At 40.7% G+C, this 144,179-nt stretch overlaps 1 protein-coding gene and 1 non-coding gene across 2 annotated transcripts; both read right to left on the bottom strand.

The window, feature by feature from the left end:
• Positions 1–42,997: 42,997 nt before the first annotated feature.
• On the bottom strand, positions 42,998–143,160 carry LOC125889053 (acidic amino acid decarboxylase GADL1-like). Its single transcript, XM_049576702.1, is given in 17 exon segments — positions 42,998–43,197; positions 43,462–43,679; positions 48,711–48,773; positions 50,364–50,392; positions 105,221–105,286; positions 105,289–105,315; positions 123,042–123,074; positions 123,728–123,824; positions 123,933–123,961; positions 123,963–124,017; positions 125,756–125,760; positions 125,892–125,973; positions 126,140–126,204; positions 128,751–128,866; positions 130,821–130,930; positions 131,039–131,129; positions 143,124–143,160. Coding segments are annotated over 17 exon segments (1,323 nt in total).
• Positions 58,360–58,441, bottom strand: trnas-gcu (transfer RNA serine (anticodon GCU)). Its single transcript has one exon. It is a non-coding gene; the product is annotated as a tRNA-Ser (tRNA).
• Positions 143,161–144,179: the final 1,019 nt, after the last annotated feature.

The raw sequence follows: 144,179 nt of genomic DNA, 5'->3' as shown, positions 1-144,179 counted from the left end.
TACAGATAATAGTGTACTTACTTATCCCTAGTTAATATGCATATACAAACATAACTATAGCTGTCTATCTGTCTATCTATGTGCACATAGATATCCACGCATAAACTCATAAACATCACAAAGACACATTAACATGAACACATGTATGCACATATATATCCATATATATATACACTCCTCTATATAGAATTAGTTTAGTAATAGCCAATTATTACTGATGCATTAATAAAGCTTAATTCTAATTTTTTATTGGGTTGATAAAATGACTAAGTCAATTTTTATGACCAATCACATCCTGCAAATTAATTAGAAAAGCTATTGAACAAATGCAGTCGAGTAGGAGAATGAAGTAGCATATGGTAATAGGATACTTAAAGCTGCTGTATGTATCTCTGGAGAAAGATAGTGTCAAATACAGATGCTTTGGGGTGGTAGTTGGACTGATCCACCAACCTAGAATTTCCGTATTTAACCACATGAAACAGGCTGTTCTCACATATTTTTGTATGTTTTCCTATAAAAAGCAATGCACCCAAATTCATACATATCACATCTATTTTGAAAGGCTGCGATCACGTGACCAATGTACTGACAGCAGTAAACAAGGAAGCAGTCCCAAGCGCATGTAAGGAGGCAGGTTGGGGTGGTGGATGGTTTCGCCCCTGACTTTCCCCTCAAGTCACATGTTCGGATCCCTCTGAACTTTGAGTCAATTTAAAGTAAATCTTCACCATGTTTCTTTTCCTGAACCTAAACACAGTAACTTTTGCCTAAACCTAACCTCCATAACTTTATGCTAATTACATAGCATTTTTATGCTAATTACATACATACCTGTACGTTATGAGCATAACATCATTCGTTGGGTGCAAATTCTTAGGATATCATACGAACCGTCCTATGAGAGAATACATGACGATGAGACCCAACAATCAACTATCTTTCTTCAGAGTTATACAAAGGACTTATAAGCTAAGTAGAGGGAGTCTACCTTAAATTGTACACTAACTGAGTAACAGTAGTTACATACCACCACTGTAATACAAATATGGGAATGTCATCCCCAATCCAGAATTTTGTAGAAAAAAAAAAAAAAAAACTCCCCAAAAATTCCAAATTTGGAATCTAAATTCCAGTGGTACAGTTTTTGCATTTCAGCCATATCTTCCTCAACTGAGAAGAAACATTAAGAGGAATTCTCCACTAAAATTCTGAGCAGAAATCTTCACTATCCTACAAGTTACTAGTGAAGAAATTTGGAAAGTTTCTTTGGACATGTACCATTAGTCTGGGTCACCACTGGAATCCATTGTTACTGACTACAACTGCCGTCCTCTGACAGGAAGTAAATATCAACTTTACAGAGCCTGCACTGACATGATATAGATGTTTAATGGACTGTTCCTTTAAACGACTGTTGACCCAGTGGTGGTCCTGACAGTACAGTACACTGATTGTGCTTGTAGATTTATACTGTTGTCACTTTAAAGCTCTAAAATGCTCTTCGGGCATGGAGAAAGGCTAAACAAAGATACTCCAGCACGTGTACACACTCAATACTCTCAGCTCTGAGCTGGAGGGGCCACTTTGACAGCTTCCTTACTCTAGACCTTCCACAGGCAAGGAAGCAGGTGCTAGAGGCTACAAACACACACACACACACACACACACACACACACACACACACACACACACTCCTCACTCTATCCACACACTCTTATCTCCAGCAGGAGGGCTTAAGATAGAAAGCATGCTGTACAGTAATTACCACCTCCCTCCCTCTCCCCATCCCACTCCCCCCATCCTCACTACTTCTCCACTCTCTCATCTTCCCAACTTTCCCCTCTTTCCTCTCTGTGACTCCCCCCCTGTGGGACATCTTCATCCTCCTCTCCCATGCTTGGGCTCATCCTTCTACCTACCTCCCCCGCCTCCCGCTGGCCAAGACTAAGCCATGTGTAGCCTCGCTGCTGGAATGTTGTAGACAGAGAGACATAAGGCCCCCCGGGGCTTCGTGGCAAGCCAGGCGCAGTTGGTGTGCACTCGATGTGATGCTGCCTCTCTTCGGGTGACAACACCGCATCCTCAGCGGTCGTGCAAACCCAGCCTCCCCTCCGGTTCCCCGCTCTGACTCCCATTCCCCCACCCCGAAACAGATGCTCGGGACGAGGGCGGGCGCCAGTCAGGGGGGACGTGGGTTAATTGGGGTAGTAGTGGGGGTTAATTTCAATTAAAACTTCAACTAATGGAGGTCAGGGAAGCGTCTGCAAACACCTGATTAAAACAAATGGTCCTGCCAGTCAAAACTTTATCTTGGTCAGCCTCCGGCAGAGTGTCCTAGAGTGAGAAAGAACAAAAAAGGGGGAGCAGAAGGAGGGAGAGAGAATGACTAATTGGGGGACACTTGTTAGCGCAACATCTGCAGGGAGATCAGTGAGTTAAGGCTGTGTGGGATTGTGTGTGTGTGTGTGTGTGTGTGTGTGTGTGTGTGTCTGCCTAAACATGTTTATTGTGGTTCAAGTGATGGGGATTTCTGAAATCTGATTATTTTTGCAATTAAAGCAACTGATAGCATAGCTGATGTTCTTAGCCAATAATACTTTTTTACTGTTTCCTTGCTGAAAGAAGCATAAAGCATAAATGTGCTCAGTACCACTGCAATACAATATTCTCTCTGTACAAATGGAGCTGGTCTGATGGAGGTGAAAGTAGCAGAGGACTTATTGACAAAATCTAAGGCACTTAAACTGATGCAGAAAAGGCACAAATTAGTGTGCATTATTACCAAAAAATTACCAAAATGCAAAAAATTGTGTTTGAGGCTCAGTATTTTCTAGAAGAGTACCAACCCCCAGTTTAAAAATGTTTTTTTTTTCTTTTCTTTTTTTAATTTTTCTAATTCAGAACTGAGTCAGACCATTGCCATCCTAAGGAAAACTATGCAAAGATCTCATTAGAATTTATCCAAGAATACGTTTTCTGCAAATATGTGTGCCCACATTGTTTTTAAATGTAAATAAAATGCCAAGAGTATCTCATACTGATTGATGTAGTGTGGATTCTTGCTTATGAGTGAATGAAAGGCAGTTGGCAGGAGGTGTGTGTTTTCCTCACAGTACCCAGGCTTGCTGTGCCACCCTGCTGCCAACCTGCTCTGCTAGGCGTGCCGCAGCAGCTTTCGACATCTGGCGCTGGGCCTCAGGGAGATGGCAGGGGACAGGGCGCCCCGCCGTGGCTAAATATGGCGCAGGGTTACGCCACACGTCCCTAATCACTTAGCCGCTGTCTGGCAGCTCACACCAACCCTTTCCCAGATCTCTCATATATCACCACTGCTAGACATCTGTGCAGCCGTTAGGCATTTCTTTTTACTGCCCCCCACCACCTTCTTTTCCTCTTTACTATCCAATGACAGGTTGGGTTTACATCAACTTCTCATCCCATTTGTTTTACAATGAGGAAGATCACCGTGTCTGTGTTGTGCAACTCTAACACGGGAGATAAAATCCTATCATTTACCAGGTGTTCACTTTGCATGTATTTAAGAGTGAAGACCTTCTTCACCACGTGGTTCAAACTCAAACTAAAAGATTTCACTATTAGACATCACCATGAAGTGAAAATTAGTATGTCAAGCCCTTCTCACACATGCACTGCGACCCTGAACTCATCTAGACATTATCCAAAGGAGCTAAATGTGAGAACATAAATGTCCTAATCAGTTGGGCCAGACAATAAACGGGGTTTACCCTGCCAGCTCTCTAGTACAAAGTCTTTGTAATGTCTGATTGAGTCCATGTGTAAATACAGCAGGTGATTGTGTTGCGAGGTTGGGGAAGTCTATAATTTAAGATAATGATTAAATAAAATGTATTAATTAAAAAGCCAACAAAGCCACCTAGTTTTGAGAGTCTAGGACTCTCTTAAAAAACAACACAGGTTCTTGATTAAAATCAGGATTGAGCAGAGTTAAAAAAACAAGTCAGAGTAAAAGTTCAACACAAGGTTTATTATAAGATTAAAACCCAGCTCAAAGTCTCTCCTGGCAGTCCAAACAGTCCCTTGTACTGGTCCCGCTCTCCAGCCTGGCCGAAAGTGAAAGATCCCAAATTCTGGAGGATGAGACGAGGCAACCAGTCACTCTTTGGTTGGGACACATGTATAGGAGACAGAAAATCAGCGGGGATAAATAGTCTGACTAAAATCATTCCAAAGTTAAAAAGGGAAATTCCTAGGGTCTAAAATCCTGGTTAAAATGCTGATTAAAATGGTTTGTTAAAATGGGCAGAAAGGGTAGGCTACAAATAGCTGCAAGAGGGGTGCATCGTGATCACACCCATCTAAAAGCCCACGTGGCTTCCCCTCAACTGCGGCCGATGATAAGTCTTTTCCCTTTGTCTACGGTCCACCCTCCGGTTCCGCGGGCAGGGACGGTTTTTGCTATGGGCAATGTGGGCGACCACCCAGGGCGCAATCTATGTGAGGGCGCCCTCCAAAAAAACACAAAAAACCCAAAACTTGCCAGTTTTCTAGACTACCACTCATTTCCATGTCAAGTTAGTGGAGTGGGTGCTGGGGCGCTCCTATTATCACGTTTCAACCAGCAGAAAGGAAAGGCGAATACTGGCGGTTGTGGGTTGAACGGGGGTCACAGACAGGAATACGGCGGAGGCTCATAGTGCGCAAGATAACGGCTTACCAGCAACAGAGAAGTCCGACTCCAGGTTCAGTAATTTCCTCTTTCGTTGGTGTCATGACTGCCCAAGTAGTACTTGGACAACCAAGCCGTGGCGGCACACACGTATGTGGTGTGTCAGAGGAGAAACGAGCCGTTCACATTTCTCTCTTTTACCCCTTTTTGACCAAAGCAGTTCCAGTGCTGGTGCTGAGCTGGTGCTGGCTCTCAGTTGGTTCAACTTGCGAACCAGCTGAGAACCAGGTGGTTAGGATGCCACGTCATTGCATCACTGTATACGTCAGTTACGTCGAACAACAACAACGGCGGACCATGTACTTGTGCAGCTGTTACCCCTGGCTCTACGAGGCTTCATCGGCATCCAAACACGGCAGATAGGCTACATCGTATTTGTGCTGCTCGACAAGATTTGTATGGACGGCAATTACGTTCCAGAAGACAGGTAATAACCTAACACAGTTTGTCTCCAACACTGAATGTGAGATTATGTTAGCCTTTGTTGTAAGCTAACGTTAGCTGGCAGAGCACAGTTAATTTACAACGCAAATGTGTAACGTTATGTGTACTTATTTAGACAACTGAGGGCTAGTTTACTGTAGTTTCAGCTGGACAAAAGAGAATGGTTAGCTCTGTGAAATGAACTCTATTTGAAATGCATGTAAACAAACTGTATGAAAATACAAGTCAGTGATTTGTGTTTAACCTCATTTTCTTAACCCATATGCCTCACTAAGAACATTCTTGGTTTGTCACTTGATTTTCCTGATAATTTTGGCTGTGTTCATATATATATATATATATATATATATATGGCATCAATAGAACGTAATAAACTCAAGAGAATGATATATTACACTTCAAATGTGCTGTACATTTCCTCATACATTAAATGTACAGCACATTCACATGCTATGAATGCAGATCTGCAAGACCCTGTTTGTATCTGCACATACATACATTTATGTACAGACACTCATGCACATACACATTTATTTATCAATACATGCAAAACTTTATCAAATGAGGCATAAGGGTTAAATAGCATGATGAATATTGATTTTAGTATTGATCACTCTCCACTCAACATGTTTATTTACCTATGCATTTTTGTCCTACCCCATGCAGAGCTGGCTCATGAAGCCCATTGCGGACACTGGCAGATTGACCCCTGAACAATACACCTATAACTACAGATTAAGCAGTGCACGGTCGGTTGTGGAAATGGGTTTTGGGAGACTGAAAGGACGATGGAGGTGCCTCCTAAAAACCTGCCATTAAAATGTTTGTTTTATTTAGTTCTGGTTGTGTATGCTGCACATTATGGCTGCTACTCTCCATTGTTTTTGCTGTTTTGTTGCTACTTACCTGACTACTTTTACCTGTGTTTGCTGGACTACTTCATGTCCAAGAAACACACTGGTGTCAGTCTCTAGCTTCTGAAGCAGGGCATCATTCAGGTCCTTGCTGTGCTGCAAGAACCTCTCATCTGCCCTCTCCAGGTATTCCAGCAGCTCTGTGTTGCTGTCTCTCTTCATTTTCCCTGTGTACAAGAATAGAAGAATCAGTTTAAAAGTTTGTCATTAAGTCATAAGTAGATAAACACAGGTTCAGCAGTACAATGTAACAAACGTGTCAGCTCAACAATCAGCACTAGTCTTACGACACAGTATACAGACCTCACACCATATGGAAATGAGGATGTGGGTATAAAAGTAACAGTGACAACTGTGCATAGTATTGCTGATTGGAGAATTGTCGCTGCCCTGGTTCAATGGCAGCAGTCATGGGTGGTAGGGGATTGTGTATGAATGATTGTTCATTTATCACAGCACACATTTATATTATCAAGTCATACTTTTAGGTATATCTCCATGTCTGCATAGTGTCTGGTGAGACAAACTACTGGATAAACAGCAAAACAACTCTTACCTGGTCTGGTCTGGTGGCTTTGACCTGAGCTGCTGGATGGTGTTGGCGAGCTGCAGTGGAGTAGCGATGTTAGCTCCAGGTTAGCATCGCCTTGTTCGATGGCAGGTAACTCTGTAGACCACATGAAAAACAACGCTTTAAACAGTGACTTGTCCACTACACATTATACAATGTTTAGCCAACTGAAAGTGGGCAGGTAGGTGAGCCCATGGCTAAGTAACTTGCTAACGTTAGCTAATGTTAGCAAGGCTAACCTGTTGATCAGTTAACATTAAGCCAAGCAGACATCACAAACAATAGCTGTGTCCCAATTTAGGACTGCATTCTCCGAGGGATGTGGGCCCTTAATTGTGACACAGCTGTTATTTGAAGAAACTGGTAAAACTAAACAACAACTAAACAAAAATAAGATAGTTGCGAAGATGGGAACAGGCATTTCTGTTGTTAAAAGGTGTACAAAACTCCTAACAAATAGTTCAAAAAAGCAGATAATTCAAGCATTAATATTGTCGCATATCGATTATTGTCCTGTAGTATGGTCAAATGTAACAAGAGATAAAATAAAGAAACTGCAAATGGTACAAAATAGAGCAGCCCGTGTTGTGCTAAAGTGTGATTTTCAACCTGATCTCACAGAAATACGTGAAATGACCACGACCTCTTAACACCGCATTCCGTGGTGGCAGCACATAATGGGTTGAAATTACGTGCTGCCACCACGAAAACAATGCCAATGTAAAGTCAATTAGGATCCTCTCCTGTGGTGGACACACGGATTCCCTGATTCAGTCATGTCACGTCAACCTCGTTTTCCTCAATGATATCTTTAACATTCCTGTATACACACAAAAACGCAGAAGTGTTCTTGATATTAAAATGGCAAATATATTCCTCTGTTATAATTTCCCACCAATAATAATAATAATATTGATAATAACGTGATAATTCGGCTGTTCTAGATATTTGTTATAGCCTATTCAAATATTCAATCCCAAAAACACCGTTTCTAGAGAACTTGCTAAAATATCTGAAATGAACCATTATGCTTACTTTTTCTTAACATATTTCATCTAGGTGCAGTGTCATTACTAGTTCAGCTTTACTAGACATTTGATATATTCAGTAGATGTATCTTTTTACGACCCTGTTTTACAACAAGCCGCAAAAAACCAACCGTCCCAAAAACGCCGTTTTTAGAGTACTATCTAAAATAACTACGATTAGCCAACATCCTTGCTTTTTTTCTTAACATAGTTCATCTAGATGCAGTGTAATAACTACTTCGGCTTTACTAGATATTAGATTTATTCAGTAGATCTATCTTTTTACAACCCTATTTTACAAGCCGCGAACGAACCTACTGTCCCAAAAACACTGTTTCTAGTGTATTAGCTAAAATATCGAAAATTAGCCAACATCTTTACTTTTTCTTACCATATTTCATCTAGGTGGAGTGTAATAACTAGTTCGGCTTCACTTGATATTAGATATATTCAGTAGATATATCTTTTTACAACCCTAATTAGAACCCTACTTTGCAAATCAGAAGAACTACAACTATGTTGCTGATATGTATCAAACTGCATGGCGCGGTCCCAGGGAATTGTAGTTTTTTAAAAATCTAAGTGTTTTTCCCAGATTTGGAAGTTGTAAATACTGAATTGAGAGTACACTGTGGACTTTAAGGGGATGGTAAACACATTTGTGAAATCAGATTTTAAATATCTAATTTCTAAATGGGTGAAAATTAATTTTATCCATATTTTATCCATATCTGACAGCACCCTCAGTTGTTGACTACACTCACATGATAGCTGAGGTCAAGAGCTCTCTATAACAGTTGGTCCCATGTCTGTACCCCCTTTAGTTGCTGAGTTATAAGCCCTCAAACATGCACTGAGGTCAAGGTTCAAAGGTGAATGGCTGAAAGCAGGAGCCATGCAGAATCTTCATACTGACATATGTTACTCTCCAGGTTGAGACCTTTCCAATGATGTATTTGGTTTAGCTCTACGACAAAGTTTAGATTTTTTCATTTTTTGGACACAAGCCATGCCAGGTGTAGTTTCAGAGAGCACTCTGAAGGCCCAGTGTATAAAATGAGTTTTGTTTGTTTCTTTGCTTGTTATTTCCTTTTTTACTGTAGATAGTTACTAACATGAGTCATCTTCACACAATACAATACTACTAAAAAGTAAAACCAATAATAATAATGAAATAAGCAAAAATAATATTAAAATCATATTGAAATTTTAAAATCTATTTACAGAGTGGAATGGTAGCCTAATAGATAACTTAGATAATATTTATTATTGTTTAGACACTTTATTATTGCTTAGATACTATTTAGCCTATTATTGTATTTACTTTTAGCATGTTCTACTTTTGAGTAATTTCCGAGAAGTTATGATAAAAAAAACATAAAAAATTACAGACTATAGGAGACAACCTCTTCAATGTCTCACGTCAATTAATTAACACTATTTGTCGGCTTTTTATAATGCCTTTTTTTGCTGCTGTCTCCAGTTGAGAGTGGTGATTTGCTATATACATTCTACAATAATAATTAGATTAACATTTGGTCTATAATATTATAGATTTTATAGATATTATAATATTATTATTATACACACGAACACGCGATTGAATGAATGAATGAATGAATGAATGAACATTGGAAGTGGTTCAGCCACAGTCCCGCCGGCTGGCGTGGTCACATTGAGATTCCATTTGTTTTTTATTACTAACAAAATGTTTTATATTGACCGTATGAATGGTTTCGTTTTCAAATAAATATTTGGAAATGAAAATATGCTTTGGTGTACTTTTACAGAGTTTTGCAATATGTATATAGCCTACCTGTATCAAAATGTATAATTTTCAGCAGCAGTTTGTGTGACAGCTGCCACAGTCGGAGGTATAACCAGCGGGCCGGCCGCTGGTTCTGTGGCGTTGGCTTGGGGTCCGCTCTCCCCTGGTGGAGTGGAGGGTGGCCGGGTTGCCAGGGGCAGATGGCTCCATGTGATGGTGTTTCCTCTCTGGTCCTTCCGTGCTCAGCCTTATTTTTATCTTCTTCTTTATTTATTTATTAGTGGCGTTTGGATTCAGTTATGGCAGACGGATGGCAATCTGAAATGGAATGAAGCCCACAGACAGCGGAGAGCAGCTACAAAACAGTAGTTGAACGCGCCCCATCGGCCCACAGCACAATGCTCTTAAAGCTCTACGCTATCAAAAGCTGGCAAAATACATTTATTTTATTTTATGCCCTTGACATTAACCTGTCATATTGTTGAGTTATCAAGGACACTTCCGCATATTTGTGTGTATACAGGAATGTTAAAGATATCATTGAGGAAAATGAGGTTGACGTGACGTGATTGAATCAGGGAATCCGTGTGTCCACCACGGGAGAGGATCCTAATTGACTTTACATTGGCATTGTTTTCGTGGTGGCAGCACGTAATTTCAACCCATTACATGCTGCCACCACGGAATGCGGTGTTAAGAGGTCGTGGTCATTTCACGTATTTCTGTGAGATCAGGTTGGTGATTTTAGAACAAATGTTGTTGTAATGCATGAAGTTCTTAGTTGGTTAGTGGTTAAAAACAGACTTCTCTATTCTCTTCTGGTATTTTTCTGAAATATTTTTGTTACAAAAACTCCATCTGTATTATATAACAACTTAATCTTAAGCTCAGAGAGACACGATTACACAACCAGGCAAGCAACAGGAGGAAATTTTACACTACCCAGAGCAAGAACCAATGCAATAAAACAGACAATAATGTACCGTGCAATACAAGAATGGAACTCCATACCAAGTCATATCAAGCAAGAGAACAGCAAAATCAGGTTTAAATTTTTATTAATACAGTATATTTTAACAAAGAATACTTTATAAATAATTTTAATAGTTTATGGTAAACTGCTGAGTAGTGAAAGTTTGTGTTTGACTTGCCATTGATATGTATGAGTGTGAGAGTGCTGGATGCATGCAATGGTATGGGATTTACTGCCTTTGAGATAAGAACTGGTGTTGGCTGTATGCATGTGCAAAAGTGAGCAAATGTCATATCAATGGGAAATCAACTGGTAAATTATTGTGTCTCTCGTGAGGGAATATGGGATGTCACTCTAACCTTTCTGTGGACAGTACAGACATTTTGTAGATTATGTGCATTCTTATATCTGTCATGAAGTGAAACTCAAACTTGGGAGCTTGTCCTGTCTGTATTTTGTGGTCTGGTGCTTATTTGTAACTGTTTTTTCTTTTGTTTTCTGTGGCATCATGTGATGTTATGTTGTATGTTGTATGTACACTAACAAAAATGTATATGTGTGATGGCTGTGGACCCCAGGAAGAATAGCTATGGTTTTCCGTGCTAATGGGGATCCAAATAAACCAATAAACTATGTGCAAGGCGAAAATGTTCGAAAAGAAATTTACTGGGGTCCGTTTGCGGCAGCGTTATGCTTTTGTCCACCATCGCCTCCAGCATTGCAGCGGCTGAGTAGCTCAATAACCCCGCCCCCTTCCCCGTGACGAGCCAGTTCTTTTGTCGGTCGAAACAGGAAAACCGAAAAATCCAAATTAAGCACTGGCCCCGAACCAGCACTGGTGCCGAGGGATGGTTCGCCCAGGGCGTAAAACTTAAAACTAGCCAGGACCGCCTCTTTCCGCAGGTCCCACGGTCCAACGCTGGATCTGCCTGGAGGATACAGAAAGCACAGCCGCCAGTCCCCCGCCAACACAGCACCACAAATATTCTTTCCACACCTGCCTGGCCCCGCAGCCACAACGCGTGTGGGTGCTCTCCTGCAGTGGTGGTGGTGGTCTCTCTTGGTGGCTGGCTACTCACTTGGGTCCTCTGTCTTTTGTGCCGCTCCCTGCTTTACTGCCGCTTACAAAAGAAAATTGTTACACCTGTGCTTGCCACCACCTGTGGCTTGTTGCGCTGATTACCCTACTGCCTGGGGCGAGTCCGTGTACAGTTCAGGGTCAGTTCGGGAAAAAAGAAACACTAGGGGAGACTGGGGTAAGTTGAGCCAAAGGGTAAGTTGAGCCACCCCTTGTCGCTAGGAAACTGTAAATGAAATTGAGCATGTGACCAAATATTTAGGAGGAAGGCATCATTTCATGGAGTCTGTGAAGGTAAGAACCACATGGGTTAAGTGGTTAGAGATTTATGTCCAAAAAAGCATTTTTCACTCATGAAAGTGAATTTAGTCTATCATAAGTTTCATGGGATTGTGTTTAGACCAAAATAGATCATTTTTAATTTGTTTTATACATCAATTGTGGTATCTATTAACTACAAAATGAGGTAGTACAGCTAGCATGAAAGTGCACCATTTTAGCTGTGGGGGCTAATAAAGTCAATATGGTAGCTATGAGGTAAGTTGAGCAATTTGAACAGGGGTAAGTTGAGCCGTAAGTTTCTGAGAAGAGGCAAAGCTGGATATGGTAAAAGATGAGGGATTCTTCCCAAGAAGCGATGTAATCGCAAAACTCCCCAAACCTCAGAGTCCCAGCAGTTTGTTTTCCCCTGCAACCTGGACAGGTGGGATATTGAGTAAAGGGGCAGGTGAAATATGGATGGAAGGAGGGAGGGGGTGGATGGAACGAGAGTAAGATGGAGGGAGGAGTTTAGAGAGGATGAAGGAGGCCCTCCTGTCAGCAAGGACACCAAACTAGGATTCACGTCGATGGATTTAGTTCAGTGTTTTCTTTCCAAAAACACAGCTGTTAAGGTTCTCTTCCTAAGCTTACTTTAAGGCATTCTCAGGCCTATGTTAAAATGTTTTGAAGTTGTTATATGCAATAATAATTTTAAAAAAAGATTTGTACCTGTTGAATTGTGTATTATAAACAAAAATACACATGGATTTGAAGAAGCATCTTATTTAATTCAGTACAGACAAGTATAACTGGAATATCTTAAGGGAGGGAGGGAGGGGGAGGAGAGAAGGTGAAGTGGGGGGGAAGGGGGATAGGAGGGAGGGCGGGGGGAGGGAAGGAGGGAGATGGCTCAACTTACCCCACTCCTATGCTCAACTTACCCCAGACACAGGGTAAGTTGTGCCACGAGACCACTTTTTTTGGACATGCTATATTATCAAAACAGTTATGTTTACACTCATTCTGTTTGTTTGTAGCAATGCACAACATCCTGAAATATATGCACATATATTAGTTAGCAACAAAACTATAATAGCCTTGATGTAGTGATCCTGAATATGAAAAGTGGCTCATCTTACCCCGGTCTCCCCTACATGCAATTTAACATAAACCCAAACTAAAATAATCAAAACACTGCAAAATAAATAAAATAAATTTTTATCCTTCCTAGTTTTAGTGTAGTTTTGGTCAACGGAAATTTGAAAACATATTAGTCATTACTTGTTATCATTATGTTTTCTAATAATAATTATAATGATAATAACTTAGACTTATATAGCACCTTTCAAGAGACCCTAGGACACTTTACAACAACAAAAGTAACAATCTAGCAGACAAAAGCCAGGGTGAACAGGTGTCTTTACAGTGCAGATTTAAAAATGTCCCGTGTTGGCACCTGTTCCAGAGGGTTGAGGCTGCCACACTGAAGGCTCTATTCCCGAATGTTCGCCTACTGGTGTGAGGGACATTGAGGAGACCCAAGTCAGCCGACAGCAGGTTCCGTGAGGGGGTGTAATCAGTGAGGAGGCCCGATAGGTACCGTGGGGCAAGGTCATGGCAAGCTTTATAGGCAAGGAGGAGGAGTTTGACAGGAAGGCAGTGTAGGTGTTTGAGGGTGGGGGTGACGTGCTGCCATGGCTTGGTCCAGGTGGGAATCCTTGCAGCTGAGTTCTGCACATACTGCAGTCTGTCTAAGGCTTTGTTGGGGAGCCCAAACAGGACTCCATTACAATAGTCCAGGCAGGAGGTGATAAACATAACTTAATAACATGCCAAATACTTTCTAATTTGCAACATGTTAGTCTGGAGGTGTGAAGTCGTGTCTTCTCACAGAGTTGGTTATTAAAACTAAACTTCCATCTCTGTCAGAGAAAACTGATCTGAGTTCAGACTGTTACAACACAGCTACTCTCACAGATAACCGAGCATCCTGCCTGCCTGTCAAACAGTATCAAGCCATAAACCTTCTGTAGACAGTCCGGACCTAAGTGGAGTCCTGCAGGGATCAGCTGTGAAGAACAGCGGCTGGTGGCTGCTTACTCTGTTGCTGTTCAGCGGCTAACAAGTGGAGCTAACTGCTAATGGTCACCATTCCAACTAACAAATTTGACAAATCCATTCAGCAGCTCCACCATGCACAGGCAGACACACAGCTGCTTATTTACTGCTGAATTATAGGTCACAACTCGCAACAATGGCTGACACTCCTCTGGTGTGAAAGTGTTTTTGCTGGCTCAGAAAACATCATAGCACAGACTGTTGATTGGAGTTTGCCAGCCTGTTGCACATCTGGCATTTGAAGAATATTGTAAGCATGACTGTTCTCGTCCACCACTAACATTTTCATCACGTCTTGTCAATAAAAATTAAACATAGATTTTGTCTTAATTTTTATTATTGAGATATTGTTTCAGCTTGTCATAGTATATTTAAATGAAATTCAAGGTTGTCATCACCATGTTTCTTTTCCTAAATTATGTAACTTTACTTGCTAAAACCTTAAGACGCCCAGCCATGTTTCTTCTCCTTAACCTAAGTTAATTACTTGCCTAACCTAACATACGTTGGTTGAACTGCTATCATCTCACTCTTTCAACAGTTTGCTGTTTTGACACCGCCTGTTCCTTTTCATACTTGTCCATTTTCAGCTGTTGCACAGTTTAGTTTGTTTGTCTTATCCATATCTTAACCACTGGTGTTCTGCCCCATTTGCTCTTCTCACCTTTCCACTCTGTCTTTCCATACACTCTCATATTGGTTTACAAGAGTTCAAGTTTTTACTTGTACACTTGTACCTGTAGTCAAATTGCCATTAAAATTTGCTGAGCACATTCAAGCTCCCCTGATGATTAACCCGTTCCATTTTGTTACTTTGTGAGCTTTCCTCCAGCACCACCCTAATTCCAAACAGATGACTGTACACAAGATATCTCATGATCTTCTTGGTAGTTATCATTGTTTCCATATGATGGGGAATTTTGAGTAAATAGAAGCACAAAGAACTCCTGGATTGGTCCGACCTGCCCCCCTCCTGTGAGTCCTTTGACAATCTGTGGCTCAGCAGTACAATGCATTGATCAGTGAAATCGATCCATTGTGTATGCATGCATGGATGCATTTCCTGTTGTGCCTCATGCTCAGAGAAATACTACATGTCAGATTCTGAATAAGAAGCACCATCCGCCTGCCAAACATAGAGTTTTATTCCCATCTAGACAGACTGACATAAAGCTATAACCCAAATGAGAAAGGAGGAATGCTTCAATGGAAACTGAATACATCTTGTGAATGTTTGTGATTTTTAGTCTATCCATGCATGTATACATGCATAGAAGGTATTCTTATGTGCATGTGTGGACAGCAGTGTTTAGCCACCAGAAGTGATGGTGATGTAATAGCAATGATAAAGTGGTGGACCAGCCGGCAGCAACATTTCAGGGGGTGGCAAAGGAGGGGGTTGACATGGTAGGTTAGATAAACACAGCCACACGGAGGGTTGGCTGGTGTTTGCTTGATAATGAACTTGTAGTTGTCTCTTCCTTGAATTAAACTCCAGTGCTGGGGAAAATGCAGGGAGACAGAAACAAGGTAGGAGAGGGGGGAATGGGAGAAAAAAGGAGGGGTACAGGTGACAGAATGAGAAAAGGTGAGAGAGGAAGTGAAGAGAAAAAAAGGAGATATCAGATTGTAAGAAGAGGTGGGTGAGAGGGAGAGAGAGAATAGCGGGTCTTTGCTGTGTGTTTCTGTTGTAGGAGAGCTGTCACTGTGAGTAGTTTTAACTGATGGGATCCCAGATCTGTGGCTCACCAATCATTATCCCTTGTCACAACTGGAAAGTGTTAGCACAAACATACAGGGGCAAAGAGATGGAGAGACAAGGCACTCCTCTGATGTCAGCATGATATACTGTAGCGAGGCAGTGCTGAAGGCTGCATGTTGGTCAGTAGGAGGATTATGACCCTGCAGACGCATATAAGGAGCTATTTATCATCTTTTCATCTCAGATGCTGTTGGACAGATAAAGAAATACCTTTCATGTTGAGTCAGTAAAAGCTCTCTGTCAGTTGGCTGAGGCAGTTAGACACAAACATACATTTTTTCAGGGTTTATACCACTGGCATCCCAATCATGATACAGTGCAACTTCAAGAATTCTGTATTTGTACAACAGCATTACATTAGGTAGTGAACTGACATTAGTGATTTATGTAAACTCATAGTATGCAAGACCTGCACACAAACAAATGACCTATTTTGGTTGTCATTGCTGGCTGGTTTTATATTGGATCTGGTTCTCATTTGGCAAAGTACCCAGATTTGCTAAGCTCCGAATCTCTTATCAAACGTGTTATCTCTCCTCCCTCTTTTTCATTTGCCAGGAGCAACTGTAGAAAACATTCAGATACTGCTAACAGGCTTTTCAGTTGACAAACCACCAGCAGCAGATTATACCAGCGGTAGCTAATTAACGCTAATTCTATGGCTGCTAAACTTTTGGCTGATGTCTGGTTCATGTGCTCTGTGTTACTTGGTCTCTGTACTTTGAGTAGAAAGAAACATCATTCTAATACCACTCTATGACTATGAATAGACTCTGGCTTTATAGTTCAACAAGACCAACGGAGTGGCAAGTCCTCTCTAGAGAAGAGATCCGCAGCCAGATATATATTTGCTTTTAGTTAAGCTTTTAGTTACACAGTATCCTGTGTCCATTTGTAGCGTTGGATGATACACTGATACATACATGATAACTAACTTGACTAAAACATGTATCTGCCATTTTATGGAGACTCTTCACTGCCTTTGCTTCAATTGTTTTTTTTTTTTTTACCTGCTCTTACCTGCACCATTTTTCAATGGTCCTAAACTTCAGTGTTTGGCTGTTCTAGTGTCACATTAGAACAGTCACACTAAACCGACTTCAGAGAACAAGTGGCATCAAAAACCGATGGTGGCATTGCCTCACGCCACCTGTGTCTCAGCCAAAAAGTTGCACATGAACACACTGCAGAGACTATAGCTGATGGCCAACCAGTGTGTACATTTTGTGAGGGGCAACAGTGTGGGACATACCGCACTGACTAGGGTGACAGACACTCACCGATGGTCCAACATTGACCATTGGCTTGGTGGGTCAGGTCCTTTAAAGCCACCATATGGAGATTTAAAACATTTCCAACTTTGTTGTAGTACCAGAGAAGATAACGTGGCAGACAGCATCAATGAACTTCCCCATCGATCTGACCGGAGAACACAGAAACAAATGAAATCAAAACACAGACTGAAACACTGGGGTTATGTAATTTTCCACAAAACATATGCCATTAAGATGATTTAAAATATGGCAAAATCACAGAAATTCTACACATAGTGGCTTTTAAGTGCTATAATAAAATATGAGAAAGAAAATGGGACATTAAGAGTTCAGCTTTCTCTGGATGGTTACTTTAAGTTTCAATTTGTAGTTTCGTGTTGGCAGTGAGTGTCCTTACTCCAGAATGTTACATGAGTTAATATACCAACTCTGCCAAATTGACGATGGTATGATTTTCAGAATGGTGAAAGGGCTGAAAGTTGGCATTCAGTTTATTACATTAATAGAATCATGACATCAGTTAAACAAATGTGCTAAGCAATAAACATCTTTGCCTGCTTTGATGAAGTGACACTATTCAGCTTGTACGTTGTATGTGTGTTGTGAGTCTAGAACTCACAATATACCTCTTGTTATGATCACTTGATATCACATCATCCTTTTTATCAATATTTCTGTCAGCTGACACATTTTAATCTTTGCCTCACTTCTCTGGTCCACAACCTGCTCTTCCATCCACCCCTGCCCACCTTCACTGCTTCCACTCTCCACCCCCCAGCACAGCTCAGATTCCTATTCTCCACCGATTCCCACCCATGATAGTGTTGCTAATCCTGACTGGGATCGCTCTGGTACACCCGCCATCACTTCACGTCTCCACCCTGACAGAATGGAGACGATGAGCCTGAAATCTGCTCTCTGTGGTGGAGGATTTAGCTGTTTTGTGCTTGTGTGTGTGTGTGTGTGTGTGTGTGTGTGTGTGTGTGTGTGTGTGTGTGTGGTAGGCGGGGGTGGATGGGAGCATGTGTTAACAAGCCTATCTGCCCATCCAAGTGTTAATCTGCGAGATGCCAGCTGATACAGTAGGACAGGGTGGGCTTGGCTCCTTTCATGCCTACCTGCTCACCAGTGCCAGTCTATCCTCCCTGTAGAGACACAGGACTTTGGCCTTCGATCTCTCCGTGCCTGGGCACAGGTGGCACTCAGTGTGCGTCGACACCCCAGCCTCCCTGTGTTTGTCAGAGCTCAGACTGTGTGTGGCTTTCTGCGCCTGTGTGTGTGTTAGCCTCAACTTTGTGACAAGGAGGATAATCTCCCAACCCCCTGCAGGCAGTTGTGTTTGTGTGTGCGCGCTGGGGTAAGATGCATTGGTTTAATGATGTACCATGCAGATATCTGCCCTACACTGAAGCTACAGTAATCAATATTATTATGGTAAGAGTTGCTCAAATGACTATGTGTAATGAAAAGGGTGCTCACATTAATTAACCCACAGATATGGATCACCCAACTCCTCATCTCTGTGAAACTCCTGGACACCGATCTCCTCGGGCAAAACCCTGGGGGAAAGTTGTGTCTTTGTTGACCTATCATCCACCCCAACCTGCATCCTTACGCAGACATTCACTCTTTATGCAATGTTCCTCTTTACACCTGTTAACGCATTAGTCACTTCCTGAGTATATGGGTTATAAATGAAATACTGACTAATAATATGTATTTTTTTTGTTCGAATTGTGGTGCATTACTTTTCATAGGTATACATATAAACAGCCCAATAAATATATATATACATACATATATATGTATATATATATATATATATATACATATATATGTATATACACACTCTGAATACAAGTCAAGTATACTTTGAATACAGTGTCAGCTTTTATTCAACTTCAATCTAACAGTATCAATGTCACCGTCTGAACCCTTGCATGAACACAGGTGCGTGTGTTTTGTGTGTGTGTGTGTGTGTGTGTGTGTGTGTGTGTGTGTGTGTTTGTGTGTCTCAGCATCCTGTGGCTTCTCTCCATACCCACAGTGCCTTGCTCAGTGCTGCCTGTCCTGGCCATCTGCCACTGTGGGCCCCAGGCAGGAGGGCTGCAGGCTGGGCGTCAGGGCTGACACAGACCACTGGTGGTGGGGTGGTACACAGAGAACAGTAGGACCAGGAATCTCACTGTGCTGGTTGAGGACTTCACTGACATAGTATGTTCTCAAGGAGCTTACTGTTGTGTATTTGATTCACAATCAGGAACTGCTTGGCAGCTGATTATTAATAAGCAATTAGTAGCTTTTTGTAGTGCAAAATTGCTATTCGGCAACATGTTACTGTACTCTCTCCTTATTTAGTATTTAAAAGCAGTATGTAAACACTTAATCAAGGCGCAGAGCGCTCTATAACACAGTAATAGAGTTAGCAGTTAGCATTTATGTGGATATTTTAAGGTAGGGCTCCAGCTATTGATTATTTTAGTAATCAAGTGTTCTGCCAATTACTCCATCAATGAATGGATTAATCCCATAAGATATACTTTTGCTTTTTCAAAGAGCAAGAGTAATATACAAAAGAGAAAAATGACGGGTCCTGTGTGTGTGTGTGTGTGTGTGTGTGTGTGTGTGTGGCTATCATAATAATAATAATAGGTTGCTGCCTATCTCAGACGTCAGATTGGACCTTCAAGTTAGCAGCTGTAACCACTCAAATTCAGCCAACACAAACCCCAGCTAGGGGGTGCTGTCTCTCAATGAGCAATCATGTTGATTTTCATCTTATCTTACTATTACTATATAATGATAAAAACTCTGTCTGTCTGTGGGTGTGTGTCTTTGTCTGTCCAAGTTTTTCTCCTCACTGACTTGGTCAATCCATGTGAAATTTGGCACAGTGGTAGAGGGTCATGGGAGGATGCGAATGAAGCAATATTATGTCAATTGGCCAAAGGGGGCGCTATAGCAACTGATTGAAAATGCAAACTTTGAATGGGCATATCTCATGCCCTGTATGTCGTAGAGACATGAAACTCTGCACAGAGATGCCTCTCCTCATGAGGAACAAATTTGCCTCAAGAACCCATAACTTCTGGTTATATAGATTTTCCGCCATTTTGAATTTTTTGAAAAACACTTAAAATCGATCTCTTCCTAGGAAGTTTGACCAATCTGCATGAAACTCAGTGAACATAATCTAGGGACCAATATCTAAAGTTCCCTCTTGGCAAAAGTTGGAAAACTTACTAAAACTGAGTTTCTATAAGTCAATGAATATTGCGGAGGGCGTGGCTCATCACATAAAGGTGTATAACATCTCAAGGGTTTCACCAATCACCATGCAACTTTGTAGGCATATGACCACACATAATCTGAGGGGACCCCTCCATTATTGACCCCATCAAACAAAATGGGGGCGCTAGAGAGCTAATTTCTTATCTAGGCCTAACCGCCATATCAATTTTTACTAAACTAGGTAGATATGTAGAACAGGACGCCTCAAGGTGACTGAAGAAATTTAACTCTAACTGGCAACTGGGTGGCGCTATAACAACAGAAAAATGCTTAAAAATGGCTAAAATGCGACCGATCGCTGTGGCTCCCCCTGTGGCCCAATGTTGTTTTTTTTCTAATTTTTGGTATGACTAAGTCATGGCGTGGTATTCTATACATAATCACGGGAACTGTCAGTGTGTCATTCTGTCTGTCCCACGTTTCTCTACTCACTGACGTGGTCAATCTACTGTACTTTTAAAAAAGCAATCGTACTATCAAAAACTCTGTCTGAATACATTGCTCTTCTTAATGGGTATCCCAAACACACACCATGTGAAACTGTACATGGGCAACTGTGCACTCAATGGGTATGGATTAGTTAAATGTTAATGTTAATATTACCTTGTGTTGGGTCCACTCTTTGGATTGGAAGTGTGTGTTGTTGTTGTTTTTATCTATAAATGACAACTCATGTAGACATGTTACATATGATATCAATTATTTTATGTTGTCATTCATCATCTTTCCATTCACCAGTTTCATATGCTACACAGGCTGAGTAAACAATACTTAAAGCTAAGCTAATTCGCTTACATTTGAATTGGTGTGTGTTACAGTTTGATATACCTAACACAAACACATTATTCAGAAAAAGCTATGAACAAATGTGAACAACATGCAAAAATTCCTTTGTTCCATTCATTTGGCCTGTCACCCAACTGACACTTTTCCAGTCTCAAACAAGAATTAACATTCATAAATCCAATTATTTATAATACAAAAATAGTGTACAGTGTAACTTCAGATCTTGCCTAATTATCACCATATTTACATGTTTTGTTCAGTCAAGAAATCCAGTGATGATTGGCTGTACATTTAATGTTAACAGTGTGAGCAGGACAAATGGTTGTGGTTGTTATTTTTACAACTATTTTCATTTTTATCAGAGGTACTTCAGACTATTTTTCCCTATTTGTGCCACCTCCTATTTTAAAGAAAAAAAATGTATGTATGTATAGTACAGGCCAAAAGTTTGGACACACCTTCTCATTCAATGTGTTTTCTTTATTTTCATGACTATTTACATTGTAGATTCTCACTGAAGGCATCAAAACTATGAATGAACACATGTGGAGTTATGTACTTAACAAAAAAAGGTGAAATAACTGAAAACATGTTTTATATTCTAGTTTCTTCAAAATAGCCACCCTTTGCTCTGATTACTGCTTTGCACACTCTTGGCATTCTCTCCATGAGCTTCAAGAGCTAGTCACCTGAAATGGTTTCCACTTCACAGGTGTGCCTTATCAGGGTTAATTAGTGGAATTTCTTGCTTTATCAATGGGGTTGGGACCATCAGTTGTGTTGTGCAGAAGTCAGGTTAATACACAGCCGACAGCCCTATTGGACAACTGTTAAAATTCATATTATGGCAAGAACCAATCAGCTAACTAAAGAAAAACGAGTGGCCATCATTACTTTAAGAAATGAAGGTCAGTCAGTCTGGAAAATTGCAAAAACTTTAAATGTGTCCCCAAGTGGAGTCGCAAAAACCATCAAGCGCTACAACAAAACTGGCACACATGAGGACCGACCCAGGAAAGGAAGACCAAGAGTCACCTCTGCTTCTGAGGATAAGTTCATCCGAGTCACCAGCCTCAGAAATCGCAAGTTAACAGCAGCTCAGATCAGAGACCAGATGAATGCCACACAGAGTTCTAGCAGCAGACCCATCTCTAGAACAACTCTTAAGAGGAGACTGCGCGAATCAGGCCTTCATGGTCAAATAGCTGCTAGGAAACCACTGCTAAGGAGAGGCAACAAGCACAAGAGATTTGTTTGGGCCAAGAAACACAAGGAATGGACATTAGACCAGTGGAAATCTGTGCTTTGGTCTGATGAGTCCAAATTTGAGATCTTTGGTTCCAACCGCCGTGTCTCTGTGAGACGCAGAAAAGGTGAACGGATGGATTCCACATGCCTGGTTCCCACTGTGAAACATGGAGGAGGAGGTGTGATGGTGTGGGGGTGTTTTGCTGGTGACACTGTTGGGGATTTATTCAAATTTGAAGGCACACTGAACCAGCATGGCTACCACAGCATCCTGCAGCGACATGCCATCCCATCCGGTTTGCGTTGGACGATCATTTATTTTTCAACAGGACAATGACCCCAAACACACCTCCAGGCTGTGTAAGGGCTATTTGACCAAGAAGGAGAGTGATGGAGTGCTGCGGCAGATGACCTGGCCTCCACAGTCACCGGACCTGAACCCAATCGAGATGGTTTGGGGTGAGCTGGACCGCAGAGTGAAGGCAAAGGGGCCAACAAGTGCTAAACACCTCTGGGAACTCCTTCAAGACTGTTGGAAAACCATTTCAGGTGACTACCTCTTGAAGCTCATGGAGAGAATGCCAAGAGTGTGCAAAGCAGTAATCAGAGCAAAGGGTGGCTATTTTGAAGAAACTAGAATATAAAACATGTTTTCAGTTATTTCACCTTTTTTTGTTAAGTACATAACTCCACATGTGTTCATTCATAGTTTTGATGCCTTCAGTGAGAATCTACAATGTAAATAGTCATGAAAATAAAGAAAACGCATTGAATGAGAAGGTGTGTCCAAACTTTTGGCCTGTACTGTATATGGTATTATTTATGTCCATCCGAACTATCAACAGTTACACATGTTTTAATAAAACTCAGTTTACCTCTTGATATTTTTTAAGGTGGAATTAAAATACAGTTCATTTTATAAATTTTGCAAGGAGCTAACCTTATATGAAGAGTGTAATTGGCAATGGAAAACAATAGAACAGAAAATTAGGTATTCTAGACAATTTCCATACAGATACTATGTTATAAAATTAACAGATTTAGATACCTACAGGTAGTTTTGCATTACACTCCATGTATGTTTCAAAGAATTTCTTAATTGTTTATATATAGCCTTAAATGATGAATGAGTATGAGTTAGGTATGAAGGGGACTGAGTTACCCCTACTGCTAAGGAAGTGTTGTCCCCAACATATCCTTATGGAACAGTTTGTATGATATCCTACAAAAATGTACACACTACAAATTAGCGCCCCACAAATAATGTTACGTCCTTAACGTAAAGTTACGTAATTAATGTAAAGTTACTGAGGATAGGTTTAGGAAAAGAAACATGGTGAAATGACTAAAACCAATTTCTTGTTTACTTCCATCAGCACATTGGTCATGCGATTGCAGCCTTCCAAAAATATGTAGGTTGTGCATGAATTACTGCATCATGATTATGTAAGATATGTACAAATTTGGTTGAATTACTTTTTTGGAGGAACATGTACAAATAGTTTACAAGGAACAGCCTGCTGTCCCAAATGCATATCCTCACTTTGAAGGCTGATCATCTTGTTATTGGAAGATGACAAACGATAAATAATACATATGAATAATGATGGTAGAAAGATCAGCAATTAAATTACAAAAGCAGTCATGCAGAGAGGTATAATATTTATCAAGATAATGTTATGTTATTGAGAACTTACAGCATGGCACACACATCCCTTTACTCCACTAAGATAACTGTCAACTAAACTGTACTTATATATTATTATTATTATTATTATTATTATATATTATATATTGATGGCTCACCCCAAAGACATCAGTCTAGCCATGCCCAGTGACGCACACTTCAGGAGTGACCCATATTAATACTGTGGGCTTCAGTTAATTTTCCATCCAGTACAGTAGAGCGACTGAACCATGACCCGCCTTCGCACGACCAGCTCTGTAAATGTCACCCATATGGCCCGCTCATTCATTTCCCACAAAACAAATTCCCACAAAAGACTGACTGTAAGTGTATTTAAAAGGCAAAAGCAGCCAGAAAGAACCCTCTTATCCACCGTTCATTTTTCCCACGAGCTAGAGGTGCTCTTTTAATTTCCCTCTCTGAAAGGTCAGTCGCAATGTTCTCCATCTCCACCTTAATTGATTCTTTAAATGCAGCTCGTCTTGCGCAGGGGGAGTCGGGGAGGAAAACTAGAGAGGTGTTTGCCTACCTTTAGTCACGGTTAAAGGCCCTAAAATGGTTACCCATCTCTTCCTAATTGTATTGGCTGTGTGTGAATGTATGTTCCTTGAGCTTGAAGCCTGGATATGTACTCCTTTGGCATATCAAAACCTGGACATAACAATTTGCAAATGGAAAGAAAATTGCCTTTTTGCTCAAATGGGCTAGGTGAGCTTGTTTTCTGATAAATACATAGAAAGTGGGCTGAGCCTTGGTTGTACTAAATGTCAACATTTATTAGAATAACTCCCTGATATTTTCCATTGGATGCACTGTAATTTACTACAACCACTGACACATCCTGGTTTCTGCAGTCAAATACAGCAACTGCAACTAGAGGACTTTTTGAGCAAGCACATGGAGAAGGGAACCTTTTCAAGTAAGAGCTTTATTACTCACTGGTACCACCACCATCACCAGCTGATTTAGGCAGGGCTGTTTTTAGCCATAGGGGATCTAGTTGGTTGCCGAAGTTGCCAGCAGCTTGAGGGGCACCAAAAAGTAGAAATACATTTTATGTAATTACCTTCAGACTCCCAAGCTACTAAAAAAAACAGTTAATTTCATCAAACCCATTGCTGACACTGCACTTATCACCTGATGCTGAGAGGTGACTACAAGAGACTTCAGGGGGAAACTCTACTGGGGCCTGAAACTCATTGTCATATCATTAAAACTACTTGCCGCCACCTTTTTTGTGACCCAGTGAGTAATTTGCTCACATAAATGCATGAGAATAACAAATACATGGATATGAACAACTGTGGTTATCTTCCATGAAATACCATACCCTGAATATGATCAGAACCTGGAAAGACTTAAAACCAGGATACAATCCATATAAGTGTGTCACAGTGTGCATTTCTGACCTGCCATAAATGCCATCTTCTCAGCTCACTCAGTAGTTTTCCACTCTCCTCGCCTCTCCACCACACCTACCTGCCAGCCTGTCACCTGTCCGCACATTTCCCTCTCCTGCGGGTCCACCATACCCACCTCATCAGGCCAAATCTGCTCACCTGTGGATCATTACTCCTCGCCACTGTAAATACCCCGGCTTCACAAATTCTTGTTGCCAGATTGTTGTATGTCATAACATGCAAGTGTTTATTCCCGGACTGCTTCCTTGTTGCATACCATGCCTGCCCCTGACTCTCCTGCTTCATCTGCCCCCCAGTAAACCACTCAGCCTTCTGTCCTCGCCCAAGAGCCCTGCTTCGGCGTGTTCCCCGTTTGGAGAGACTGTCACTTAGCTCTCTGTAGTGAGTTTACCTGCTCTTCTGCCTGTTGTTTCCTGTGCTTTGGATTGCCTCGTCACTTGGCTGCACATTCCACCTTTGTGTGTACACCATGGAATCAACACTTCATCGCTGCTGGCCAGGGCCATCCTGTCTACAGTCAGCTCTGCACGTGTGATGGCTTCCCTCGTGTGTACTCCTGGCTCCGGATCCCCTGCTCGTCTGACACTGTCTTCCGCCTACTCCCTCACGGTACTGTTGGACAATATTGAGCTTTTTGCTATGTGTGTGTGTGACAGGTGGATGCCGGCTACTTACCAGTTTTTGGCTTTGGGTTCCTATAGTCCTATAGTTGACTAGATGTGCACTGTAAGCTGTATAATGTGTAGTCAGTTGAATCAAAATAAATGCTGACCCATAAAATCTGGTCAGGGACATAAGTGAAAGTCCAACCCAGATGATTCCAGCATCTCAGTAAAGACATGACACATTATGGAATGTGAAGCAGTCCAACACACTACTGCACAGATGTTAAGAAACTGATTAATGTAAGAAATAAACAGATATAGAAGGGGTAGACATAGCCAGGCTTCCTTTGTTCCATGTCATAATTTGAACGCGACAAACACACTGCATAATCAGACCAGATTGTTAATTTCATTTAAGCAACAGAAAGATCAATCACTTCCTTCAAGGGTGGCAATTTTTGGTCTAGAGCACCAAAAAAGTCCAGAAACAGCTCCTGGTTCAGATATAAATCAGTCATAATAAATGAACTTACCTATCGCCTACAATTGAGTTAGTGAAGAAAGAGTTTTGTCTCTAAAATGCTCAGCAGCAGCCTCTTCCACTTGTTTGTTGGCCACAAATGTTTGTGAATGATAATGGCTATTAATTTGGCTTTTACCGCACCACGTCGTTTGTGAGAGGAGCATCTGGAGCATTTAGTCACACCAATAAAATGCATGTATAGACAATGAGGCACTCAAATTTGACCATAAAGCTTCATCTTCTTGAGCTTGCTTGGCCATCCAGTGCAGCTGCACAGACAACTTAGTCGTGAAACAACTGGCTCTTGCCTTCTGTTTCGACACTAACTGCTTTTTCTCCCATTTTTTCTGGCAAATTATTATGTACCAGTGAGAGTGGAGTTAGGGTTTAGCATTTATCTTGATAAACTGGGGGACGTCTTTCTTTCAAATTATTTTGCCCCTATTTCAGAGAAGAAAATAGTCCAGATGGTAGCTTGCTCTTGTTACATAATGCAACTATTTGGAACTGGTGCCTGTTGGATATTGGTGTTCATAGCTCTTTGCCAATTGGATGTGTCACCATGTAGTCGGTTCAGATTCCATTTAAACACTTGCCAAACTATACTATTGAGTAGTTCTCCTTTAAAATAGTTGGGACTGCATTTTAAAGAATTTCTATTTGGTTCTATCTGAATCTACATAGCATTGTTATAACTTGGACAACACACTTGTTGAGGTTTAGTTTTAAACAGTTGAAAGTGGCTGTTTGATAATCACATATATCATATCAAAGTGAGTTGAAAGGTAGTCAAGAACATCAAAATCCAAACATAAGCACTGTGTGTTGACTTGCATCATCAATATGTTATCACTATGTGAATTAAAAAGAAAACAAGCCAAGTAAGATCCAAATCTAATGGTAGAATGAAGCCCTCCTAGTAAAGTTAAGCTTCTGTGCAGAGAGTAATAGGAGAGCTGCAGCAACAGTACCACTGGGGTCTAGGGCAGCTGAGCAGTCCCATACACAACACTGTACATACACACCCTGGGAAAATACACACATCTGAAAGTTGGTCCAAGCACCTGCACACATATACACTCACCCTGACCTACATAACTGGGAAACATGAAAGAGTGGCGGGTAAGATCAGAGTTAAAGAAACCTGCTGAAGTCGACATTTTTGGGTAAGAGATGTAAACAACTTACTCAACCGATTTTAACCGGTCCGAGGGGGCTTCCAGGCGTCAGATGAGATAAAAAGTGATGTTGTGTCGTTGTGAAACAACAGTAATTCTGCACATATGATTGGTTAAAAATTTAAGAAAGTCAGCGAGAGAGAGAGAGAGAGAGACTGGGTGTAAAGGTCCGTACCCAAGGCTTTTTGGTTCAATTCTTGGTCTGGACCACCAACTGAAATGGGTTTATTTGGATGTCATCGCTGAACATGGAATACACCTTCTTGCATTGGATTTTCTGATGAGGCTCCTGTTTTTCTTCAGAGTGCTGTGAGTGCTCTGGATTTTCTTTGATTTTACTGGAAGCAATTTTTACTGGACATTAATAAACACCACTGTCTATTTATTGGTTCAAGGGGAGCCAATTAATCCACAACACACTCTTCATACTCATAATATTGCCTTTAGTCTTCCCTGTCAGTGTTTTTGCCTGGCTAGAGGAGCCTAAAGATGGTAATGTCAGTTGATCAGTCTGTTAAAATTACCCTTTGACCAACACTTTAGTCTTTGATGAGGTACAAGAAAGAAAAAAAAAATCTTGAACTGACATGTAATATGCTGTGGAGATTCATTGTACCCAAAGGTCAAACTCCACTGTTTCTAAGACCGCCAGATCTTTCCTCCAATACCACCACTAGGTTAAACCTTTCATGATGCAAAAGAAAATATCTATATCTAATAATACATTTGCCACTGAATTTAAAGAGAACATTCATTCTTCTTCCATTTTTGTTGCTGATCCCACGGTCAGTGACTGTAAGTAATTCTAAGACTGAAAGCAGACCATCTAAACTGCCACTATGTAATTTTGATCTATCACAAACTTTGATATTTTGGAGAATAATGAATATTGCAATGCCTAGGGGAAACTTCAGTTAGTTAAAAATCAGTCTTGTTTATTCCATTGTAATGTGTTAATGAAATGTCTTAAAAGATTAGTGCGTAAGATTTAGGAGGATTTAGTACATGTAGCAGTGAAGATTGCTGATTTCAACCAGCTAAAACTTCTCCTGGTTTGAATTCTTTCAGAATTTATTGTTCAGGAAGTTTTGGCCGATTTATCAACAGAGGTCTCTTCCTCTCCGAAACAAATGGATCTGGTGATTAAATCCGGTATAACGCGGAATAAAGCAGTTTCAGGTTACAAATTAGTGTTTCTCTTTCGCTGTTCGGCACGTCACAGACAAGCCACGAGCCCAGCACCTGCTAATGTGTGCTCATCTATTTTCTGTGATAATTTGATGTGCGCTCACCTTGTTTCTGATCCAAACTTTCAGGAGGTTTTAACCAGGAGCTGAATTATCCGCAGAGGTCTCCTTCTTTCCAAAACAAACAAACACACTGATTTAAACAGGTGAAAACACTACATAAAGCATCCAAGCTTCTCTCTATCAAGCTTTTTTTTTGTTTTGTTTTGAAATGATGTTTTTCTGACGTTCTCGTCATGGATGGCCCTATCTAGAGCCAGTGCTTAGTTTGTCCATCTGGGCTACAGCAACAACAAATTCTTATTTTCAAGTAATAATACACTAATGAAAACATGCTTATTATATTATATTCCATGTCTATGTAGTGTATTATCATTCACTCTGAAGCTTTGGAACAGATGACCAGTAAGGGGCTCAGGGTCAGAAATAAATATGGTTAGGGTCAAAGAAAAAGATATTTATGGCCCAGGGTTAAAGTGTAGTGAAGTCCAACTAGGGTGACCCTCTGTTGTCTGTTTGACTTTGTCTCACATTTCACAGAAACAGTGAGTCTATATAATGGGAGTAATTTGGGGCTGTTTTTCAGAGCAGTTCACATTGGCCGAGAACCTCTCCAAGCATTCTGGATGCTTGATAGATGCTGTACTTCTTGTAATAAATCTTTTCTTTATGCAAGCAAGATGGTGTCATCGGAGTCTTCTTCATCACCTTCACATCATCGCTATTTAAGAAACAACATCTACCAATAGCATGGAAGAGATACCAGGAGACTGGCTGTCACACGAGGAGAGCTGGACAGGGCCACAGAAGGGCATCAACTCAGCACCAGGACCAGTATCTTCTCCTTTGTGCGAAGAGGAACAGGAAGTGCACTGCCAGAGCCCTACAAAATGACCTCCAGCAGCTACTGGTGTGCATGTTTCTGACCAAACTGTCAGAAACAGACTCCATGAGGGTGGCATGGGGGCCCGACGCCCTTTAGTGGGAACTGTGCTCATGGCCCAGCACTGTGCTGCGGGATTGGCATTTGCCAGAGAACACCAGAATTGGCAGGTCCACCATTGGTGCCCTGTTCTCTTAACAGACGAGAGCAGGTTCACACTGAGCACATGTGACAGGCCTGAAAGAGTCTGGAGACACCGTGGTGAATGTTATGCTGCCTGTTACATCGTCCAGCATGACCAGTTTGGCGGTGGGTCAGTGATGGTCTGGGGAGACATATCCTTGTAGGATGGCACAGACCTCCATGTCATAGCCAACTGTGCAGAGCGATTGTCAGACCTTACATTGGTGCAGTGGACCCTGGGTTCCTGGCCCTCTCATTTCCTTAACCTAAATCCAATTGAGCACCTATGGGATGTTTGGTGCACCTGACGCCACCAAGTACCACCAGACTATCCAGTAACTCACTGATGCCCTGATCCAGGTCTGGGAGAAGATTCCTCAGGACACAATCTGCTGACTTATCAGGAGCATGCCCAGATATTATTGGGAGTGCATACAGGCACAAGGTGACCATACACACTACTACGTCGCATTGAATTGCATCTCACAAGTTGGATCAGCCTACAATTTTATTTTTTTGCTTTGATTTTCAGTGTGATTTTGAATCCATTGTTGTTGACCTTTTTTTTTCCAACACATTTTGTTCTCACACAATGTACATCAGCAAAGATTTTCAACTTGAATAATTTGTTCATCAAGATCTGATGTGTGATTTAGGTGTTCTCTTATTTTTTTTGAGCAGTGTATTTGCATTTCATTTACATGATCTAATACTGAGATAGAAAGGCTCTGCACATTGTGCACAATGTCCCAACCTAAGTTCACTTTTAGTTCTGATGTGTATTTTTTGTTTCTAACCTGTATGATAGAAACACTGTTTCACTCACAAAGTAGATTAGAGAGCATAGCAAACTTGCTACAAAGAAGTCCTTCCGTACACAAGCTGTTAGAGTGGTCATACAGGCTGTAAACAAACCCCAAGTAAGCTGTGTTGACAAGTGAAAACAAATTGTTAAATTTTCAGAGCCATGTGTTGTTAACATCTGCCACAGTTTACAAACATGACCTCAGCTTTGACTTACCTTACTAACCACACTCATGCACAATGTTCAGTTTGACTTCAAAATAAAGTTAAATGTAAATAATCTCTGATTGTCTAAACAATAGAGTTATAATGAACCTGAGTACATGTTTAAAAACATTGCAATGCTAAAGTTGTATCAAACGTCTGATCAGTGATATGAGGTATATTGGCTGTGACAACAAATTTATAAACACAAAACACAGGTCAATTGCATCACAAGGAACAAACAGAGAGCTGTCTAAGAAAAATGCACATTGTCACTACTCACTCATGCTATTACCCTGCCACTCAAAGTCAGCATGATGGTAAGCGTTCAGTCTCATTCACCACACTCACCACAGTAGTGGATCTTGGGTTTCCTCGTTCATTCTCTCCATGCTCTTTGGATTCCAGAGGCCTGTTGGTGAGTGAGGCACCTATTGACCAATCTATGAGTGATGATTCACACCAGCTAGCAGATTAATGATGTTCATCAGCTCCTCTCCACACAGCAGCACTGCAAACCTTCCCTCTGCCTCCATCTCTGCTTATCAGATCACCATTTGTAATAGTGTTGCTCCAACTGCTGCAGTCCTTTCCAGCAGCAGCCCCAGGTCAACTTCTATCCCAGACACAGACACTCACACACACTCGCTGTAATTACTGCTTTTCTAATACTGTAGGGTTCTCTCAAAACTGTAAGCAAGTACACTGGCCCTAAAGAATGTTTTTGTCTTTTCTTCAAACATCAACTCTGGTTCGATGAAGACTTTTCTTGAACATGTTTAAGCTTGTTAAATACGCTTATACAACCATTCCATCCAAGTAATTTGATTGGACAAGAGACAATCCATATGAGTGCTGATAAGTGTAACAGCACTGGGACTTTTAATTTTATGTATCACTCCATTTCACAGGTATCCTCAACCGTTAATTAGACCTAGCATTGCAAAGATGGACATACCTCCAGAAATAATACTTGATTTAAATTATGAATGGTCTGGGGCCAGCTGCACCAACTGTTCTTAACTAAGCCTGGTCCTAAAAGCTAAGTCGGACTTTGTAAAGACCAGTCTTTAGAACGAACTTCATGTCGGTTGCACCAACCAAACACAAGCCTAGTCTTAACTAACTTTGGGAATGCCCAGCAACTGCAGCTATTGCCTAGCAGTGCACGTGTTACTAGGACACATTGTTAAATTTTCCCAATGACTTGTCATTATTTTTCCAATCATTTGCTGCAACACTATTATGGAGCATCAGAGAAAATAAGGGAAATTTCATGTACATTGAGATACAAAGATTAATAAAGCTGCATGGGAGAACCATGTCTGTGTTTGATTGACCCCAGCTGATAGGTGATGTTCCACGTAATAGGAGAAAAGAGGTAAACAAATTTGGCTGCAGTTCACAACAAATGGACTGACAGTGTATTGATAGCAGTGGTATTAAAGAGTAAGGACCACACCAGTATTGGAATGGACCGAAGTGATATTCTGCTGTCTAATGTGCTGCTGCTGACCAGCTAATTAGCTTGCTATCTTGCTTAAGAATGGACATCAGCAGTGCACTTTTCACTGATAAATGCTTGTTTGGTCATTCATTCAACAAACTGACATGAGACGAAACGTGTTTACATTTGTAAGTCAGCTAGATAAAGGGAGAAAGGAAACGTGGGCTGCTGTTCAGCTTCTGTGGCTCTTGTGTATCCAGCTGCTAAAATAGAGAAACAGTTGAGATTTTGACTTAGTGCCTGCTCCTGGCTAGGCATAACATTTACTCCTGGTCTTAATAAGAAGAAGGCTGAAGCCTTGATGCTGCAGCAGGTGTAAGGGGTTGACTATGAAATTGGACTTACAACGCCAAAACACGACCAACTTATCTTAAGACCAGGCATAAGCCCTGTTGGTGCAACCAGCCCCTGGAGACTTCATCTCAAACCTCTAGATGTGCTCAGATGTGCTCAGCTGACCTCGACAAGAGAAAAAATGAACAACAAATGAACACCATAAGACAAACAGCGTGGGCTTAGAACTGCTTTCAGACTTGGTGAAATCTAAAAAATCTAAACATTGACATTCATTCTGTTGAGAGGACCCAGCTGAGTACAGTCTTGAGGCAGTTTCATGGATCTACCCAGACAACTCAGGGGGAGCTTGACAGCATTAGCAGCTAACTCGGGCTTCAGGCTGGTTTAAATCATTAACCCTATGGGCCCTAGGCCTTTTTGGGGTATTTTTACTGCCTTTACTTTTAAGCTCATATCACAGTCATTATAAAGGCTACATACACATGATATATCTTGTTGGGTTTTTTTGTTTTTTTTAGGACAATCTAGGCTATCCAGATTTGCCATCATTTCATGTCCTTCTATGTACCTGTATTTTATGTTAATTTTTATATCAATGAAAAAAACAAATCCATGTGACTAAACTCTTACATTTTCCCCCTCAATGTATATGGTGACTACTGCCCTGTCACACATGCATAATTAGGCTACTCACTGGAAAGCTCTGATCCTGCGCTTTCATGTGATATGCATGGCATTGAGCCTGCATTTGCAAGTAATCCATCCGTAATGTGTGTGCAAAGTTGTATGAAAGCTCTGTTATACATTATTTTAGTTTAACTTTATCATTTTTCTTTCTCTGTGAAAACATTGGACTAGCGACAAGTGCTTGGTCTTGTTGGAAAGCTGCGGTTCCGCTCTTTCACGTGATATGCTTGGCTTCTCGCTATGACGCACGGTCACAGAAAATCCATAGAGAAGAACAGGTGTGAATTTGGACGCACTATGCGTCGTTCGGGCCCATAGGGTTAAATCAACAACCCTGCAGTCAGCTGTTCATGGAATCAGAATCAACTCATAACATTTTCAAAGATGTTGTGAAAGAGATTTCCGATTTCACCTGAAAACCAGTGCAGTTTAAAATATTTTGCAACCAGTCCAGAGAATCTGCAAGGTACCAAACAATGTCTGGTACGGCATTCAGTTGCAATCTGGACCCAGTGGCAAAGAGGGGAATCACAGTCTCAAACCTGACTCATTCATCCTCAAACTTGACGAAAATGGAGTATTTCCCCCTGACATTCAATGAAGACACAAAAATTATAATGACCCACTGGAGAGAGACAGAGAAGGAAATCCCCTCTGCCCAGTGGCATTGCTCAAAAAACACCTGAGCAAAATTCCACCTGATGCAAAAACCCTCTACCTGCAGCCCAGGAGGGTAGCAGCTGCGACAGACAGCTTTTGGTATACTAACATTCCCTGGGAGTAAACCAGCTGTCAAAGATGTTATCCAAGATGTGCAGAGAGGCAGGGATGCACACATCTTACACCAACCACAGCCTGAGGGCCACTGCCATACAGAAACTGTCTGATGCGGGACTCGTGGCGAGGGAGATCATGGCAGTGAGTAGGCACAGGTGAGATGCCTTACATATACATACAGAAAATATAAGAACAATTGTTATTCATAATAATTCACAGAAGATAAAAATTATAGACAAAAAAACAATGGTGTGACATACTGTCTGATCAAACTAACTCGTTGCAATCACATAGCCTGCCAAAGTAACTGTTAACAGACTCTCATTTCACTGGTGGCACAATTAATGGAAACATACAGACAAATGTACATGATAATAACCCTGCTGAAAAAAAAACCTTAGACTGACCAGGCTGGTCAGGCTGGTTGCCTAGGCTGGCCATCGTGGTCAATCTCAGGCTGGGATGGTCTGCTGGTTTAGAGGGGTTTTGGACACTTTAATTGGGCAAAATTGCTGGTTAAGCTGGGTGGTGTAGCTTGTCTCTATTGCCTATTAGTTAGTCAAGCTGGTATGGTATACTCTTTAGCTGTGATAGCTGGTCCAAGATGACGACTGGGTCAGTGGGGCCAGTGGGGCCAGTGCTTTTGTTAAGTATTTTCAAAACCATGTTCAATTTTGAGGATAAAATCCTTGTCTCTTGTAATACACTATTTTATCAAACAATAGGTTCAACTACAAACCTCAAATCTAGAAAAATGAAGCAGAACAGAGACTTGTTTTGAAACCTTCCCCTCCTCACAACCTTCCTGTACTTTTAAATACAGGAATTGTCAGCCAATGACAGCGCAGCGTTATTGAGAAACATTTATTTGTGGTCTGTAAGTAGAACAGTGTATTTGTTAAAGTAAAACATTTTCAAAAATAAGACATGTTAGTTTGGATAACAGCACATAGTAAGAAAGCTCCAGAATTAAGGCTATACAATTTATTGTGTGGAAAAAGTATTACACACACATTAAATGATTTGAAGCTGAAGTACAATGAGTTACACACTTAATAAACTACCAAGAGTCAGCTTTTACATTAAGAGTGACTTATGGGATACATTTTTCCAAAAACAGCAAGCTGGTCTGTGGATATTATTTAGACCTAGCTTACACAAAGTATCAAGCTCATGTGCAGGAAAATGTTTGTGCTGATGGGCAACAGTTCAGTTCCACCAGTTGCATAACTAAGTACTAACCAAATAACTGATTAAATACACAAACAAATCATAATCTGTTGTCGCTTATTACAACAGCTTTGTCTCAATATAAAAGAACTGCTTTTTGTGGCACCATCCCTGCTGGAAAAACAGCGATGTGCTGCCATAAACACCCACATTTGGTGCTTAAAAACTGCTGTAAAAACTGATAGTTCACTACAAAGCATCCTCATTTGGTGCCTTAAAAAAGCTGCTGAAAACATAGCAATAACTCGCTAAGTTGTTTGTTGGTCTCACTAAATCACAGCCAATTTTGTTGTTTGTTGGTCTTGAACAGTACAGCTTGGCAGGCTTCTCACCTAGGTGTCACGTCATCCACAATCTCCTCCTCCTCCAGATGACAGAGTCAGCTTTTATACTATGTCACTTTAGAAACATTGTTGCATGTATGAAAATGTAAATGTAACATATTCATGGTTTGCAGAAATGCACAATATTTTCTTTTGGCAACCAGGCTGTTCATGTCTTTAGTCCTATTTGTAATGGTCACATTTAAAGTTGAGTGTGAATTATTGTCTCTAGGCAGATTCAATCAAAATATTGGTAAGTTATTCTAGTTAAAAACGCTTCTCAGTTAAACCATTGTTCCAAATTAAACAAATAATCCACCAGGCTAAGCTGCATGGAGCCATTTTTGTCCACCTTAAAGGCTAAAAAACAGCTTATGGTTTCAGCCACATTTTTCAGTTTTTTGGTTCCTATAGTTCTTGATACTGGGGGTTTATTTTGACTCAACGCCATGTGGGTGGAACTGTGTAGTACATTCAACCTGTCTGAATGTCTTTGCTGGACCCAACAGACACTCTTCCTCTTTACATCTTAACACCTGATACATGTTTATGGCTGCAGCACATTAAGCAGAGATATAATGCACTGCCATGGATGAATGCAAGTTACCTGCTCATTAAACCAACATAGTCACGGCAGAGTCATAATTAATGAACCCCTGCTGTACATCCCACAGAATGCCTTTAAAAGTTTCCTCTGATACATTTATTGCTCATAATAGAATATGAAATTCAACTGCTTGTTCTTTAAATTTTGTGATTCACAAGATTACTACTTTTTTTATATAGATTTTTTTTTTGTCAAACAAATTCTAAGTGTCTTGCTTCCACCGCATTTTTCCTAATGAATAAAACCCATGCTGTTTGCATCATATGAACTTGCATCTCATCTTCTAATAAAGCACATAAAATATCTCCAAATTACTAAATAGAGCTACTGAAGGCTTGTGAGGCTGTTTTCTTTCAAAAAGCCCCTACAAATAATCATTGACTTTTTTCAATTACTGATTGGACTTGTCAGATTCAGAGCAGCCCAACACAACTGATGTTTTTGACATAATCAGCACAGGGAGAATGGCTTTTCCAACCATGTTTTTTCAGTGCACAGGTAACTCCTGCTGTGTCATTATTTAAATGTATTTCTGACATTTCAGTTATAGTAGAGGTATAAAAGTTTTCTTAAGTGACAAAAAAGCCTTTCTCTATATGGCTATTTAGCGTAGCCTGACTAGGGTCGGACACAGCGGAAGTCAGCAAACCAGAATACGGCACCCAGAGGCGGAAGTAAGTCTGCATGCCCGCAGCGGCCCGCAGCCATTAAACCACAGAAGAAGAAGGAGCCGTGTTTACGAGTAGGATTTCAGAAACAGGCTAAATGACATGTAGTAGGGAGTAGTCCCTTGTACAGTAGGTGGTGGTATGCACCTGGAAGTTGTTTGCGATCCGCCAATAAATTGAGAGAAGAAGAAGAGCCATGTTTACAGAGGGTGTTCTTCAAGTAAGCGGTACGCAACGGGCATTGCTGAACACATAACAGTTTTACCAGATGTATCTATAAGGACTTGGTTGTACTTTTGATGTCATGGCGGATAAAGAAGGAACACCATCCAAAAGAAAAAGAACAGAAGAAGGCTAAACGGGACAGTGATAGGGCTCGAGCCCAAACGTGTGTAAACCTCGGTCGGGCATTCACCAAGCGGAGAGAGCTGAGAGATTTGAAAGGTTTTAAAACTGATCCCGGGTCCCAGGTATGTAATTTTTGTTTTTATTTAGCGAATATACCGCAACTTGTTAGATGTTGTTTCACCTCAATATATGACGACATGGAAGTTATAAGCAAGTTAAATGTAACGTTGATGTGAACCGCTTTTGTCTAGTAATGTTACAACAGATGCCACAAAATTATCTGTGACTGTGAGCATGAACACATACAGCAGGCAGTTGTCCTCAGTTCATAAGAAATTCAGAGCTACACCAGAACATTTATAATTTTCCTCTCGCTCTCCAAAACAAATGCATGCGGTAAATGCCGGTTGCAGTTGAGATTTTACGAATGAAGCCGAATGCTGGCTGCAGTCGGAATTTTACGACACCAGGCTGTGGGTGTCATACCGCTTCGACCAAAGGGGGCACTATAATCAACAAAAACGTAAAGTTCCACACAGCTGCTTTAAATTCAGAATCGCTGATCGACAAACTTCACAGGATTTGGGTCAACCCAGTCACCAGAATAAAGGTTTGCATTGTACATCTGTAACACTTGTACATTATTATTTAGCTGATATGTTGAAGCTTAACATTTCAACAATGCTGTAGTTAATGTATGTTTAGTCACAAAATCCACTTGGTTATGGCTAAGAAAAAATCATGTTTTGGATTAAAATACCTGGTTTTGATGGCACATTCCTCGCTGGAAACGTGTCAATGACTCGCTAAAACACAACCAGTGTTGCTGTTTGTTCATGCGGAACAGTGGTCTGCAACTTGGCCTCTGTCTCGCCTAGGTCTCACATCATCCACCATCCCCTTTTCAGATCTACATTACTTTTGAAACATTGATATGATATGTATGAAATGTATAAATGTAACATAAATGTGGTTTGCAGAAATGTACAACCTGGTCTCACTCTGAAGTCTTTGAATACCTGCACTTGGGTAGTGACTTCCAGTGTCAGACACCAACAAAACAACAGCATCCTTTTATGTCGGCATGATATGCAGCTGGTCATCGTTATGGTGTAACGGTGCCCGGCATCATCGGAGGGAAACACAGCAGGACAACAACCTAAGGTAAGGGGGCGAAAGTTGGAGTGGGGCGAGTGGTGAATGGGCCCACAAATCACTGAAAGAAACCATGTTCTTTTTTTCTAAACCCAACCACATGCTTTTGTTGCCTAAACCCAACCATGTGCGTGTTAGTGAAACTTAATCACATGCATTTGTTGAAGGAAAAAAACCCTCAATTCATAGTGTTGTACCAATGCAGTGCGTTTAGTTTGAAAGAGACTGTATACAAACTGTACATTTAACAGGCTGAAGTTGACACGGCATCCCAGATCATCAACAACCGACTTACCCAGGGTATCATATGTCAACATGGAGAGTCCATGACAAGGTCAGAGTGGTCCAGTGTGGTGCTTACATTAAGAAATCTTTAATATTATGTATTTGCTTATTTAAAATGAGAATGACAGACTATCACTTTTATAACAAATTGATGGTCTTTATGAGTATTATTCTTTCAGATTATTTTTCCATGTAACAGCAACTGTTTTTATTGGGATGTAGCAGTTTAACACATTTCATTAAATTCCTGAGATTCCTGATTTGAAAAGCTAAGTATCAAAATAAAAGAAACAGTAGTGCCCCTATTTAGTCCTTCACTTATGTCTATAATACCATACCATACCATACCAACTTTATTTATAAAGCACTTTAAAAACCCAATGGACCAAAGTGCTGTACACAATTAAACATAAAGTGCACAATAGGCATAAGACATAAAATATACATAAAACAAAGCAAAATAAAAACAATAAAGATAAAAACATAAAAGTGCAATAAAATAACACAATATAAAACCAATAAAACATTTTAAGGCACAGCACATAAGTAAAATTAGTCAATAAAAAGAGTAATAGCAAATTAAAAGACATCAATTTATGCAGGATCAAAGGCCATGGAGAACAGGTGGGTTTTAAGGCGCTTTTTAAAAACATGCAGTGATGGAACTTGTCTGATGTCGAGAGGCAGGTCATTCCACGGTTTTGGTGCTACAACTGAGAAAGCGCGGTCCCTTCTGAGCCTGTTTGCCGTTTTGGGAACTTTCAGGAGCAGCTGGTCAGCTGACCTGAGAAGGCGTGTAGGAGTGTATGGCTCTAGCAGCTCAGAGAGGTATAGTGGGGCGAGGCCGTTAAGAGACTTAAAAACAAATAAAAGAATTTTAAAATGGATCCTAAAATGTATGGGCAGCCAGTGTAACGCGGTTAAAATAGGGGAAATGTGCTCACATTTGTTAGTGCCACTTAAAAGGCGTGCAGCAGCATTTTGCACCATCTGGAGGCGGGTGACAGCGGATGCGCTAACCCCTATATATAAAGCGTTGTTGTCTAGCTGACTAGTTACAAAGGCATGGATTATCATTTCTAAGTGTTGCCTTGAGAGAAGAGGTTTTATTTTTGCTAGCAGCCTCAGTTGAAAGAAACTCGACTTCACAACTGCCCTAATCTGACTGTCGAGATTAAGCCCAGGATCCATTATTACCCCAAGGTTTTTGATGGTTGGTTTAGTATATTGCGCTAATGAACCCAAGTCAATGGGTGGGGTCCTAACAGTACCATTAAAGACCATCACCTCTGTTTTGTTTTCATTAAAGTTTAAAAAGTTTAAGTCTTTAAGACACTTAAAAAGTGGTCCCAAGGAAGGTGCATTTTTCTTTTTAAGGGGCAAGTAAATCTGGCAGTCATCTGCATAGCAATGGAAAGATATACCATGTTTGCGTAAAATGGACCCCAGTGGGAGCAAATATAGAGAGAACAGAAGAGGGCCTAAGACCGAACCTTGTGGTACCCCATATGGGAGGGGCGCACAAGAAGACGTGAAGTCACCAATGTTGACACTGAAGGTTCGGTCTGCTACGTAGGATCGAAACCACTCCTGTGCTGAACCCCTAATACCCACCCAGTGTTCTAGACGAGATATTAAAATTTTGTGGTCCACTGTAGCAAACGCAGCCGTTAAATCTAAAAACACAAGAATGACATTGTCACCAGAGTCAGTAGCTAAAAATATGTCCTTAAAAACTCTCAGTAGGGCTGATTTTGTGCTGTGGAGACTTTTAAAACCAGATTGGAAGGATTCAAGAATATTGTGCTTTTCCAGAAATGCCATTAATTGACTATAAACTATTTTCTCAAGGATTTTTGAAAGAAATGGCAGTTTAGAGATAGGCCTGAAGTTTGCAGGGATTGTTGGGTCCAGGGCTGGTTTCTTAATCAGAGGCTGGACCTCTGCATGTTTAAACATTCTTGGGAAGACTGCAGAGTGCAGACTGCTGTTTATAACCACAAGGACAGATGGACCTACAGAGGGAAAGACCTCTTTAAAGAGTCGAGGAGGGACCGCGTCACTTGGGGACCCAGAAGGTTTCAGGTGGCCAACAATTTCTTGTAGGAGGGACATAGTAACAGGCTCGAACTCATCAAGAATAGCAGAGCAGGGGACCAAGATGGAGGGGTCATAGCCAGGAAATGTGATCGAAGCTGTGGATGAGGAAACTTTTTCAATGAAGAAATTTAAAAAGGTTTCACAGATAGCAGGAGATGGTTCAATGCCCACAGTCTGCGGGGGATTAAGGACCGAGTCAATGATCTTAAATAATACTTGGGGCTTGTTATAATTTAAAAGAATAATATTTGAGAAGTGATTTCTTTTTGCATCTCTCACTGTTTTCTGGTATTGCTGCCAGCAGTCCTTTAGAATTTGAAAAGACACCTGCAGTTTATTTCTTTTCCACTTTCGTTCCGCTTTGCGACACTCGCGTCTGGCGGCTTGAGTAGCATCATTTAACCAGGGCTCACATTTGGCTTTGGGCCGCTTGGTTTTTAAAGGTGCAACAGAATCTAGAACTTATTGGCAGGTCGAGTGGAACCAAGCGTTGAGTCCATCAGTGGTGTTACACATAGGTTCTGGAAAAACACAGTTTGTGAAAGCAGTGGAGAAATTGACAGCAGTGGAAGAGTTAATAATACGACAGCGCCAGGCTGTGGCACGGGGTTTCGCTGAGTTGCTAGTGAGAGTAATAACAAACAGGACAGGCATGTGGTCTGAGAACGTTGCGTCGCAAATCTCCAAGTTGTGAACAGGCAGGTCATAAGAAAGAACAAGGTCGAGTGTGTGTCCATGTTCATGTGTGGGACCAGACACAAACTGTACAAAATTAAAAGAGTCAACAAGATCTAGAAACTCCATTCCCGCAGGATCATCAGGACAGCAAACATGGACATTAAAATCCCCTACAATGAGAACATGGTCATATTTAGGCATCACTTACGTCAGGAAATCAGAAAAGTCATTTATAAAGTCCTTATTGTATTTAGGGGGCCGATAGACCACCGTGCACAGCACAGTGGGAGAGTGACCAAGCTCAGTTGCGCTCAGTTCGAAGCTGGGGAAGGTGAAAGACAGCTGTCTGCATTTATAACCATTCTTAAAAACCGTGGCTATCCCTCCTCCCCAACCCGACGTCCGTGGAGTGTTAAAGAAACAACAGTCGTGGGGTAGGAGTTCGGAAAAAGCACTTGTATCACCGGCACTCAGCCAAGTCTCAGTTATGTAGAGAAGATCCAATCTCTGGGACATGAAGAAATCCTTTAGGATAAATATTTTGTTCACCAGTGACCTGGCGTTTACCAGGCCGATCCTGGCAGGAGCCGACAGGTCTGTGGTGTTTGTAGTCAGGGGTTCCCGCCGCAAAGACCGCAAATTGCTCATATTTGCCCCTCTACAGCGGGGACGGGGAGTAAGCGCAGATGCTTCTACTTTGGCTACATCTGGAATAGCGTGTAGTTTTGGTGATGGGCGCAGATGAGTGATTCTGACAGGAATATGCATAGGGAGAGCAGAGACAGAGTCAGCAACAACAGGACCCGCATTTTCAGGCAAACTGCGACGAGCAGAGTGAGGATGCTCAGCAGGGTCCTGCTGAGAGGGATGTCATTCGACGCTAAAAGCAATAAAGATTATAAAATTTTGACACAGGACTCCTGTACCGGTCCTATTTAAATGCAGGCCATCATGTTTAAATAGATCGTGTCTAGTCCAGAGAGAGTCAAAGTGGCTGACAAAAGCGAAACCACAGGCGGTAGAAAAATTTTTCATCCAGTCATGCAAGCTGAGCAAACAGCTGAAGTGCTCAGAGCTCCTATTGGTGGTGACAGGAATGGGGCTGGAAAGAACACACTTCCTTCCTAGGCTTTCCACAGTGGAAACAACAGCCTCAAGGTTGAAGTGCAACAGTGTGGATTGCCTGGCCATGACGTCATTTATGCCCGATGGCAGTGTGGACAGAGGGATGGATGTCAAGAAGTGCTGGGATGAGTTCAATGAAGTCAGTGGTTTTTCCTCCTGATAGACAGTATGTGATGGCGCCAGGAAGAGAAATGAACTGGATGATAGAGTCACCTACTAGAAGTATATCTGGGCATTCAATATCTGGGTTATATTTGTAGATCAACAGCCTTGGGTTGAGGGAGACTGACGAACTGCATGGGATTGGATGAGACGAGGTGTTGACATGACCAGGTTCTCGGGTGGGCGGGGTCGGGGGAGAAGAGTTTGTCGGTGCTGCAACAGGTGGCTTCGAGGAGGGTGATGAGGGCACTGGGGCAGACGCCAAGTGAGGATGCTACTTTTGGGGCTGTGGGGGAGACAGACAGGGTCGCTTACTAACTGGGGGGGGTTGAAGAGGAGACGAGGATGAAAGTGAAAGTGATGCTGCGCTCTGGGTGTCGCTGATGGGAGAGGAGCGTTTTCGCATCTGAGCAGCGCTGCGGGCGGCAGGTGGAGAGACGAGGGGGAGGGACGCCAGGGGAGAGAAAAAGTTTGTGAGCGGAATACTATCTTCACTACCGATGTCAGGAGAGGCAAAGAGGGGAAGAGAAAACTTTTTTGTTCCCCTGACAACAGAAGACCACAATGAAGTGGAGCTCGGACCAGGGACGTTGGTAGCGGCGACAGTAGGAGCTGGAGCTAAAGGCTGCAGGTTGGCTTCTGGCTCCAGGCGGGCTAACCGGGAGCACAGCACGGACTGCCGCTGGAGGAGGTCGTCGATCAGCTGCTCCAGGGATCAGAGTTCCGATTTTAGCTCCACAATCTCCGCTGCCAGGGCCATCTGGAGAGCTGAAACAGAAGGAAAACAAAGAGGGACCAGCAACGGGCAGGCAGAAGGGAGCCACACTGCACTGACTATCTGGGAAAGCAGCTCTGAGACTATATTTAACTTACACGCCAGGGCTCCGTGAGGAGCCCGCAGCGGTGAGATGTCGGAAGTCTGTTCCACAATCTGTGAGAGATAGCCGGCTGGAAACTTACCACCAAGGGCCCTAGTAGGGCCCGCTGCAGTTGGATCAGCACTGGTAAGTTGGTTTCAGTCTTTGTTGGCGTATAGGGATGGTCACTGGTAACTTACCTGCCTTCTGTCCTCGACCACGTGCTTGTCTGTCGTTTCTACTGGCTTCGACTCCTCCGCCTGGCCCCGGCTTCCCTACTGCCCGCTCCTCACCGGCACCTCTGCTTCAGCGGTCTACTCTCCTGGCTTCGACTCCTCCACCTGGCCCCAGCCCCTCTGCTGCTTGCTCCTCGTCGGCACCTCTGCATCATCAGCTGGCTCTTCCGGCTCTGGACACCTCGCCTCGGCTACCTCGTCTCCAGGAAGCCCTTACCTTTACTCCTGGCCGCTAAAGAACTGAACTGTACGGGTCCGAAGATTCACGCCCCCCCTCGGCCCTGTGGCCGGGTTCGGCTTAATCCCTTCCTCAAGCCTGAGACCCAGAGACTGTGTGTGGGCTCTTTGCCTGAAGATTGAACTGTCTGAGTTCATTTGTCTGCTCAAGTTCCTGTTTTGCTGCCAGGATATTAAAGGTCATTACCAACTGTTCCCGATTACCAGTGAACTGCTTTTGGGTCCAAATTACACACGTCACAGTGACTGAAACTGATTATCTCTTTGGAGCAATCTGAAGCTACAGACGTCTGAACAGAAAAATCCTGCTTTCATATTGCCTTTTATACTGTTGCATTGTTTGGGTTAACTTATATATCCTTAATTGTTCACTGACTTTGGTTTTTATGCCTCTGTGCTGGCAATAGCCATGGCCAGAGGCATTATGTTTTTGTGTTGCCGTGCGTGCGTCTGTCCTATTCTTGTGAACGCAAACTCTCAAGAAGGCCTCAAGAGAATCTTTTCAAATTTGGCAGAACTTGGACTCAAGAATAAACTGATAAGATTTTGGTGGTAAAAGGTCAAGGTGACTGTTAGTCTGTCTCATTCCTGTGAATGTGATATCTCAAACATTTTAGGGATTTCTTCATATTTGGCACAAACATTCACCTGGACTCAGTGATCAACTGATAATAATTTGGTGGTCATAGGTCAAGGTCACTGTTACCTCGTCCACCTCATTCCACCTCATTTATTTATATCTAAATAACACCTTGATGGAATTCCCTCAGATTTGGCACTTAGACGCTGTGTTTTATTAGTAGTTCCACTTGCCGTCATTCACTTACCCTCAGCTCTTGGTATTACATAACAGCTTACATCACACGGAACGCACCTTTTATTGGGATTTAATTGGAACACACATTCCCTCGTTCACTTTCAGCCCAACTATAAAGGATCGACCGCCAATTGTGGAATTGTGGGATTAGCACTATACTGCTTTTCTTTTCTTTTTCTTTTTTTTTTTTTTTTTTTTACAAATCATCAGATAGACCTCCATCAGTTTCGGATAAAGAAATTTATGTTTGATCTGTATCATGATTTAAATAACTAATATTATGTAGCTAGTTTATGATGTCTGGTTAAACAGCAAATTTCCCATGTGTCTACAGATAATGTTGGAATATAATTACACAATGGTACAACAAAGTAAATATTAGGGCATTTGATTATGTGACTTTTCAGTTAAATATGAAGCGATCAGAGATTTTCTTGAAACTATCTGCTAATAGACAAGTGAATCTATACACTTATGTCTACCTTTTATATACAGACCTTTTTGAAAAGCATGTTGAATAGTACATTTATTGAATTTTTGTTATTTTACTTGTTAATCAATATATTTCTCCTCATCTTTGGTGGTGCAACCGGAGTTTTATGTACATTCCTGCCATCTAACCATGGATGTATTTTCTTGCATCAATTGCAGTGCATTGTGGGTCAATATAGACCTCTGGAGAGACACTCACTCCCTTAGCCCTCTGAGGGTCGATCTCACCAAGTTCACTTCACTTTTTCAGACAATTGGAATAGCACTTATGATGGTGGCGGAGATTCTCCCGAGGGGAAGTTAATGAGAGCATGTTGAATGACTACTGAAACAGAGTGATGAACCTTTTAGAATTTGGTGGTCAAAGGTCTATGTCACTGTGACCTCACAAAACATGTTTTTGTCCAAAACTCAAGAATTCACACACTAATTCCTACAGAATTTCACAGAAATGTCTAATAGAATAAAATTATGAAGTAATGACATTTTATGTCCAAAAAGTCAAAGGTCAACTTCACTGTGACATCATAATAAACACTTCTGGCCATTACTCAATGTCATACTTCAGAAAATAAAGTAGAAACATTTGGACAGATACTGAATTGGTGACACTAATGTTATAGATTTTCTGTGCTGCTGGGGGGAAGGTGTGTGTGTGTGTGTGTGTGTGTGTGTGTGTGTGTGTGTGTGTGTGTGTGTGTGTGTGTGTGTGTGTGAAGCATTCATGTTTTAACAGACATAGATGTAACCTTTAAGTGCAACTTGACTGGTGCATGGAGTGCAAAGTGATAATTCTAGCTGAATAAATTTAAAGACAGAAACAGGCCATGCAGGTGCACTAACGGCTTAATTTCACATTTCGTGTATTACTTTTTGTGATGACTTGTTGATCATGTTGCACACACTTTCGTATTCATATACTTAGGCCCTGTCCAAATACCCGTACTTGTGCCCTTGTGCCCCTTAATTGCGCGCTCCCGCTAAGGGGCGCAAGTGCGTAGGGTGTCCAAATTGTCTTCTGTTGTTATCAAGGGGTGCAAACCTGCGCCCTTAATGCACCCCTTCCGAAAGTGCACATCAGACCTCACTTCGCTGAAGGATTTTACCCAGAATCCTCCGTAATGTCGTGACGCCGTAACACTGCACAGCTGGCCGGTGCAACTCACCATCTTCAAACAGTAACTGACGTGTCCGCGAGCCGTTAACTCTGACGCCCATAACTGCATTTTTGGCAAGTGCACTTCAGGGAAGACCTCATGTATTTGGACAGGGCCTTTACTGTGTTCCACCCCTGCCACTTCCCTGTTCCTTGTCGACTGTAAACATATTGACAGTTGTCTGGAAACTGCTCCATGGCACGGTTTGGTATAAATCTCTTTGACCAGCCAAATACAACTTCCTGGTAGCCTACACACTCTAGTGAAGCTGCTCAGTGGCTAGCAGATCAGACTGGGGTTTTGTTGCAGAGGTACCAGCTGGAACTGTTTGTTAGTTTTTCAGTGATCACTTTGCTTTACCTTTTTTAAAAAAAGTTTTTCAGAAAAAGCTTTAAAATTCTTAAACCAGTAGAAGATTTTTGAGGGGGGACACCATCCTCTTTGTTCGCAAAATTACCAAAATGTGTCACCCTTGTTAACTTGCCATCAACCCCACACCCCAACCCACCCCATTAATTTGTCCACACCCAGACAGCATCCTATCTAGACCCCTGTTACAAATTAACAAATCGCCAACTGCTTAAAACTGTACCCTTCTGCAGAGAAAATTGAGCTTCACAATAGAGAACATATTAGAAGTTTGTCCCACATATTCTGTGAACATTCTATTTCTCTTAGATAACATGGACAGGTTGAACTCTCATCCCCCCTTCACCCTCCCACCCAGCAGAGATACTGTAGCTGTTATCTCTACGCAGTAATTCGGAGAAACCCCGATCCTGCTCCACGGGGGGAGCATGCCCAACAAATATGATCTATGGCATACAAATGAGCCCAGTAATTTATTCATAAATCATCATGGCTGCCTTTGCTGGCAGGGCCCTTTTTAATTGTCTTTGATTAACAGTGGCGTGTGCTGGAGATAGGCACTCGGCTGCGTTCAGGTCCCCTTTTGTTCTCGGGTGGTATCGCAGGCTTCCCAGGGAAATCATGTGTCAGAGTGGAAATCAGGGGCTCAGCTTGATATCCATACACTGGCGTGTGTGTGTGTGTGTGTGTGTGTGTGTGTGTGTGTGTGTGTGTGTGTGAACATAGCCTTGTACACACACTATTAATGCAAAGACCCACATTTGGCACCCTTCAATGTGAGAGCATGCAAGGTATATAGAGGGATGTGTATGTTTGAGAGACATGAGCAGATAATCTGTTCATTTACATGTATGAACACAGCAAGGTGCAGACATATGCTAAAGCATACACACATGCAGCAAACATATGTGCACATGCAAGTGTTAAAAAAGCAGAAATTAGCTCTCTGAGGAGATTCCATGGTGTTAGCCTAATACCCAAAATGAAAGTTGATTTTCTTCATGCACCATTTTTTAATTAGGGGTAGGGTTAGCTCATGAATTCCTTCAGTCTAGTGTTCAAGTGTTTCTCCAACACTCACCTGGGTAGGTGCTGGGTCAGTCAGCATTAAGAGCTTCTAACCCTGGGACCCAGATGAGTTGTTGGACAGTCCCTTTCCCTCGTCTACCTCTGTCCATGTGCACTGCTGACTTGGACAGATCTCTTGCTGTAATGGAGACAATGTGCTTTCAGTAAAGAGGCAGAGAGGCTTTGAACAATGGCAGGACAGATATAGATGGGTGTGATCTGCCATTAATAGTACTATACTCCTCAAGAATCATTTAAATGTTGGGTAGCTTTAAAGTTTTTGTAACAAAGCATTACATTTGCCAATTAGCACTTAACAGAAGTACAGCTGAGGATGATGCCATTAGTTTTGCAGGCATTTGGTCATAAACAAAGTACTGGACAGACTAAGAGTTATTGACGTAATTCAATTTGAGCGGACCAAAAAACTGAGCAAGCAGCGACTAGCATGGCTCAAAATGCACAAATGGTTTGAGGAAGAAAAGTGAATAATGTGGGGAGGCCAAATGTAGCAGTAATCCACTTTAAAGTCAAGTCACTTTATAAGTAATGAGATGCAGCCTTACCATGCCTTACCAGGCCAAGGAGCAGAGGGGCCTGATGTGTAGTTGTGGTGGGCGGGGTTATACCTACGCAGCAAAACTTAGGGAAAGATTTGGGAGAGTGGGAGCTAATCAATAGCATGGTCAGGCTGAGGAAGACCAGAAAACTACCAGGAAAGTTGTGTTGGAGCTGCTGTTTGGACCCATAAAATATTTTAGTCATGAGGGACTACTACTGTGGGGGCACAGTTTTTGGTAGCAAATGTTAATGATAGAGTAGATGACGAGCAGATGTAATGGTATGATTTGCCAAGAGGATCTCAGTGGCTTCTGCAAAGAGACAACTTGATGTCCAGTACTATTCAAATGAAATATTAGCAATTTTGGCACATGCAGTTCAGAGAAAATAGTGTCTAGGAGCGAGGGAACACATATTCTTTTCTATCAACTAATGGAATCCCCTAAGTCAACACGTCTGAGCAGTTTTTCTGTAGCTCCTATACACCTGGTTCCAGACCATAGACCCCGCCCACTCAACTGAGTAGGCTTGCATCTCTGGTCTGGCATACTGAAATGAATTTGCGATTTATCTCGTCCAAACAATGGAAGGACCAATGAACGCCGGGGTGGGGGCGGGTCTAGCGACTGGCCAATCGGTGGGTAACTGGTGAGGATAGCAACAATGGCAAGCGCAACAGATCCTACAGACCACATTAATGATGCTATCGAGGTATTTCGCCACTACTCGCGTTAATGGAGGACCAAATTAAGGAAGCTGCTAAACTGGATTTAACGACGATGCAGCTGCAGACATAAATGCAGACATTTTAAACAGGCAATGCTCGCTTGTTTTCGGCACCCCCGAGGCATGGATACTAATGACATCAGATTCTGGGTAATCATTGATCTCTACTGCTTGGTTAGGGAAAAATCAAATTCCCTTCCCCTTGTAAATCGTCTTCAATGGAGGCGATGTCAGACTGAAGGTTCTGGGAGCTTCAGTCTGACACTCAGGCTAATGCTCATGGTCTTTCTCAAACATGCTTGTGGCTTTAACTATTTACAGCACATTTTCATGTATACAAAAAAAATCACACCCACTGTTTTGCAAGTTCCTCTCAAAATGTAATGCATTAGATATTACTAGTTACCTTCATTTGAAAGTAATACATTACTTTACAATATTACTCTCTGTGTAGAGTAATAAGTTACTTATTACACTACTCATACATACTTTGACCAAAACGAGCTCAGAAGAACTAAAGATCATTTTAAATGGATGAGGGTCATGTTGTTTCATAGCAGGTAATCGAAGTACAGAAGCTCCAGTTTATTACAGTTCATTTCAAATCCAGAGCTGCACAGGTCTGACCCATTCATGCATTCACATACAGTGGTTACCACTTTGTATTAAAATCCCCTGCTTACATTAGTAATAGCCCGATGATATAGAACAATTAAACAGCATAGACCTTTTTAAATAAATGAATAGCCTTGGCACAGGGAGGGTCAGGCAGAGGATCAAAGTCTGATAATTATGAGATATGGATAAATATTCATGGGCCTATGATATGAAACACAATAAACAAATATTGAAGTTCGCACAACAAACGGAATGACATGTGAGTCAGTTACTATGACTAGATTGAGTTATTACACTGGACCTGTAAGACCCACCTGCCTGTTCCCAGTGTGTCTCTCAGCACCTAAGAGAGAGTTATGCATAAGAACGGGAACGGGAACGGGAACTCTGCAGTTGTAGGGGCACTGACAGAAGTGGAGTGGTGTGGATCATTGTGGATGACTGAAAATGAAACGTATAAACAGTTTATTTTGGGTAGTAATGCATTACATGACATTGAAATGTAATAGTATTCCCCAAATTCCTCTTGGTAGCGCATTATATTACTTTTTTTACTGCTAAAATATAATATACTTTTGTAACACATGACTTGTAACACATTTTCCCCAACACTGCTTATGAACAGCAGAGACAACTACAGCATAATAACCCTTCTTCCAGCCCACTGGATTCATGCAAAACAAGCTGCTGCACAAATCTACATTTGTTCTTTCAAATACACCACCGTCCCTCAAGCATCACATTGTTTTAACTCTATTCAACATGCAGTATACACTGTCTTTGTCACTCTATCACATCAAAGCCAATAAACAAGTGTGCTGAAATTGAGGAGCCAGATACAATGTGCACTATTGATCGGGTGTGTTTCTGCTTGCTGTGTGGCAATGTAACAATGGGAATGTTGTCCTGAATGCAGCTTCAGTCTAAACACTGACAAGGTGTATTTCCTCGTGCTGCTAAAAGACCTCAAAGCAAACATTACATTAATCTACCAAGCCAATGTTCATATGAAATGTGAAATGTCAATGGATGTACAAAGGCACATCTTGTGTTTTTCTGTTTCTTCTTTAATGGCAGTATTCTCAGTGTAAGAAAAGTACATGCTGAGCAGCATTATAGCAGACAGGGCAGTCAAATTTTATGTATTCATATTACTCAAAAACAATATTATAGGCTCACTGCCAGGGCTTTACAACTTCTTAAGGATTCTCATTAGGTTTAATAGGAGGACATTATGACAGCAGCTAAAATGACAGTGTCCTACTAGTATATGAATGTACTCCTACATTCCCATGTAATAAATTAATAGTGCTGCTTTTCATAACCATTTAACTGCCACTGTTGATTGAGTTAATATCTCTAAGACTCACTGAATCACTTTGAATAACCTAAGACTGCTTGGATTCCTCTCTTTCAGTAATTGGCTTTGTATACTTACAATGGTGGGAACATTTAATGCCAAAGATGAATTTCCTACAAGCTAAAGCTAACCCTGCTAGCAAAGTATAGAAAAGCGATGCTCCTCTGCAAATATCACTGACTAGAAAGGAGTCAGCTGTTGTGTTCTGTCCTCACCTTCAGCACCAAAGCTGTGCTCAGGCTTTACCTAAGACATCAGGTGGAAAATTACACCCCCTCTTTTAATGAGATGTGTTGAGACAGAGAGGGTGTCAACACAGAAAAAGGTTGATGTCATAAACAAAAAGATGCTTATCAACAAAATGTTGTTGGTGATAAGCATTTTTATTACAAACCACAAAACAGACTTGGGGCTCTATCTTACAGCTGGCAGAAAAGTGGCACAAAGGGCAGCACAACTGTCATTCCTAGTTTCAGACCGACGCAGTTGTCATTTTCACAGCAAGCATCCACATTGTGTAAGTACTTGCATCCATCTGTGTGTCCATTGGTGTGTTGGTCGTAAAGTGAGGTGTGGTCATGTGCACTGTTGGTGTATTGTTGTCCTGAGGCAAAACCTGGTCTAAAAACAAAATGGTGCTGTATTTTCCTGTTGTTGAAAGGGGAAATTATTCAGACTAGTCCATACCCATTGAGTGCACCGTTGCCCACGTACAGTTTATATTATGCCAGTAGTGGGAGACTTAGTGGGCTAAAACTGTACATTAGTAGTAGAACATTAGAGGTACCACGGTGAAAGGCAGATAGTTAAAGTGTTTATATGTTGTATTGACTTAAAAATGGGGCGCACTGGTAGTTCACATGGGAAAGATGCATCTAGCCCTTGTTGCAGCGGTGAGGTTGGCATCTGGCCTTCGTTCTTTTCTGCATGTCTTCCTTGCTATCTCTCCCATCCTTCCTGTCATGCTTCCCCCCCCAAAAAAGAGACATCCTGTTCTACATATCTACCTAGTTCAGTAAAAATCAATATGGCTGTTAGGCCTAGATAAGAAATTAGCTCTCTAGCGCCCCCATTTTGTTTGATGGCGTCAATAATGGAGGGGTCCCCTCAGATTATGTGTGGTCATATGCCTACAAAGTTGTGTGGTGATCGGTGAAACCCTTGAGATGTTATACACCTTTATGTGATGAGCCACGCCCTCCACAATATTCATTGACTTATAGAAGCTCAGTTTTAGTAAGTTTTCCAACTTTTGCCAAGAGGGAACTTTAGATATTGGTCCCTAGATTATGTTCACTGAGTTTCATGCAGATCAGTCAAACTTTCAAAATGTGGAACAGACACACAAGTGCTGGCACAGCAGCCTATCAAAGAGAACAGGGGATGACATTCTGATTAGTTGAATTTATGTGATGCTGAAAACACACCTAGGATGAATTAAGGGACAGAATAAAAACCCTCTGCCTCTTGTGACTGACTTTGCACCCAGATTGTGCACCATTTAACCAGCAAAAATTGGAGATGGACATGCCCTAAATGCATTTGCACCATACACTTTAGACCATGAGCTATAGAATGTTTAAATAGGCCCTTATGCGTCTAGAGCCATATTAGCATCTCTGTGAAGCTGTACATAGACACAGCAGTGCTTAGAGGTAAATGTAATGTTCTCCAGCTAATAAGCGCTACACACCAAGTCATTTGATCATAAAATTTGGTCAAAGTTATACAGTCCATCTAGAGGGGGGCATTAATACATATGGGAAATTTCATAGCAATCCATCCCATAGTAAGAGATATTCCAGTCTTGACCAAAACAGACCATTTTTATTGCTATTCTCAGGGCCATGCCACAAACATGGCTGACAAGATCTAGTAAATGCTAAAGTTTTGAAGACACAAAGATTGTTTTCAATATCTAAGCTGATCAGTGGAAAACTCTACCAAAGCTTGAAGGATACTATTCATCTAAGTGGTAGTAATACTCTGCATAATGTCTTGATCCTTTTGTGTCTCCATTTTATCTGTTCTCCTCTTCCAGTCTGCCATGAAGGACAAATAAGACACTTTAAAGAAAAGTACAGACCACCTGAGTATCTCCAAAACACTCACCTGTACAAGGTTATGTTGTTGAGGGGAGGTTGAGGGTTATTCAGAGCAGCTTGGCTCTGGCTACAAATGAGGAAGGAGCATTAGTAAAGGTGGGAAAGGTTGCCATCTTAGAGTGAGCATGATTGATGTGAGCACAGCCACATGCAGCAGCGCTCCCACAGAGCCCTCACCGACTGTCGCCGCAGCGACAGGCAGCGAGAGGAAGTGAGTTGACCTCAGGGTCATTGTGACAAAATGCTTAACAACAGTAGCAAAGCACTCTGGGTTTGGGTCAGGGTCATATGCGTTAACATGGACGAGGCTGGCTGCTGCCGTGTATTATTTGGAATCAGGAGCTGAATGCATAAATGTTGCAACAATGCAATGATTACCAGCCCCAACACCGGGTTGGTATAGTTTTCACCTTGTGTGTGTGTGTGTGTGTGTGTGTGTGTGATCATAGCAAAATGTGGTCCCGCTGGCACCTACTGTAGTGACAAATTCCACATAAGCAGTTTTGAGTACTTTGCCAGGTTTTCATATATATTAAAATATATATATATATATGTATGTATGTATTTGTCGGTCAGTGGGTAGATGCAGTCACGCAGTCAAGATGCAGTCATGAAACTTTAAAGGTGTGTGGTTAAGATGAAAATGAAGGCTGATCTTGAGGATGGGTGTGATGGTCCAAGCAAGAGTGCCAGAAGTAGGAGGGTAAGAAATATGGAGGGGGCTATTATTCTTTATATGCCCTAAAACAGGCAAACCCATCTCCATCTTGGTTTTCTGTTTTTGTAAAATAGTCAATTCAATCAGTCAATCAATTTTATTTATAAAACCCAATATCATAAATCACAGTTTGCCTCACAGGGCTTTACAGCATACGACATCCCTCTGTCCTTAGGACCCTCGCAGCCAATAGTATCAAACTATTACATTATATGCTTATTCTACATAAACTATAAAACACTATAACTATAAAAACAATTCAATTAAACTTATGATTTCCTATTTTCTTTGTAGTTTTTGTCATATACAGATATGTAATGATTGCTGGGTAATATGAATATTGTTGTCTAATATTAAGTCTCTGTTTAATCATGTAATGAGACGATAGATTTAAAGTAGCTAGTTTAGGTACTGACAGTCTGACAGTCTGTGCACATCTGTAGATATCACATAAAAGCGTCAGTAAGACCCAATTTTGGTCAAATATATATTTGCCCTAAAACTCTGTGTGTGTACTTCATAACTTGTAAACAGCGTGCAGTGGGGCCCATTGTAACTACCTTACGCCACTGCTTGGACCACATTACAGTGGCAGGTGTGATCCCATTGCAAGGTGGTTTCTAATTTCCAACTGCTTTTGCAAAATAGTCGTGTTTCAGGAAAAAAAAAACAAAAAAAAAAACACTGTAGAGTTTGAAAGCACATCTTCTGTTTCATATGCCGGATATGATTAGTCTTACTGTTATACTATTTATTCCTTGTTGTCATGGGGATTTTAGTGTTTCATGGTATAAATCTGGTCTTATATTCTTTACCCCAAGAATAGCGTCATTGTCATTCTTGAGTTTAAGCGCCAAGAATGAAATTCTTGTTATTCTTGGGATAAAGAATTGTCATTGTCAAACTTAAAGGTTTTGAATTTCAACACAAAAAACAACTGCACGAAAATGGCTTTGTGCAGCTTTAATTCTAATATATCAGCATCAGCCTACAAAACCCCACAGTGCCAGAGCCCTTGTAGCTACAGTACATGTGTAATCTGTTTGATGTGTATGTGCATTCATGCCTCCTATATATATTTGTGTGTGTCCTTCAGACCAAACTCAGCATGCGGAGCAATGGGTAGCAGTTAGCTGGATTTTATATTCCAAAGCGAAGCCAGCGGAGGCAGACCCTGACCTCAGCCTCAGTCACCCAGAACCACGGCTGCAGGCCTCATCTCCATAGGAATCAATAGACTACAGTAATAATGGTGATCTATGGGGGCAACATCAAAGAAGGCACTGACCTTTACCGTGTTGGGGTTTGGGGGATGACCACCAAGCTCCATGAGCGTGTGTGTGCGCAGAATAAATGTTTTGTCAGAGAACAAAGCTGAGTGTGTAGCTGTGTGTGCTATATACACACACTTGTATATACACACAGTCAGTCACCTACATGAATATGAAGCAAAAAAGCATGCATATATAGAAGCCAATGCTGTCAGGCTTTCATTTACACATGACATAAGGAAATGTAAGCTTTTCTCACTTCATGGCTGTCCCCAGGCTATTTATCAAATGTGTCATTTAGTTTGATTTGTGATTTGAAATAATTTATTTTATGTTCTTGGTAAGTCACATTTCAAATACAACTTTTCCATTTACATTACAAAGGAGGCTAGGGTACATCAGATTTGGCTAATCATGGTAAAGATTATTAACATGGTAATGTACATACTATGTTGCTGTTAAAAAATATGTGCCTCTGCTAATCAGGTAGGAAAAACATAAAATGTAAAGCACCAACAAAAAAAGTAAAAAAAAAATGCTTTATTCAATCTTAATTAAATTCTGTTATTATGTATTATATTATTCTATCTCATTTATATTTACCTAATTCTGCATTCAACTTTCCATAGCACTGATTAACCTTCATTTTTAACAAAATCCAACCAACAAAGAGTTTTGGAAACAATACCAGTTGTGGGATCAAAGGTGTACATTGATATCTTTAACAAATATGCAACCTTGTCTTTGGTGTCTTACTCTTCAGGTGACAAAGCAGCATGGTATTAGAAAGCAAATAAATTTGCTAAATAAAAATAAAATAAAATAAATAAAATAACTTTTATTCCTTTTTTACAATTTAATTGCAAAATTGAGCTTTGTAGGGAATTATATGCTAAAGTCAGTTAGACTGGGGTGAAAAAGGCATTCAAACCCACACAGGAAAGCACAATAGATTAGCAGTCCAGGGCCTTAACCTCAGAAACATTATCTGCAGTTCAGTCAGATCCAGGTCAACTTCCAAAGTCTTTACACAGGCCCTGAATATCTAAAAATGTGGAATTGAGGGGAGGAGGACAGAATGAGGAAAGTGGAGCTATATGATTTTACTTTGTACAGGCAATCAGCTCAAATCGTGGAGCCCTTGTTAGCAATGGAAAAGTAGTTGAGTTGATGCCTGCATTCAGCAGGGGACCCTACTTTCCTATGTGTTTGGAATTACTGAAAAAAAAGTGAATTGAAGAACGCAGCTTGTTATTTTGTTGACTTGTCATATTCAGGGACGCTTAAAGTGAAATGGATTCTGACAAGAACACATGCACAATGGTCCATCAGTCCATCGCCTTAACCTCAGCAATCCCATCTTTGGTTTCTAGGTGACCACTAAGCCAGATACCATAACAGCAAACAAAGTTGACCCTAACTCAATTTTTGTTGCAATGCAATCAATCAGTGTTCAAATGGAGAATTAGCTCAACCAATGCCTGCGTTCTCAACATACTTTAATTTCAGTTGAGGAGATAATGAGTGAGTTCACACATAAACTGCATTCTGTAAACACACAGATATAACTGTTAGGACTTAGCCAATGTCACACCGGCCACCTGAGGAGTAATCCATATTATTTTGAAATCATCAGTCTGTTTTACACTGTGAAGTTGCAGGCATGACATTTTCACTTTTATCTGAGTCTTCTTCATCAGGATTGTTTTCTTCTGTTTTATGTACATTTCTGTCCTTCCCTTTATAGGATTTCTTATTTTGTTTGTTTTGTCCTTTTTCAGTTGTTTGCTAGTTTTGCATACTCTTCCAATGTGACCCTGTTTGCTGCAGTTTCTGCATTCTTTGTCTTTAAACTAACAGTCATCAGGGTCGTGTGACATGTTGCCAAAACGGAAGCATTTCTTTCTTTCCTTTCTGTTCAGTGACATTTTAGTTGTAGCATATTCCAGAGATTTTTGTTATATCTCTGACGCACCCCGAGCTGCAGTTTCCACTGATACTGCAATATTTAAGGCCTTCTTGAATGTAAGGTCTTTTTCACAAAGGAGTTTCTTCTGTGTGGTTTCACAAATGCCACACACTAACCTGTCCCTTATTGCATCCAAGAGACCATCTCCAAACCAGCAACTGGAGTTCCACACAATATTCAGAAATGCTTTCATTTTTACTCTGACTCTATTTGTGAAATTTGAATCTTTCAGCAATGACCAGTGGATTGGGGTTTAAATGCTGCTGAAGAGTGTCTACTATTTGCTTGAATGTTTTGTTGGCTGGCTTTTCAGGCATTAACAAGCTCTGCAGCAGCCTGTATGTTTTTGCACCCATGACACTCAGTAAGACACTGACTTTCTTCTCCTCTTCAACTTTGTATGCATCACAATATAACTCCACTCACTCAGTGTAAGCTGCCCAGTCCTCAACACCACTGTCAAACGTTGAATTTGTCCCAATCGTTGCCATAATGATGAAGCAACTTCCTGTGTTTGCAGAGCTTTTTAGGGCAATAATGTGGTCACTCTGGTGAAGAAAAATAAAGCTGTGTCTTGGTTTCTAGGATGTTTAAGACTACATCATAGCTGTGATGACAGTTTTGATGTCTACCACCCAAAAAGAGGATGGAGATGAGATGAAGGAACTTCCCGTGTTTCAGAGCTCTTGGTCACTCTGGTGAAGACACTCGCTTTCACACATAAACTGCATTCATATCATTAGTCAGCTTGTTTTGGACATGGCCCTGAGGATCTGAGTTTTTTGTTCCAATGATAATGGAGCCTGTTATTTTGTGTTCCAATGATAATGGAGCCTGTTATTTTGTTGACACGCAATATTCAGGGCATTTTAAAGTATACTGCATTACGACAAGGATGGGATTCGAACCCACACATGCAGAGCACAATGGATTAGCAGTCCACCGCCTTAACCACTCAGCCACCTCATCTCTGGTATGCAACTTTTCAGGTGACCAGCAAGACGGATACCATAAAAGCAAACAAAGTTGACCCTAACTCAATTTTTATTGCAATGCAGTTCCTCAGTGTTCAAAGGGGAATTAGCTCCAATGGTAGAGCGCTCGCTTAACATGGGAGAGGTAGCGAGATCGATGCCCGCATTCTCCACATGCTTTACCTCCAGATGAGGAGATAATGACTGAAAGTAAGTGATATACAAAGCAGCAACTGGATGGACAGAGTGACCTACCATGGAGCACCCCCTACCACTGCCCGAAGTGAAACTAGTGGTTCAGAATCCTGCTTACGTTGCTCTTTGGTTGACAGGGTGTATTCGAACCCAGAGCACAATGGAGTCCATCACCTTAACCATGATTCCATTGATTTAAAATAAAAGTAAAATCCAGGGCCCGTATTCACAAAGAATCCTAAGACTAAAAGTAGTTCTTAGTGACGTCATTCTAAGAAAAATCTTAGAATTCCTCGAATTCTAAGATTTTCCTTCGAATTTTCCCTTGGTAAGATAAAAGTTATTCACAAAGCATCTTTAGGCCTTAAGAGAGCTCCTAAGGTGAAAAACTGTTAAGAGGAGGGAGGAGGACTTTTAAGAAGCCTAAGAGTGTCTTAAACAGAGAAGATGGTGGTAAGACAGAGAGGAAGGAGAGATATTCTCCATATTATATATATATACCTCATCAGGGATGAGCTTACTTTTCCCACCCAGCGTAGTAATGCATTAACGCCCGCTTTGGATTGCAGCATGTGCCAGCGCTTCTCACACTCATTGCTTGTGCGTAAAAGGAGAGGGAACGACGCATTGTTTTGTCAGGCAATGCACTCCCAAGTCTACCTTTTCCCTTGTGCCGTGATCCCGGGACCGAATTTCCCTCTTAAAACTGCTTTGTTCTCCTCCACGAACTGTGCCAACAGCAGGCACTGCTCTTCTGTCCAGTTTGGCTTTCTCATTCTTTTTTCTCCATTTCGTTCGTTGTTTTGGTCATTCTCCCAAATCAAACCGCTTTTTACAAGGAGGCCAGCAATCACAGTAATTGCTGACAGCTGAATCTGCGTCCGCCATTAATATCAAATAGATTAAGTAGTAAAATTACCAGCATGGCGAGTAAACATAACAATAAGCAAATCAATACAATAATCGGCATGTGAATGGGGGTTCAAACACTTTGAAGCTGCGTAACAATTACTTTTGAATTTTGCTGAGTTTCATCATCCTGACATAAAATTATTTTCACAATTACACATTTCTTAATACAGTCTAAGTTCTATGATTGGTTGATTTTACTGTCCATTCATTACTAGGAGCGCATTTTTTTTTCTTTTTTCTTTTTTCCTTTTTGTAACAACCAATCACAGCTTTTAGAAGACTGTGTCATACCTGGCAATGGGATCAACCACACCTCCTCACTAAGATAAAAGTTTCTGTCCCCTCCTTGCTCAGAGTTGTTCTCAGAAACTTCCTGAATCACCCTTAAGCTAAGATTTCTTGCTAGGAATTTTTAGGCTAAGTTAGGAGCTCTCTGAGAGGACTCTGAGAATCTTTGTGAATACGGGCCCTGTTCACCTTCCAGTGTCTTCACATTGGGTGCGGTTACGTGATAGCTTCTCATTCAGAATGAAATAAATCTGAATGAAATCATTCGGAATTAAAGTTTTTCCAGGTAGTTTACATGGGAAATATTCATTCTGAATGAAGGTTTACACGGGAGATCAGTTTAATCGCCTTTATTTGGGTCTGCGCAAGGTTTGGGGCAGGGAGGGTTTCTGATTGGATAGGGGGCGGGGCGGATTGTACGTGTACCGGAAGAAAACACTGTAGTCCTCGCTCCGGATAACAAGATGCTTGACGACGCCGTTCTTAGTGCCTTTTTTGGGCTTGTTTTGCTTATATTCTTGAAGCAGCAGTACGACAACAACCTTGTTCTGCTGATACTTCGTTTGTTGAGGAGGAGAAGAGAGGTAGAAGGTCGAAGAAGGGAGATAGAGGTCCGTGCTGTGGCGAATGGAAACCGGTGAGTGCAACAAGTCAGACTGCTCTATCTCAGCCCATTGCTATGCACGCTGTATACGTCATCGGGCCAGAATGGCAAGGAAACGAGCATGCACAGAAAGAACGGAATGGCTGGAATAGGGTAGGAGGTGTATACAAGACAGAAAAATTCTTCCATTCAGGTTCTGAAAAGGAATATTCCACCCCTGTGCACCTGATTAGATTTTCTTTTGGGTTGGCTGTTTTCATTTGGGTTGAGGTGTTTACAAGGAGCATTTCTATTCGGGTAGGGCTTCCAACCCGAATGCAAAAGGAATACATGGCTCCATGTAAACACACGTATTGGCCTGGAAAATGTGGAAAAGCTTGGTCAACAACAGGAAGATAGAGATACACAGTCATATACTACAGGGAGATAGTTCAAGTGATGGAGCCCTTGCTTAGCATGCAACAAGCAGCTGGAGTGGATGGAGCATCTGAGCTCATTGTTTCAGTGATTATGGATCAAGTCATTTGTTGACATTCCAAGCCTGGCCCTGACTAATTGTCAGTCTACGCGACAGAGTTATGGAGTGCTTTAGATCTGCACTCGTATACACTGCTCTGCTTTGTTGCTTGATTAACACTCCTAAAAAAGAAGTCATTTGCATGGATGAATTCATTTCCAGGACAATAATACGTAAAAAAAAAAAAGATTCTAAATTTCTTGATTAAGTGGATTAGCTAGTTAGCAAAAAGCTTTTGGCAATATTCTTTTTTTATGAAAACACAGAAACACACACAGGCGCACACACACACACACACACACACACACACACACACACACACAGACCTTGTCAGACAGCTCGGTACAGCAGTTCCTTACCTCTTGCCTCTAGGCCTCCATCAACACCCAAACCCCCAGGCACCTCCTTGGCCCTCCCCTCGCCCAGGGCCTCTCTCTGGGGTCATTATGGGCTCTGACATGCCCTGCTGGCTCCATGAATGTTAATGCCCAGTGGAGGGAGCAAGGGGTCCAAACACACACACACACACGTGCACACACACACACACACACACACACACACACAGGCACGCACACACACAGACACACACACACACACACACACACTTATGCAATTACATACACACGTTTCTCTTTTTTTATGGAGTATGCTCACAACCTTAGCAAATGGCGAACACAAATACAAACACACACACACACACACACACACACACACACACACACACACACAGATAGCAGTTCCACAGGGCCACTGCAGTCACCCACAGTCATGCACATGTGGGCAGACACTCATACACAGTCTCGCTATCTGATCAGAGATCACACAGATGGCAGATAGCCTGTTCATGTCATGCAGGCAGCCACAGGCTCAGCAAAGATCCACGTTAGCGTGGAGATGGAAAGAACAGGATGTAGAGGAGGAATGGAGAGAGAGAAATGCTGTATTGAGGATGATTCCTTCACCTCCCTCCCCAGGTCCTCCTCAGGACTCTCCATGCCTAGTTTTGCCTCCTCCTTCCTCCTAATCAGCTGTTTTCCTTGTCATCTCCAGATGTATCCTTGTCACTCTTCCTCCTTTCATCCTCCCTCTTCCTCCTCCTCTCTCGTCAAGCTTTGATCCCACTGAAACCAATGCTCAACTTTCACCTTTCCACCATTCCCCACCTGTCCTCCGTCCTTTCCTTATATTGTTCACATTATTGTCAGAGGCTTTTAACTATTTTAAATTCTTAAAACAAGTTAGTGTTGGATATTGGTCTCCATACATTGGACTGTACTGAGTGCATACTGCACTATGAAAAATGTTTGTTCTGTTAGAGCCTTAAATCATTACTACCAACATTTCAGCTGCTCCCTTTCAGTTTTGTGTCCAAAAAGAGTTTAAACTTGACTTGTTTACAACCTTCTTACCCTTCTTGCCCCATCAGACTTCACTGTAACATCATCACTGTGTTCTCAGATCGCAGCAACTGTTTTTATTGAGCACAATGTTATCATATTCATAGGAATGATGGACACTGAAAAAAATAATACCCACATTATAGGTTACAAAAGCATTATCTTTACTTCAGGACACAAAAAGGAACACAGAAGCTGAATGCATATGTTTTTCTATCTCTTTGAGAGAAATGAAAAGATTAACAGCTGGTTTCTAAATGTGTTTAGGTAGCCCCTAAAGAAATATCAAATGCAGGAAACAATCACAATCACTGTTCAGTAATCCTCAGTACAATATTTGCTTTATGTGTAATGAGCCTATCCACTGGTTCCACCGTGCAAAGGACTGCTGTCATTTAGAAGCCCTCCTGAAGCCACATATCATCACATGTCAATATATCACCAACCACATCAATTTATCAATAGGTGCTCACTTTTTTGAGCATCTGTTTTACTTTTAGAATTGACTTGCCACACTAAATAATAATCTATTTTCATTTATATTTGTTTTCTTTTTACCATGACCCTCGTTCAACTTTAGACATTGTCCATCTTCTTCTCGCTTTCTACTTTATTTTTCTTCCTGTCAGCTCATCCCCTTTATACTTAAACACATCTCTCCTCCTCATTTTCCTCTTGCAACCCACTAATCAGAATAAATGTCAGTATTGTACATTTCTGCAAACCACAGATATGTTACATTTGTATGTTTCATACTTAGCAAATATGTTGAAGCTTTCCTTATTTAGGTCGTGACAATGCTGTGGTTATTGTGTGGTTAGGCACAAAAACTACTTGGTTCAGCTACCTGAAAGCTTTTAGAATCCAGCAGCTAATTACAAGGTGGTGGCACATAATGTGTTAAAATTTTGTGTCAGCACCACAGAAACAATGGTAATAGAAAAATTTTTGGGGTCTTTTGCTGTGGTGGCCAAAAATTTAAATAGCATCATGCAGTGGCCTCTGATTAATGTTACAACCCCATAGGTAGTACAGTGAATAAGTGTACAGAGGAGGTCTGGGTGGTGGATAAGTCAAACAAACACAGGACTTTCGCCCAGGAGACCACTGTTTGTGTCCCATGTGAAACTATAAGTCAACATTGACTTCTTTTAATTCAACATGCTTATGTCACTATATGACATACTTACATCCCATACATAAAAAACAAGAGTTGTTTAAATTGAACAGTAGTAATAGTGCCTGAACCCAACTGTGCCGTCACCATGTAATTTAACAAAGGTTGTGGTCATTTCATGTATTTATGTGAGATCACGTTGTGTCCTTGACAGAAAAACATCTGCTTTTGTTGGTCTTGAACAGTCGACTGCTGCTGTTGTCTTACCTAAGTGTCACACAATCCAACAACCCCTCCTCCTCCTGATGACAAACTGAGCTCATATACACGTAACACGTATCAAACGTACAATTGTTCACAATTGTCTGTGGTTTGCAGAAATGTACAATGCCAACATTTTATTCTGGCAACTGGGCTGTCTCTTGCTCCCTCTGTGTCTATGCTTCCTGCTCTTTCTCCCCTCTTACCTCCGCCTCTAACTCACCTCCTCCTCTTCCTCCTTTTCATTACCTCCCTCCTTCTCCCTGCTCCTATGTCTCATCTTCTCCCTCATTGTCCTCTCCCTTTTTTCCCTCATTCTCCACCCTCCTTTTCCTCCTCCTCCTCCCTCTCCCTTTCCTCCTCCTCCTTGTTGAGTATTCTGGAGTAGAGACGATCAGGGGCTCCACTGGAATAAGAATTTCTGCATTATTTGATCATCAGAGTTTATTGTAATCCTTGACCCTGGCCCTGCATTTCAAACACAGATTGTGGATTAGGGTGCTGTGGTGTGTGTGCATACGTTCGTGTGTTTGTGCGTGCATTTGTCCGTGTGTGTGTGTGTGTGTGTGTGTGTGCGTGCGTGTAGTGCTTAACAATAGCACAACAATATCGTAATGGAATGGGCACCACTGTCCTGCAGTGCATGTGTTTTGGTGTGTGTTTGATTGGATATATAACACAACTTGTCTTTTATGGTACATGAGTCAGAGGGCAGATTACTGTAAGTCTTGTTCATTTAAATGTCCCTGTACACACACACACACACACACACACACACTATACTGCAAAATTTACAATGCAGGAAAAGTGTGAGTGGAACTGTGTGTGTGTAAGTGTGGGTGCGTGTGTGTGTGCGTAAATAAGGGATGGCCGTCCTCTGGTTGACCCTGTTGTTGATGATGGTGATGGACTCTACTAGAAATGGCAGAGGAGAATAAGCACACACACAGACACACACACACAGACACACACACACACGCACACAGAAACAGCACATGAACAGTGGCTTCAGTCTTTGGACTTACTACTACTTAAATGTAATGCTGTTTTACATAACCATGATCTATATTGTGTGGTAACTTTTCTAAAACTACATTTTTTTTCCAGTGCGTGAGCTAGTTTGGCCAGAGGTAAAGTACGCCTCTGTACCTTTTGTAGAATGCTGTAGTAATAGGCTACTTGCCTAATGTATGAGCCTGATCTTCTTCCTCTGCACCACAGAGCTTCATTGTTGCCCAAAAACACACCAAAAGGCCACACTGTTGCACTGTTCCTTTATTCCTATGTTTTTGTTTTTTTTTAATTCAACTAATGTTTGAATGTGGGGAAAAATACATTTTGGATCTGTAAAGATGAAATTTAAGATTCTCAGTGTGTAACAGGTTGTGCCATGTTGTGCCTAATCCAGAGGGGGCTTTCCAAAAAGGTACTGCCCGTCTGAACGTCGCATGTTGCTTAATTGGTAAATTATAGGTTGTTACTGTTCTCGTTGCAAAAGCAAAATGGAGAAAACATGCAAACCAAGTTAGGTTGTTAATGCAACTGTGCAAGTAATATAAGTAATGTTATTACACAAGTGATGTATGGAGGTATATCGTATTAACAGAACTTCAATTATACAACACAGTTTATGATTAGGCCATGTGGGCTGTGAATTTTGTGTTAATTCAAATTTATTCAAACTTAATTTGTTGAAAAAATGACAGTGAATCCTACATATACTGCCATGGTGCCATGAGTAATCACTAGGGCACTGAATGGTTATCAGTCCATGGTGAACTCCCAATAATTTATTTCCTACTGTTACATGTTTGTTAAAAACTTTAATAACCAGCTGTTTTAGGAAATTACTTAGCCATTTTTAAAAATGAAATTATGTATATGTGATCCAAGATTTATTTCTTCATCAGAAATCAGTGGAGCTGAGGGCCACGTAAGGGAGAAGAGCAAGCTCCCAGGAACAGCACCGGGCTTTGAAGCAAATTTTACATCATAGCTAAACATGGGATTACAACTTCCCAGTCCATCACATAATGCCATTTGGCCCAGAAAGAGTTCTTCTCAGAGACTTACATTGTGAAAAAGACATCTGCAAATCAGTGGATACAATTTTGAGCATCACAACCCTGGTGAAATAACTTGTTTCACTATCTGGATTTGATCCACTCTGTCTGATAACATTTAGAAAGTCTAGAAGAGCTGCATGATTACATAACTTTTATCCCCATTCAAGTTAGTAGAGGTTAGACCAGCAGTTAGCCGCTAAGCCGCACTTGGCCACTGCATGTCTCCAGTGCACTTGCTCTGTGGGCCCCACACTGTGTGGAAGATCAGCATACTTTCATGCCACAAAAATTCTGCTAACAGCTAACACACAAGCTATGAACATGCCAGCGTGTTAGTCACGAAAGCTCTTCAAGCTAGCTTGCTAACTAGCTAACTAACTAGCTAGCTTGGTCACTGCAGTTTTTGACCATCTGGTATGCAAATGTAGCTCTGCTAAGATGGTGAAGGCATGGCCAGTCCTACTTTGCCTCTGATTGGCTTACCCCAACATCCTTATCCTAACCCTAACCCTAACCAATCTCACTACTTTTGGTTAAACCTGACAAACCCAACCAACAAAGTCAACATAGGAAAAGAAAATTTGCCTCTGACACTCTGTTCCCTCAAAGATCAGCAATAAAACACAAGGTGCTAATATCCAGTGGCACAAATTTGCTTGTCAAAGTTCACCAAAGTTGAACTCAACTTGAAAGATTTGTGTGGATAAATGTGCCCTTGTAAGAGAATTCACTAAAACAAATTTAAAAAAAAAAAAAAAAAAAAAGAAAGAAATAATACCGACCTTATCTCTACATCTAGAGAATTAAACACTGAAAAACAGACAGTGAAAATGTGAAACAACAAGGAAATATATCCAGGCCATCTGACTTCTCCAGCCCCCATAAAACACTAAACGAGTGAGCAGAGAGAAAACCTAGCTCCACGCACACTCACACACACACACACACACACACACACACACACACACACATTATTGACAGGTCTGACAACCAATAGCAGGACATTTTTATCAGCTTGTACACCAGTCTTACTTTCCCAATAAGTTTGACAGCTTTCCACTGAAGTGTGAATGACAGAGAGAAGGGGGAGAGAAACAAAAGAGAGAGGGCGGTGCTTTAAAAAAAAAAACAACACACACACACACACACATACACACACACATTCAGACCGAATAGTGCAATGGTAAGCCAATTGAGTGAAAGAAAAATCACTCCTACATGCATAGTGGCAGGCAACGGAAATTTCCCTGCAACCCCAATGACTGGCTATTAATAAATGGAGTAAGAGCCTAATGAGAACAGAATCCTCTGGAGGCAACTCTTCTTTTCTCTTTGCTGCATGCCCTCTCTCTCATCATTCCCTCTTTCACAATCATAGGTGTTAATAAAGTGAACTCCATTTAGACAGAATTTCAACACCAGCTCAGTACTGTTGTTGTTCTGTTCAACCATATAGGACCAAATGTTTGATCGACACATCAGACCAATATTGTTATTTCTAAACATTTTTTCTCATTTGACACCAGAACACTGCTGAAATTACGTCAATTACCAATTTGCAACTGCCCCAGGGCCCCTGGAGTTCTGAGGCCCCGAGATCATCAGGCTCACTTTGTGTCAACTGGCTTTTTTTCTTTTCTTTTCTCCAATGAGGACGTTTTGCTGAAAATACTTTCTTAAAGTTCACTTCTTTACATACATGTGAAAACTATTCATAATATGCAATGGCCCCTTTCAGAGTGTTATGCATTTTAGAATCTTGTAGTCAGCCTATTATAATTATAATTATAATGATAATGATGATTATTATTATTACTCTTTTTTATTATATATATATATATATAATTACTCATGAGCACAAAGCATTTTAATATCTTATTTTTTTTTAAAATATTTCTTTTAAGTGCTTTATTGTAAAACAATGTATATTTTAAGTTGATCTTACAGTTTGTATTCATTTTGATTTTTTATATTAAATTAACAAAATCACACTGTATAAATACTTATTTACAAGTTATAGTCATGCGTCCCAAATTTTACGACACAAGAGTGTTAGCAAAAAATGTAATCAAGTTTCCAAGAAAAAGTTCTCTGTAGAAAAGGCCTTTAGAAAGTGCTATATAACAATATTTAACTGAGTGTGTGTTACTGATGCATTTACATGTAAGCATGCAGCTTAAGGTGGAGCTAATGTTAAATTCCTCTGTTTGAGTTTGTTCTATAACAAGATAATCATATGTCGTGTAAAACTTTAATCTGCAAAGTAAAGCTGTATAGATAAATATAATGGAGTGACAAGTACAAAATTTATAAATCCAATATTGCACTAGAAATATAAAATAACATCAACTGAAAATATTCAACTACTTCATTACTATACTTACTTAAGTACATCTTCTAATTTAGTACTGTCTCTGGAAAAATGATCTTATAAGCTTTATTATTTCTGTTTTATGCTTACAAGTTGCATATTCTCATTTCAATGTAATTACCACACAAAAAATATGTTCAGGCAAAGAAAAACTACACATTTCATTTAATCTGGCCATGGAAAAGTTTTAACAGTAGTATCCTGAGTTTTAGTGGCACATATTAGTGTGTCAGAGACTTTCTGAATGCTTTTCGGACTGTATTCTCTTCAGTACATGGGTGGTCAGAATTTCAGAGTGATTGGCTTGCAGAACCTGAGACGTGAATGACTTTAACTTTCTGTAGACAGATTCACTGCACAGTGCTCTGTTTTTATTACAGTATTCCTCATTTCTTTCTTTTAGCATCCATGTCTTTTTTCATATTCATTTTATGTCATTCATGTCAAAGTGTACTCCTCTCTTCTGTCTGTATGAAGCTTGAGAAAACAGTGTTCATGTGTCAAAATCTATTTGCTTAGGACTTACTTTACTTAAAAAAATTGCAATTCTTTTAAATGAATTTTGTTAATGTTTATGTTTTAGTGACAGTTACATAGCATATACCAATTGCACGTTTCACAGCATTTATGGCCTCAGCTGGTTTTGATTGCCTATCCCTAGATAGATGGGCCTTAAAACACAATTCAACAAAAATGTAGATCCAAACACATACAAACAGTAGTACGATAAAACAATACACTTGATCCTCTGTGTCCGATCCTTCCTTTGAAATATATTTCAACATGAGTTTAAAATGATCTCAGTCATGATCCATGTTGTATTCTGTGTGTAGGAATTTCACATATTGATCTCCCAAACAGAGAAACAAGTTTTATGAAATGTCAAATTAAAGTTCCCAATACATGCTGAGTTACTACAAATTACAAATAAAATGTACTATTATCATTATTATTACTAATGTAGGCACCACAAGAGGTTTTACCCAGACGCTGAATTCAGTGTTCATAAAATGAAATGGTTTTAACACATTTAGTTATTTGAAAACATTGCAGTGGTCATATTAGATTTCAGTGCACAACTTGTATTGTATAAGAGGCTTAACTAGAGCTGAAATGATCAATCAGTTGATGAGCTGACTAACAGAAAATTTATAGGCAACATTTTCGTTAATCAATTAATCGTTTAAATCACTTATGCTTTCTGATTTCTTTAATTATAAACTGAATATCTTTGTACTGTTAGTCTGACAAAACAAGCAATTTGAAGTGATCACCTTGAGTTGTGAGAAACTGTGATGGACATGTATCTAGGAAAATAATCGTCAGATCAAGCGATTAAATTAATCTTTAGTTGCAGCACTAGATTTTTACTTACAGATCGCTTTGGAAGGGCTGTACTCAGAGTCGGAGCAGACGGTCATCTTTGTTCAGCTCATCATTTCATCACATTTATGATAGCTCTGTTTTTAATCATGACTCTAAACTATGGATCATATGAATAATTATTTGTCACTATGTGCACATAGCTGTGCAGTGCACTTCATACACTCCTGTGCAGGCCTATGAGATGTCGTTGTGTTCATGTACCAAAGCTGTGTGCTGTAACACACAACACTGCCATCTAGTGGAGCCTCACAGTCTCTGCTGTGGTACAGATGAGGCAGGGTTTCTGCAAACACACACACACACACACACACACACACACACACACACACAGAGTGGTGACAGTATAATCATCCTTTTCAGGAGATTTTGTCCCTGGGAGCCATACAGCAGCTAATGTTAGGACAATGGTTCTCAAAGTGGGGTCTGGGGACATGCAGGGGGTCTTGAGGAGGGGTCCACTGGGTCCCCTGCAAAATGACAAAATAGGTAATTTCATGATCATTTAATTCATTATAGTAGTGTTACAAAAACCTTATTACAATAGTCAGGCTTTTACATTCTCTAACTGTGATCATTTGTGAAGTTTATTATTCAGGGCTAAATCAAAAATGATTCCCGTCTGAGTCCGTGGGAGCAAATATGTCAAATGGGAGGTCCTTGGATCTAATGTGTCTTTCTGTTTGCAAATATTTCAGATTTCTTCTACTACAGCCGCCAGTTAGAGTGTCAATATTACTGTGCTAGAACATAAATGCCATGCAAATATGCAAGGCTGCATTTTTAATTGCTGTGTGTGTGTGTGTGTGTGTGTGTGTGTGTGTGTGTGTGTGTGTGTGTGTGTGTGTGTGTGGTGTATGCTTTCTGAACTGTATGCTTTCTGAATTGTGACTAACAGGGAGTGTGTAGGGGCTCGAGTTAATGAGGTTGGGTGAGCGATGGGGGGACGGCGCTGGTCTTCAGGGGCCGATAGGGCCCATTGGTTCTTCTCCCCTCTCACAGCAAGAGAGAGGAAGGGAAGAGAGACATAGAGAGAAAGAGAGAGAGAGAGAGAGAGAGAGAGAGAGAGAGAGAAACAGCAAGAGAATTTAATTTGAATCCAAATCTATTTTATTTGCATGAGGGAAGGAAGACGTGAGCCAAAGCAACATTGTATCATTTGAGACATCAATATATTTCTAGTAAGTAAACTACAGTTATTTAGGAAAATATCAAGGAGGAAGTACAAGAAAGGGATGACAGAGCGAGAGGAGAAAAATTTAAGAAAACGGCAGCAATCTCAATATTCCTCCATCAGCTACAGCCTGAGTGAGTTATGTGGGACTCACGCACAGCTGCAGATTTACTGCACAACTTCTGAAGCTCCTTGAGAGACTTACTAAACCCTGGTACTGTAAATCATTTTAATGTTCAACCCTCATTTCAACTTCCATCAATTTTTTTTCTAACAATGTATGTATGTGTATATTAAAAAGTAAAAAGGTATATATGAAATATATATATATATATATATATATATATATATATATATATATATGTAAATGTTTCTCCAAAATGTCAATTTTTGACAAAGCTTCTAAAACATTTAGATCACTACAGGAAGCTAAAATGCAGTAATCACTTTTATAAACTACTAAGTTGCAACTGCAAATACATTACGTATTGCAGTTGACAAGGTATATAGCCTATGAGATGGCATCATTGTGATAGTTTAAGAAAACACAACCTTTTCACCTTTGAAAACTTTGTACATTTTAGTAGTCTTCAGCTGGTTTTTAAATGTCTCAATAATCATGTTTCACCCCTGTTCTCTGAAGTAGTTATTAGGAATCAGAGTTCTGGCAGAGCAACCACACGAGCCTCCACCAATGGTGATTGTCTTGTCCCAATGCACAAGACCTCGTTTGGTCAGTCTGTTTTTTCTTTTTTCTTTTTTTTTAAAGATATGAAGGGGAGAGAGAGGGAGTGACATGCAGCAAAGGGCCACAGGCTGGAGTCAAACCCGGGCCGCTGCAGCAACAGCCTTGTACATGGGGCGCCTGCTCTACCACTAAGCCACCAGCACCCCTGTTTTTTCTATGAAAAACTAAAAACTCTCTCTAAAATTAGAGACAAGTGGCAATATTTTTAACAGAGGACTCAAACTGTGGCTCAAATCTAAACAACAATGCCCACATGAATGGGTCAGGTCTGGTTCTGTTCTTGGATTATGTTGTCTTTGCTTTATAGCTCATGTTGTTTTCCCTTGTAATTTTAATACATATTTTATTGTACTTTTTAAAAAGCCTCCTGTGGACAAGTGTTGAGAATTAGCATGTATGCTAAAACACTCAAGCAGTGCATCTGATTTGTCCAAAGTAATTGTGATGTCCATACCAAATAAACCCTAATAATAATAATAATAATAATAATAATAATAATAATCAGGCTGCAGCTGATGGAGGAATATTGCTGCCCCACCTTTCCTGTCTATCTTCAGCTGCACTATCAATAAAGTCAATAAAAATCTGCCCAAAAATCTTCAAATCTTTAATAATCTTAAAAAAAGAAAGAAAAAGAAGCATACAGTAATACTGTTCAGATTAAATTTTCTTTTAGCATGACGAGGAAATATCTCTTAACATATCTGGCAAGTGGCAAAATGTTAATCAGTAAAACATTCTCTAATGAATGTGAATGTTCATATGCTCTCCATATGTTTCATAATACAAGATCTGCTCATAGCAACCTAATCTTGACTTGTGATTTTATGGCAGCACTTCATTGAAGTTAGAATAAGACATGGTTTAATATTAAAAATTCAACAGTGACTGAGACACAACTTGTTTACTAACATTAGCAGAACCACATTTTTTCCTAATCTTGACCAAAGGGTGTTTTGTGAACAGTTCTGTCCTTTGTACAGTCACCATTAACCCCATCAAACTCTCAGTGACTTATATGCGGTACAAAAGTGTTAGCTCTACGTTAATTTAAAATAGAGTTGCCAGTCAACGTGATGCAGTCAGCAGGTACAATTCCTTGAGATGCCTGAGGAAATTCTAGATATTCTCTAAAATACTGAGGAATTTCTACTCCCACACCATCGAGATCATCCTGATGGGGAGCAAACTACCTGGTGCACCGTACAGGACCACAAGGCCCTGCATAGAGTGGTTTGTTCAGCTGAACATACCATAGGCACTGATCCACCCTGCATAAAGTATGTTTATACCAGAAGCTGCAAAAGTAAGGCCAGGAGAATCATTAAAGATCCCAGCCACCCCGATAAATGTTTTTTCCTCTCTGCTGAGGTCTGGAAGAGGTAACCAATTACACCAGACCCGCACTGAGAGGCTCAGGAAGAGCTTCTACCCTCAGGCCACAAGGATCCTGATGGAAGAACCTGCCTGATCCTAAACACTGACTTTTATTTATCATTATTACAATATTTTGAATATACAAAATGACTGAACTGACAACTGCATTTCACTGAAATTATATTTGTGGTTTAATGTGACAAATAAATTGGATTGAACGGAATTGAATTGTACTGAATGGATTTGAATTGAAATGGATTGATTGAAGTTATTAGGCACTTCCCTAGGAGACAGACATCTGTCAGTGTTGAAACTCTTTACATCAGGGTAAAGCTGGTGTTATCGACCCTGACAAAGCAACACCCCTGAAGCAGCTGTTAAAAATACCAACCTGTTCTTATTCCAAAGTCGTCAAATACTGCCTCTTTGTCAGTGATTTCAGTGTCAGACAGTGATGCCAAAAGCCCCTTTTCGCATTGGTATGATACACTGCCGGTCAGCTGGGCGGCACCTGTTGCAGCAAAATGATACATGGACAGGCAGGGTCAATTCATGACACAGACAGATGGCACCTGTTGCGGCAATATGATTTGCTGTTGTCAGTGCCGGTAACGGCACACTGTAAGGAGCTGGAAAGTCCCAATAAGGCTGGTGGGTGGGTCCGACAAACTCCAGACTTTTAGCCAGGAGCCCGATGTTCACCTCCCATATGAATATAGGGCCAAACCATGTTTTATCCAACCTGGTTGGTTAGTGGGAGTGAATAAACACTTACTTTCACCTCGGAGAGCGGTGCTCACGTCCCATAAAGCCAAACCCTGTTCTTTTTTCCTAAACCCAACAACATGCTTTTGTTGCCTAAACCCAACCCTGTGTACTAGTAGTTGAAGGAAAAAAAACCCATCAATTTGCGGTGTTGAGATAGTGCATTTATTTTGAAAGAGACTTCATGTAAACAGTAACTTTCCTGTGAAAACTGAAGTGTATTTTTATAGAAGACAATGCATGTAACAGGCAGAACTTGACACAGCATCCCAAAATGTCAACAATCAGCGCACACAGGGTACCTTGCATGTCATATCTGGACATGGGAAATGCATCACCAAACGTCGATATGTGAAGAAGTCGGAGTGAGAGTGTGTTGTTTTTTCTAAATCTAACCATGTGCTTTTGTTGATGTCTCAGCGTTGATTGCGATGTCCTGAAACATCAACAGCAGGAGGACACTACTGCAACGTGTAATATGTAGACGTGAAAGTCCACTGACAAAGGAGCAATATGTGATGACTTGGGATGAGAATGTGTTGAAATACTCACATGTGATTATGCTGTGTTTGTATTTGAAATAGTCACTGACCCCCTTCAGCTGTCCAGAGATCATCTTATGTTCAATAGCAAAATATAATATAGACCTGACATCACGCCCTTTCCTGCTTCTGTTACTCAATACAATTCATCAGTCACATTCTTTCATCAGTCTTTCTGAAAAACCTGTTTACCTGTTTGTTTACTTCTCACATTCTAAGATGAATCAGCAGCCACTACATCAGTTGTGGTAAGAAATTGAAACAATGATTACTTTGTGAGCACAGAAAGAACTACATCTCCCATATATTGTTTCCTACACAGACTTCAGTGAGAATGACACCCCTCTCACTTCCTGACTTCTCTTCTCTCTTCCCTCCACTTTATCTCTCGCTCTCTTTCGTGCCGTGATATTTCTCTTCTATTTAAAGGCCACTAAAGATCAAGCTTTAGAAAGACATTTCAATTTACTTACTGGCCTTTGGAAAGCACCTCCGGTTAGATTTGGATGCCATGGTACAGTTAATGGTGTATATCTGTTAAATGGCAAGCGTGAGCCGCAGCATCGATCACATCTGAGAGAGAAGATGGCAGCCGATATAACAGCAGGTACAGAGCATTATCCCTCTGTCAAGGAGAATGGAGACTTCTAGTGGATGTGGATTATCTTTTTTACTGCGAGCATATCGTCCCACACCCCTTTAAAACAAAAGGGTTTCCTACTCCAGGCTCTCCAGCATGGGGACCCAGGTACAGAACAGCCAACTGTGACTTTTTCACTCGATTAATCATCAGAGACAGCCTGCAGGCTGCAAGCATCAATAATTTTAAAGGAAAGGGCTTTACAGTAAAGATTATAAGCATGAGAATATCTTAGCATATTAGAAATCAGCATTTTTCTCCTTTTGCTTAAATGCTTTTGCTACCCTCAGGTGTACTGACCCTGCAGTTGACAAGCAACATGTCAATGGATACACAGCAGACCAGGCAGCAGCTCCTGAATCACTCTCAGTTTCCATATTTATGGAGGCTGGCAGTGGCCACAGGGAGGAAAGCACAAGGTTTCCAGGCCACAGAGGGCACAGTGACATACTGCAGCCATACCACAACCACACATTCTCTTGTGTTCACTCATTTAAAACTTCTTTTTCATTATCTTGTATTTACGAAGGAACTCAAATGAACTCACATTTGTCAAATACACATGAAGTGAAAGTTTCAGAGGGCAACTAACAAATAGGACAAAAAACGGAACAGAATATAAATAAATAAAATAGTTTACAATAGAAACAATAAAATAAAATAATACATTTTCCTGCTCAACCGTGTCTACGCCCATTTGGACAAGCCGGCGAGCACTGTGAGGGTCATGTTTTTTGACTTAGTGCGTTCAACACCATCCGTCCAGCTCTACTGGGTGACAAGCTGACAGCAATGCAGGTGGATGCCCCCCTGGTGTCCTGGATTGTAGACTACTTGACTGGCAGACCACAGTATGTGTGCTTGCAGTGCTGTGTGTCAGACAGAGTGGTCAGCAATACCGGGGCCCTGCAGGGGACTGTCCTCTCTCCCTTCCTCTTCACCCTCTACACCACAGACTTCAGCTATTGCACTGAGACCTGCCATCTTCATAAGTTTTCTGATGACTCTGCTATAGTTGGATATATCACCAAGGGTGATGAGGATGAGTACAGGGCTGTTGTGGATAACTTTGTCACATGGTGTGAGCAGAACCATCCGCAGCTCAACGTGGCAAAGACAAAGGAACTGGCTGTGGATCTGAGGAGGACCAAGACACTGGTGACCCCTGTTTCCATCCAGGGGGTCAGTGTGGACATTGTAGAGGACTATAAGTACCTTGGGGTACACATTGACAATAAACTGGACTGGCCTAAGAACACTAACGCTCTCTACAGGAAGGGCCAGAGCCGTCTCTATTTTCTGAGCCGACTGAGGTCCTTCAACATCTGCCGGACTATGCTCAGGATTTTCTATGAGTCTGTGGTGGCCAGTGCTATCCTCTATGCTGCTGTGTGCTGGGGCAGCAGGCTGAGGGTGGCGGACACTAACAGACTCAACAAACTGATCCGCAAGGGCATTGTGGGAACGGAGTGTGACTCTCTGATGGTGGTGTCAGAGAGGAGGATGTTGTCTAAGCTACGAACTATCTTGGAAAATGTCTCACACCCGCTCTCCACCATGTGCTGGTCAGGCACAAGAGTGCTTTCAGTGGGAGACTCATACCACCTAAATGTAGCACTGAGCGCCACAGGAAATCATTCCTGCCTGTGGCCATCAAACTGTACAACTCCTCCCTCTGAGTGGCCCTGAGACTTTTTCACACACTGCAATAATTTAATTTAACTTGTGCAATAACCCCATTTCACCCTGAATGTATATATTCTGTTTGTGTAAATAATCTTGTTTAGGTTACAATATATATATATGTATATATATATATTTATTTACGTTTATGTTTGTTAATAATTCCTGTTTATTTAACTATATATTTGTTAATACTATTGTTTAAATTTCTTATATTTTCACATATCTTTCCTCTCTTGCAAGGAGCACCTGTAACATAAATAATTTCCCCTCGGGGATCAATAAAGTATTTCTGATTCTGATTCTGATCCTGATTCTGATTTCAGAGAAATGAAACAGTGAAATAATGAAACAGTATGGATGAGTTACAACATAGCATGCAATGTATGGCAGGTGGATGTTATCATGGTGAATTAAGAATTATGTGTGTGAATTGTGAGTGTCAATCACTGGTTCAGAACTGGGACAGCATAAACAGTTTTCTTTAGACGTGTAGCCAAATTCAAACTGACTTCACCTGCTCACCACAATACCTTTATTTAGTTGATTGTTTGGTTGGTTATTTTATCTGGATGAATCTGACTGATACAGTGTTAAGTCGTGTTTAAGTCCAGTCAGAGTTTTGTGGATGGAATTAAAGGATTTAACAATAACCCTGCAATCAGAACTGCTCCTAGTGACCCCTAACCAGTTTAAACAGAATATGACTCACATGAATACAATGTCAAAGTGAATAAGCACAATCTGATTGTATGTGTTGTATGTTACAGCCTGTACATCATACATGGGCCTTTTCCACTGTCACTTTTGGCCACACCAAGTCAAGCCATGCCCCGCTGATTTGCATTTTCATTGTCAGTTTAGACCCACCATGCCATGCCGAGCTGCACCACACATGTACCTTCTTCAGAGTAGGTCCAAAAACCGGGCCAACCACACTCAAGCTGCTAGCGGTGACATCTCGCCGACCGCAGCCAACCCTTGACAATCTGATTCTCCCCCTCAAAACAAGCGTGTGTGTTGCAAGAATTTGCTCACCTCCGTTGGCAGCAGACCAAAGTGACGTTTTTGAAATTCTCTACAGGCAACTGGGAAATTCTCTACAGTATGTATTCAGCTCTCAGTACTTTTGTAGCTTCTAACTGAATCTCTGTGGTTTGGAGTTTAGTTTCTCTCCTGCATCCTATTTTTACTTTAGATATCTGCTTTATCTCACTGTTTCATGGTCGCTATCTGCTGTATTAGAAGTTGTGTGAAGTTGCTGCTCAAAAACTCAACATTTCCTTATTTTGCTGCTTCACAGCAAAAGTTTTTACATAATGAAAAGTAACGGGGACTTTTATTGTGAAGAATCTATAGGAAATGAAATGTGTTTATCACTGAATTAGCAAAACTTTGTTAGCAGCTTTTCTTCAATAAAGACAAGTTTAATCATACAGCAGGTAGAGTAAAAGTAGGAACAGCCAAAGTGAGATGTTGATGAAGAGCTGCAGACAACAGGCTCTTGCTGCACCTCTGCAAACAGACTTCCCAATATACTGAACTGTTTCATTTGTTGTTCCAAAAATAATGAACTATCAATGTACCAATTTTACACACCAAGTTCAAAACAATTTTACACATAAGGTTATACTCATCATGGGCAGTATAACTCTGAAGGAGCTTTGCCAAATCTGGGAAAACAACCCCGATAATGTCAGTAGATTTATTTTCAGCCTTGAAGGCTAAAACAGAAATCTTGTCTTACAAACTGGTTGCATTGTGCTAAATCTAGGGGCCAATGTTTTTGAATACAACAAAAACAATTTTTACCTTTTTCAAAAATTCTGTCTCTGTGTCTCTTTTAATTTATTACAAGTTTGAAATAAAATGTCCCACGTCCTTGTATGATGGATATGCAATTTTACTGATTACATACTTGTAAAATTACTTTTTTAGGAAAATAAAAGTATACGTGACACAAAGTGTCTGCAGGAGAATCTTAAAAAAATACACAAAATGACCATCTGTATGTTGATTATTCAACACCTTACCTTGCATGTATGAAGAAAATGTTTTTCTTGCAGGCCCTCACTGGAAATTAAGAATCCAAAAACATGAATTTAAGGAAACGGGGACCGCATTTAATGACAGCAAAACTATATCAAAATATCTGATTCATCATTCACCATGCAGGCATGTGAGAAAAACAATTTTCTTCACAAATTCAACATAATGTAATTAGTAAATGATACACAAATAGTCATTTTTGTGGGTAAAGTATTCCTTTAACTTGATTGATTCCAATGTTTTTAGTGCCTAAAATCTGTTTTGAGGGGTTTTTACCACATAAAGGAAGTCATTTTAAACACATGGACCATCTGTACAAAATCTAGTCCGTCAGCAGAAGACAAAACAGCCACATTTGTTCCCTTTCCCCAAAAGACTCACTGATCATCGTTCTTTTCACTAATGACCACATCGCTCCTGAACACCCCCGCTCACAGTTCAGACTGACCACAGCCGCTGGAGGGGTCTCAGCATTCACCCACTCATGTCTGCTCTGCACCCATGGGTGTCTGGGCAGCACCAGCTTTCAACCTTCTGAGACCAGGTAGTGTCAGATAGTGAATATTCAAAAAAAAAGATCATGCCACCGGAAGAAGCAGGTGTGTGTGTGTGTGTGTGTGCGTGTGTGTGTGTGTGCATTGCTGTTTTACGAGGAAACACATCTGTTTTCTTTGATCTCTGTATCTTCCTCTCTCTCTCTGTCTCAGACGCACACGCAAGTGAGCGAGAGGATCCAATCAAGGGCGCTCCAGCTAAAGAGGGGATGGTGGTGGTGTGGGGTGGGGTGTAATTTCTGTTTCATATGTCCCCCCCCCCACACACACACACACACACAACCACCCCCACCACCGACTTGACAATACTTGAAAAACAATGAGAGTGACCCAGTTGCAGGATTCCAATTAGTATTAGATATGCAACAGTTGAGATTAGAATGCGCCTCTTCCCTCAGTGGAAAGGGGGGGCGGGGGGAGGGTGTGGGGAAGAGGGGGCGCTCGCTGCTCTGATTACCAGCCCGAGCCCAAGTGTCGGGTCGTGATAAAGACTCGTGTGTGTGTATGTTGCAAGAAGGGGGCGGAAGGGTGGGGTGGGGGTGGGGGGTGGAGAGATAAGGCATCAGGGGGACCCAGCTGAGCATCAGCACACTAGGTTACCTACACACACACACACACACACACACACAAGCAGATCTCAGTCTGTCCCGTCTGTCCGCCGAGGGAATATTTATTTCTAAAATAGCTTGACTCCTCCCCGACGGGAGTGGAGGTTATTTTAATCAGTGGAGAGGGAATAGAAGAAGATAGGGTGCTGCTGCTGCTGCTGCTGTGTGTGTGTGTGTGTGTGTGTAGGGGGGACTTTCTCTATTGGGCAGAGTGAGTAGCTTGCTTTTTTAGCCGGGACGTTCTTAGAAATGAGAGACAGACTGTCTGTGTGACCTTGTTGTGTGGTTCACGCAGTCAGAGAAAGAAGGTAAAACTGAACAGAGTATGACTCTGAAGGTCAATACAATTGGTAATGGATCAGAATACTGGACGTGGTCATTGTTTCACACAGAACTGCAGAGATGAAAAACCTCTGAAACGACATTTAGACATTGAAGTGACACAAAAATATTAGTATTACAACCAGATTTCAAGCATACATTGAGACATATAGTGGTTACTTTGCAGAGTAAAATTTGACATACAAAACATATGATCATCTCATTGAATATGATGCTTTACTACCTAACTGTGCACAAAGCAGGTAAAATTAGCTCCCTCTCACACTACCCCATTAAAATGCTGCTTAAATGTTAATGTACAGTATCAGTATAATAATTCAATTCTACTACAACAACAACTAAAAATAATGATGACAACAACAATAATAATAATAATAACAAACACAAGTGTTATTCTGCTGCATGAGCACTTTTGCTTTTGATACTTTAAGTACATCTTACTGATAATACTCACATACTAAGTAGTATTTTTAATGCAGGACTGTTACTTGTAGTGGAGTATTGTATATTGTGTTCTTGATCTGAATACTTATTTCCAAGAACCTTGTCCCACTGCAGGTAAAAGTGAGAACACCTCAACCCTTGCTAAACTGGCTAAGATCACTTTAGACCAACAGCAAAACAAGAAGAACTATAGGGACAATAGGGAAAATGGTACAGATGTCTGTAGTATTACTTTCCCTGAGATGCAGTATATTCTGACCAAAATATCACAGACAGGCATAAAATAATGTTTGAAGGAAGTAGCAAAGACTAACTTAATTGAACCCACTTGGAGACCTTTAAAACACTATTCTGCCACCTGCATTTCTGTATCTATTTATGACATCCTGGTAAAAACACGAGTCATTGCCTTAACATCTGTCCAGTCTACTGGTAGACTATAATATAAAAAGGGACATAATTCTCATAATTGCAGTAAGCCAACAAAATATCAAGTTGAGTTCCATGGATATGACTTAAAGGGAAACCACGCCCAATTTCAAAATTCATACATGCAATTCCTATGGTTTAAGACAGTCCAAAAATATTAGTTAACATGAACAACCCTCTCCCAAATCCAAAAGCTAGAGTGCTGAAATTGACATTTGTGATGCCATAGGGCATAAAGTCTGGAGCTGCTCCATAAACAGTCAACTGGGAAAGATGTCATAGATGACACTAGGGAAATGTTCTGACTATATGGGTACATTTTCTGTTTCAGACCTGAGAGCACTAATAGAGTAAAAGCTCATTTGGGTATAAAAAAAAAAGACAGCAAACATTCTGTGGGTCCATGAAATCAGTCTCCTATTCGTTGTGTATGAAGCAGCTCCAGACACAATACTTCACGGCATCACAAGTTTTAGACTTACATCTCTGGTTCCTGGCTTAGAGAGAGAGTAGCTCATGTTCGATAATATTGATTGAAATTTCCTAGGCCATGGAAATAATATTGAACTCTTAATTTAGGTGGTGTTCCCCTTTGAAGAACTGATGACACATAGTGTTGGATCACAACTCAAAAACAGCAAAATACTACATTTACGCAAAAATCAAAAATTAAAACAATGACATATAGTTGTGGCAGTTTTACCAACTATGAATCATTGCATCAGTGACTGCCTTTATTGACTGAAGTATTTGTGTTCAACTCTAACATCTGTAATCTCAGTTATTGCACCCATTACATTCTGATTAACTTGGTTTAACTTACTTTCTTATATGTAACTAAGCATACACTGAATCTTACCTACTTTAGTTGGAATGATGTGATGTGTATCCTTAGAGAGAGTATAGATTGATGTGTACATCTGTACTGTGAGATTATTCAAAAACAAACTGTAGCCCAGTTTTTACCCAGAGCCTAGAGTGACTGGAGAACTCTGCACCTCAAGAATTCAGGGTTAGTTGCAAGTAGTTTTCTGCTGATGAGTATCATGTGATTGAAAGCTCCAGAAAAACCAAGTGGGACTTCAGATAGTTAACTGTTGAATCAAAGGTCAAGGATTAAGTGTCAGACTCATTTTTTTAGTGAATATGGACTAGAGGTGTTAGAGGTGCTGAGAATCATAGGAAGTTTGAACATCTACATTTATTCATTAACTGAGCAAAGTCAGTCTGCTGATGAAAACCACGTGATATGGTGCAAAGCTCCAGAATAAATGGATGTAAACTGAACTGAGATGAGACCCTTCAGCCGATGGATGGATCTTTTTTTATTCTTTTTTTTTTAAATCAATCTTAATTTATCATATTTAATGTTTTCATAATATTATGTTGTTTTCATGTAAACTTTTAAATTAATCTTTTATAAGTTTGTGTAACTTTGTCTCAGAGTATGCTCTCTGTTGGACACAGACCACTGAATATCTGTGACATATTTTTCCAGTGTGGACAGACATTCCATAGTTTCTGATTATGTATTTTCCATACATTTACCTACATAACTCTGTGTCTTCATTCGGTCAGAGCAGTTCCAGGATGTACTGTGGATCATTCTATGTCTGACTTGATAAACTGGTGGAAAATTAGTTCAACTTGTGGCCTAATTGTCTGATTTCATCTGCTTCTGGTCAGGTATTGAGAGTCTACCTTGCATGGTCAAATACGATTTTGGAGTATTTGGATTAAACCTGAGAGAAAGGGCTGCCAAAGAGACAAGGATCGGGGTAAAAAAAAAATAAATAAAGGAGAGACAAAAACTGTATTAAGAAATGTGAATAGAAGAGTAACCTTTGTCCTCACTAATAAATATGCCCTTGTTTCTACATATTTTCAATCATAAATTTGTAGCCAATCAAATTGCATTGCATTATCATAAAAACCAAAACTAATCTGACACCAATGACCTCATTTATTTGTCTAATCTACTTCTGAGTGTATTAGTTTTACCAGACTTCCTGTAATTTGTCCACAACAACATTTTGCAAAGTATTGGGTTTCGTCTTCCTCAAACTCTTCCACTCATTGGGCTTGGTGCAGTGAGTTCAGTGAGCTACAGCTCAGGCCCTGGATCATGTTACTCACTGAGTCTCATGACAGCATATCCAGCCCAACAATGACAGTTTAGGGTCATACTGTTTGTCTATGTTCCTCTTGTATAAATCCATAACTTGGCTCGAACCCCTCCAGCCCCGAAGCAATCAGATTAGGCTATCATGCCATCCTTAGACCCTCAAACTCTGCAACAAATCTATACGTTCAATTGGAAGTGTCACCGGACGGTCTTAGCCGTGGCTAAGCTCTCCACACGCGAGCCGAGCGACGTCTCAAAAGGGAGCCCTTCAGATAGCTCCAGCTGTTAATATACGCCTGCTTCCTCCGATGAGATTCTGAGAGGATAAATAGAGATGGGGAGGATTAGTTAGCGGGGCTACGAGGACAGGATCCAAATTAGAGGCAGTCTCAATCACCCAGCCCACAACCCCCCTGTCCGTTCGCTCGTATGCATTCGTTTTCTTGCACTGTCGTTTATGTTCAAGGCTGATTGGCAACAAAATTCTGATGTGGCGACATGGTCAATTTGGCCGCTAATTCGCCCCTCGAAACCTCAGTGACAAGCCCCCCCCAGCCATCAACACTGCACCCCTGTATGCCTCTGTCAGATTACAGCCTAGTCCTCATCTGAACTCCTCATTTACATCTAAAGTAATCATTTTATCTAGTTGTGCATATAGAACTCTGCAACTCATTTAAGGTTGGCGTGCATGCAGTAATGTAAACATGCAGATTCGTGCTTTTGTGCAGCTCCCCTGTTGAATAATGTAATGATGCTGCTGAGTATGTTATATCAACAGTGTGATAGCAACGGCAGAGAATTGATGTAAAGTTTAAATGTTTTTCAGCAGTTTGCAGGAATATTAGCAAATGTAGCCTTTTGGTTGGGCTCTAAATCACCATAATAAGTAGTTTTAGTACAGGAGGAAGTGGTCCACAGTAAATGTGATGCTTTGTTCAGTGTTTTGATTGAATGCTATTCAGGATTTTTGTATGTTTTCAATCAGTCTCAAATACTGTACGTCTTGAAGCCCTAAGGTCCCAGCATGTGTTGAACAAACTAGGTTGTATGATGTGTTTTTCAAACATGTCCAAAGGCAAAGTACTTGTTTCAAAAGAAGAAATCTGTGTCTTTTGCATCTTTGTAGTCTCAATGTAGTGAATAATAGAAATAGGAATAACAACAAAGGGCTTTGGACAGTCTCTCCTCTGAGGCATTCACGGTGTTGCACTCGGTTGTTCAGCAAATAAAGTGACAGATACAGATGTTTAAAGAATGAAAAAGGAGAGCTGGAAAAAGAAAGTTCAAAACATGCCTACATTCTCACCTCTGCTACCTGACCAGTCATATCCACAGTGGGGGTGAATGTTGAACTGTCCATTTTGGAAAGTAAGAGTGATTATCAATGGCATCAAAAAGGAGGATCAGCCCAATGAGCACTTTATCTGAGGTACACTAACATCTATCACTAAGACATGTTGTTTAACTAATCAAAACGGTCTTAATCTATAGACTATGGACTGAAAAGTAATGTGAGGTTTTGTCCCTATTTGTTGCTATCACACACTGAGATGTGTTTCATGCTTTAAAGTGTTGATCTGCTCAGATGGGAGTCTTCCAGCAGATGTGGATTGTTTCAGAAACAGTGGTTTACATGGTTTTAATATCACGACCCCATAGGTAATACAAACAGCAAGAAAATCCATGTACAGAGGAGGTCAGGGTGTTGGATGGGCCAAACAGACAGAAGACTTTCACCCAGGAGACCGCCGTCCATGTCCCATGTGACACTTAAAGTAAACTTCTTTGACTTTGAACTTTCTGACTTCTTTTAACTTTATGTACTTGCATCATTTAGGTAATTATGTTATGTATGTACATTACAACATACTTACATCCTGTTAGTAAAAAATGTAGTTATTTTAACCATTAAACACGATCTTTTTTAAACTTTAACCAAGTAATTTTGGTGTCTCAACCCAAGTGTGTTGCCACCACATAATTTGACACATTACATCACATTACACCACCACCACTGTTGTGTTAAGACCTTGTGATCATTCTACGTATTTTTGTGAGGTCACATTGGCATGGAAGTTCATTCTTGACGTGAGAAATAGAAATTTTATCTCACAATCTACTTGTCTTGAGTCCACTGCACCAAAATACACCAGTATTGTGTAATTTAAAAAAAACAAAAACAAAAAAAAACAGATGATGCAATAATAACATAAAAATGCTACACAAAAAGGCTTTAAGATTTGAGATAAAGTCCCTAATAGAAACAGCCCCTAATTAATATTACTGGTACCTGCAGTTATTACACAGACTAGTGTATACCATGTCGGGCAGGAAATCTAAAGTGTGGGATTATTCTGAGAAGGTGAAGGACGAACCCAAGATGGTATGTAAATTCTGCAGGCAAACATTTGCCTATCATGTGTCGACTACAAACATGATGTATCATCTGAAACATGTAAGTAGCTACATGACCATTAGCCACTTAGCACAATCATTACTGTTTTGCCGTCAGCCTAATTAAGAGCCGGCTTGCTCAGTGTGTGACGTGCACTTGTAGACAAAATATAGGCCTATATTAATGAAGGTTCATTAGTACAGTTTTGTATTTCTCTGTAATGTAGCACACTTGTAACAATGTTATTTTCGCTATTCTTTCTCAGACCTTGAACTCAAACCATTGTGTTGCCCCGCCCAAAATATATAATTTGATAATCAAATTAATATTGTAAACATGCAGGCACCTCATCAACTAATGGCCCTAAATGGTGATTACTGGTTGACTGGGAAAATTCTTAGTCAGGGGCAGCCTAATTTTAATACAGAGCACAACACTGCTTATACTGCAGGGAGTAGCGTCAGCCTCCAAAATACACTATTTCCATTATAAAAACCTTGTAATCATAGACTGTATAATAAAGATGGATGATATGACAGCCAAAAGTGAGGCCAAAACATCTCAATCACCCCCTGGTGGCTGGCTGCAGTATAGGTCATAAACCCCGTCCCCTCCATATTAGAAGATGGGACATAGGCCAAACTAAAAGTACACATCAAATACATTTTTCCTAAAGTGGTTTATTTATTTTAGGTAGTTCTTATCACACTGACATAAGTTCAAGTATTCAGTTATAACTAGCAATTTAATGTTTAAAAAAGGGGGCTTGAGGTCATGATTGACAGGTGTGTGCTAGTCATTATGCTCACAATTGTTTGGAAAGGTGCATGGGTGGGAATTTGATACCGGCTACTGTGCAGATCCTGGCTCCAAATGATGTGACTAGCACAAGATGGCAGCGGCTGTATCTGGTATATTGAGGCTTCATTTTTGTATAGTGGGGGTAAGTGTAGATGCATCATCCATTTTTATATACAGTCTATGCTTGCAATAGATAGGCAGACACAGAACAGCCCACTTGACTTTTTGTTTAACTTGATCAGTTGTTAAATACTGGTGGCGCATACAGTTCCAAGCAACCTTACCTGCATCACAATCTGCTTTTTCACACCAACAAATCACCATCAGGAAATAAAGTAAAACTCAAACACAGACAAATGAACAACAAATGAACGAGACCATAACAAGGACAAAAAAGCATGACCACACTCTTGTATCTTGCTTCTTTGTTGTTTTTGTCTATCTCAGCACGGTCCCGTGTTCCTCGCCGTGAACTGAAAATGGTATTTGGGAGACAAACAACTTCATTCCGCCGTGCATCAGTAATTAGCTGTGGAATTAGCGGGCTTGACGTGCCTCCACAGATCAGCCGGCCCTCCAGGGAGGCCTGCGGGTCCAGGCAAGCCGCATTTCCAATTATTGTGTTGAATTGCTAATTTAGTTATTGTGCCTGCCGTAATTGTGATGGGTATTGGGTGTGCGATTCAATTTGTTTTAAATATTTGTGGACCGGTGGATTGGTAATGGAGCTGACCTATCTGCAGGCCCAGTGTGAGAGTTAGGAAGCAAAAAAAAAAATAGACGAAGTGACTACAAAGATGTTGTAGTACCCCATCACACACACACACACACACACACACACACACACACACTCAATCTCACTCTCCCTCTCTCATCATCTTAGTATGATCTGCCTCATCCCTTCTAAGACTGTTGAAGTTAAAAAGCCTGAATTTAGAAAAATAGCACTTTGATCATCTTCAGGGTGCGAGGCGCAGAGCATTAGACAGGGAGAACACTGAGGGCTTTGGTTTGATGAGGAGTGTCGTGGGAGGCATCGCCTTTCTCTGCTGAAATATTAGAGCAGGAGAGTTGCTGCTGGTGAAGGTAGCAGTACTCCTGGCCCAATTAGGTGACATATTTGGCAGGACACTGAAGACCTTCCTGTAGTAGAAAGCCTGGAACAAACAGTCTGTGATTGCAGGATCACTCTGTAGAGATGAAAATTAGACTGACAGATTGAGTGTGCAGGTTTTTCATGCAAAAAAAAGAATTGTCAGGTATTAGTTATCTGTTAATTAGCTAATTGAGAAAAGCTGACCTACAGGAGAATAAATATTTGAAAGCAATACAGAATGCCTGAGAGACTTACTGCATTCCATTCCATTTTTATATTTTGAATTGTCAGCTGCTACCTGAATTTTCTTTTCCTTTAAGTAAATGCATTTCTACCATAAACTACAGGAAAGGCATAAACTGGTGAATACAAGAGATGGAAGAACAGGGTCCACACACTATAATATGCTCCCATAAGTATTCAATTAAATTACACCCGAGGTGACGTTTCAAGCATCACGCCCTTCATCAGACAAACTACAATGCAGAGGCACACCTTCAAATAGCCACAAGGCCAGGTCACCTGACAGAGCACCTGACAGGTCACCTGGTACCCAGCAGCCATGAATACATACATAAGTAGGCTACATACACATAATGTAACTTACATACACACCTTGCATATCATGTGAATAACACTCGTTTGTCAGATAAAAAGACCTTCTGTGCAGTACCTAGAGCCAGTCAGAACAACAAATTCACCAAATTCACTGGGAAGCAGAAAATAAAGCATTTGACGCTCAAAATTTCATTTTGGGACGTTGTCGGCTGACGCGTGGTGATTTGGCCTGAGTCGTTTTTCTCCACTTCTCTCTCAGAATCAGATGGATTCATGAGATATTATTCAGTGATTAATATACCTGCTGAAATGCTCTGCAGATGAGAGAGCCTAACTTTCAAATATGTAGGGATGTAGTCAACCAAAGAAAATCTTGGTCGACTAAAGTCGCACATAATCTTCAACTAATGGATTAGTCGTGGGAAAAAATAAATCTGCACTTATTTTTACTTCTGCGGTGTTGTGTCTGTGTCACTCTGCAGTTACACCTCCAAAACACTAGTCATCGATGGAGGACTGTGTTAAGTGCTGTAAAGTTTAGTTCAAATCAAACTTTATTTATATAGTTGATTCAAAACACACATTAAATATGGCTTAATAGAGACAATTTCAAACACAAGTATGCAAATTGGCTTCACTATAACTCACAGCATTCACAGACAAACACTTGTCTATCTGGACACATTTCCCCCACCAATACAACATGCTAACATTATTAGCACAAATCTATGGCATTTTACATTGTATAAATTAGCCTAGCGTCTAGCGATCTTTTCCTCTTCTCATATAAAACCAGGGACAACAGCAACATTCAACAAAAGTAAGGCACTCAGTGTGGCTCCATTACAACTCATAACATTCACTGACAAAACAACTGGGTTAAATCCCGAAGTATAAATCCCTGAAGGATATATCACACACACACACAACTTAAAATGCTATTTTAGTGGAGGCTTTACTGTCTTCACAATTTATTGTTTCTTATCTGTGAAATACAAGTAAATACAAGCTTCGTTTCAACTGAGTGAAATGGTTTCAGCTTACAGAAATAGACAGGAGGTCTGTGTCACCGTGACGCTAAGCGTGAGGGTGGGCGAGTTCAACTTTCTGTCAACAACAGGGGTGTTTTGAAAACACCCCCATTTTCACAGGTAACTTAACCTGCCCCCCCCCGGCTTTACTACAACACATCTGCAAAAAGTCATTTTAATTTAGATATTTATATTTATGTTTAAATACATGGATCTAATTTATTAATTAATTTTACGAGGATCATGTATATCAGTCTGTTCTCAAACTTCTTTGTCCAGGGCATCGAATACGGCAGCTTGATCAGTTGCCATCGGTGTTTGATTCCAACACACAAGGCACCCTTAAGCATTGGTATGAGACGCAACAGGCTTTCAACTAACTGCAGTATAAACCCACTCATGGCAATGAGGTAGTATAAAAAGGAAGAAAGTGGAAAATGGCATTTGGAAGGGACAGGTGGTGCATGGGTCAACGAAACACAGGACTTTAACCCAGAAGATATGTCCCATGTGAAAACAAAAGTAAGCGTTGCATTTTTAAACTACATTACATAGTTCTATGTCACTTATGCTACATACATCACGACATTCTCATTAACTTACTTACTAAGTAAATTTATGTAATAAACATACTTATTTTATCCATTTTAAATTTCACCAAATATGTTTTCTGTGAAAATGCAAGTTTATTTTAAAAAGACACTATGCATGTAACAAATGCAAATTGACCAGCCGTCCAAAACTAGAAATTAGAGGGGTACCTAGAGCCTCATAGTTCGAAGCATAAGGCCCCTGACCAACCTGTCATGTGACGAGTTGGAAGTTAAAACATGCTGTGAATCTTTGAGGGTGGCTGTGGTTCAGGAGGTAGAGCAGATTGTCCACTAATCCAAAGTTTGGTGGTTCCATTCCTGGCTCTCCCGGTCTGCATGTCAAAGTTTCCTACTACTGAACCCCAAATTGCTCCTGATAGCTGAGCAGAAAAAAAATACTTTTTCTTTTTTTATCAAATTAGAAGGTTTTTGTAAAGCAGTAGTTACACTCCTCTTTAATTTCACATGTGACTAAGACTGCAAAATTCACAGTGTGGTATCTTCTGACAAATTTCATGGACGTCACCAATTACTTTGATGGACATGCCCACACCTGCCTGCAACAAGCAACCAGTAGCGTGGCTAACATTAAAATCAGCAGGACTCTTTGTGGTCTGTACACAAGGCTGTTAATGACATTGTAAGTCAGCTTTTGCAGCATAACGTTTCATTACGACACTATTTTTTCCCTTCTTTCCTTTCACGTGCTATTACAGTCATTTTCTATTAACTGATATGGAGAGAATATTCTGCAGTCCGCACTGTCGAATGAAAGAGGTGTTTTTGTGGAGAAGTGTTTGCTGAGGGTGAATTTGAATTTCACAACAGTTTGGAGAGCTCATTGTGAAACGTGATTGTTCACCATGTGTGTAAGTGTGTGTGTATGGTGTCCCTGCTTTCATCTTGATGGTACAGAGCATGTGTTTTTCTGTCCTCCTGTCACCCTGAGGTCAATATGAAAGACGCAAGGCTGAATGGAACATCTACAGGTCTTTGAAATCTCTTGTCCGGCCTGTATGGAAATACTGCAAGCACACACATACACAGACTGTCATGCATGTAGACACTTAAATTGAGTACACAAAGTACAAAAGGTGCATGTGGAGAAACTCATTCACACACACACACACACACACACACACACACACACACACACACACACACACACAGATGAAGCGAAAACAGCCATTTACACCTGGTGGGTGTTTGATCATCAATTAAGCTCCATCTCTCTCTCAGGCTGTTTAGTCTCCAAGGTGTTCAGCTCAGCCTCCTCAATCAATCCACATCACCATTTAACAGACAAATCGGCACATTGTCATCTTGTGTGTGACTATTGTGTGTGCGTGTGTTGTGACAAACTCATACTGTTATTTACCAGGATATGATGTCTAAAAAAAGGGCACCATTTAAGAAAAACCTAATCATTGTGAACAACATGAATCTATAATATTCAGCCTTCTCATTGTTGTCCAGTTTTTGGTCATTTTCATGTTTTACCGTATTGGAAATGTTAATAATGAAAACTGTATTTAAAACACAATTTATTATAATAACTAATGCCATAGGGTACAGTTTTTTTTTGTTTTTTATCATTTACGTTTCGTTCAAAAAAAAAAACTGAGTTCTTGAGAGCAATATCATCTTTAGGCATATAGTGTAGGCACTGCATATATACTATAGGTTTTAAAAATGCCATTGATTACTATGCCATCAATATGCATTGTTCTCAATGTTGTATCTTAAATCCCCAGAGGGATGGATCCATTATAACCTTGTTATTGAAACTAAAATGCATCAAACTATGTTAAGCAGGACACACAACAGTAATGGTAAACTAAAGGTTAATGATATACAGTTTCCCATTGCTGCCAACTCTCAGAGAAATAAGCTGAGTTAACGTTAAAGTCAGCTCAGATTGCAGTCCCTACACACCTACTGATGTTGTCACATCAGTAAGGAAAATCCACTATTTTTTGGTTCCAGCTGGGAGCCAACTTTTAGGTTCCGAACCAGTTTATTTTTTGTCAAAATGCTCTGAATGGTTCAAAATTAGGAGCAGGAACCGGAACTGAACCAGTTCCATATTGGTGGAAAAGAGGAATCCTAACCTAGAAACAAGCAGAACATCCTTTCTGCAGGTGATGTTTAACCCTCCACCCACTGCAAACCATGTGGGGTGAATGTTTGGATTGTTCCAGCTAAATTTTCACCCTGGTTCTATCCTCCTTCACAATAAATGCCCAATGGGCTGTTTTATTTTGACTGACAGGACAACTGGTTTGACATTTAAATAATGCTCTACAGTTAGTTTATAACTCACGTATTTGTGAGCCAGGAGGCTGTGATAACTCACCAATGCACTGCAGGGTGTCATTCCTCATAGGACGGGAGCAAAGGAGGAAGTCAGGTGACGTAGTATAAAGAGCAACAGAGGTCTGGAGGGGCGAACAAGTCAAATAAGCACAGGACTTTGAACGAAAAAACCACAGTTTGTGTCATATGTGAAAGCAAAAGTCAGCATTGAGTTAATTTAAGTTACGCACGTATGTGCCCAATGTCACATTGTAAAATAACATTGAATACGCGACATTACATTAAGTATGTAATGTCCCAGTGATGATACCCGAAAATTATTATTTTCCTTAAACTAAACCTAACCTAACTGGTGAGGGGGCTTTTTGTTAGATATCATATAAACTGCTGTATCAGGATATGTTGAGTAGGTCATCTACCAAATTATTTTCCATAATTATGCCAAAGAAGAGGTATAAATTTGATAATTACATTCTGATTCTTATGAACACCACAATACATATTGTAGATTTAATTAACAAATGACAGCACCTGTTTCTATCTATGTCATGTGATCACATCAAAACAACATCTCACAACAAAGGGTTTACAAAGAACAAATTGAATCACGGGCAACACACATACACAACAACATAAACAACAAACACAAGCTCTCAAAAGCTCAAAAATGCTTCCACATATATGAGGGGATACACATGCAAACATGCACTTCAAGAGTAAACACCACAAGCATCAGCATTTTATCATAAGCAAGCAATGCCATTATCTTTATGATTTGAAAATGTTATTATTCTGCTGCTTGCTTCCTCAGTACGACAAACATGAAGCTGATAATAATCAGGCCTGTTTTTCTCCAAGTGTTGGAAAAGAGGCAACAGAAGAAGAAAGAATAGAAAGCCCACTACACCAAAAAGTAAAAATGAGTAGGGTGAGACAGAAAGAGGAAAGAAGAAAAGGACAAGGCATAGAGGAGAGGTGTGAAAGTTTGAAATGTTAACAGAGGAGGAGAAAAAGAGACAGCCTGGCAGCAGAGGCAATTGAAATCAATTTGAGAAGCATTGAAGTAATTGGTTTCTAAAGAGAATAGTGTCCTGGATGCAAGCTACCTCTCTCTATTCGGCCTCAGTGGCAGAATAAGTCCACCTCTCACCGGAATGACAACATCAACACCTTGTTTCTCATTCAGAGTTGTTACAAAGGTATGAGTGTGTAGGAGTGTGTGTTAGGCAAAGAAAAACTCCTCTAAAATGCCATAATCAAAGAGGAGCCATATCAATAATTGCAGCATGTTTGGTTGAATAACATTCAGAATCCACCAGCGTGCCCTTTTAGCTCGTGCTACGTAAAACTGGAGCAGAAAGGCCTTTTATATTCAATAATAGGGCCAGAAATGTAATCAAACCAATGTGATTGCCCTGTGATTCGTGCCAAAATGCATCTAATCTCACATTAAGATACATTAATCTGCTTTATAATTGACATTTTAAAAATAGCACTTATGAAATTAGCAGAGAAAAGGGGAGAAAAGGCTTGTATGGTCAATTACAACTAACACTTGGGCTTGGCACAGGAGCCATTGGACACAAGCCATGAGTATTTAAATTACACAGAACCAGAGGGCCTGATTACAGCAATGCTGAATTTAGAAGCAGTAATTGTAGTCGCAGGCTCACAATGATGCTATTCACAGCCTCTTGTTGGAGGGAAGAGGGCTTTCCTGACTTGTGTAAAGGGCTGGGATTTAAATTATGAATTGATGTTCAGGTGTCATTTTGATTAGGGTGGCACAGGGCATGTATCACTCCTATACTGAAGGAAGCCCATGTACAAAATTTACCAATATGAATTTTAAAAGGCTGTTACCAGTTCTAATGAAAATCCGGGAACTACATGTAAAATTTTTATACATGTACAAAAAGCAGGAACTACACCCAGTTTTCATAGTAGAGTAACTGTATAAATTATGGAAAGGTTGAATTAATCTTTATCCTAAAACCTTACACTCTAAAGGTGTGCGAGCAGTCTTTACAAAATATGGTTATGTAATGTGTCATTTTTTTCCGTCCATTCCAATGGATAGCGAATCTGAACATAGAAATAACTTAATAGTAAAAATTACAATACATGGTCTTAACAGACTTTTTTTATTTCAACAAAAAGCATATAATTCATTTTTCATGAATGGTTAAGCCATATCAGTGGATAATGTATTGCTTTTAAACACATTTTATATATATTTTTGCATGGTATTCCTCATCACGTCTCAAAATATTGAGTCCTAAATAAAGTTGAATCCTTTATTTCTGATGTTTCTCTAGAGAACAGTTTGTTGAAAACTTCCTGAGATGAGTATTCTGTGTACATAATCAACAGGATGCATTATAAAATGATTGTATCAACAGAGAATCAAAGTACAACACTAGTTTTCTATTTAAAAGATTGCTCTACTGCAATTCACTTAAGATGATGTGGAACACTGTGATTTGTTTATAGACATCACCATCTAATAAGTTCGTGTATATGAGTGAAGTCAGATGACAGTAGTCACAGATCTAGACATCCAGTTATGTCCATTGAAATGGACAGGGGATCTGAACACGAATAGCCATTAATTTGTTAATATTTATAAATGTGACGTTTTCTTGCCAACTGTAGTTAGAGGGTCTCACTATGTGCTTGAAAAGATTCCTAAAACTGAATATTGAAGCTGAAGTGACTACATAAAGTCATCATTACTATAGACTAAAAATGAAGCTGTTAGCAGTGGAGCTCCTCACTTGTGACTGAAAGTGCCATCATCAGCTCAGTCATGATATGTAGTATGTTGCTTCCTTTTTTTTTCCACAAAAGTCACAGAAGCTATCTGATGTGATAACACTTTTGCCGACAGTTTGCTGTTGGGCCATTATTAACCGTAAAAACAGTTCTTGTACAGGCCAAGTTTTGTGTTGAACAGAATTTTGATTATGATGATGATAATGTTGTTTACATTCAGAGCCTCTCTGGGCCACTGTAGAGATAACATGTGGACTCCATGGACAAGGACCCACTCTGAATGTAGACAAACGGTTAACTCTAAGGTAACAAAAACACAATTCTTCATTTTAGGTGATTTTATTCTATATTCCTTTTCTGTCTATATACCCCGCTCAATCCCACACACCGTACATTTCAAGTTTGATTTTTAAACATAACCCAAACATTTTACGAGTTTCTCTCTTTCCCTGCCCAAAACCAAGTGTTTGAGTTGCCTTAACCTAACCAAACCATTCCATATGTTTGCCATAACTGCAAACTTTCTGTATTCCTGGTCATACTGTAGCTGCCAAGTGCAGATATTGTGATATAGTATATATATTTTTGAAACATCTATCAAGTGATACATGTGACCAACGTTTCCATTTAATATACTGCATGGTCCAGAGTTATCCAGCATCAACAGCAATAGTCATGTATAGTCAATAGTCAGGGAAAAACCTTTAAAACCCATATGCAAAAACACTCAATATTATCCCCAACGTGACATACCTACATTCATGATTTGATACACACAGAAAAAACTGACATTTTCTGTCAAAGCCAGGCAGCCTGCGGCCAGGAACCAGTTAACACAGAGGCCTCAGCTACAAAGGCAGACCACGAAATGTCACAAATCAAAAACTCAAAGTTTCACAGCCACTGAGGGGAAAAAATACCACACCACAGCCACACCACGATATTGCCTTTTGGTCTCGACTTGATAGGGGCAAAATGCATATTCATGAAGTAAGCAACTTGTGATCCCAAACAAAGTAAAGCCCTGGCTTAGGGAGATTGGGCCCGCCGTTAATGACTTCTTCGTTTTAAGCCCGCATAAGAAAGCCCCCCGATTTCCCCTCGCTTGTAGTCCATGAGAATATTTAATACCGTTATTAATCATTTTTAATCCGTTTGCTTTTAATTAAGAAACAGCATGTTGCTGTCCTATCAGCCTGTGCCAGCGCACAGATTAATTGTAGCTTAAGATAGCCGGCCGTGATTGGTGTAATGTATTAGCTAACAAGACGCCCGGCTTCTAAAGATACTTGTACACTACCTTGGGAACTTGGCACCACTCCAGGGCCTCTCTCTCCCTCCCTCTCTCTCTCGTTCTCTCTCTTCTTCCTCTATCTCTTGTCCCGTGTGTCTTTCCTGTTTGATGCTGCAGTCAGGCGTCTTTGGGAAACCTTCTCTCTCATCTCAGCATGCCTCTGTGTTTGTAGCACTATTACTCTGATGGCAGGCCAGGCTATCCCTGATGAGGGAACATGGGGGAAAGGAGTCTTTCATTCTGTCCCTGGCCAGGGGCGATACACTGTAACCTATAGCCCCTGGTGCCAGGCCCGGACTTTTTTCCAGACTGGTTCAATTTGACTCACTTGGCCCCAGGTCTGGATTAGGATGTCAGGGAATTGTGGCTTTATGGTTACATCCTCATTAGGCTGTTGTTTCCTCCTGTACTTTACCATGAGTATGATTGGAATGGCACTAAGACGGAAGCAAGAGGGAATCATGGCACCTAAAGGAGATGGCAATGACGTGATGTGATGCCAGAAAGGATGTTGTTAGTGATGTCATGTATTTTCAGTGCCATCCTGCACAATTCCTCCTATCCTTGGCAGAAATTCTTGAAGCAAGAGGCCGACCCAGTCAAATGTGAATGGACAGTAGGGGGTACTCAGCTCTGACTCCGTGCTGGGCTGTAAGCTTTATATGATGATGATCACTCTATTACAGCTAGCAAATAGGGGGTAACAGACAGTCACTGACAATAGTAGCATACATATGTTCATATTTACTCACATGATCTCATGGATCTATCTGTGTATGGGGAGTGTGGCAGCTAAGACACTGTTCAGGGACAATGGACACTATTATCGGGCTTTATGAAAATCAGCAGTTCACTGCTGGTGCACTCACTAAAAAGAGTTTTTCTGTTGCACAAGCACATGATTCCAGAGTTTCAGAGGGATTTACAAGTGTCCACAAATCACAGTATTCAAACTTTTCACCAATTCATGTTCCATCTCTTGTCCTACCATCAGCCAATGACCCAGTGAAACACAGCTGAGTTCCGTCGAACCTCATACAGTCACTAATTAGAATAACTGTCCACTGAAGTTAACTGGAGCATACTTAACTCCTGCTGTGCAGTAAGTTCTGGCCAAAAGTGAACAAATTATTAATTTCTACCAATACCTTGGTGAGTTTGATAACTGTCATAGATATGGGTTAATAGGGGCCTGTCACACCTACTATAAGTTGAGAAGGCCATTATCTGGCCATGAAATAAAACTCTCTGCCAGAAAGGGCTTTCATGAGAAAGTCCACATAAAGGTTGCAAGGGAAGGGTGGTTGATGGGTCAAACATGACTTTAATCCAGGACACCAAGGTTCCAGTCCCATGTGAAACCAATACTTACACCAAATCATGATCTTTTTCTAAACCTCACCATGCTATTTTGGCATCTAAACCTAAGGAAAAGGAAACCTTAACAACACTTAACTGCCACTGAATGGGCTAAAATGGCCTTCTGGCCTCCCCATGAGGTGTTCAAGCAGTACAGGTGGTGACTGACCAATGTTGTGTTCAAACTCAAGGTTTTTTGCCATGAGATCCTGGAGGGACTGAAGTAAATTACATGTAAAGTCAATGTAAAGATGCACTTAAAAATGCGCAATGGACACAACGTGAAAATTAAGTAGCACAAATTATAAGTATGACAGAGGACGCACCAGCAGGAGCTCATTCATCAATTCAGTGAATTCACATGCGTATGATGCAAGTTATTCGTGTGTGCGAAGCAAGTCAACACAAAATATTCTAGCGTTCAAACTGATACCAGCTCTCGTACAAACTCGTTGTTGTTGACACTTCTCGCGCATGACTAACAGCAGCCCATACACTGAAGAGTTGTAAGAGTCTGCCTGGGGGCTTTGTTTTTCTCCCGTATCTCACCATTCTTAATTGAATAGTGTTGTAAGTGCTACAGCTGCTTTTAAAATTAAAGAGGGCCAGATTAACTAAGGCTGTTTTGCCTGTTTTTCAGATGTGACACCAAAGCCATACCTGCCAAGCTGCAGACCACTGTTCGAGACCAACAAAACCAGTTGTGTCTCAACAAGTCATTGCTGTGTTTCCAGTAGCTCTTTAGCCACCACACGATATTTTTTTAGCTACCTGACACTGTGTTTCCAGCTGGTGTAGTGCCACAAAATGCAGTTCTTTTTTACTGGGACATCACTGCGTTACCTGCTGGGATTTGTAAGCCAAAATGTGATCTTTTCCCAACCATGACCAAATAATTTTTGTAACCAACTGTAACCACACGTTAGCCACAACATTCTTGAAAGATAAAGAAACATAAGGTTTCAAAGTATCTGCTATATAATAATGTACTAATGTATACACGGTTTGCAGAAATGTACAATGCCATTTTTATGCTGGCACCTGGGCTGTCATGAGCCCATACATGTATGTTATAAGTTCTGTCCTTTTTCCATTGAAGACAGTCCTGGAACTTGGCATTTTTTTAGAGAGCCCTTGATAAAGGGCATCTATGCCATGTCCTGTGCCTCTGCTGCCTGGGAAGGAGTTCCAATAGTACTTTTGTTCTACTTTTTATCCTACTGATTGCGCTCAATTTGATTTTGTTGTCAGCTTTTGTTGTTCTGCTCTGCAAAGATGCCTTTTTTTCCCTGAAGTACAGATTTTTTAGGAAGCTTTTATGACTTCTGCCACTATTACACAGCATTTTGGCATTTCATTTACTTAAAGTAAAACATTTCAATATACCGTTATAGAGCAAGTGTAAAACAATAAACACAGAGCAAATGAACAGTGAAGGCAATACAGGCAAAGTGTTTTTGTTGTTGCTTTTTGTTTTTTTCTTTGCTGCATGAAAGCAGGTTGTGGAATAATCTGTGATGATCTTAACTCTAACTCTGATGAAAATGGAAGCCTGCCACCAAAATCAGAATACACAAGTGCCATACACTGTGTGTGTGTGTGTGTGTGTGTGTGTGTGTGTGTGTGTGTGTGTGTGTGTGTGTGTGGAGCAGAGTGTGATGGTAATTTAGTGTATGAAAGAATAAATAGATGGCTATTTTCAGTATTAATTTCAGCATCTGCCTCTAAGGGACTCTCTCTCTTTCTGTCTCTCTCTTTTTCACACACACATACATCCACTACACACACGCACACAGAGTCTACTCTCTCCAGTGAAGAGGAGCCCATTGTGTGTGATGAGAGTTAGATTGGATGGCTCCCCAGGGAGCTGCTCTCCATTAGCTAAGGTGATCTAACAGGTAATCAGCAGATAATTAAAAGGCTTCACTTCTCTGATGGGAGGGGCTGAGGGAGTCGCAGTTGAGTGAGTGTGTGTGGGGTGTGCGCACACACATGCAAACTTTTGCATGTGTACCTGTGTCTATGCAGTCATTTCTGAATGTCATCGGGGCAGGAGGCTTGTGGTCGTTTTGTGTTATGGTGGGACATGCATCACTTTTATAGACGTTCAATCCTTCCTGGAAAGTATCTTTGAATGGATATTGAAAGGCGAAGTCCAGGTCAAATTAGCCAGGCTGTGTGCTGTAAACAGAAATGGATAAGTGCCACAGTCTGGAAAAGTCTATAGGCTAAGTTAGTGTATCTGTGCTTCTCACTGCCACAATAAATGAAACAATAGTCAAATTTACCTCATGCCCGATAGGAGCAAGTTAAACAGGCTGTTGCTGGGGTGGATGCTGTCGTTTCTTTGTGCTCTGAGCTAGTGCTGCCCCAAATATAGTTTTGGGGACTTTGAAGCTTAGTAATTACCTGCAAGTATTTCAGTAAATGACTCCAGTTACTACTCTCAACTCTTACTCACATTTCCATGTCTTTCTGCAACAAGTCACATCTCGTGAGATTTCAGAAAGAGACTTCCACTTGATGAGACAAACAGACCAGATTAAGCAAAAGGTGAAGAGAAACTTCAGCCATTTATAACAATCTGAGCCCACTTTTAATAAATACAATGATAGTGTTCCATTGCCCCATATGTTTACAGTGCGGCCACTGCGTGGCTGCTGGCTGCTACCAACAGTCACTTTGACACAAATACATTGGTAAATAAGTTATCCTCTGAACATAACTGTGGTACCACACAGACATTCAAACAGACAGCAAAAATATTAACAACAACAATAATAATAAAAAAGGCCTGAAAATTGCTTAGCTATGAAGTGGCCACTGGAATCTTTATCAAGAAGGATAAGTGAAGAAACAGTTTGTGGTCCCATTGATGAAACCAGATGGTGGCAGCTGAAGAAATCCGCATCAGGCAGTAAACAGTCCTCTGCGGTCAGCAATGCTATTCTCTCATACAGTGACTCACCAGTGTTAGCTTTAGCTTAGCACAAGCACATTCACATACAGCTTTTCACCTTATCAACTGAAATTTAAGCAACAAATGTGCTTAAATCTACAATTTTGTCTGATTAACCCTATGGGCCCCAACAACGCATAGTGCATCCAAATTCACACCTGTTCTTCCCTAGGGATTTTCTCCGCGACTGTTTGTGATAGTGAGAAGCCACGCATATCATGTCAAACAGCGGAACCATAGCTTTCCGACTAGACCAGCACTTGTCGCTAGTCTAATGTTTTCACAGCAAAAAAAATGATAAAGTTACACTAAACTTATGTATAACAGAGCTCTCATACAGCTTTGCACACACATTACTCTTGGATGAATTACTCGCGAATGCAGCATCATACAGAAATGCCACGTATATCACATGAAAGTGCAGGACCAGAGCTTTCCAGTGATACTGCACACATCATTGTGCTGTCATCCCATCATGCTATAAATGCAGATCAACTGTCTACAAAATAAAAACCTGACGAATTTCTTTACAATCCATTATACAGATCTTGTTATTAGTCACTTCATATAGTGAGGAATATCGTATCTTACCACGTCTTAGGCTTGTGTGTGTTTCTCCCTGTCTATCCACATTTGTAGTCTGGCTTTCAAGATGCAAATATCTCCATATTGTCCAGTTGACACTCCATCAAACTTTGTATGACAAGACCAGTGCACTTACCTTTGCGCACCCAAACAACTGAGGCCTAATTATGCATGCTGACAGGGCCGTAGTCACCATATACATTGAGGGAGAGTTCAAAGTATTAAGTTCTCTGTTAACCATTTTTTCTTTCTTTATTAGACTCTGTTACTCAGTTGAATTTCCTTACTGAATTTTTTTCATCCATCTTTTAGGAAATAACTTATTGTTTACACCGGGCTACACATGCTATTATGGTAGCCTTTGCCAGGGTATTTAGAAATCTTGACAGTATGAGTTTTAATGTGGTCAAAAATACAGACACTCATCTGTCTATTAAACTCATACTGAGAGGCTGTATTGAATATGTATTGTGTGTAGGGCATATCAAGCACCACCAGAGGTCAGTCTCCACTGACGGAACAGGCGGCTGAGCTGTATGCGGGTGTTGGGGATAACGTTACAGGACTGTAAACAGCCGCAACAGCAGAGACAGACTGCAGGGAAAACAGCATATTTTCACATCAAAGCACCGCACACAAATACTGCATACACTGCACACCAAGATGAAATGTCAGGAAGGTATTAAGTTTTAAGCATTGGAAAGCAGAGCTAACATGGCACCACACCGGTAAGGTAAGACAACATGTTTACGTGTCGTTTTCTACATGTTCTCTGACATTTATCGTAATGATATGAGGCGGTCTTTGTGGAAAAAAAAGCTTGTTTAGTGGACTAACTTTGCACTTGAAGTATGCCCGTTCACTCACGTTTTAACAGATCTGACGCTACTATGCGCCCCGGCTGTATCTAGGCTAACGGCTAACATGCTAACCATTATTTCTATGTCACTAGTCACTTGAAACAAATTTAGGACGATAGGAGACGGGTTGAAATAAACCGAAATTTCCCTTCAAGTTAACAAACGATGAAGTGCTTTGAGAAACTGGTTCTCCAGCACCTTGGCCAGATTACAAAGAATGTTGAGACTTAAAGCAACACAATGGAGTTTTTGAGCCCTCAAAATATATATCTAAGATCCTTGTGATGGTACAACTCTTGGATGACACCTCCGTCATTGCTTGAGAGCATCTGTTTCACTTGCACTGGCACTATGCAGTTTTGGGATTTGGGTAGGAACCTAGACACAAAAAAGACTACAAAATTTGGCTGCTTTACGGCATACGTCATATCCCCCTCCTCTCTTTAAAGTAGCGTAGCCGAACTGAGGTGAATGAAGTTAGACGTGGTTGTCATGGCTGACACGACAAAGAAAAAAAAAGGAAAAAGGGAAAAGGTGAAGGTGTTGCCCGAGGAGACAAAGAAAAGAAAACGGGAGAGCGATAAAACAAGAGCTCGAACAAGGATTAATATTGGCCCGGCTTTCACACACTGGCGAGAGCTGAAAGAGGAGGATGGATGCCTGACCGATGGTGACCTGGCGCTGTTACTGCTGTTACCCTCTACTTAGGAGACTCACTGTCTGCAGGTCGGCTGCCTCAGGTACATTTTGAAATAAAGTGTTAGCCTACATACAGACAGCTTTCATTTTAGTTTGTCTTTAACTGTTTGCTGTTAGCACCGCGAGCGGGATGTGCTTGTGTTGACCGCGATCGTAAATCATAATAGCTGTGAATGAGAGACTGCGGACAGAGCAGATTGAAATATGGCTTTCTACATGCTCATCACATGTACTGATAAAGTATTGGCTTGGCTGACAGAGGTTTTATTGCACTTACTTACAGTAACAAGCGTAGTTGTCGTCAACTAGAGTGATCTTGAAGTTATATTCCCTCAATCTGCACCGCGGCCTCTCTGCTGTTGTCTGACTTCACTCTGTCGAGTTTGTGTGTGTGTGTGTGTGTGTGTGTGTGCGTATGCACATTGAGGAGGAGGTCAGCCATGACATGCAGAGAGCAACTCATTTCTCATCTCACCAGTATCGTTAGCTTGTCAACAAATGCAGAAAGATTTTTGCGACAGCTGTAACAGACAATACCATCTTTTCATCTGTAGGGGGACCCCGTGAGGTGAAAAGCGCAATTCTCCATTGTTTGTTTTAATATTGTGAGGAAATCAACAATCTTCCAGGAGGGTGCACAGACAACAACCTAGTGCAAAATGTCAGCAAAACCCAAGAGCATAAGAGATACAGCAAACAGATAACAAAACAGAGATATAAGAAGAGTAAATATTGGCCTTACATTTATCAGTGGACCACACAACTCCAAATAAATGCTAATGGTGTTCTATGTCTGCCGGATGAGTGAACAGGCAACCGTTTGCAAAAAAGCTCACCATAACAAATTTATGAAGGAATAATGTGTCATTGTTGTGTTTACAATTTGTTGCACTGCCTCCCAGTGGCCATCAACAATCAATTACTGTAATGCAGGTCAAAATGAAAAAAAAAGAAGGAAAAAAACATAAATGTAAATAGGCACACAACACAAAAACTGTGTGGAAAACTTTTATTTTAGTCACTTGATATTTATGTCTAAAAGGGTTTAGCATTTATCCAAGTTGGTAAATGTGGTTAATTTGTCTGTAGACAGGAAAGCACATTTGTAATATCTTTGTAATTTTGCTAGTACTCAGCATTTTGTGTCCAAATCACCTTGAGGAAACAGAGGTGGACACATTTTCATATTTGGGGATGGGGTGCTGTTCTAGTAATTGATTTACTGTTCAGCACCACAGGATTCAAGCATCAGCAGAGCTAAAATTAGAGACCGTCTTCTGATGGGATCACTCCAGCCGCAATACAACGTTAAGCGACTTAAAAGGAATGTGGGCCAAGGGCATAAAGTGGGGGGGCAATTCTTTCCTACTTCCTGCCCCCTTGTTCTTACAACACCCATCTTTGAACTCTTTGAACGACTTCATTGTAGTACTGCACGATTTGGGAAAAATGTGCGATTGCGATTATGGTGGACAATATCACGATTTGCAATTGCGATAGCAATTACAATATAATTACAATAAAATGTAATAAATAAATGGTATCATGAGTCTTTTTTTGCTTGATTCAGTCTTTCCCCTACATTATATTAGGGGGCACTGACCTCACAGTTATTGTTATGGACAGACAGTGTGTCAATGACCATCAACAGACTGAGCACAGTCAAACACGCTGGTCACACAGCAGTGCAGCACGGAACTGTACACACAGCGGAGTGAGCATATGTTGCGTTCAGGCGTTGTCACGTAAATGACAAATTCCAGCGTCATAGCACAACACAGCAGCATGTCAAGTGGGCTGAACCCGAGCAAAATTGCTCATTTGTTATGGAGTCCATGATTTCCCTGTGACACTTACAAATGTTTGCGTAACTGTGCTTGGATGTTGTTTTATGAGGCTCTGGCGGCTTTCAGTTGTCTCTTTGTCTTTAACGTTACACAGCTCGGCTTTCTCTCGCATGCACTCTTCCTACTTTTCTCTGTGCTGTCTCAAGTGCTGATATAGATTGGTCGTGTTGCCGCGGGAGGTGGCGACTTTAACTTTTAAACTTTTACACAGCACGTCTTTCAGGTATGGTGATGTTGGACAGACAGACGTGCTGTGTAAAAGTTTAAAAGTTAAAGTCGCCATGTCCCGTCTCGAGTGCTGATATAGATTGGTCGTGTCGCAGCAGGACTTGGCGACTTTAACTTTTACACTTAAACAGCATGTCTTTCTGTTCAACGTCGCTGTACCTGAATCCAAATTATCACCATGTAACAGACGTTTTTTTTTCACCACCAACTCAGCCTGTTCATGGTCGAGCTCATGCTCTTCTTCAGCATCTGTGTTGGTCACTGCTGCACACCGGCTGTACGCACCAGGATAGCTTGTGGGCGTGATGTCAACAAACTCCACACACTACAGGAGAGGCAGTCACGTTCACAGGCACACACGTTAACATTTATTTAGCCTACATTAAATCGCAAATCGCAGCCTTTTATGCGGTTACGTAATCGCATAGCCTGACATCGCGATTGCGATTGCGATTAGATTAATCGTGCAGCACTACTTCATTGTGATCTCAACTACACACTTGCAAAGTATTTTTGACTGTATCTTGTATGGTTGTAATGCTATAGTGCTAATCCACATACAGACAGACATAAACACCTGGCAAAATACCGAAACATTGGTTCTGGGGTAGTACCCACTATAACAGTTGTCTCCAGCACCACATTTGCCATGATGACACACACACACACACACACACACACACACACACATTAAGACATTGTCATGGCTGGTAAATAGAAAAATGAAAATAATCTTCTAATGTCATCATGTTAAAATATCACTTTTCAGTAATTAATTACTTACAGTGTGAAGTTTCTTCCAGAGCTCAGGGCCTTCTGGAAGATTCCTCAGACTTGGAGGAATGTAGCCTACCAAAAGCAAACCTTTGCATATTCAGGCTGTAAGAGGAAAAGTTCAAAACATGAAATTTAGATTCATGAAATAAGATAAACTGATCACGTTAAACCTGGTGAAATGCTTTTACAGTATTTTACTGAGGAGCTTTGAAATTAGCCAAATATTTCATTGTGATTTTTGCTTTGTGCGTGTGTGTGTGTGTGTGTGTGTGTGTGTGTGTGTGCACTTGTATTCATGACATATCAGGACATTTTTATGATAACACACCTTCAGTATCAGGACACTTGGAAAAATGAGGACATTTTTGATGTCCTCATTTTTCTGAGCTCTCTACAGTGTTCTACACCCTCCCAACATGCTCCCAGACCAAAAATCTCCAATGTCCTGAAACATCACAATTTTATGAAAATAGTGTGTGAAGTGTGTTTAGCGTTTTTGCTCATTTTCAGTTACGCCAACTAGTGGCCAGTTTTGGAACTTAACACACTTTTCACACACTTTCAGTGACGTCACTTTGCACGTCCTCATATGTCACTTTGTTCAGACAAACTAACACATTTGAAGCAGGTTTTATCATTACTGCAAAACACATATTCCATATAATTAGAGTCAAATAAAAACATTCTCAATTCTTACTGTTGATCTAATCTTGTATTTTTCTTGTATTAGATTTGCCTAATCAAAACAATAAATTTCTGACATCCCATTGTTTTTAATATTCTCATCAATAATCAATCAATAATACTACCAACAGTAGCCTAAAGTAGATCAAATGGGTGCAATGTGACCTTGTGCAAGAACAACACTTTTTATAGCGCTGGCAATTATGGGAAGTTGAAATGTTTATTATAATTATTACATTTTTAATAATTCTAATCAATACTCTTCAACTCTATAGTGAAGAAGTTTACGCACAGTAAGCAGCACCATAAATTCTCACAATGAACAACAATGTTCTCAATCAGTAGTGAATAGCTCTGTACAGTAAACATCTCATTGTTCTGTATAGTAATCAGTCTGAAGCAGAATAAGCACCACTCAAATTCTCACAGTGAAACAACAACATTCTATATTCTTAATAAGAGTCTAGGACAGAGGTCGCCAACCCGTCGATCGCGATCTACTGGTAGATCTTCCAGACTTTTCCTGTAGCTCTCCAAAATAATAGAAAATCAGCTTAAGAAATACACAAATAGCCTACACCCGCAATATTAATGTTCTGTTTTGCAAGCACCTCTCTCTTGATCCAGCTATTTGCAGTGTCGTAGACACTGCATCAAAGTGACCAATGAGATAAGAGAATATTAGTCACCTCTATGTGACGTACACGACGTGACTGACACAAGTGCACTCAGTCACTTAGGCGCACACAGTGAGACGGAGGGCTAGCTAGCATGGCAGAGGGCTCGCGTAAGAAGGCAAAAACATATCATTTCCATCCAGAATGGGAAGAGGAATTTCTGTTTACCTTGGTGAAAGACAAGAGTGTTTGTATGTTATGCCACCAAACTCAAGCACTGTGTAAAGAGGAAATCTGGAGCGGCACCAGAACACCAACCACCAGAAATTCAAAGACGGCTACCCGCCAAAGAGCACAATCCGTGCAAGGAAAGTTGACGAGCTGAAATCGGGGTTGAAGGCCCAGCAATCACTTTTCACCAAACCTGCTTCTCAAAATAAGGCTGCAGCTGAAGCATCATTTCGTGTAAGTCACCTTTTGGCTAAACACAAGAAGCCCTTTACAGATGGAGATTTAGTTAAGGAAGCAATGGCCATTACAGCAGAGACAGTTTTCAGCGACTTCAAAAACAAAGAAGAAATCAAAACTGCACTCTGTAGTGTACCCCTTGGCACTGCAAGGGTCACTCTCAGAGGACGTGGACAGACAAGTGTTAAAGGACTTGACAAACTGAATATTTCTCACTACAGTTCGATGAATCCCTGGATATTAATGGACACAGCGCAGCTTGTTGTATTTCTCAAAATGGTTTTACCGGATTCTACAACAAAGGAGGACTTTCTCACTCTTTTGCACTTAAAGGAGAAAACGAGAGGTGAGGATATCTACAGTGAGTTCAAAAAATATGTTGGTGATAATGACATACCCATTCATAAACTGGTGGTGATTACTGCTGATGGGGCCCCAGCAATGCGTGGTGCGTGCAATGGATTTATAGGACTGTGCCGTAATGACCCCAGTTTTCCTTACTTCGTGAATTATCACTGTGTGATCCACCAGCAGGCCTTGGCTGGGAAGGTCTTGAACTTTTCTCATGTAATGACGCTGGTGGTGAAACTAGTCAACTTGATTCGGCTTCAGCACTGCTTATTCAAAGCACTCCCGGATGAGCTTGATGCTGCAGAGACCTACTTCTTCATGCTGATGTGCGGTGGTTGAGTCGCGGCAAAGTGCTGCAGCGATTTGTCGACTTGCTGCTCGAGATCAAAACTTTCCTGTCGACAAGGAGCGAGAGTACAAGGAACTGTCAGAGGATGCATGGCTGCTGGACCTGGGGTTTCTCACAGACAACCGCAAAACTGAACACACTCAACAACGAGCTGCAGGAAGAGGCCGACTCCTGCCCCACATGATAAGTGCAGTGAATGCGTTCAAGGCCAAGCTCGGTGTTTGGGCGACACATCTCACAAGCGGAGGCTGACACACTTTCCCAGCCTCGATAAGATGGTACAGGCCTTGGAAGACAAGGATGCTTTTCTCCCTGAGCAGTACTGCACTCACCTGGACAAACTGACAACGGAGTTTAATCGGCGTTTTGGTGAGTTAGACGTCATGGAAGATATTGCTGCATTCATCTCAAACCCATTCCTGTGCATTGATATAGAGCAGGTAGCAGCCAAATTCAGAAAGTATTTACTTTGCCAAGTGGAGTTGACATGGAGATGGTTGATTTACAAAATGACATTGAGCTGAAAGCTAGATCCAGGGACAGTGACTTTTGGGGACTTGTCAGCAGAGAGAAGTTTCTTCTCCTCACTGCATGTGCACTAAGAGTGAGTGCCTACTTTGGATCCACGTACCTATTTGAAATGGCATTTTCACAGATGAAAATAATCAAATCAAAGTACAGGAGCTGCCTTACTGACAGACATCTCACAGACTGTCTCAGACTGGCTGTCTGTAGCTATGAGCCAAACTATAAAGCACTCACAGACAGTATCCAGTCACAGCCATCACATTAACTTGATTGAGTAACACGACTGCCTTCTGATGTGAAAAGTGATGCTGCATAAGATGACTGCACGTAGTACTGAGAAAAAATAGCCAGATCTACTTCATAAAATGCTTATATTTGTAAATGACAGTAAGTAAGAATAAGTCGGTCAAGTGTCAAAATGAAGGGTGATAGGCTACATATGAAACCTAGAAGTGATGGTGCATGAGGTGACTGTGCTTAGCACTGACTGAGAAAGCAAACATTACAGTTCCACTTTATAAAAAATGTCTGTCAATGATTGCAAGATATTAATACATACTTTCAACATATTGTACCGCAGTAGCCAGAACTTTAACTATAATATTATTACTTTCAATAATGTTGTTGTAAGCGACTGTCATTACCTGCATCTCTCTCTCTCTCTCTCTCCCTCTCTCTCTCTGTCTCTCTCTCTCTGTCTCATTGTGTCATACAGATTACTGTTAATTTGTTATGCTGATCTGTTCTGTACGACATCTATTGCCTGGAAGAGGGATCCCTCCTCAGTTGCTCTTCCTGAGGTTTCTACCGTTTTTTTCCCCGTTAAAGGGTTTTTTGGGGAGTTTTTCCTGATCAGCTGTGAGGGTCATAAGGACAGAGGGATGTCGTATGCTGTAAAGCCCTGTGAGGCAAATTGTGATTTGTGATATTGGGCTTTATTAATAAAATTGAATTGAATTGAATTGAAAATTGAATGATAAGTATGAATAATAATAAGTCCAAGTATCAAAATGTGAAGAATGTCAATATGTTGTTAGCTGGTATTCCTCATGCCTTTATTTTTGTGTTAAGAAACTACATGACTCTGAAGTGAATGTTATTTTGTACAATTCTTTAAGCAAGACAGCTGTTTGAGAGGCCAATTAATTAGTCTTTTCTTGGTTGCATCAATTTGAATGTTGCAGCAAGGTGCATGTAATTCAAATACAGGCAAATAAAAGGCCTCAAGTAGGAAGTACACAGTGTTAGCTGTCTTTTCTATCAACACTTCAATAGGTAGATCTTGCCTTTCACCAAGGCCGAGGTCAGGGATCTTGGACTTAAAAAGGTTGGTGACCACTGGTCTAGGATATTGTTGTGATTGTTCTCAATTTTGCAGTGAGAATGTATAAGTTGAATACGCTGACCATGCTGAGTGCGAGGGACGATCTTCAGGATCCGTTGTGGGCCAGCAGCTCTTGTTTGAGAAATGTCTGGAAATATAAAAAAATTCAAAATGAGTCTGTGGATGCACATCTTCTTTGCCATAAGGTGCTGGGGAGATGGCATCGGGAGCTGTGATGTAAATAAATTGAATAAGCTGGTGAGGAAAGGCAGCTCTGTGATGGGGATGGAACTGGACAGTGTGGAGACCGTAACAGATAAAATGATGACAGGACAGCTGAAAACTATCATGGGCAGTCCCTCTCATCCTCTCTATGCTAAGCTAAAGCTGCTCAGGTGCACTTCAGCCATAGACTCATCCAGCCACATGCCTCAAAGCACTCTTGGGGCTTTTCATACCATTAGCCATCAGGCTGTATGACATCACAGATCCCAGTATCTCACTCCATAATTTAAACAAGATAATGTACCTTTTCAAAGTAGAGTACTGTATATAATCTTGTAACCTGTCTGAAGGAAATCTTTAAGCACTGCCAACTTTGAAATAACTGACTACTGAGGTAGTCAAGCTTTACTTGTTTTCACTCAAAATGTTTTAAGAGACAACAGCATTCCGGCGGGTAAGCAAAAGAGCAATTCATGGTGGGTTTATAACATTTTAGTTAATTAGTATTCTACCTCAGGGACCTTTAGGTGCAGCAAAAATAGGTTGAACTTGGAGGTTCCTGCTGCTGCTGCTGTGTCATCTGATTCAGTATGGTCATCATTAGCGTCAGTCTCCTCACTTTGTGTATCTGTAAGTATTGATTGACATAGTCAATACTTCATTAACTTCACTTAACTTTCCTTATATGTTTTACAATATAGTATAAAGTGCAGATGTTTAACAACTATTAACACACTATTAAAAAATGCACAGTGCACAGTGCCAGCTTATTTTGGTTATTAATTTAGTATTTAAAAGTGGTAATGAAGTCACTTCATTCACTAAGCAACTATAAAATCCTTCAGAACAACACATTATACTACATTTTTAAAGCATTTTCCTCATATCTGTATTTTCACCTGAAGGTCCAAGATTGCTGCTCTTGTGTTCATGACAAATTAGGACATTTTATGATAACACACACTTAGCCTATATAAACACACCAAAATCAGGGCTCCATGAAAAATGAGGACGTTTTTGAAGCGTCTATCAAGTGTTGTTAAAGAACAGTTTTACATGCAAAGCGGGACCAAATTTAGTGTAAGAGCAGTTTGCAAAACATTGTTGAGACAATTGTCAGTAGGTTAGAAAGATTGTCCTTACCTGAAAACGACTGAAACCTTTGCTGGAAACACGACGGTGAAAGTCCGTGAGTGGTGAAGATCCTGCATTAACCACTTCCTGTGAGTCTCTTTCTTTCAAAATAAAAGCCCTCTACAGTTCCATACACAGCCCAGTCTTATTCTGGGTTTCAGTTTTGTTTCCGTTTTATCATTCAACTGCGGGTGGAATCAGCTTTACTATGTTTGAGATCAGCGCTGCGGCACGTGAGGCATTCATTACAAACGCAGCCTCTAATTGGTCGATAGACTCAAATCATCTAAAACAGATACGACCGCAGCGGAGCGCTCGGTGAACGGAACATCCGGGACCTTCAGCCCACAGGAGACATTTAATCCTTCGACGTCACGCTGGAACAATCACCTCATGAGGTAAAGTTGGCTAATTAGTGAAAGGAAATTCAACACGCAGTGGACTCAACTGTAAGGGATGCATGATGCATGATAAATGGTAATTACTTACTTTAGCTTTATCTTCAACAATAGACAGCAGAAGTTGTTAAAATGGCTGCATGAGTTAAAGGGACAATTCTCCAAACAAACTTTTTCAGCTTGCAGAGACAGTCAAGTTGTTTTAACTGTTCTTGAACACAAATTTGATTTCAGCAAAAGATATGTTTTCTGGAATTTAGATGATAATATTAATGTTTTCCTATGTAACACAAATTAATCTTAGTTAGTCAGTATAGGTGATGGTAGTGGAGCGAACAGTTTTATAATGATCTCATAGTAACATTTATCTTTGAAGGTGCTTTGGTAGGTTAATATTATTTGTTAAGGTTTTTTAATGTCACACTGTTATCACATTTGCACAGGGTTCACACCGATCTATTAGCCTGATCAGCAAATGAGTAATGAATAATACCATTTTAGAAGTCCTGTTTGATTTAAAGTAAGTACTGTTCTTTCTTATATTTGTCTCACTGACTTTTTGTCATCTTCCCATGTAGATGTTTGCAGGTTGAGTGTACATGGCCAAGTAAAGAGCATGTCAAAAGAAGAGCCAGACTTCTCCTGAAGCTGAGGCTGCTCAATTTATTTTATCTGGAGTTGACAAGCCTTGTTTAAAGGTCCAGTGGATCAATGACTATAAAGGTATGTTATATATTATTCCCTTTGGTTACTGCATGAACGTCACTAGACATTATAGACATAATCATGCAAGACAACAAACTGATAATGACATTTGCTGCCAATATTTTAATAATAGTTTATTTATTGGTTTTATTGATTTGTTGTTGCAGCCCTAAACATCAATTTCAAACATCACTAAACATCATTCAGATCTTTTTCACACTGTTAAAAAGTCTTATGTTTATTCTGCATATGTTTAGTCAATAGCTGATTAGCTGCAGTTAGTGAACCTGATTTGGATTGTATTACTTGACACTAATTAATGATCTTTGGTGTATTAGGACGTGGTGTATTTGCCTGTGCACCGATTGAAAAGGGATCCTTTGTGGTGGAATACCGTGGAGAGTTAATCTCACAACATGAACGAGACAAGCGGCAGAAAAAATACACAGAGAAGCAAAATGCTTTCCTGTTTGATTTTGAATGGAACAACAGCACATGGTGGTAAGTAAAGGCCTATAGAAGATCAGTTGTTCTTTGCAACATTATGGTTTTAGTGGAGAAAACTGAGATAGGTTTCCTTGTTCAATTTTAGCATCGATGCCTCCCATGAAGATGACTCAATGGGCGGCTGGTTAATGATGCCCACAAGTCCCCAAACTGCAAAATGAAAAAGCTGACAGTCCAGGGAAAACCTCATCTGTGCCTGTTTGCAATTGAAGACATCCAGGCAGAGAGTGTAACCTATGACTATGGAATATCTCAGTGGCCATGGCGAGCTCTGGTAAGTAAATTCTTTTCATAGATTATACAGTAAAAGATCTGTTAAGTATGAGGAGGTACAAAGATGTGTATTTAATTCAAATGATTGACAATAATTTCTAGTAGGAAAGATCAGTTTACATCAGTGAGGGCTTTAGAGCATTCTTTGACAACAACAGGAGAAGTTAGAAGTGAGAAACATGGACTGTATATGTGTTCAGTCGTCATGTCCTCATATTGTTTTAGGCTGTGAAAGACTTGAGTGTGTTTCAGGTGACGTCCTCATATGTTCTGACCCAACGACTGTAGAGTGTGAGTTACATTGTCCTCATATTGTTTTAGGCTGTGAAAGACTTGAGTGTGTTTCAGGTGACGTCCTCATATGTTCTGACCCAACAACTGTAGAGTGTGTGTTACATTGTCCTCATATTGTTTTAGGCTGTAAAAGACTTGAGTGTGTTTCAGGTGACGTCCTCATATGTTCTGACCCAACAACTGTAGAGTGTGTGTTGATATTGAATTCACTGAAACAAGTATGATCATTACTTCATTAATTAGTGAGGATTTATTTTTGCAGAATATTTCTGACACTGTATTGTTGTGTTTTGTTGCAGACACCAAGTGTTGACATCCTGACTCAACCTTCTGCAGACCAAGAAGTGAGCGAGAGATCCACTTCATCCTTTCAGGATTTATTTTACAGAATATTTCTGACACTGTATTGTTGTGTTTGTTGCAGACACCAAGTGTTGACATCCTGACTCAACCTTCTGCAGACCAAGAAGTGGCGAGAGATCCACTTCATCCTTCCAACAGGTAATTACACATGAATTTCTTCTCTTTGGAATTAAGTATATGTCTCAGTTGGGCCCAGTGCATAAATTTAATACCCTTTCACTGAATTCAAACAGTCAGTTTGTGTGAAATGTTCACAATATCAATGTTAGCATTACTTGTGTGTGAATAGCATAGCTGATAGAAATTGGCCGTACCATTTGTTAGCTGTAACTTCCCCTTAAAGCATCAAATTAATCTTTATTCTCACTAAATTTGATATTTTTTGTCCTCTGGCTCATGTTTTTGTCCATTTCACCTCCTGCTCATCAGCTTACATGATTGGATTTCTGTGGAAGTTGATCAGTTTACATCAGTGTGGGCTTTAGAGCCTTCTTTGACAACAGCAGGAGAAGTTAGAAGTTAGAAACATGGACTGTATATGTGTTCAGTCGTCATGTCCTCATATTGTTTTAGGCTGTGAAAGACTTGAGTGTGTTTCAGGTGACGTCCTCATATGTTCTGACCCAACGACTGTAGAGTGTGTGTTACATTGTCCTCATATTGTTGGGTAGCAGATGCCATACAGTGTTAGTTATTGCTAGTGATGGCGGAATGAAGCGTCATGAAGCATTTTCTTCATTTTCCGAGCCCAGTAGATGGCGCTCTTGGTTTAAGGAGAGAGGCTAGAAGAATAGAAATCTGGTGTGCTTTAAACCTTTTGTTGAACAAAGCGCCATCTGGTGGGCTCAGAAAATAAGAAATTGATTTATGAGACTTCATTCCGCCATCACTATTTATTACTTTAGAGTCTGGCATAATGAGCCCACATCCTCCTGTGAATTAAGTTCACTGAAACAAGTATGATCATTACTTCATTAATTAGTCAGGATTTATTTTACAGAATATTTCTGACACTGTATTGTTGTGTTTTGTTGCAGACACCAAGTGCTGAGATCCTGACTCAACCTTCTGCAGACCAAGAAGTGAGCGAGAGATCCACTTCATTCTTCCAACAGGTAATTACACATGAATTTCTTCTCTTTGGATTAAAATATATGTCTCAGGTGGGCCCAGTGCATAAATTTAATACCCTTTCACTGAATTCAAACAGTCAGTTTGTGTGAAATGTTCACAATATCAGTGTTAGCATTACTTGTGTGTGAATAGCATAGCTGATAGAAATTGGCGTACCATTTGTTAGCTGTAACTTCCTTAAAGCATCAAATTAATCTTTATTCTCACTAAATTTGATATTTTTGTCCTCTGGCTCATGTTTTTGTCCATTTCACCTCCTGCTCATCAGCTTACATGATTGGATTTTTGGGGAAGTTGATCAGTTTACATCAGTGTGGGCTTTAGAGCCTTCTTTGACAACAGCAGGAGAAGTTAGAAGTTAGAAACATGGACTGTATATGTGTTCAGTCGTCATGTCCTCATATTGTTTTAGGCTGTAAAAGACTTGAGTGTGTTTCAGGTGACGTCCTCATATGTTCTGACCCAACAACTGTAGAGTGTGTGTTACATTGTCCTCATATTGTTGGGTAGCAGATGCTATACAGTGTTAGTTGTTACTATAGAGTCTGGCATAATGAGCCCACATCCACCTTTGAATTTAGTTCACTGAAACAAGTATGATCATTACTTCATTAATTAGTCAGGATTTATTTTACAGAATATTTCTGACACTGTATTGTTGTGTTTTGTTGCAGACACCAAGTGTTGACATCCTGACTCAACCTTCTGCAGACCAAGAAGTGAGCGAGAGATCCACTTCATCCTTCCAACAGGTAATTACACATGAATTTCTTCTCTTTGGAATTAAGTATATGTCTCAGTTGGGCCCAGTGCATAAATTTAATACCCTTTCACTGAATTCAAACAGTTTGTGTGAAATGTTCACAATATCAATGTTAGCATTACTTGTGTGTGAATAGCATAGCTGATAGAAATTGGCCGTACCATTTGTTAGCTGTAACTTCCCCTTAAAGCATCAAATTAATCTTTATTCTCACTAAATTTGATATTTTTTGTCCTCTGGCTCATGTTTTTGTCCATTTCACCTTCTGCTCATCAGTTTACATGATTGGATTTTTGGGGAAGTTGATCAGTTTACATCAGTGTGGGCTTTAGAGCCTTCTTTGACAACAGCAGGAGAAGTTAGAAGTTAGAAACATGGACTGTATATGTGTTCAGTCGTCATGTCCTCATATTGTTTTAGGCTGTAAAGACTTGAGTGTGTTTCAGGTGACGTCCTCATATGTTCTGACCCAACGACTGTAGAGTGTGTGTTACATTGTCCTCATATTGTTGGGTAGCAGATGCTATACAGTGTTAGTTGTTACTATAGAGTCTGGCATAATGAGCCCACATCCACCTTTGAATTTAGTTCACTGAAACAAGTATGATCATTACTTCATTAATTAGTCAGGATTTATTTTACAGAATATTTCTGACACTGTATTGTTGTGTTTTGTTGCAGACACCAAGTGTTGACATCCTGACTCAACCTTCTGCAACCAAGAAGTGAGCGAGAGATCCACTTCATCCTTCCAACAGGTAATTACACATGAATTTCTTCTCTTTGGATTAAAATATATGTCTCAGGTGGGCCCAGTGCATAAATTTAATACCCTTTCACTGAATTCAAACAGTCAGTTTGTGTGAAATGTTCACAATATCAGTGTTAGCATTACTTGTGTGTGAATAGCATAGCTGATAGAAATTGGCCGTACCATTTGTTAGCTGTAACTTCCCCTTAAAGCATCAAATTAATCTTTATTCTCACTAAATTTGATATTTTTTGTCCTCTGGCTCATGTTTTTGTCCATTTCACCTCCTGCTCATCAGCTTACATGATTGGATTTCTGGGGAAGTTGATCAGTTTACATCAGTGTGGGCTTTAGAGCCTTCTTTGACAACAGCAGGAGAAGCTAGAAGTTAGAAACATGGACTGTATATGTGTTCAGTCGTCATGTCCTCATATTGTTTTAGGCTGTGAAAGACTTGAGTGTGTTTCAAGTGACGTCCTCATATGTTCTGACCCAACGACTGTAGAGTGGGTGTTACATTGTCCTCATATTGTTGGGTAGCAGATGCTATACAGTGTTAGTTGTTACTATAGAGTCTGGCATAATGAGCCCACATCCTCCTGTGAATTAAGTTCACTGAAACAAGTATGATCATTACTTCATTAATTAGTCAGGATTTATTTTACAGAATATTTCTGACACTGTATTGTTGTGTTTTGTTGCAGACACCAAGTGTTGACATCCTGACTCAACCTTCTGCAGACCAAGAAGTGAGCGACATCCACTACATTCTTCTCCTTGGTAATTACACATGAATTTCTTCTCCTTGGAATTAAGTCTCTGTCTCAGTTGGGCCCAGTGCATAAATTAAATACCCTTTCACTGAATTCAAACAGTCAGTTTGTGTGAAATGTTCACAATATCAATGTCAGCATTACTTGTGTGTGAATAGCATAGCTGATAGAAATTGGCCGTACCATTTGTTAGCTGTAACTCCCCCTTAAAGCATCAAATTAATCTTTATTCTCACTAAATTTGATATTTTTTGTCCTCTGGCTCATGTTTTTGTCCATTTCACCTTCTGCTCATCAGTTTACATGATTGGATTTTTGGGAAGTTGATCAGTTTACATCAGTGTGGGCTTTAGAGCCTTCTTTGACAACAGCAGGAGAAGTTAGAAGTTAGAAACATGGACTGTATATGTGTTCAGTCGTCATGTCCTCATATTGTTTTAGGCTGTAAAGACTTGAGTGTGTTTCAGGTGACGTCCTCATATGTTCTGACCCAACAACTGTAGAGTGTGTGTTACATTGTCCTCATATTGTTGGGTAGCAGATGCTATACAGTGTTAGTTGTTACTATAGAGTCTGGCATAATGAGCCCACATCCACCTTTGAATTTAGTTCACTGAAACAAGTATGATCATTACTTCATTAATTAGTCAGGATTTATTTTACAGAATATTTCTGACACTGTATTGTTGTGTTTTGTTGCAGACACCAAGTGTTGACATCCTGACTCAACCTTCTGCAGACCAAGAAGTGAGCGAGAGATCCACTTCATCCTTCCAACAGGTAATTACACATGAATTTCTTCTCTTTGGAATTAAGTATATGTCTCAGTTGGGCCCAGTGCATAAATTTAATACCCTTTCACTGAATTCAAACAGTCAGTTTGTGTGAAATGTTCACAATATCAGTGTTAGCATTACTTGTGTGTGAATAGCATAGCTGATAGAAATTGGCCGTACCATTTGTTAGCTGTAACTTCCTTAAAGCATCAAATTAATCTTTATTCTCACTAAATTTGATATTTTTGTCCTCTGGCTCATGTTTTTGTCCATTTCACCTCCTGCTCATCAGCTTACATGATTGGATTTCTGGGAAGTTGATCAGTTTACATCAGTGTGGGCTTTAGAGCCTTCTTTGACAACAGCAGGAGAAGTTAGAAGTTAGAAACATGGACTGTATATGTGTTCAGTCGTCATGTCCTCATATTGTTTTAGGCTGTGAAAGACTTGAGTGTGTTTCAGGTGACGTCCTCATATGTTCTGACCCAACGACTGTAGAGTGTGTGTTACATTGTCCTCATATTGTTGGGTAGCAGATGCCATACAGTGTTAGTTATTGCTAGTGATGGCGGAATGAAGCCTCATGAAGCATTTTCTTCATTTTCGAGCCCAGTAGATGGCGCTCTTGGTTTAAGGAGAGAGGCTAGAAGAATAGAAATCTGGTGTGCTTTAAACCTTTTGTTGAACAGAGCGCCATCTGGTGGGCTCAGAAAATAAAGAAATTGATTTATGAGACTTCATTCGCCATCACTATTATTACTTTAGAGTCTGGCATAATGAGCCCACATCCTCCTGTGAATTAAGTTCACTGAAACAAGTATGATCATTACTTCATTAATTAGTGAGGATTTATTTTACAGAATATTTCTGACACTGTATTGTTGTGTTTTGTTGCAGACACCAAGTGCTGAGATCCTGACTCAACCTTCTGCAGACCAAGAAGTGAGCGAGAGATCCACTTCATTCTTCCAACAGGTAATTACACATGAATTTCTTCTCTTTGGAATTAAGTATATGTCTCAGTTGGGCCCAGTGCATAAATTTAATACCCTTTCACTGAATTCAAACAGTTTGTGTGAAATGTTCACAATATCAATGTTAGCATTACTTGTGTGTGAATAGCATAGCTGATAGAAATTGGCCGTACCATTTGTTAGCTGTAACTTCCCCTTAAAGCATCAAATTAATCTTTATTCTCACTAAATTTGATATTTTTTGTCCTCTGGCTCATGTTTTTGTCCATTTCACCTCCTGCTCATCAGCTTACATGATTGGATTTCTGGGGAAGTTGATCAGTTTACATCAGTGTGGGCTTTAGAGCCTTCTTTGACAACAGCAGGAGAAGTTAGAAGTTAGAAACATGGACTGTATATGTGTTCAGTCGTCATGTCCTCATATTGTTTTAGGCTGTGAAAGACTTGAGTGTGTTTCAAGTGACGTCCTCATATGTTCTGACCCAACAACTGTAGAGTGTGTGTTACATTGTCCTCATATTGTTGGGTAGCAGATGCTATACAGTGTTAGTTGTTACTATAGAGTCTGGCATAATGAGCCAACATCATCCTGTGAATTAAGTTCACTGAAACAAGTATGATCATTACTTCATTAATTAGTGAGGATTTATTTTACAGAATATTTCTGACACTGTATTGTTGTGTTTTGTTGCAGACACCAAGTGTTGACATCCTGACTCAACCTTCTGCAGACCAAGAAGTGTGCGAGAGATCCACTTCATCCTTCCAACAGGTAATTACACATGAATTTCTTCTCTTTGGAATTAAGTATATGTCTCAGTTGGGCCCAGTGCATAAATTTAATACCCTTTCACTGAATTCAAACAGTCAGTTTGTGTGAAATGTTCACAATATCAATGTTAGCATTACTTGTGTGTGAATAGCATAGCTGATAGAAATTGGCCGTACCATTTGTTAGCTGTAACTTCCCCTTAAAGCATCAAATTAATCTTTATTCTCACTAAATTTGATATTTTTTGTCCTCTGGCTCATGTTTTTGTCCATTTCACCTCCTGCTCATCAGCTTACATGATTGGATTTCTGTGGAAGTTGATCAGTTTACATCAGTGTGGGCTTTAGAGCCTTCTTTGACAACAGCAGGAGAAGTTAGAAGTTAGAAACATGGACTGCATATGTGTTCAGTCGTCATGTCCTCATATTGTTTTAGGCTGTAAAAGACTTGAGTGTGTTTCAAGTGACGTCCTCATATGTTCTGACCCAACAACTGTAGAGTGTGTGTTACATTGTCCTCATATTGTTGGGTAGCAGATGCTATACAGTGTTAGTTGTTACTATAGAGTCTGGCATAATGAGCCCACATCCTCCTGTGAATTAAGTTCACTGAAACAAGTATGATCATTACTTCATTAATTAGTCAGGATTTATTTTACAGAATATTTCTGACACTGTATTGTTGTGTTTGTTGCAGACACCAAGTGTTGACATCCTGACTCAACCTTCTGCAGACCAAGAAGTGAGCGACACATCCACTACATTCCTTCCAACAGGTAATTACACATGAATTTCTTCTCCTTGGAATTAAGTCTCTGTCTCAGTTGGGCCCAGTGCATAAATTAAATACCCTTTCACTGAATTCAAACAGTCAGTTTGTGTGAAATGTTCACAATATCAATGTTAGCATTACTTGTGTGTGAATAGCATAGCTGATAGAAATTGGCCGTACCATTTGTTAGCTGTAACTCCCCCTTAAAGCATCAAATTAATCTTTATTCTCACTAAATTTGATATTTTTTGTCCTCTGGCTCATGTTTTTGTCCATTTCACCTCCTGCTCATCAGTTTACATGATTGGATTTCTGGGGAAGTTGATCAGTTTACATCAGTGTGGGCTTTAGAGCCTTCTTTGACAACAGCAGGAGAAGTTAGAAGTTAGAAACATGGACTGTATATGTGTTCAGTCGTCATGTCCTCATATTGTTTTAGGCTGTAAAAGACTTGAGTGTGTTTCAGGTGACGTCCTCATATGTTCTGACCCAACGACTGTAGAGTGTGTGTTACATTGTCCTCATATTGTTGGGTAGCAGATGCTATACAGTGTTAGTTGTTACTATAGAGTCTGGCATAATGAGCCCACATCCTCCTGTGAATTAAGTTCACTGAAACAAGTATGATCATTACTTCATTAATTAGTCAGGATTTATTTTACAGAATATTTCTGACACTGTATTGTTGTGTTTTGTTGCAGACATCAAGTGTTGACATCCTGACTCAACCTTCTGCAGACCAAGAAGTGTGAGAGATCCACTTCATCCTTCCAACAGGTAATTACACATGAATTTCTTCTCTTTGGAATTAAGTATATGTCTCAGTTGGGCCCAGTGCATAAATTTAATACCCTTTCACTGAATTCAAACAGTCAGTTTGTGTGAAATGTTCACAATATCAATGTTAGCATTACTTATTTGTGAATAGCATAGCTGATAGAAATTGGCCGTACCATTTGTTAGCTGTAACTCCCCCTTAAAGCATCAAATTAATCTTTATTCTCACCAAATTTGATATTTTTTGTCCTCTGGCTCATGTTTTTGTCCATTTCACCTCCTGCTCATCAGCTTACATGATTGGATTTCTGTGGAAGTTGATCAGTTTACATCAGTGTGGGCTTTAGAGCCTTCTTTGACAACAGCAGGAGAAGTTAGAAGTTAGAAACATGGACTGTATATGTGTTCAGTCGTCATGTCCTCATATTGTTTTAGGCTGTGAAAGACTTGAGTGTGTTTCAGGTGACGACCTCATATGTTCTGACCCAACGACTGTAGAGTGTGTGTTACATTGTCCTCATATTGTTTTAGGCTGTAAAAGACTTGAGTGTGTTTCAGGTGACGTCCTCATATGTTCTGACCCAACAACTGTAGAGTGTGTGTTACATTGTCCTCATATTGTTTTAGGCTGTGAAAGACTTGAGTGTGTTTCAGGTGACGTCCTCATATGTTCTGACCCATCGACTGTAGAATGTGTGTTACATTGTCCTCATATTGTTTTAGGCTGTGAAAGACTTGAGTGTGTTTCAGGTGACGTCCTCATATGTTCTGACCCATCGACTGTAGAATGTGTGTTACATTGTTATTCTATTCCATCCTTTTAGATTCCCAGCAGAGCACAGCACTTCAACTACATTCATCCCAGGCATCCTCAAAACACCCCAGTGGAAAGCAAGGTTTAAAAGCAATTTGTATCCACATCATTAGCTAAAATATTTTCTATCCGATCTTACTTTTTTTTCTCCTTTTGTTTCTATTCATGACAGCTGGGAAGGTGAAAAGCAAGTGGACAGATGATGAAGTGAAGGCTGTTGAGCAGCACATGTTGCATTTCATAACAAGCTGCAAAGTACCAGGTAAAAAGGAATGTGACTCCTGCCTCCAAGCAGAACCACTAGCTCTGAAAGACAGAGACTGGGTTGCCATCAAATACTACATTTACAATAGAATCGTAGCATGTGGCCCAAGTACAATTCCATATCAGTTGAACTTAATTTTATTTTCATTCTATATCTTTTGTAAATGATGATACTCAGTTGCTCAAGTTGCTCTGTGCTACCAAATGTTCAGATTGAAGAATGAGTATTTTTTGTTTAACCCCCCACTCTCTTGGTTTTATTCACAGTACCTGCCATAATTTCTTTTAGAAAATTATGTTTAAGATGATAGGTGCATACTCTGCTCTTTCAACAAGCAATAGAGAAAGTATTTGAAAGGTTTGTTACTTTAAGCTATACCCTAAGTTTCCAGCATTGTGTTGCTGGTTTTTGAACTGAAAATTCACTGGAATTTTGGAGAAATTTGGAGGCAAGATTGCTGCATTCTCTGTGATCTATTCTGGATTCAATTTACATATTTACTAGTAATTAAAAAAATAAGAATGGCAAGATGTTTTCCATGTTTTTATTTAGATGAACATTTACCACAAAATTCATAAATGCAATACAATAATACTACTTAAAAAGTAGAAAGATCACATTTTTGATTATTTTGATTGATTATGTATCTATGGGTTTCACAATTCACCTAAACATGAAAAATCTGTGTGTGATGACTCATAAGTCACATAAACTTGACAAATCTGTGTGTGATGACTCATAAGTCACATAAACTTGACAAATCTGTGTGTGATGGCTCATAAGTCACATAAACCTGACAGTGTCCTCATAAGTCGCATTAAAATCAGGTTTGACCAAAATATAGCCCTAGCCAAAATCTCAACAGATACACACATTCCTGGAAGCATGGGGAAGAAACACTTTGATTCCCCAGCCTCTAGGACCTTGGGAAAGGTACGTTCCCATTTGTCACATTTTTGTCATATGTACTGATATGTCCTGAAAACAAGTATGTGTGTGTGTGTGTGTGAAATTGTGGCTAAACTTGCGAAAACTTACTTCCATTAACAGACTGAACCCCTCTCTTTTCTTCTATCTGCAAAAAAAAAAGTGGATTTTGCTTTCCCACTTATTGTTCTTGTGCACAATAATACACTGGGCCACTGCTATACAGTAATAAAGGACTCCATCGCTCCGTCCCCCATGCAGCAAGAAACATCCCCCTGCAGAGCCGGAGAGCCACCATTTGGCATGCACATATGCAAGATTCAGAGCCTCTGTTTTAGATGTGTGCACGTGCGAGTACCAGACCCTCTGTTTTATGTTGCAGAAACGGAGATTGATATATTTTTGATAGTTTTTGTAAAAATAATGTTAGCCTTGCGTTCGCAGTTGTTCGTTTAAAGTGGACATAGAAGACTTTTCTACTAGTGCACTAGTTCGCTAGCTAACGCTGTGTGCTTATCAACTACTTAGTCATGGATCATTACAGAATATAGGAACTTTCACCACTGTTCATTTTAGGAGGATCACCACGAGGAAGCACATTTTTTGTTTAGATTATCAAATGGACAATGGATCATAGACATGGATCATTTGTTTCTGGCTGCCAGCGTTAGCTAGCTGAAAAGTTGTTTATTTCCACTTTAAAATGTTGACTGAAACATGGCTGCCTGTTGATAGACTTGGATAAATGCTAAAATGGATGGTTCAGAGGAACTAGTTTGCCCACCGGACAGGGGCACCAAACCCCCTGGGCAAAATATGACAAGTGGCCTGGCTTTGCGCCCCTCAGGAGCCTCCAGCAAACCCTGCTGTCCCAGGCTGTGTTCTGCTCCTCCTCTTGAAGAACCAGAGGGAGGGCTGGATGTTGACAGGTTCTGTCAGCTTCCCCACAGTGTCCACACACTCCTGGATGTGAAGCTAAGGAATTAGCTTCATTGGAAGGACTTGTCTCCAGTGTCGTAACTAACATCATTAGAACTTATCCTGCTGGAAGAGATAGCAGGCCCTACCTGAGTGGCAATGGAGGAGACTGTGTAGAAGCACAATGACAAGAATGGTTTACACAACATAAATACATTTCACTGAGCATCATAAAAAAATTATTTTTTTCATTTATTCAAACAATACTTTTATATTGATACCATTTAGATAGAAAATATGAAGTGTACCTGTTCTCCATTTAGCTGAAAAGCTAAAGGCCCTGACACACCATTGGTCAGTGTTGGACTATCTGTGAACGTCTGTCGCCTTAGTTTTCGGTTTGTCCTGCACCATTGGCACTTATCAGCCCTTGTTTGCTTTTTTCAGGCGATTGAACATGTTGAATCTGTGTCAGAGGTGAGAGCCCTGCAGTGACTGAAGTCACTGCGACCGGCAGTTCAGCTCAGTGCAGGAGAAGAGAAATGGTAGTGTGCAAAGTGAACAAACATCTAATGTCAAAGGGGCATGAGATCAAAACAAACTCTTTAGGTAAAATTATTTTCTTAGCCATTGAGCTCTTTAGCAGAAAGAGTTCATAACTGTTGTGTTACTGTTTGCTCGTACACATGTTGTGATCTTCAGCTTTGTATTGTTATGTTTTATTGTGGAGCAGACCTTCTCTTCCTCTGTCATTTAGAATAGGTAAACACGTCACCCACTCCCCCATTGAAATTTCCCCCCGGGCACCACCTCTGTACCTCCTAGCTGTGTTCATACTGCAGTCTTCCTCAGCTCCGCTGATCCTTCCCCTTTGTGGCGTGGCTTTAGCCACCAATCACAATCCATTGCTCCCACTGATAAAAGCCACTTTGGGAAAATACCAGAGGTGGCCATGATTTAACTGGAGCAGTCCACCTCCTGTGTCTCTCTGTGTAACGTTTGATAGTTAACTCGTATGATGCACTAGAAAGTGGTTTTGGAATCTGGGCCATATGTGTACTCTGTTTGCTATTATGCCTCAATAGCAATAGCCATAGCTGGAGACATTTTGTTTTCGGGTTGTCCGTCCATCCATCCATCCATCTGGATACCTGTCTCATTCTTGTGAACATGGTATCTCAAGAAGGCCTTTCTTTAAATTTGGCACAAATGTTCATGTGGACTCAACGATGAACAGATTAAATTTTGGTGGTCATAGGTCAAAAGTCAAGGTCACTGTGACCTTTCGTTCAATTCATTCTTGTGAACATGATCTCGCTCAAATGCCTTGAGGGAATTTCTTAAAGTAAACTTTTATTACTTGCCAGCTCACTAAACAGTCAACAGCAGTGCTTGCCCAACTGTATTGGCTGTATGTTGCCTCCCTTACCAAGAGACATCTACAGGGATTGTAACAAACACTGGGTTGTGTTGTTAATGTGCTCACATGCCTCTTGAATCCTTCTTGTCAATCTTGCGGTTTCCCTTTTTGAATGACAAATACAGACTATACAATTCAGTTTTCTTCATAAAGCCCAATATCACAATTCGCTTTTTGCCTCAGAGGGCTTTACAACATACTACATACGACATCCCTCTGTCCTTGTACCCTCACAGCAGATAAAGAAAAACTCCCCCAAAATAAACCCCTTTAACAGGGAAAAAAATGGAAGAAACCTCCGGAAGAGAAACCGAAGAGGGATGCCTCTTCCACAATGGACAGATGTGCAATAGAAGACTACTGCTGCTTGCGTAGAATGTACATGCTAGTTGGCCGTTGGCTGTACTCTTTACAGTGGTTTAGGTGCGACTTTTTGGTCGAGTTATAGGCAGCATGAAGCAACGCAACAGTCAGCCCTCCACACCACAGGTTCTTTGCTGTTGGTTTGGTGTGTCTAGGCCTTAACACACATCCTGTGTGGTTTTTTGTTTTGTTTTTTTGTTATTTCTTTATGCTTCACTGCTTACATTAAAACATACAAGTGATAAGTGAGCATCTCTTACTGTTTTGTCCCTGACCAGGAAAGCACAGCACTGCAGACATGCAATCAGCATCTTATGAGGGTTCCAGGCTACAGAGTTTGCTCTTATCAGACAAAAGCAACACAGCCAAGAAAGATCACAGTCATTGTGTTATCACTGGCATCTGAACACTAGCCACTATTGTTTTGATTTTGTATAGCACTTTGCTTGTTTTTAAACTTGCTATATCAATAAACGGAATTTGATCTTGATTTGATGGAACCGTTCACCTATTGATGCCCTTCAACATGTGTTTATGCTTCTTAGACACCAGAGCTGCTCCACTCCAACAGGCCTGAGAAACAGGGAAGCGAAAAGACGCATTTATACTGTCTCAAACACGTAGGTCTCCTTCTCCGCAGAGCACCCACGGCGCACGCCCGGTCTGTTAAATAGCCTGTAACCATAACAACTGTGTGACACAAACTCAGTGCTTTAGTGATTAAATAATGTCGGGCTCGGTTCGGTTTAGGACATAACAAAACATGTCCGAACCCGTCGGGTTCAGACAGAAATATGCGGCCCATGCCGCACTCTAACACACACACACACACACACACACACACACACACACACAAGGAAAACCGGACATTATCATCAATTTATAAACACGCCCTGGAACAGGACGTCAAAAGTGGACATGTCCGGGCAAAAGAGGACATTTGGTCAGCCTAAATAACGACACTGAAAGAGATAAAACAAGTTTGTCAGCAAAGGTATTTGTATTTTCAAACACAACACCCATGGTTAATAGAATCACACACACTAGATCTAATTTCTGTTTTACCACATGAATCACTGTTTAAACTATAAAGGTCTGATTGATTTGTGACCTAAGTATCAGTCATGAGAAAGACTTCTTTAGTTTATCATGCAAATTAACTACAAGATTCAGTTCTATAAAAAAATCAGCCTGTTCTCACTCCCAACTCATTTAAAGTGGGATTTATACTACGTCTAAAATACCTAAGCCGTATCCTGCTGTGCACCTCCTCAGAAATGTAACTACACGTTGTGGCGACGCAAACCTCCTGTCTATTTTTGTAAACTGAAAACCATGTCTCTCAGTGGAAACAAAGCTTTTATTTACTTTTATTAAAAACAATAAATTGTGAAGACAATAAATCCCTCACAAATTAGCATTTAAGTCTTGTATGTGATTTATCATGGCTTCATATGGGTAGAGGAAATCTCCACTAGCCGCTAGGTTGATTTACACAATGTAAAATGCCATAGGTTGATGCTAATAACATTAACATGCTCTAAAGCCATTTTCAATGTGTGTTTTGGCTGTGTTTTAAACTTCACAGTACTTCACAGAAACCCCACTGCCGACTAGTGTTTTGAGGTGTAACTGCAGAGTTACACTGACACACAAACACACTAGTATAAATTCTCACAACAGCGTAGGCCACATGCGTAGGCTACAGTGTAGGCACTGCTTAGAGCTGATGCACAAGTATAAATCCGCCTTAACACCACAGCTTTGTCAGTGATGTCAGCATCAGACACCAACACACACGCCTACACCTTTCAGTATGGTATGTACCAAGCACATCAGTTTTAGAGGCAGCAGGTAATAATCCATCCCAACGCTGCCAGCAACTGCCATAATGTAGAGAGCAAGGAAGTCCATGTACAGTAGGCGGGATATTGAGGTGGATAGTTCCAAATGCCATAGGTTGATGCTAATAACATTAACATGTTGTAATTTTAAGCTATATGTCCAGCAGTTGTTGTTGTTATGTTTGTTTGTTTTCTAAATCTAACCACAGAGTTTTAATAAAGCCGGAAAGTGTAACAATGAAGAGTTTCAACATTGTAAGTCTAAAGCCATTTTTTTGAAAATACTGTGTGTTTTGGCATAAATTGACACGCCATCCCTGAATGTCCAAAAGTGACCCAGGACAGTATCTAGTGTTGTTTATTTAGACGTGCAGGTTCACTGACAAAGCAGCAGTATTTAACAAATTAGGATGAGAACGTGTTTGAAAAGCTGGTTGCCAAAAAAATATTTTTGTATTATTAAGAGGCATAAGAGGCATGAAGGTGAATGAGATCTACATCAGAGACAAGTTATATTAAGAAAAAATGTCATAAAATTAAAAAAAAAATAGTCACACAACATGTTGTTAAGAATCTAGGTTGCTGACACTGTTCAATTGAGAGAAAGTACTTCCTACAAACAAATCTTAACATGTTAAACTAGTTGTTCTTAATATGTTCTCTTAATTCCTGTAAAGGCTACCTCCTGTGATGTGAAGATGACAAGCTGTGGAACAGCAGAAAGGCTGTCTTCTTTAATGTCAGGACAATGATGTTTGTTTGTTTTTCTAAACCTAACCACAGAGTTTTTTTGCCTAAACCCAAGGAAAGAAACCTAACAATGAAGAGTGCACAACCCATTTTTCCTGTTTTAAGTTTGTTTTGAAAACGCATACAGCCCCAGAACAATAAATTACACTGCCATCCCTGAATGTCCAAATTCCACCAGATGCGTATCTAGTGTTGTTTATTTAGAACAGCAGGTTCACGATCCATCAATGTGTATTTCCACCGGCTCGTGGATCTTGAGAACGGTCCTCCTGACTACCGCTTGCCAAAAAATAGCTGTATTATTAAGAGGCATAAGCGGCATGAAGGTGAAGGAGATCTACATCAGAGACAAGTTATATTAAGGACACGCATCCAGTGGAATTAAAAAAATTCACACCAGATGCGTGTGGGTTGCACAGGCGCAACCCACTGTTCAATTGAGAGAACAATTCTAGTCAAATCTTAACATGATTAAACTGCGGCTGTTCGTTAGCTATATGTTCTCTTAATTCCTGTAAAGGCTACCTCCTGTGATGTGAAGATGACAAGCTGTGGAACAGCAGAAAGGCTGTCTTCTTTAATGTCAGGACAATGATGAAACCTGGCTATGTTCATAGCGTACATGTTGGACCTTGAGCCACCTAAAAGGCAAACAGTACACAGGTCTTACGCCCGGTGCACAACCCATTTTTCCTGTTTTAAGGAAGTGTCATAATGGGCAGGCAGGCCCCAGAACAAGTCAACAGGTCAGAGGTTTTCAGACGTCATTTCACCCTTGACACCATCCCGAAATTCCACCAGAGGTGCACGAGATGTCTTCTACTCCTCTGGTTTTGTGGTTCTGTTTATCCAGAAACTAGGCCTACATCTTGTTATATCGCGATTGCTCGTGGATCTTAAGATTTCGTGGTCCTCCTGACTACCGCTGCCCGACGGAGCTGCACCACTCCGCACAGCAAACGCAGCCGGTGAGCGCTGACGGACGGAGGAGCACACAGTGGATAACCAGCGCAGCCGTTCCGCAACGGACACGCATCCAGTGGAATTCCGGCGTTACCTCCAATTCCACCAGATGCGTGTGGGTTGCACAGACGCAACCCACACGCATCTGCATCCGGAACAATTCTAGTCAATGTGTATGATTCCACCGGCTGCGGCTGTGCTGCGTTCCCGCTCTGTCACAGCTGACACAGCATCACAGCAGCCCTCCGCAACAGATACGCAGGACTTCTATTTTTGCCAGACGGTGGAGCACAACGCAGCAATTCAGCATGGAGCAGATCGTGTGGGGCAGGAAGTCGTGCACAGAAACAAAATAAAACATCCAGTTAATTTTCACAATGAAATACACAGTGTTCACGGCGGATCATATTTCCCTGCGCTACACCTTGAAAACGTCATAATGGGCAGAGGCAGGCCTGAAGTCAACAGGTCAGAGGTTTTCAGACGTCATTTCACCCCGTTGACACCATGGACGAGGAGATATTAATCATGGAGGTGCACCGAGATGTCTTCCTACTACTCCTCTGGTTTTGTGGTTCTGTTTATAGAAACTAGGCCTACATCTTGTTATATCGCGCGATTGTGCGTGAATTCGCAAGATTTCGTGGGTCCTCGTGACTACCGCTGTCTGACGGAGCTGCACCGCTCCGCACAGCAAACGCAGCCGGTGGGTGTTGACAGACGGCGGAGTACGCAGCGGATAACCAGCACAGCTGTTCCACAACGGACACGCATCCAGTGGAATTCCGGCGTTACCTCCAATTCCACCAGATGCATCTGCGTCCGGAACAATTCTAGTCAATGTGTATGATTCCACCGGCTGCGGCTGTGCTGCGTTCCCGCTCTGTCACAGCTGACACAGCGTCACAGCAGCCCTCCGCAACAGATACGCAGGACTTCTATTTTTGCCAGACGGTGGAGCACAACGCAGCAATTCAGCACAGAGCAGATCGTGCGGGGCAGGAAGTCGTGCACAGAAACAAAATAAAACATCCAGTTAATTTTCACAATGAAATACACAGTGTTCACGGCGGATCATATTTCCCTGCGCTACACCTTGAAAACGTCATAATGGGCAGAGGCAGGCCTGAAGTCAACAGGTCAGAGGTTTTCAGATGTCATTTCACCCCGTTGACACCATGGACGAGGAGATATTAATCATGGCAGTGCACCGAGATGTCTTCCTACTACTCCTCTGGTTTTGTGGTTCTGTTTATAGAAACTAGGCCTACATCTTGTTATATCGCACGATTGTGTGTGAATTCGCAAGATTTCGTGGGTCCTCGTGACTCCTGCTGTCCGACGAAGCTGCACCGCTCCGCACAGCAAACACAGCCGGTGGGTGTTGACGGACAGCAGAGAAGCAGGGGATAACCAGCACTGCCGTTCCGCAACAGACACGCATCCAGTGGAATTCTGGCGTGAGTCTGTCCTATCTGATAAAGGCATGAAAAGCCAAAAAAATAATCTGCTGCATTGATACTGAAGATGCAGCACATATAACACTCTAGGCTGGATGAAAGTATCAAAAAAAAAAGAAAACAGAAACACAGTAACAGAGGTATGAATATCAGTATCTGCCAGTTATTGTACCTGCATTGAAGATTCCGTCTCCCCCTTCCTCCCAGCCAGTCATCTCCATCATCTTCCTAAGCACAGCATCCTCCATCAGTGTAAAGAACGGAGCCGCCTCATATGTGTACCTGATGGAAACCATATTTTCAAAACAATATGCCACTTGCATGGTTTTTAAACTTTGCTTCATGTACAAGTATGACTTAATTCTTGTTAGAATGAGTTGTGTGACTCACAGACTGGGTTTGAGTGCCTCTGCAATGAAGCTTGCCACCACGGAATACGGCTCCATCCCTGCATACAGCTGGTTGAAGAAACGAGGATGGGCTACAGAGATTATAAAAATAGACACAGAGCAGGTAAAGCTGGATTTATACTTTTGCATCAGCTCTATGCAGAGCCTATGCTGAAGTCTACACATGTGGCCTACACTGTTGTGAGCTTTTATACTTGTGTGTTGGTCTGTCTGTGTCCCTCTGCACACCTCCAAAAATACTAGTTCTGTGAAGTGCTGTTAAAGGGATAGTGCACCCAAAAATGAACAAAGTATCTTGGTATCACAAGTGAAAATCAGTTGAGGTAAAGAGGAATATTATGTCAGCTGGCCACATTCTGATCATGTGGGACCAATGTACTCATTAAAATTAAGTAGCCTAAATTTAAAGGATTTTTTTTCATTGAAATGGTTTCAGCCATGACTCAAAATCCCAGTAACCAACTGTCATTGAATTTGAACTTCCTTATGTTGATACGGTGACAGCTAATGTTATGGCCTTAAAGGGATAGTGCACCCAAAAATTAAAATTAAAAAAAGCTTGGTCCACAGAGAAGCAGTTAGAGCTACAGGCTACAGTGAGGCTAAAAACAGAGTTCAAATGCATTTTTTCCAAACAACTTTTTATGTCGGGGCTTCAGGACACTTGGATCACTACGGATGAGCAGTATGGAGATATTTTGTGGTTTCAATTATGTGTTTTTGGACGTTTGAATCTGGGGCGCCTTAAGCCTCCATTAGGTGGAGTTGTGTTGCTACCCCCTCTCCCCTGGGATCTCCGCAAGTGTTGTGAGGACTCTAAAACTTCACCTGAGCCTCCATCAGCATATGGGTGAGTAAATAATGGCTAAATTTTAATTTTTGGGTGCACTATCCCTTTAAGGCCATAACACTAGCTGTCACCGTATCAACATAAGGAAGTTCAAATTCAATGACAGTTGGTTACTGAGATTTTGAGTCATGGCTGAAACCATTTCACTGAAAAAAAAATCCTTTAAATTTAGGCTACTTAATTTTAATGAGTACATTGGTCCCACATGATCAGAATGTGGCCAGCTGACATAATATTCCTCTTTACCTCAATTGATTTTCACTTGTGATACCAAGATACTTTGTTCACATTAGAATCGTGTTGACTTATCATATTATTTGTTAGTTACCCTGGGACAAATTTATTGTGTAATGTTAAAGTAATTTTATTTTGTTCCAGGTACTGATTTTCAGCTGTAAGTCCAATGTGTTTATAATGTACAATGTACATTACAATGTATTTATATATATATATATATATATATATATATATGTATAGACGTACATATATATATGTATACGGTATATATAGTTTCTACACCACCTAACCTCTTGTAACTTTATTGGGTCATGAAACACAAACGGTTTAATCAGTAATATCATTTTAAAGAATGTACAAATAAATATATATGAAACACTGAGAGACCAAAAACACCAAAAGTCATCAGCAAGCAGCCCACACAAACTCTGTAAAACCACTTTTGTGGCAGTTGTCACACAATCATACACTTATGGTGGCAGAGCTGCCGAACACTGAGAAAAGTTTGAAATTTCACAGTGAGCCTCATCTCAACACTCCTAATTCTCATCCGCCTGTCTTATCCATTATCTTCCCCATCAAGGAAGTTATTTTTTTGCCAAACAATGTTTCAAGGTCTTAAAACCAAAAGGAAATTACTTTTGCCTTTATGTCTTGTTGTTAATAGCACAATCCTTCTTAATGATACATGGGAAAGGAAATGGCACAGTGATGGACAAAAATGATGTTAGGATATTCTTTTCGTTTATCCTGTCTACCCAGCTTTCCATTCTGTTTCCAGCGGACGGTTTTTAGCAGGCACCCTCATGCAGATTGACAGGGTCTGCTACAACAGAACTAGTCTGTACAACATGCTGTCTGACCATGTTGGAAATCAGAAATCATCAACTGTCATTTTCAATCAGTCAGTGTTGAAGGAGATTCATAGCATTGCACCTGATTCAGCATTTGGACAGTTACAGAAATTGTGTCTCAAATGAAAAAAAAAAAAAGAGCAAGAGAAAGAAGTTCAAACCCTGTCTCCTCTCTCACCTCCACACAGATGACTGATCACTAAAGCAGGCATGAATGTCAAATTACATCACATTCTCACTCTGACCTCGTCACATATTGACGTTTGGTCATGGACTTTCCATGTTGAGATATGACGTGGTTGTTGACCTTTTGGGACACCATGTCACCTTCAGCCTGTTACATGCATTGTCTGTTTTCAAAATACACTTTTGTTTTGTCTCTCTGTCTTTCAAAATAAATGCACTACTTAGTACAACACCGTGAATTGACTTTTTTTTCCTTTAACAACAAACCCATGTGGTTGGGTTTAGCCAACAAATGCACATGGTTGAGTTTAAGAAAAAAGAACCGGGTTTGGCTTTACATCTTATGAAAAGGGAACACCAGTCTCCCAGGTGAAAGTTGGTGGTTGTTGGTAGCATCCACCACCCCTCCCAACCACCCTGCTTGGACGTCTGCCGCCTTAACTTTTGTTGTTGTCACACCATATTTCGCCCTGATGCCAACAGGCAGCATTAAACAATAATGCTTATCATGCCAACGTGAAAGGTTAGCTTTCTTTGTTGGTTTCCGATGTTGGAAGTCACTGATCACGCACCAGTATTCATTGACCTTGAAGTGAGAACGGGTTGCAAATTAAGGGGTTTCAAGAAAATTAATCTATTGGCACAGCCCCTCTAATGTGACATCTAAAATGTTGTGGAGGTATTCGACTATCCAATCATCCAACAAGCAGCTCTGAAGAAGCATACTGGCAGCTTTACAGTATGAGCAACAGGAAGCTAATGTCTGTTTCCAGCGAATGCGTCCATGTCAGGTTCCTGTTACTCTGTCACTTTTCCAATCCACATTTCAAAAGCTGAGTACGTATTCAGTCTCTGCAGGATTTTGCAAGCTGTTTTTGGGATTGGTGTGGCCTGAAATGCATGATTTCACAGCAGCTTTTCTAAAAAAAAAAAAAAGCAGCGATGCATTTTGCTGTGTTTATAGGTGTGTTTTTTTGCAATAAAATAGCAGGGGAAAGTGAAACTTGCAAAAATAGTTGTGATGCTGTCACAGATTTTGAGCTTACTATTATTAGCATTCAGTGCCTCCCAGAAAATTCTATTTGTGATGGTAATGGGACCAACAGCTGGACACCACTGATCGCCACAGATCAGCTCTTGCGGTTTGATGAAGTGCCTGCTGCTCTCCTGCTCTCTCTGCTCAGTTAGCACAAGGTAACACAGCACAACATGAAACCATTACTAAATGTCATATTTTGCAGCATTTGCAGCTCAGTTATGACCAATGTGGTAACAGTTGTAGTATGGTAGCTTTAATATCTATATGTTGTTATAAACCAATAGACTTGCACCACTTGTGCATCCAGAGCACAAGTTGTGATTAGTTCATTCATAATTATGAGAGTTTCTTTTTAAAAAAAAACAATTGCCTTTGAAATATCTCTGTACACACACAATAAGCTATCAAAAACAATCATGCAAACTGTAGTGAAACCAAACAAAAGCCTGGTGGAAGTCAAACTTTGTTACGTGGTCACTTTTCAAAAATAGTAAAACTTTGGTTTGATCTTATTTGTCTTATAAACATGTAACGTGTATTTCTGCACGCACACACACACACACACACACACACACACACACACACACACACACACACACACACACACACTCACACTCAGCCATACAAAGAGTGTGCTCTTCTGGTTGTCCTCACACATTCAGTGGCTCCTGACAGAGAGGGCTGCGATTAAGCTGATATTAACAGATAGGTCAATGTCTATTTTCTGCTCCACTTAAAGCCTCACTGCTGTAAAAATTGCCCTCTCTTCCTGAGAGGAAGCACAATACAAACAGAGAGAGAAAAGGCAGGTGTGTGTGTGTGCGCACGCACCGTTGTGTGACATCTACATGTGACAGAAACAAGTTGAGGCAAATCAATACTTGCCAACAATGGATTTGATTTGGGGTGAGGGTTATGATGTTAGATGGATGTCTTGACTGTTTCAAAACACACACACAAGCACATTTAGACTCATACACTTATCTCACTGTACAAAAATAAAACAAGATGCTGGACAGTTACCCAGTGTGAACCACGGTGAGCTTCTGTCATAGTGAGTTCTAAAGATGTTTTATCAATAAACATAGATACCAAGAGGATTTTACATGGCTGCTTAGTGGTGCTTATAAACTAGGATGACTAGAATTCATTACAAATAAAAGGCAACTGCAAGATTCTTTTTTTTTCTTCAAAAAGTGGAAATGCCTTTTATAGCTCCTGTGGTGGATGTGTTGACAATGAGCAAGCTTAACATTCAAGTAACTGAAACACAAAATACACAAAGGAAGTGAATGTGTTTAGAGCTGAGTCCTCTTCCACAGGCAGCAGTAGGGGCAATAAATAATCTTTGATATATAAAAGAAGAAGACGGGAAGAGACATGATACATAACTTTAATAAAAAAAGAAGGCATACACTATACAGTCAGTGGTAATTTTGAAAGTGATGAAAGTGCTTATTAATTTTAGTCACATTTAAGTCATTTTTATCCCTCAGGGTTTTAGTCTTGTATTTGTTGACGAAAATTCAAAACATTTTAGTCGACAAAAATTTGTGACCTTTTAGTCAACTCTTTGTCATTATATTTTCTAATTCAGTAAGGTTAATTTGTGTATCAGACATTATTATTATTATCAGACATTGTTTGACAGGTTTATAGGGTGATTTATGAGCACACATTTACTGATCATCATTTGAAAAGCTCAAAATCTCCCTATTTATGCTTTAAAAAACTTTGACACCACAAATGACTAATCTGAGACAACTAGGATTTGTACCTGGGTTCATTGTAAACTAATGAAGCAGAGAAATACCTTAATTAAAGCCTGAATTCTTTCTTAATCTGCAACATGTTACTCTGGAGGTTTAAACTCATGTCTCACAGAGCTGGTGATTAAAACCAAACTTTCATCTCTGTCAGAGATTGCTGCTTGCTCCGCTGCTGTTCAGTGGCTAACAAGCCACTTATTTACTTATTCACTGCTGAATTAAAGCTCACACTGGCACCAACGGCTGACACTGTTGCAGTGTGTTTTTTCTAGGCTAAAGAAACATCCTGGTGGAGACTTTTTACTGGAGTTAACCAGCCTGTTGCTCATGCAGCATTTGAAGATAATTGCAAGCATGGTCTTGGCTTTTAATGTCCAATAGTCCAATAATCTCAGTTTTATAATCATCTATGTAGAGTCTGGAGAATAGAGAGGAGCTCAGGTAACCCCGTAGTGTTGTAGAGTTAGTAATAATTGAAGTTGAAAATGTCTGATGATCTTTAAATATCTGCCCTTGTATCTGTATTTGTAAGAAATTAACAATCCCACTGAATCAGGTGAGGATTAAACTCTAAATGAGGCATCTTTGCTGGTGAGAACAAGTGCGGGGTGTAATGTGTGAGCTTTTGCAAACACACAGGGGAGTTCCCACTGTCCCACGAGCATGACAGAACAGCTTGGGGAAACCATTTGTTCCTTAGTCGGTCAGTGTATAAAATCAGAGTATGGCTTCTATGTAGTCTCAGTGTGCCTGGGTTGAACACTAAATGCAGTTAGCAAACACACTTGAACAAAAGGCAAAGGAAACTCAAATGCTGGAAAACACATTCTCTTTAACATGTAGAGAAACACTTGTGGAGAGCATTGAAAGCCAGTGGGGAGGTGAAAAGATGGAGCATTTAACCTCGACTATAAAACATACAGAGATGGGCTCATACTGTATGGGGAAATGTAGCCATTTACCTCTTGGGGTGGGGGACTACCAAGCAATGATCCCAGTGTGTGTGTGTTTGAATTTGCAAGCACGTGTCCCTCTGTCTGCATGCTCCTACCCATGTGTCCATGGGGTATGAATGCGTTTGGTGATATGCATTTGCTTATGTTTATGCGCACACACATACACACACACCATTTGACTGTTTTTGAGTGTGTTTGCATGCGCGCAGTCGGCAGAGAGGTGGGGGTTAAGCTGGTGCCGAGGCTCCTGTAATGAGTAAGCATTGGGTGGCCAGGGCTAAGATAAATGGCGGGGGCCTGCCACTAGTGCAGCAGTCAGCAGGATGCACCAGGGCCGCAGGCTTGTTTGTGCCAAATGGAGCTCGCAAAATATCAAAGGCCAGCCATCCAGAAGACGCAAGCGTCTGACAAATTTTAAATTAGCCAGAAAGAGAGAAGGGGGTGGAGGAGGGGGGAGGTTACAGGGTGAGAGAGGAGGGGGGAGGTGGGGTTGGGGAAAGAAGAGAGGGAAGTCTGGGAGTGGAGGGAGACAGAAGGTTCATAATGTGGGAAGATGGAGAAAAAAAAGAGAAGAAATGGAGAGATGGGATGTAAGAATGTGTGAGGATGGATGGATGAATGAGACTGAAAAGAAAAAGAAGATAAATTATGCAATCTTTTGTTGTCCAGCGATATCCATACTCCCCCCTTCTCTCCCCATCGTTCTTTTCTTGTGCTGTGGTAATCGTCAGCACCATTATCGTCATTAGCCGGTGAGGCTGTTATTATTCCAACTGCATAGTTACAAGAATTGCTCAGCTGGGGTGGGGAGTGCAACACAAACATAAACACACATACAAATAAATGAGTGAAACATACTCATCCAGGCTGTGTATATGGATGTGTGTGTGTTGGGTCAGTTTAGGTGATGGCGGTCGGAATCGTTGTGGAAGCAACTAGACATATCAATTTATCAATTACACAGACACAAATTTCAAAAAGTTTACATTTTGGGTACCTTGAGGTGTTACACTGCACATAAGTTTTATTTAGTGCAAGAAGACAATACAAAACCAAAAATAAGGAGCACTTTTGATATTCATGTGAACAAAAGACAGTCAAATAAGAGAGAAACAAATGAAACATAGGTCAAAAGTGTACCAAATAAGGCCTATAGTGAATGTGATTTTTGATGGAGATGAAATACATTATGCTAGGACCACACTGCCTGCATAAGCAGTGCATGACGGCTACCTTGTAGAAATGCTGTGGCTCACACGTGTGGGTTCTTCATGCAGACAGCGTTGCTGCAGAGCTGCCTACAGCTGTACTGTACTGTATTTTGATAACTAAAAGCTCCAAAAAGCTCCACTCATGGTCAAGGAGCCATGCAAGCCACTGCATTGTAGGCAACACAGTCATAACAATATTGTACAATAAAAAGCCTTGTGTTAACAAATGAAGGGATTCTGTCAACACAGACGTTGTCAGAGGGATTTTATTTTGTAAGGGAAGTTGAGTTAAAAGAAATATTTATATTTTTTCATGTTTATGACAGACATAGACAATGAAGCTGTCGTGAAAGGTGATATAAAGAGAATGTGATTATCAAAAGACCATTTTCACTGTGTATTGCTGAAAAACACGTATCAAGCAGAGAAAATAGGTGAGACTCCTGTTCTTTCGATGTTCCGCAGCTGAGCTGCAGCCTGTGGTGCCATGTTAATTCATGGGCCACATACAGCCCAGTTTGATCTCAGATTGGCCGGACCAATTAAACCATTGCACAATAACCTAAGTACCATCAGCTCTAATATTTTCCCTTTTTTTTGGTTTAAAGAATTTCAAGTACATTCTGTAGATGTTCATCCTTTTACAAAACAGATAAACAGCCTGAGATGTCAAGAAAAATAAGCGCAATGTCAACAGAATGTCTGTTTTTCCACATTCAGTCAGTCTACTTCTCACTGTCATTACATGTGCATTTATCCATACATTTCCCAATACAGACTCTTTTGAAGTGAAGCTGCTAATTGACAATATTTTGCACAATGTTCAATATCTTTAAACGTGGTCATGACAAGTATTTATTGTTATATCAGAGATATGTATTCTAGTCAGGGTGGAAAAGCCTCTGAAGCAGAATTTTACATGAAATAAGCAATGCATTGTTTAACTTGCACCTGAAACCTGGCACCTCTTAGTCTAGTCATCTATTGGGCCGGATTGGACCCTTCGGCGGGCTGGTTCTGGCCCATGGGCCATATGTTTGACACTCCTGACATAGACCCTTTTACTATTAGTAAACAGTATGATGTTTTTTGGTGGGCAGGGCTTAGCTGGAGGCAAAACAAGCCCCCCCTTGTCTTAAGGACAGCCATGTTCATCATGGAGGCTGCCGCAGTCAGCCCCTGCACATCTTTCGGCCGGTGTTTAACCCATAGACTGTATAAAATAGTAGTTACCGTGACACACCCATTGGTTTGTGGATTCTCATTCTGAAGCCTCGAATTCAGCATTTTGGCTGCAGCGCTCTGGGTTTTTTGGAGCTAGAAGTGACCAAATTTGAACGAGAGGGTGGAGCTGTGAAGGAGCGAGGGGTGGATCTGACTCATACACTGTGGTGACGCCTTGCAGACAGCCTGTCAAGCCTTAATAAGATTTTAACAGGGGAGTTATAAGTCACCTACCCTTAATTGACATTAAGGGGAATATTAGCTTTAGAGACCAAAACTAGTTTTTGTACCAGACTGTAAACATGTTTATTTCGGCTGTAAGTTAAAAGAGGCATTTTAACATGGGGGTCCACAGTACAGACTTGCTTCCAGAGTCAGCTTCAGTGGGCTATTAACTGAAAAAGCATTTTTTGGCACCTCAGAGTTGGCTTCATTTTTCAGCCCTGGAAACTGCTGCTTGGTTCAAACTCTCCCAGTTTTGCTACACCACTCCATTTACTGCACTGGCTCCCATCCCCAGCCATCACCCTGTAAAGCCTTAACCATTCAAAAGCTAAACATTTGACTGGCAAACTTAATACCTTTTGACTTCCCTTATCTTAAACAGTGAGTTAACCTTAGGTGTTGTTTACTCGCTGTAAAATAACACCAGCTTTGCAACAGCTGCTGCTTTTCCTAGAGTTGTCCCTTGTGTGTCCAGTGCATTGTTAGCTAGCTAGACAGTTAAGTATGGAAGATTACTCCTAAAGAATCAAAAACAAGGACAAGACGAAAGAAAAATATTGCCCAGTGATGACAGACAATAACAGTGAACACTGACGTTGCCTCTGAAGATGAAAACAAAATAACAGATAAAACAGAGTGACAGTGAAGTTGCATGGTTTCTGTGGAAAGGTGACTAACCAACAGGTTTGAGTTGTTCCAGTTTCTACCACCAGCAGCGTGGAGCTGAATGCTCAGCTAGAACTTTTCACTTCACTTTTGCTTCCAGTCATTCTGGAACAATACCAGAAATTCTTGGCAGTTTGAAAGGAAGCTGACACAACATGTAATTTTCCTCTTCCTTCTCCTTTCTCCACCGTGTCTCTTTACTGTAACCCACTAATAAAGCCAAAGCATCCTTACATTTGATTCAAACAGCCCAAAAACGTTATGAATCTTTATGTTAATATAATAATAATACAATTTAAGATATTCATCAGGGGAATGATATCCCTGCTTCCTGCAGATCTAGATTTTTTAAAACTGTTAGCTATTTTTCCTGCCCTTTGGGGGACAAGAAACAAGCTGTACTGTAAGATCAGTATTCATTTGGAGTTGTGTTTGTGCATAGTCCAATATTTACTCTCATCTTCACTCTGTTTTTGGTCTCTACCAACTCCTCAGAAAAGCGTCTCTCTCGTTAGCTGCTAAATGCTCCACTCTGTTCACCAGTTTGTCGCTAACTTTGTCTGTCTGTTCTGCCAAACTTCTCCCAGGAGGAAACTGATGTTTTGGTCCGGGAGGTCCAAGCTTGCAGTGTCCGAATATACAGAACTGCGAGCAGACCTCCATGGGCTGATGATGCAAAGGTAGCCTGGGAGGAGGTCACCACAATTGTAAATCAATGTTGCGTTTCTCTCGTGCGCACACGCTCTCTCTTTCTCTCTCGCAGTCTCACTCTGTTTCTTTTCTTTTGACTTTTCTAAGATGACAGATGCTGAATATATACTCCCTATCTGATGCTGTGGCTGTTTGTGGTTGGCTGAGAGGGATGTGAACTCATTAGTTCGCAGCTGTGTTAATCAAATCAGGTTGGGTTTCCATTACGCGTGCCAAACGTGCCAAATGGTGCCAGTCCCCTTTGATCTGACATCAGATGTGACGGGACAGTCGATATAGAGATACATTTATGTGCTGATTGCAGATAGTTGCATTGAATAGTGGTTTTTTGGGTATTTATTGCATTGTTAATGTGCCTGACATTCTAGAAACCTGCCTGTGAGGTTTTGGTGACGTGTGCGCACTGTCCGCCGGTCAGCCAAACTTCGGCTTACACCGGCTGCGCTCCGGCTGCGCTGACAGTAGACCTGGTTTCAGCTGGCGAGCTTTTAGTGCACCTTTGGCGAAGCCTTTTGGCACGAAACTGTCACTGCGCCAAGCTGGATCTGTTGACACCTCCCCCTGCTGCGCCGCCACACCCATCTCAGCGCACTTCGGTCTGCCAAACTACCAAACTGAGCGCACCTCGGGTTGCGCTGCTCGAAACCAGCTCTGTGCGGGGTTCGCCACCCTGCGCCACCCTGCGCCATGCCGGGAAACTAGAGCCCAATGTGTTTAAGGCCATAAGCTGAAGAAAACAGTGTTTAAATGTGTTGTAAATCAGCGAATTAGGGTTTACAGTGAAGATCAAGCTAGCAAGGCACTTTTGTGCTTGTGTGTGTGGTATTTAGTTTGTATGGGAAATCCCACAGTCTCTACAAAGCAGTCCCTATGTTTCCACAGCCCAATGGTCCCACATTTCTAAGATTTTTTTTTCACTGAAAATTAGGCCCTATGTTCCCACAGCCCTATGTTCCCATGGCCCTGTGTGTCCACATTTCTAAGATTTTTCTTAAAAATAAACCCTATGTTCCCACATTTCTAGGACATTTTCAAAATTAGGTCTTGTGTTCCTACATTTCCCTTCAATTTAAGCCCTATCCCCCCACAAGGGTTAGGGGGGGTTAGGGGGGATAATAGGTTGGGTTTAATGGCTACCAAATTGGGAGAAAGAGGGATAAAATCTGATACAAATTTATGAAAAAGGAAATGTGGGAACATAGAGCTGTGGGAACATAGAACTGTGGGAACACAGGGCTGTGGGAACACAAGGCTGTGGGAACATAGAGCTGTGGGAACAAAGGGCTGTTGGAACACAGGGCTGTGGGAACATAGGGCTGTGGGAACATAGAGCTGTGGGAACAAAGGGCTGTTGGAACACAGGGCTGTGGGAACATAGGCATGCTCCCAAGCAGCGTTAGCTTGAGTTGACCGGCCGTCTCAATGGGGACTAGAAATATCCCTGTTGCTGGGAGGCTGCTGAGGGTTGGCCTGCTTGCTGGAGTAGTAACTTAGTCACATGAGCAGACTCCTATATAATTAAACCTGATTGTTTTCCAGATATTAGTCAGACTCTATGTAGTTTCATGGAAACAGAGATAAGACAAGCAAAAAGTATTTTATTTTGAAGGGGAACTGCCCCACAATATGAATATATATTGATCTTTTGTTTTGTTGGTAACTGTTGTATAAATGCAATACTACAATTGAGGGTGAGCTTTAGTGTCATAATTTACCATGCAAGCGCCTCAGACCTGGCTACATCACTGTTGTGCCAATAATGACGGTAAAGCTTGTGTAGGCTAACATTGCTTATCACTGCATGGCATGATTTAAAGGTGCAAAAAGCGAAATGGTTTCACCGCTAGGTTTGCTGTTGTGCACTGCCTGTAGACCAAAACAAAGTGTGTCATGAGCCACTCCTCCCTCTACCTCTGCTCTCCACCCCCCACCCTCCCACCTCTCACTCGCCTCGTCTAAACTTAGTTTAGCAGTTAGCAATGTCTTTCACTCACTCTCGGTTTCTGCTGAGTATAGCTATTTCCCTGCCTACTTCAATGATGATGGTACCTGTAATAAATGTAATATATTTGCTGAGATGGAGGCGAGGCTCAGTGACTAGACGAGCTGGTAGAAGGGCTCCATACCTGTAAGTTACTCCAGTAGCCGGTGGCAGCCGACTTGTCTAGAGCCATCGCCAGATCCCGCCTAGTGCTAACACCAGGAGCTAACGCTAACGTTCCTACTCTTCTCCATGAGTGAGAGCGATGTTTTAGCCTGGCTACATTTTACAATGCTAATTGCAAATGTTAGCTGGGCTGCCGGGCTACTCACCTAACACAACCGTAACACCTGACCCATTGCTGGGACAGAGCCGCTAATAACTCAAGCTCCGGACATTAACCCATGCTACGACTGTAACATTAAATTTAATTGAATCGACATAGCGACATGTGCTTAACGTTACTGTAACACTAATTAAAACAGACATTTGACTTTATGTTGTACCTGTCCAGGAGAAGAAGAGATAGCTCCGAGTCAAATTGTAGCCCCTTTAGCGCTCGCAGTGCTCTCCACCTTGGAAATGCAAGGCCAATGTCAATCCAGGTTCTGTCCCTTTCTTTATCCGACAACTTCTTCGCCAACAACCGTTGTTTCTTTAGAGGTAATGTCGGATCCTGGTCCTCTTCGGGTGAAAGTTTCGTTCCACTCTCCGCCATTTTGCTTCGAAAATACACGCTGCCATCGCTCACTGGCTGTAGCTTTTTATAGGGAGGGAGGGCCAAGGGCTCTGAGAGGAGGGACGAGGCAGCCATTCACATGAACGTACATGAACGTACATGAACACGCAGCCGGACCGGCTTGCAAACAAGGGGCTGGAGATCAACACAGAGAGAGGGTGTGTGATGTCATGCTATACTCCAGATGAAATTACACCTCTAGTTCTTCACATAGCGATTTTTTAATTCCTTCAATCTAGAAATGATGAATTTCCGCTTATTGCCCCTTTAAGGAAAACAACTTACAACAACATTAAGTTATTCATAAATTGTCAGTCAATCAACATCTAAATTTAAATAACATTGAAAAAGCCTGAGCATGTATATTTTGACCTCCTCCTACATTCCTCTGAGAATACCATGTAAGTATATGGAAAGTGAAAATAGTATTGAATTCAGCATTCTCCCAACACACAACAGCAAAACTGCTCTCC

Source organism: Epinephelus fuscoguttatus, linkage group LG5, assembly GCF_011397635.1.
Source record: "Epinephelus fuscoguttatus linkage group LG5, E.fuscoguttatus.final_Chr_v1".
NCBI lineage: Eukaryota > Metazoa > Chordata > Actinopteri > Perciformes > Serranidae > Epinephelus > Epinephelus fuscoguttatus.
The sequence above is the reverse complement of the archived record's forward strand: the minus strand, read 5'-3'. Positions and strand labels throughout refer to the sequence as shown.